The sequence below is a fragment of the Staurois parvus genome, unplaced genomic scaffold (assembly GCF_062004578.1).
Source record: "Staurois parvus isolate SC_StPar_1 unplaced genomic scaffold, SC_StPar_1.0 ptg001643l, whole genome shotgun sequence".
NCBI lineage: Eukaryota > Metazoa > Chordata > Amphibia > Anura > Ranidae > Staurois > Staurois parvus.
Window position 1 is genome coordinate 73,025 of NW_028319439.1, and position 144,179 is coordinate 217,203.

The 144,179-nt window shown below is 42.1% G+C and overlaps 2 protein-coding genes and 1 long non-coding RNA gene across 3 annotated transcripts; all 3 read right to left on the bottom strand.

The window, feature by feature from the left end:
* Nucleotides 1-11,073: 11,073 nt before the first annotated feature.
* LOC149434883 (uncharacterized) lies at nt 11,074-77,972 on the bottom strand. The gene is made up of 2 exons (XM_089663264.1): nt 77,841-77,972; nt 11,074-12,046 (listed from the first exon to the last, which is right to left on the bottom strand). The coding sequence occupies exons 1-2, from the start codon at nt 77,970-77,972 to the stop codon at nt 11,507-11,509; spliced, it is 672 nt and encodes a 223-aa protein (XP_089519390.1). The 3' UTR covers nt 11,074-11,506.
* A 38,104-nt stretch (nt 77,973-116,076) lies between these two features.
* LOC149434884 (uncharacterized) lies at nt 116,077-127,547 on the bottom strand. Its single transcript, XM_089663263.1, has 5 exons — nt 126,829-127,547; nt 122,151-123,786; nt 121,541-121,634; nt 121,365-121,424; nt 116,077-117,908 (listed from the first exon to the last, which is right to left on the bottom strand). The coding sequence occupies exons 1-4, from the start codon at nt 127,403-127,405 to the stop codon at nt 121,392-121,394; spliced, it is 2,340 nt and encodes a 779-aa protein (XP_089519389.1). The 5' UTR covers nt 127,406-127,547; the 3' UTR covers nt 116,077-117,908; nt 121,365-121,391.
* Nucleotides 127,548-132,959: 5,412 nt separating this feature from the next.
* Nucleotides 132,960-137,961, bottom strand: LOC149434885 (uncharacterized). Its single transcript, XR_016308601.1, has 3 exons — nt 137,828-137,961; nt 136,130-136,210; nt 132,960-133,332 (listed from the first exon to the last, which is right to left on the bottom strand). It is a non-coding gene; the product is annotated as an uncharacterized LOC149434885 (long non-coding RNA).
* Nucleotides 137,962-144,179: the final 6,218 nt, after the last annotated feature.

Sequence of the window (144,179 nt, forward strand, 5' to 3'; positions counted from 1 at the left end):
TCACAGTATTTCTCAATAGCTGCAAGAATGCAGCCAGAGAGAAGGAGACATGATTGCTTTTACAGCCTTTATGGGTGTAATAGCAATCAGTGTAAAAAAAAAAAAAATCTTCATCACCCCCCACAAATAGTACACTGTCACTATGGTGACACTGTACTGCTAGGGTGATAGTATGTTAAAACAACATAAATAATAATATAAAAAATAAAATAAAAATGTAAAAAAAAAAGTTGAAAAATTATCATTTTTGGTTATAAACTAATTTGGGTTATTTTATTTGTTTTATTAAAAAGATAGCGGAATACATTTTGACCAAGATTTATGAAGAAATGTTTGGACTTTTTCATTTATATAGCAAAAAAATAAAAATCCCAGTGGTGAAAAATACCACCACAATAAAGTTTTATCTGTCTAAAAAAAATAAATATGGGTACAGTGTTGCATGACCGCGCAATTTTCATTCAAATTGTCATAGCACTGAAAGCTGAAAATTGGCCTGGACAGGAAGGGGGTGAAAGTGTTCAGACTTGAAGTGGTTAAAGGGAACACAAAAACATTGCACTTTGCACGTTTATCAGACACTTTCTAGAATTGCTGAACCGGTTGTTCCACTGTTTATGGGCATATGGAAAAAGAGCTGAAAACACATTTGAGAGAGCAGCAGAGAAAGAAAATATTTAGGATTGCACATGGGGTTGTCGATATGAATACAGTGGAGATGAATTACAAATTTATAGCAAGATGGTATGTTACACCAGTAGAACTCATAATGCAGGCCATACATGGGTCAAATTCCGAACGATTTTCTGTGCAAAAATCAAAAACATTGTTCGCTCAGTAATGCAATGATGCCATCAATAATTTCGAAAATCGGCCGACCAAGACATAAAGTTCATCCCATATAACAGGAGAAATGTCTGTTCCTTCCAGGTCACAACTCATGTGCATATTCTTTTCGGAAAAACGATCGTATGATTTGACCATCATTGAGTAGAAAATCAGTAGTTTTTCACAAATTTTACAACATGACCGATCACTGAAAAGGGGAGGAACCATGAAAATTGGCTGGTGACATTGACCCACTAATAGAGCAAAAATTGGCTGATAATTATTCTTAGGTCCAATTTTCGGGTGAAAAATCGGTCGAATTTCAACCCATGTATGGCCGGCATAAGTTACATTCAGAGAATTCAATGTTTTTCTGGAGGGGATGTGGGAAGAAGAGCACAATTGTACATATATTGTGGGATTGTCCCAAAATACAAGAATTTTGGCAGGAAGTAGTTCAACAAATAGGAAAAATTGTAGGAAAGGATATATCCAAACATTTATGGGTGTGTTGATTCCATAATACTGACCTAACAGTAAAACAGTATAAGAATACAATGATACCTCATTTAATAATCCCTAAGGTTTGAAAGGCCTGGGACACCCGTAAGTAAAAAGACTTGATAAAGAGGGTAGAATTTATATATAGAAAGGAAGAATTATATTATAGTGGAGAAGATAAAATGGGTGAATTCATAAAAATCTGGCAAAGATGGTGTGAATTTAAATTTACACAGAGGTTCGCTGAGTTGATGGTGTAGAAGAATAAACAGAAAAGAGGAATGAGTAGAGAGAGAGAGATAGCGATAAGAGGTCAGAGGAGAAATTAAGGTGTGAAGATGGAACACTAGAGGAATAATAAGAACTGGATAAAGTTATAGAGGGGGGGAGGGGGGTTTGGGTCATGGCCAGATCTAGGGTGGCACTGGGGTGGTCTGTGCCCCCCAGAATTCAGTTGTGCCCCCCCAGGCTGGCCTTCTCACAGACGTTTTGCCCGGCTGATGAGCCCCTCTCCCCATCTCCGCACTCAGGGCCCAGAGAAGCAGAGGGCAACGTGGTACAGTGTAGGGAAGGTTACAGGACAAATGACAGTGGCAGAGAGAGGGGAGGAGGTGCGGGCTGTGCTATGCTCTCGCTTCCTGTCCTAAGACAGCAGATGAGAAGGGATCGCTCTTACATCAAGCTGTACACTGACTGTACCCGCCACCTACATGTGTTCTGCTGCTGGGAGATAGTTTGCAGGTAGGGAAGGAGTATGTGAATGATGCAATGTACAAGTGATCCCTTCTCATTTGCTGTATAGAGGAGTGCTCTAATGATAGGATGGGAGAGTACAGCACGGCCCACACCTCCTCATAGCTCCTGGAGGGTTGGGGAGTGGACCTCATGGCAGGGGAATTGTATATAATTGGGGGGGAGATTTATGTTAAAAGGGGAGATTGGGGGGGGATTTGGCCTAAGAGGGGTATGTGGGGGGTTGGTTTCTGTTAGGAGAGGGGATTTGTGCAAAGAGGAGGGATTTTAGGGATTTATGCTAGGAGCGGGGATTTGTGCTAAGAGGAGGGATTGGAGGGATTTATGCTAGGAGCGGGGATTTGTGTTAGGAGGGGGGATTTGTGCTAGGAGGAGGGATTTGTGTTAGGAGGAGGGATTTATGCTAGGAGGAGGGATTTGAGGGGTTTATGCTAGGAGTGGGGATTTGTGCTAGGAGGTGGGAATTGGAGGGATTTATGCTAGGAGTGGGGATTTGTGCTAGGAGGACGGATTGGAGGGATGTATGCTAGGAGCGGGGATTTGTTCTAGAAGGAGGGATTTGAGGGATTTATGCTAGGAGCGGGGATTTGTACTAGAAGGAGGGATTTATGCTAGGAGCAGGGATTTGTGCTAAGAGGAGGAACTGGAGGGATTTATGCTAGGAGGGGGGATTTGTACTAGGAGGAGGGATTGGAGGGATTTATTCTAGGAGTGGGGATTTTAGGAGAGAATTTGTTTTGGGAGGGAAGGGATTTTAGAGAGGACTTGTGCTGTGAGGGTGATTGATTTGGGGCTGAGGATTTTTTACTGGGAGGGGGGATGAGGGAAAATTGGTCTAAAAGGGGGAATGGGGGAGTTGAGATAGGAAGGGGTGGGGGGATTGGGGCTAAGCGGGGGGATTTGTGCTAAGAGGAGGGATTGGGGGATTTATGCTAGGAGGAAGGATATGTGGGAGAGAATTTGTGCTGGGAGGGGAGATTTTGAGAGAGGACTTGTGCTGGGAGGGCAATTGATTTGGGGGTGAGGATTCCTGCTGGAAGGGGGGATGAGGGGGAATTGGTCTAAGAGGGGTATTGGGGGGGTTGAGATAGGAAGGGGTGGGGGATTTGGGCTAAGAGGGGGGATATTTATGCTAGGAGGGGAAATTTGGGGGGTAATTTGTGCTGGGAGGAGAGATTTGTGGGTAAGGATTTGTGCTAGCATGAGAAATTTGAGGAGAAAGAGGATATGTGTGGGGGGGATGATTTTTTTTGGGTGGGGAAGATTAGTGCTGGGGGGAAATTGGAGGGATTTGAGCTAACAGGTGGGATGTGGAGGGGCAAAGATTTGTGTTGGGGGAGGGGGATGTAGAGGGGGAGGAGGAGGAATTTTTGCATTTTTGTTTGGGGAGAATTATAGCTTGAAGAGGTAATTTTTGCTTAAGGGGTGAGGGTGCTGATAAGTGCTGGTTTCTTTTATGCTGAGACATGATGCTCACACATGGGGGGCGCAGTTTGTCATCTTCAACGTAAGCGCTAGATAACCTTTACAGACACAGCCTCCATCTACACAGTGTATAGCTGGTGGCTATATTACAGTTCTAACCTGTAAAATTCCCTGATTAGAATGGCAGTGTAGTTGTAGTAGCAAGCTACACACGGAGCAGATCAGTCTGTAAGTGAATCTGATCTCAGCTATATGCTGTGTGGCGTTTACGGAGGAGATCTGCTGAGTGCCCAGGCTATGAGCAGTGTAGGGAAGGAGGAGCTCTGCTGAGTGCTCTACCAGACATGATCCTGTCCTTCCTTTCTGTCTTTCCCTGTTCTCTTACCTGCTAACCCCCTGTATCTTGCCCTGCTGACCCTTGTCCTCTGTCTTACTGACCCCTGTCTTCTACCTTGCTGACCCCTATCCTCTGCCCTACTGACCACCTGTCCCACTGCCCTACATCTCATCCTCTACCCTTCTGATCCACTGCACACTGCCCTGCTGCCTCCTATACACTGCATTGATAACCACCTGTACACTGCCCTACAAACTGCTGACCCTATCCTCTTCCCTTCTGACCTCGCATCCTCTGCCCTCTTGACATTTTTCCTGCACCCCCACAGCAGACAGGCTAGATCCGGCCCTGGTTTGGGTTATGGTCATGGGTTTGGAAAATTTGTAATAAACTGTAAATAATTATGTATTGAAATGTTGTTGGATTTTGTAAGATGTAATGTTACATATTTCAAGCAGCTGCGTGAAAAAGGAGCGCACTTTCGCCTTCCACAGCCAGCGCATGCTCCAAAACACGTCAGTTGCACCTTGGGTATCTGACGTCATCATGGCCATGCCGCCGCTGCGTTCCAGTGTGCGTTCCACCTGGCCTCACCGCTGTTCCCCTCCAGCCACCACGCTGCTCCAGCGGAACGCTAACCTCTCCATACCCCACACAGATGACAGCTCTTCACCATGGATACCCACCTTACTGTTGGTCACCAATAAACCACGGTTTTTATGCTTCTAATGATCTAATCTACATGAGTGTTCCTACCTATATGCCTAAATAAAGAGCCATATTGCACTTAGAGGCGCTTCTCTCCTTCTCTAACCTACAGAGTCTGCTACAGTCTATTTGGAAGCCTTGCCCTCAGTGCTACACGGACCCCCACGCTCATCTTCCTTATACAGCCATAGCTACCACCATTACCCCATACCAGGATTACCAGGGAAGGGGGGGACACTCGCCGTTGTGACTGGGCATCATATGACGTCCTGTCAAAAGCAACCGTTCACGCAGCCACAGGGCCGTGCAGCAGCGCGATCTGTCACCGGTTGTGTCCACAGGACACAGCCGGTGACTTATCACTACACCGGGCCGTTGCCAGTCTCATGTGACTGCTGTGACCAATCACAGCAGATCACATGTAAATTGTATACAATGGATGGCTTCCTATCATGCCATTCATTGTATAAAATTGTTTTGTTAGCTGTGATTGATCAAAGCAGTCACATAGTATAGACAGGGCCAATCACAGCCCATCTGTATCATGTGATGAGGTTTGCCCACAACAAAAGACTGAATGAATCAGTTTCATTCAGTAACAATGATTGCAAATATCAATGAAATACATTGGTATTCATAATGTGTAATCATATTGTCAAAAAAAAAAATCCTGATCACTTGCCCAGAGTCGTTAATTGTTACTATGGTAACATTGTATTGCTTTGGTCACAGCGATTAGTAAAAAAAAAGAAAAAGTAAGGTAATAAAAAAAAAAAAAAAAAGTAAAGATTAAATTTTTTTTTTTCATACTGTCACCAGTCAGTGTCCCTGATCACCGCCACACCAGTTATATAATAACGCTGTACTGGACTGGTGACAATATGTAAAAAAAATAGTTTTTTGTTTTAATTTGTACATTTTCCAAAAAATTTAAACAAAAAATTACAATCTGCAAAAAACTCACCATGCCTCTTACTAAATACCTTGGACTGTCTATTTTCCAAAAATGGGTAATTTTGGGGGTATTTGTACTATGCTGGCGTTTCCGGGTATATATATACACCAGACATAGATATATATACCATGGTTTGTGGACTCTATAACCTTCCTACAGACTAAATAATATACACTAATTTGGGGTATTTTCACCAAAGAAATGTAGTAGAATACATTTTGACCTACATTTATGAAGAAATGTTATTTATTTGCAAATCTTTTTAGGAAAAACAAAGAAAAAAGGACATTTTTAAAAAAGTTTCAGGTTTTTTGTTTATTTAGAAAAAAAAAAATCTCAGTAGTGATTAAATACCACCAAAAGAAAGCTCTATTTGTTTGAAAAAAATGATAAAAAGTTTTCATGGGTACAGTGTTGCATGACTGTGCAATTGTCATTCAAAATGTGACAGCAATAAAAGCTAAAAATTGGCCTGGGCAAGAAGGGGGTAAAAGTGTCCGGTATTGAAGTGGTTAATATACAATATATTTCAATTCCTTTATCATTTTAGACATATTGCTCATTCACATCACTCCCTGTCCTTAAGGTGCTTATAAACTATGGTCCCAATCTCGTATGTATACGCATACTAGTGTCAAACTAATTAACGTACCAACGAGTCTTTGGAGCACAGAGAGAACATACTGTAGATAACTCCCTGCAGCTAGTCTCCTAACAGAGGACCCCCAGTGCTGCAAGCCACTGTGCTGCCTACTTCTGGAAATCCTGATAATCACCTGCAGTTTGCAAGTGGTAACTATATTGGATAAGCATAAAAATAAAAAAAAAATCTGCACTGTATTTTTGGAAACATCCCCATGTTTTTTCTAGATTTTTTTCTACTGTGCTTGAGAAAAGAAATCCAAATTTTGGGACTAAAACTTCAGTGTATTTTGTCAAACCAGACTTCTAGTGTTCCTTGGTAAAGTACATTGAGTGAACCACAGTTAACAGTAAATTTTTAATCCCTGGAATAATTCCTGAATACATCGATTTTTATAGTCAAACCAAACCTTTGCTTTTTTAGTGCCCCCCTAGGTAAACTGCTATGATGATAGATAAATGTAATTCTTTTGGCTCCTCTAATCATTGGATAAACTGATTCCGTTGGGCTGTTCTAGATTTCACAGGCTGCAGGTTTGATTGCTTCATTCTGGAATCTTTCAGAACATAGAGGGCTGACAGATGCAAAAGGGCAACTTGAATATTTACTGTGCATCAGCCAGGATCTGGAAAGGTGGACCCAGTAGGTGGCTGGGGAGAACATAAATAATATGGGGTCTTGCATAGTCGCTGTTCTGGTCCTGCTGGAGAAGCTTTCAGGCTCCGGGGATTCTGCCCCTTTGAGGCAGTTCTGCTGGAGTCTACTAATGCTCATCAAGGTCTCAGCTATAGCACAGCTGAGAGGTGCTATTCCTAACTAAGCAGTTTCACCTGGACAGGAGAACTCACTGAAGAGTGCCTGGTGAAATCTGAAAGGTATATGGTTGTCCCGGGACAACCACAGTGTAAACTTTGGTAGACTGATTTTGGAAGTTGTTGATTACACTTATGATTCAACCAATTCAGCACTAGCCTGTTTCACCCTCTCTCAGCCCAGGCCATTTTTCAGATTTCAGTGCTGTCACACTTTGAATGATAATTACTCAGTCATGCAACACTGTACCCAAACACATTTTATATCATTCTTTTGAGACCTGTAGGACTTTTGGTGATATTTAATCATCACTGGATTTCTTAATTTTTTTTCCTATATAAAGAAAAAAATCCAAACATTTAAAAAAAAAAATCTTGGTTTCTGTTATAAAACTTTGCAAAAGTAGCCAGGTGCTGAGCCACAGCAATATGGAGAAGATATTGGGGTTGATTTACTAAAACTGGAGAGTGCAAAATATGGTGCAGCTACGCACAGCAGCCAGTAAGCTTCTAACTTCAGCTTGTTCAATTAAGCTTTGACAAAAAAAAAAAACTGGAAGCTGATTGGTTTCTATGCAGAGCTGCACCAAATTTTGCTCTCTCCAATTTTAGTAAGTCAACCTCATTGCCTTTATTTTCTTCTCTTCTCCTACTGAGATACTGATGTTATACTGCACCATTCTCCTCCAGTGAACAGAGAGAGAGAGCTGACACAAAGCAAGCCCATAGACTTCTATGCATAGAGCTGAGAATCATGGGAGTTGTAGTTTGAAAAGGCAGCCATACAGAATAATGGAACTAATAGACTCCTTCCACTACAGATCCCATTAGTCACTGTGCAGTAGGAGGAGTGGAGAGATGATTGGCACTGAGGGAATTAGAGGGAGAGTACCTCTGTCTGGATATCTGCCTGCCAGTGGGAAATAAAAATGGCAGTTGACTAGTGCAGAGCCGCCTGGAAAGTGGTTAATTAAATCCTACGTGGAGTAATGTATTGCTACAAAAATTAAATGCGATATTGTGTTTATTTGATCACTTAGATCATTAAAAAGGTTGACATTGACAGAGTGAACATGTTGCAATCATATTAAAATAAAAGAATTAAAATAAAGAACCGTTTGGCATCTTCAAACACGGCTATATAGGCAAAGGTGCTTGATATGAGGCAATGGAAACGGGGCGGACTGACCATTTGGAAACTCTGGCACTGCCCGAGGGCCCAGGGTCAGTAGGGGGCCCCATGATATGCCCCTGGTACCTTTTTTATAGGCTTTTTTGAGTTTGGGCAAGGACACAGGGGCCCCATGATCCCCTATTGCCCGGGGGCCCCATGAGTTGTCAGTCCGCCCCTGAATGAAAACCATACCAGAAGAGATCAGCGCCTAAGACTAGGAGGGAGGAAAACTGGGGGCAGCACAGCACCGCCCACATCACAAAACCTGCACTGCTACTGCATGAATGAATTCCAATGAAGTGTCCATTCAACCTCTGCTTCCCACTTTGATCACCGGAGGCTTTTAGGGAGAGGCCAAGGGTGTCCCACTTCTACAGTGAGAGGCCATTGCTGATAGGGCTAGCAGGGACTGAGCCACTGAGAGCAGGCACTAAGTGTACCCAATCTATACCATGCCCATAATGCACTTTTTCCAAACCTAGACTGCATCTATACCAACCCTATACTGCATTATACCAAACCTTTACCACATCTGAACCACATCTACCTTGCACATGTGCTGAGACCATACTATACCAATACTGTACCTATACTGTATGCAGTTTAACTGGGACTGTTGTTAAGTCACCAATGCTCTTAAAGGGCCCAAATGATAGCCAGTAGAAGAACATCTCAGAGGACTACCCGTCCTGTAATAATTATTCTTATACTTACTGTTCCGCTGACCCCCTACACTACCATCCTCCTTTTCTTTTGGAAAGTGCATAAGCAGTATAGTTCCAGCACTCGATAGATAAATGTTACTACAGTATTGTTCACTTCTGCACTTGAGGTGGCCTTGTTACTGCTTATGCTGATCTGGACACCAAATGCCATCTTATGCCTAGTCCTTACTGTTATTGTCATTTCATTTGTTAATTGTCATTTCATATGTTAAATTGTGTTGTTACCATTGTTAATCCATTTTATGCTTACCTAGTTACCAACCATACTGGGTGACAATATTTTAAGTTTGCCTTTACTACCTGGTTTGGTGCCTATTTTAATTTGATATAGCACTATGGCCCCCATTACTGCTTCTGTGTTCTCTGAGGGGAGAAACAGAGACCAGAGCTGCTGCAGATAGGTGAAGCGCTGGATTGAGATAGAACTCAGGTAAGTATATTGGGGTAAGGGGGCGACACAACTACTGGGACATTTCTTACCATAATGCAGGGAATGCATTATGGTACAAATTGTTCTGCCTTTTCTACTACTTTATGGTAACAACAAATGCACACATTCCTCAAAAATGATTTAAGTCTCCAATCACGGATCACTCATTTTTTAGAAACAATCACGTGAAGAAAACTGCATAGATTCTCTGAAAATTCTGAACAAACTGGTTAGCTGACCCAAAAATATTTGTGCATCATATACTATCATATTTATCTGATAGATAGTGACTTTTTTGCATAGTGAACATAGTTACTGTATTTTTCACTCCATAAGACGCACCTAGGTTTTAGAGGAGAAAAACATGAAAAAAAATATTCTGAGTCAATCGACTGCAGACATAGTACAGGAAATGACCAGAGACTGCGGACACAGTACAGGAGATGACCAGAGACTGCGGACACAGTACAGGAGATGACCAGAGACTGCAGACACAGTACAGGAGATGACCAGAGACTGCGGACACAGTACAGGAGATGACCAGAGACTGCAGACACAGTACAGGAGATGACCAGAGACTGCGGACACAGTACAGGAGATGAACAGAGACTACAGACATAGTACAGGAGATGACCAGAGACTGCGGACATAGTACAGGAGATGACCAGAGACTGCGGACACAGTACAAGAGATGACCAGAGACTGCGGACATAGTACAGGAGATGACCAGAGACTACGGACATAGTACAGGAGATGACCAGAGACTGCGGACACAGTACAGGAGATGACCAGACACTGCGGACACAGTACAGGAGATGACCAGAGACTGCGGACACAGTACAGGAGATGACCAGAGACTGCGGACACAGTACAGGAGATGACCAGAGACTGCGGACACAGTACAGGAGATGACCAGAGACTGCGGACACAGTACAGGAGATGACCAGAGACTGCGGACACAGTACAGGAGATGACCAGAGACTGCGGACACAGTACAGGAGATGACCAGAGACTGCGGACACAGTACAGGAGATGACCAGAGACTGCGGACACAGTACAGGAGATGACCAGAGACTGCGGACACAGTACAGGAGATGACCAGAGACTGCGGACACAGTACAGGAGATGACCAGAGACTGCGGACACAGTACAGGAGATGACCAGAGACTGCGGACACAGTACAGGAGATGACCAGAGACTGCGGACACAGTACAGGAGATGACCAGAGACTGCGGACACAGTACAGGAGATGACCAGAGACTGCGGACACAGTACAGGAGATGACCAGAGACTGCGGACACAGTACAGGAGATGACCAGAGACTGCGGACACAGTACAGGAGATGACCAGAGACTGCGGACACAGTACAGAAGATGACCAGAGACTGCGGACATAGTACACTAGATACAGGGCATCATTGTTGTACAAGTCATACACAGAGGGAGGAGAAGGGGAAGGGGTTAATGTAGACATCACATTCATTCCAAAATGGGAAAGTAAAGAAGGAAGAAGTAGATTTGGGAAGCATGAAAAGAAAATTTAGGTTTATTTTGGGGTGTTTGTACCGTCCTGGAATATTTCTTTGATATGTTTTATGACATAAAGTAGGAGAAACAGAATTTTAACAAATTTTAGATTAAATTAACAGATTTTAACAAATCTAAAGTCGGTTTTATCTCAATTTGGTTGCAAAAGTGGAAATACACTTAAGCCCCCTTTTTTACAGTTTAACAGTTGAGGTCAGAAAACACATTTAGCTCTTTCAAAGAACAAGTGCACCTGTTATGCAAGAGTGACCCTTTATTTGTTCCCAGTAGGAGAATTAACACAGAATAAAAACACAAAGGAAAATAAACATTTCATCTTGAAAACAATAGGTGTCAATGGCAGACATTTCATTACACATTCAAATATGAATCCAAAATGCTTTCTGCTGTATGTTTTTTATACTTTTTCATATATTCAGCAATAAACTCACCATGTTAACTGCATGAGTTTAATCCAATGTAGTCATGCAATAAGTACCAAGACATCTATGGAAATAACATGTTTAGTACAGTGATTAGTGTTAATAGTGCAATTAATGAATGCATGTAAATATTGTATTTAGGAATTTCAGTTAGCATTCCTGCTAGTAGAGAATAAAATAATAACCTGCTATAGCCTTATCTGCTTGTGTTATAAGTAGCAATAAGATTCATTTTGGCACACAGAGTTAGTAGTAAGTGCAGCTCTGGGAAGATCCATCTGGACCCAGCACAAGGACCTCTTCAGTTGTGGTAATGGTGGTGGAGGAGGAAGCAGAGGTGACTTTGGAGCAGGTGTCTCCAGCAATTTCCGAGGTCTCGGTGGTGGTGTTGGTTTGGGCTGCCTTATTGCAGTAGGGGTTACTTCCTGGGTTCGGAGCTGTAGTTTCAGTAGTAGTGACGACAGGGCTTGTCTCATTTAATTTTTCAGATACCCCACTTCCAATGAGAACCCGTATTGTAGCAGGTGAGATGGAATTTGTCGTTTTTATGTAGATTTTACTTGGGGTGATGGTCTTCGTCTCAATATTGACAACAGAGGTTTTATTTATAACCAGACTTTTCAGCTCTACGTTGTTTATCACCTCTGTAATGACTCGGATACCTAATAGGCACCTGCTTCGAACTGTTGAGACAGTTATGTTCTCTTCTGGATAGCTGTGTACTGATGGCGTTACAAGTATTAGGGAAGATATATTAGTGCATTGTGTCTGTGCTGTGTTTACCCTCTGGATTCGGAGTTGTAGTTATTGTCAGTGCCAAGCCTGTTAGAGAAAATTATAGAATATATATGACACATGAAGTATATACATTACCAACAAAAAAAACTACTTTAAATTCTTGAAGAAACAAATGCAAGAAACAATATTGTTATCTACAAATCTTCAGTAGGATCCCACCTGTTTGCTTTGGCAACCAATCATAAAAAAAAAAAGCAGTCATGTGCCGTAGATGCCAAAAGAAAAAAATATATATTTTATTCATATTTTCTTTAACATTTTTTAATTTTTTTTTACTATTTGTTTTCTTTTTTACAATTTTTTTTTTTTAAATGCTGTCATCAGAGTAGCTCAATCGTTTTAACTTTCTTGAAGGGTTTCATTCATGACAGCTTGCTTACTATTGTGATGCTGTGATTACCTACAGCTATTTACATGGTACAGGGTGCTGTGATTGGCTCACGTACCATGTGATAGCTGTGGGCTATTCACAGTATCACAATATAAAGCAAGATGTCATGAATGGAAGCCATTCATGACAGTTTTGCTTACATGTTATCATGTGATCACCATAATCACAGGATCGCGCTGCTGTGCACTTCAGGTGGAGTGCCAGTATGCATGTGCACCACAATGTACGAGCAGGTCAAGGTGCCTGGGGAAGTCACACACCAGCAGTAAATGGTAGTCTCTTTTTTGGTAACGTCTACTGCACTTCAGTTTGCCTTAAAATGAAACTGATGGTCATTTTTCTTTTTTTTATGTGGTTTGCAACTATTTTTTTTTTACTTTTACTATGTTTATAATTTTGGTTTTCGAAATACATATAATGCCTCAGGTTAATGTCACACTTGGGAACATGCCACTGGTGAGAAGACATTGGTGTCTGGATCACTCTGGATGACATAATAGGGTGGTTAAACACTTACCGACTTGTATGTGTCACTGTCTTGCTACTTAAACACTACACTGAAGTGTTTTTGAAAGTGAGCAATGAAGCTTTGCTCCTGAGTCTATTAAGGGAGTGACAAATGCAAAGAAGGTGAATGTTCTTTCTGCATATTTTAGTGATCCTGTCACAGGGTCTTTTGGCCAGCAACAGGATTACAAGTGTGAAAATATCCTTACAAAGGGTTCTCTGTGTCTCTACAGAAACGGCAGAGTAGTAGAAGCAGTTGTCCATGACCAAATGAAACTTTGGACTAAAGCCTAGTACACACAGGCCGCATATCGGGTGGCATCTGTCAGTTCAATAGTGTAGGGCAGCCGGTTTGACAAAAGTCAGCCATTCTGCCATCTTCTGTCGAAGGGGCATGATCAAAAAAAGGTCTGCCAATCAGCTTCCGATCAGCATTCTCAGCCAATGGCTGAGAGCGCTGACCGGAGTGTTCTGGCGGGAGGAGGGTGTCCCCCTGTCAGAACACAAAAGCACAGCAGGGGAGATCGCTGTACTACTCCTGAGCTGTCAGTTTTTTTCGTTCAGCCCACTGTACTGAATGAAAACAAACTATTAGTGTGTACTAGGCTATAGAGGTCTCATAAAGGAATGACTCCTCAAAGTGATTCATATCTTATATGTGTAAATTTCAGCTTGAGTTACTGAGGTTTGCACAAACTACACCTGTTACAAACATTCTGCTCTAATCTCTAGTAGGCATGTGGGTAGGTGCAGCGGGGTGCGGCAGCAGTAAAGACACAGAGCCCAATTGCAGATAAACTCAGAACTTGTAATACAGAGAATGCCAACTACAAACACCCCCTGCTTAGGGTAACACTCAGTTCAAGGCAGAGAGGCAGCAGGTAAAGATACACCGACAGTGTCTGTCCTCAGATGGCGGAATGTGGCCTAGCCAGTCCAGACCCAAAGGAGAGGCTACAGTACAGGACTGTGAGTCCCTAGCCTGTCCCTACTCATCTGGAACCTTTCCCTACCGCTATCACTTTCCCTGACAGGTGGGTGCTCTTTCCCTACTCTAGCCATTTGACAAAATGTGCAACAAAACTTGGGGACAGGGACTTATAAAAAATTTGCTGACCCAAACATGGCCGCCAGAGGTGACCTGGATGCAGCAAAGCCAGCCAGAACACTGCCTCCAGCAACCTGGAAACTACATAGAAACCAAGTTTCTCCTGACTTCCTCTCCAGGCTCTGATACTGCTCTGGTCAAGAGTCACCTATACTAGAGGAAGCAGACTGCATCTGCCTACAGGTGTAAAAAGTGAAAAGCAGGCTAAAGCAAGCTACAGGAGGTGCCATTTAAACTACAGACAGAGGAAACTACAAGACTCAGCCTGGAGGCAGGAGGGGCCAGATAAATAGAAAAGCCTGGGAAAGTGCAGTGCAGTTGGGAGATAGCCGCGGGTGTGTGAACAGAGGTGGTTCCTGTTGCAGAGAGAGATAGAGCTGAGGAGACAGTTACTGTAGAGATTTTGCACTGCATTTAAACCATGGCCTGTCAATTCAAGAGAGTGGGAAGATCAGCAGGACTAAGCTAGAGTCACAGATTGTTGTGGTCAAGTTCCGTCTAGAGGCCTACTGCTGGAGTCTCCAGGGACCAAGAACAGAAACACGCTAGCTGATCGCTGCCGCAAAAAGCTGATCCGCTGTCGCAGAAGCCATCATTCATTGGATCATTGCCACAAGCTGCCCAGGAGCCAACATGAGCTTAAAGGGGGCCCCCCTCCTAGGAATGAAGTCCTGCTTCTACAGATACAATGCAGGGTGACCAGAAAGTATTAGCAGAACTCACTAATATAAACCCTTTTTAAATGTATACCCAAGGTGTCAGTGGTGCTGAGATCTTCACCAGGGTCAAGGTAAGAACAGAAGCTCCGACATAACCAGCAGCTCCTGCGGGGGGTAGCGCTACATATGTAAATAAAGGCATATCGCTAAAAGATATTCATTCCTTTTTTTATAAAGCTTCTGTATGAAGTTGGATAAAAGAGCATGCAGTGACTACGATTACATATAGGAGTTACAAATAAAGGCACAGCAGAATACAACCAACTAAATATTGCTTAACAGAGTCAAAAAGACAATGTAATTCCTTTAACCTTAGAATTGTATATATAGTAGAGTATGTATTAAATATGTATTTGTTCTTCACAAAGATCAGGTGTTTTTAGGAAGTTGGACATGTATGTTTAGGTTGTTTAATATATACTTAATTCACAATTTTTGTTGTGTGCTTGTTTGCATGTTCTCCTGTGCTTGTGTGAGTTTCCTCCATGTACTGCAGCACTAGAGCCCCTAGTTGGGATCCTGGCGAGGTCACTATCTGCATGGAGTCTGCATGCTCCCCCTGTGTTTGTGCAAGTTTCCTCTCACAGACAAGCTGGTAGGTTAATTTGTTCCAGTTTAAACTGGCCCTAGTATGTGAGTTTTGCATATATGATAGGTACCGTAAATTTTAAGCTCCTAAGGGCAAAAACTGTTGAAAATGTACAGTATGTAAAGCACTGTGGAAATTGTCTGCAGTATAGAAATACCTAAAATAAATAAATAAATAATAAATCTTCTCACAATACACAAAACATCAAATGGTAGTTTATATGTAAAGAATTCCCGTGCACTTCACAATGCTTAATGGTAACTGTAGATATTGGTAAAACTGGTTCAGCACAGACCCAATGGCATATCAAACACAGCTAAATGAGGTAAATAGCAGTGTTGCTCTCACCAAAACAGGCTTGTTGAACTACTTGTCTACCAGGCACTTCTACCCCTTCCTGCCCAGGCCAATTTTCAGCTTTCAGCGCTGTCACACTTTGAATGGCAATTACGCAGTCATGCAACACTGTACTCATATGAAATGTTTTCAATTTTTTGACAGATAGAGCTTTATTTTGGTGGTATTTAAGCACCACTGTTTAATTTCTTATTTTTTGCTAAACAAACCAGCAAAGAACTGAAAATTTTGGAAAAAAAAGTTTTTCCTTAGTTTGTTATAAAATTTTGTAAATGAGTAATTTTTCTCCTTCATTGATGTGCGCTGATGAGGCTGCAGTGATGGGCACTGATAGGCGGCACTGATGAGGAAGCACTGGTAGGTGGCACTGATGTGCATTGACAGGCATCACTGGTGGGCATTGACAGACATCACTGATGGCCACTGAAAGGCAGTACTCACATATATGGCACTGCTAGGGAGCATTGATGGGCAGCACTGACTGGCACTAATAGGCGGCACTGATTGGCAGGACTCATAGGCGGCACTGATAGGTGGCACTGAAAGGCAACTAAGATGGGCACTGATATGTGGCATTGATGTGCACTGGTAGGCACTGAAATGTGGCATTGATGTGCACTGATGGCCACTGACAGGTGGCATTGATGGGTACTGACAGGTGGCACTGATGGGGCTACACTGATCATCTGTGCCCTGATGATCAGTGTAGATGTCCCCTCTGAGGAATGTCATTTACTGGCTCTCCTCACGAGCTGTCAGCGTGGCAGTTCATAAGGAGGGGAATGCCGATAACCAGCATTTCCTTATTTACATGCGATCAGCTGTGATTGAACATAACTGATCACGTGACAGAGCCAACATCAAATCTTTTCAGGGACACAGCGCACCACCAATCACCGCGCTGCATGCCCCACACAAGCAGTTAGAGTGGGAGGACTTCATATGACGTCCTCCCAGAACGAGAGAACCGCCGCCTGTCCATCATTTCCTTATATGACGGGCAGGAGGCGGTTAAATAACATCCTTATCCAACCAACCTAGAGCAAGGGTCAGTTTACTGTCCGCTAGATTTTCTGGGCCAGGAATGTGGCCAATGGGAGTAGAAAAGGCCCCAATGGTGAGTAAGCAATGCTCCAAGCTTGGTGGTCAATGGAAGGAATTCTCCATCTTTGCTGTCAGTGGAAGGAATGGTGCTTCATTGTTGGTGTCAGTAGGGAAAAATAGTGCTGCATATCAATGGGAGGATTAATGCTTCATATCACTAGGAGGAATAATGCCTCAAGGGACAGATAAAGACAACCAAAGAGCCACATTCAGCCTGTAGACAGCAGTTTGGAGACCGCTGTGCTAGAGGTTTTGCAGTTGATATGAAGAGTAGAGAAGCAGGGGTTCCTTTTGCTATGGTGTCCCATTACACTTAGTTACTCCACTGTGGCATCCCATCCCTTCCTGTGCCTGTCCTCTCCTTTCCATGGCAAAGCATGATTACTAATTACAAAATCATAAAGGACATTGGTACCTTATTAATTAGAAAAAACAAAAGATAAAAAGTTGTGGGCTCAACACCACTAACCTGGTAAGGAAAAGAGGGAAGGTGTAATTAAATTGAAACTGCCAAATATTAAATCCCACAATATTCTCTAAACTCTTCCTACTGACTGTACATATATATGCAGCCTCTTGGCAGGTGGGCTTTAACTCCTAGCGGCCAAATATATGCGGCCCTATAGAAACACTTTACTGTGCTGGGAGCGCGCAGGCAGTAACAAATATGTACCAGAATCCTCTCGTTGCATACTTACGACCAGGAGCTTTCTGGCCATGTGACCGCTGCGACTGCCAATCACAGCAGTCACATGATTCGAATGCACGCCTCCTAGTATTTAGATCCTCTTAAGGGGCCGGGAGGTGGCTTCAGGAAGGGGTTAATGTTTCAAATAATAAATGTAAATAAAATTTAAAATTACCTTGGCCAAGTATTAAATAAAACACGTGTAAACTGGCCTCCTCCTGTATGAAGGTAAATTGCCTATAATGTACTATATATACAGTATATATATATATAACACAGATAACAAGAATATAACAAGGATAACAAGGATAAAATGTGTACAAAAGGCATTGCTTAAATCCCACTGCTGATGTGAATGGCCTCAGTGGTCTGTCATGTGAAGATGTCTGCTGATGATTAATTTATAGTCTGCATTGTACATTGAATAAGTCTTGCCGCCAATGTCATCTGTTTTATATTATTACAATACAAGTTACCTACCAGCATTTGAGACACCTACTAATCGGTCATGTTTGGATCTGCAGGGGTCCACACCTTCAATACTGAAATATAAGGAGTTATTTTACTCTTGTGTTATTGTTATTTGGATCATTTCCGTATTTACCGGCGTATAAGACGACTGGGCGTATAAGACGACCCCCTAATTTTCCTGTTAAAATATAGGGTTTGGGCTATACTCGCCATATAAGACTACCCCTCTTCCAACGCACACCAAATAAAAATGAAAAAACATCAGATTTGATTTCAATATGGTATGGTATTCCAATGATGGGGCACACTTCCTCACTCTGACACCAATGATGGGGCACTATTCCTCCCACTGACACTAATGATGGGACACTATTCCTCACACACTGACACTAATGATGGGGCACCATCATTGGTGTCAATGGGAGGAATAGTGCCCCATCACTGGTGTCAGTGGGAGGAATAGTGCCCCATCACTGGTGTCAGAGCAACGAATCGTGCCCCATCATTGGTGTCAGTGGCAGGAATAGCACCCCATCATTGGTGTCCGTGGGAGGAATAGCGCCCCATCATTGCTGTCAGTGGGAGGAATCGTGCCCCATCATTGGTGTCAGAGCAACGAATCGTGCCCCATTATTGGTGTCAGTGGGAGGAATAGCACCCCATCATTGGTATCAGTGTAAAGAATTGTGCCCCATCATTGGTGTCAGTGGGAGGAATAGCACCCCATCATTGGTGTCAGTGGAAGGAATAGCGCCCCATCATTGGTGTCAGTGGGAGGAATAGCGCCCCATCATTGGTGTCAGTGGGAGGAATAGCGCCCCATCATTGGTGTCAGTGGGAGTAATAGTGCCCCATCGTTGGTGTCAGTGGGGGGAGGAATAGTGCCCCATCGTTGGTGTCAGTGGGGGGAGGAATAGTGCCCCATCGTTGGTGTCAGTGGAAGGAATAGTGCCCCATCATTGGTGTCAGTGGGAGGAATAATGCCCCATCATTAGTATCACTGACACCAATGATGGGGCACTATTCCTCCCACTGACACCAATGACACTTGCTGACTCCTGTTCTAGTATGGTGCTGCTGCAGCCAGCATATGTGGTTGCAGCAGCACCTCTGCGCTGCACACACACCCTCACTCGATTTTCGCGGGTCCGCTTGGCTCCACCTCCTCGCCCGTGATTGGCCGCCTGTGTGCCTTTCCTGAGCTACAGTTCTGGCGGCCAATCACCGGTGAGGAGGCGGAGGCGAGCGGCAGGAGTGAGGGAGTGGCCGGAGTGACTGAAGGAGCAGCGCTTCCTGGATGGATCGTCGTGGGAGCCAGGTAAGAGACTGCAGCCCTCTGCCCACCTCTGTACTTGGTGTCCCTTCCGTCGGAAGGGGGGGACGGCGGCAGCACCACGCCGCCCCCTAAAAAGTGCCCCCTGATGTGTACCGGCGTATAAGACGACCCCCGACTTTTGAGAAGATTTTCAAGGGTCAAAATGTCGTCTTATACGCCGGAAAATACGGTAAGTAAAAGAATATTGTAGGTTCTAATATTTTGCTGATTAAATTTAACCACCTCCCACCTGGCCTATAGATAAAAAGATGGTGGAGTGGGAGCACTGCCAGTCACATGCGCTACAGATCGCGCTGCAGCCCAGTCTGTCATCAGCTGTGCTTACCAAACACATCAGATGACAGATCATTGTAGCAGGCTGTTGGATACCATGTTCCTGTATTTTGTGCAACAACTACATCAGTATTCAGTAGCGATATCTTCTTCAACCAATAGACAGCAGTGATTTAAAAATGTACAGCTGCATCTATGGTAAACACTATATGTTCTCTGTATAAAGTTTCCTGTTTCCTTGTTGCAGTGAAGCAGAAAAGCACATGTGGACTGTTCACTGTCTGTTCTGTAAGGCTATGTACAGAATTTCTAACAGGTTATTGGCCCAGAAGCATAGGAATCCCAGTCACATCCTGCTACAGCATGTAAATACGAGATACAGCAACAGAAAGAGGACTGCAGCAGAATAAAAGAAAATGGCCAGTAACACAGCTGAAGCAAACCTTTCATTTGCAAATCTGACAAACCAGAACTACCAGTCTTGGAAATTCAGGATGAAATTATGCTAATAAGAGAAGGTATGTGGAAATGTATAAATTAATTCAGGCCAGAGAATCCTTCAGATGAATAGAAACTCCAGAAAACTCTTAGCATAGAAGACGATCAAAAGGCCAGGATATGCAGGATTACATAAGGCACACCTTGGAAATGGTCGAACGCCTGAGAAGTATAAGAAGAAATTTAACATTTTCATATTACAGCACTATTACTTAGTGGTTTACCAAAAAGTTATGAAATGCTTGTCACAGCTCTTGATGCACATCCAGGTGATTAAATGACATTGGAATATGTTATGGATGAATATAAGCTTAAAACAGAAAGCATTAATAGTGACAGTGCTTCTATCGCAGAGTCTGCTTTAAAGATGAAAAATAGGAATAAAAACTGTAACATGCAACAAGGAACATGTGAATTCTTTGTGTGCAAGAAACACGGCTATTTAAAAGCAGATTGCAGAATCTGGAAAGCTAGAATGCAAAAACAAATTAAACTGCAAAAGGCCAAAAGTGTGAAGGAAGAAACTGATTTTACGTCAGATAATGAATATGTTTTTCAATCTAAAAATCACATGACAAATGACAGAAATGTCAATATTCACCTTGACCAGAGTAAAACAGAAAAAAAAAAATCACCACAGCCAATGAACAAATTATGGAATCAGAAGGAATAGGATTTGGTTTTCTTTACTGTCCGATTCTCTACTGTTGCCAAAAAGATACCTGTAAAAAATGTCCTGTATGTCCCTGCTCTTGAAACTAATTTGGCGGTGAAGAAGCTCACAAAACAAGGCAATGTAATGAACTTACAAGGTGACAGTTGTGTCATCACAAAAGAGGATAACTTACTTGCAAAGGCTAAAATTGCAGATGAACTGTATCAGCTGAACTGCAGTGTGTTGGTTAATACTGCCAAAGGGAGAAAACATTCAAACTGCATTCACAGATGGCACAGATGACTTGGGCACAGAAGTCCTGACATAATTAAGAAATTAACTGAATGACTATGCAAATATAAATGCACCAGCAGTATAAAAGAACAAATGACAAGAAAACCCAAAGCAAAGTAACAGCAAATCTAAAAAAAACCCTTCTGCACTTAATTTATTCAGATTTTTGTGGTCCAATGGAAAAAATTGGCTCCCAGAAAGAAGAGGTATTTTCTCATTTTTGTAGATGATTACTCCAGGTATACTACACTATATCTATTACACAACAAAAGTAAAATACTAGAGAAACTTGAACAGTATTTGGCTTAGGTAAGCAACAAATTTGGCAAAATGCCGAGTGTATTGCCCACAGACAATTTAACTGAATATGCAGTTGATACACAGGTGATTCTCAGAAAGCATGGCATAATATTTCAAGCTACTGTACCATGCAATCCAAAACAAAATAGGGATGCAGAAGGAATGAATGTGAGAGTGGAAGAAAGAATATGAGAGTGGAAGAACTATGCTGTTTGATGCAGATTGCCATCCACATACTGGGGGGAAGCAATTATGACTGCATGCTGTCTCCAAAATCAACTACCAGGAGCATTCCATATGAACTGTGGAATGGAAAGGCTGCAAATTTGAATCCTATAGAAATTTGTGGAAGCAACGCCTATGTGCACATCCCAAAAGAAAAATGTACAGAATGGGATGCCTGCGCAAAGGAAGGTGTACTTGTGGGGTATGGTGAATAGCAACAGGAACATATAATTCTACACCAAGACACAAACAAGATAACCATCAGTAGAAGCGTAACTGTCTATGAAACTTCAGTGTGTTCAAAATTTCATGAACTAACTCAAACGCTTCAAACTGATGGAAATGCTAAATCAGTGTCACATGAAGATAAGCAACAAAGTGACACAAAAATAGAAATGAATGCAAACAATCCAAATACTGTAAAAGAACAAATTATGCCATAAGAGGCTTCAATCAGGAAATTCATCAGCAGCAATAAAGGCATCCCAGCCAACCGTCTGTCCTATGTTGCTCGTGTAGCATTAAAATCTGAGCCAAATTCAGGAGATGAGATGCAAAGACTTCCAACTCATGAAAAACAAAAGTGGATCAGAGCTGCTGATGCAAACCCTTAGTGAACTGTAGATAAGTACACTTTCAGAGCTACCTCATGGTAACTATGCAATCAGCTGCAAATCGGTTACTAAGGCCAAATGCAACTCTGAAGGCAAAGTCTGTAGGTACAAAACACAGATAGTGTCAAAAAGGTACACACGAAAATTTGGTGAGAATTATGATGCTACTTTTGCTCCAGTTGCAAAACAAAATACTTTCAGAACATTGTTAACAGTGGTGTCTTCTCGGAAAATGGTTGTGAAGTACCATAATATCACAACAGGCTTTCTTAATGGTGATATCAAAAAGGAAAAGTTTATGACACTACCAGAAGGGTACGTATAAAAAGGAGAAGAGTATCTTGTGTGCAAGTTGCAGAAATCACTTTACAAACTCAAGCAATCAGCTCAAGCATGGAATTTAAAAATAAACAAAGTCTTGCTAGACAAAGGAGTCATATGCAGCAAAGCTGACCCATGTTTATACTCAAAATGTGTAGATTATGAATATATGTGTATTTTACTATGTAGACGGCTTGATTGTTGCTCACAAAAAGGACGAGGAAGTTATAAAGTTGACTTCAGTAACCAGCATTTTCAGACTAAAGATCTTGGGGATGTAACATATTACCCAGGAATTATTGTATAGTGTAAAGAAGAAGGCAGCTTCCTGTTATATCAGAAATCTTAAATTGAAGCGGCATTTCAACAGTTTGGCATTACTGAAGCCAAAGAAAGAAGTTCTCCCATGGACACAGCATACCTACCCATATGAAAGAAAAATATATTTGAAATATATGTTAAAAATATTCTTCCCAAATATATTGACGTATATTTGAAATACTACAATTTTGGCCATATTCAATATATTTCAATAAATATATAAAGGCACACCTATTTTGATAACGTGCTTGGCACAAAACGTGTCAAGGAGGAGCCATAACGTCGTGACGTCACGCCACTGGAGCTGCACGTAGGTCCGGCAGCCATTTTGGAGAGTGGCTGATCAGCCATATGTGCTTTACTGCAATATTTGTTTATTTTGGCATTTTCTGCATGTTGATGCAATTTTTATGGATAACTATGCTGGATGATCATCTTTTACCAATAAATTAAAGATTTTAAGTACTACACTATGAGGCAATTTTTATCATTAGCTCTGATCTGAGCTAAGATCACAGAGACCCCCAGAGGAAGATTGGCTGCAGAGGAGGCTTGTGTCCAGAGGAGGGATCCTTGTTCCAGGCTGGCTGACAGATTTACCTAAAGGGGCTCCCTACAGAGTCATATCTGCTTAATGCGCATAATTTATACATTTTTACACGGATTGAATCACATGGATTCCTAACGGAAGTCACATATGAATGTATATGAGTGAAGCACTAATTTGCTGACCTGACCGTGTCAAGCCTGCACTATTTCTGAACACTTTTCTTCATTATAAAACTATTTTATTATCATGTTTTATTTGGCGCCTGATGATGCGCTATATTCACCTGGATTCATATCTTCATTACTGTATTACATATTATTTCTATACAAGAAATACAAATTTTTTCATTTTAAGCGCTGTACTATTAATTGATTGGTTTTCACTAGGTTTAGGGTTCCTAAGTTGGTGCATTCGCAGCTGGTTATAATTATTAATTTTTATCATCAATTTATCGTTATATTTTATTTTGTGTGCTCGCTACAACCCTGATTATTTCAGTATTTCAAAAACTGATCTACTGGGATTTTCACATACAACCATTTCTAGGGTTTACAGAGATTGGTCCAAAAAAGAGAAAATATCCAGTAAGTGACAGTTGTGTGAATGAAAATGCCTTGTTGATGTCAGAGGAGAATGAGCAGACTGGTTCGAAATGATAGAAAGGCAACAGAACTCATGTCAATATGGACCAAAATCTGAGGAATGTTTCCAACACCTTGTTGAACCTGTGCCACAAAGAATTAAAGGCAGTTCTGAAGGCAAAAGGGGGTCCAACCCGGTACTAGAAAGGTGTACCTAATAAAGTGGCCGGTGAGTATACACACACACACACAGTTCCAAATTATTATGCAAATCCTATTTAAGTGTCACAAAGATGAAATATTTTGTTTTTCAGTTTAACTCATGGATGGCATTGTGTGTCAGGGCTCTTTTGATCACTGAAAACAATCACGGACACCTGTGATAATTAGATTGGCCAGTGAGCCCAATTTAAGGAAAAACTACTAAAGGAGGGTGTTCCACATTATTAAGCAGAGCACCATTTTCAAGCAATATGGGGAAGAAAAAGGATCTCTCTGCTGCCGAAAAGAGTGAAATAGTTCAATGCCTTGGACGAGGTATGAAAACATTAGATATTTCACGAATAGCTTAAGCATGATCATCGCACTATTAAGAGATTTGTGGCTGATTCAGAGCACAGACGGGTTCGTGCAGATAAAGGCACATTGAAGAAGATTTCTGCCACATCCATGCATCGGATCAAGAGAGCAGCTGCTAAAATACAATTACATAGCAGCAAACAGATATTTGAAGCTGCTGGTGCCTCTGGAGTCCCACGGACATCAAGGTGTAGAGTCCTCCAGAGTCTTGCAACTGTGCATAAACCTTCTAGTCGCCCACCAATAACCAATGCTCACAAGCAAAAACGGCTGCATTGGGCAGAAAAATACATGAAGACTAATTTTCAAACAGTCCTGTTCACTGATGAGTGCCGTGCAACCCTGGATGGTCCAGATGGATAGAGTAGTGGATGGTTGATGGACGGCCACCCTGTTCCAACAAGGCTGCAACGTCAGCAAGGCGGTGGTGGAGTCATGTTTTGGGCCAGAATCATGGGAACAGAGCTGGTCGGTCCCTTTAGAGCCCCCGAAGGTGTAAAGATGACCTCTGCAAAGTATGTGGAATTTATGACTGTTCACATTCTTCCCTGGTACAGAAGGAAGAACTATGCTTTCCATAATAAAATAATCTTCATGCATGACAATGCACCATCTCATGCTGCAAAGAATACCTCTGAATCAATGGCTGTTATGGGGATAAAAGGAGAGAAAGTCATGGTGTGGCCTCCATCCTCCCCTGACCTCAATCCTATTGAGAACCTTTGGAGCATCCTCAAGCAAAAGATCTATGAGGGTGGGGGGCAGTTTACATCCAAACAGCAGCTCTGGGAGGCTATTCTGACATCTTGCAAACAGATTCAAGCAGAAACTGTCCAAAAACTCACAAGTTCAATGGATGCAAGACTTGTGAACTTGTCAAATAAGGGGTCCTATGTTAAAATGTAACGTGGCCTGTTAAAATGTTTAAAAAGTAAAAATGTTGTTAAATTTTCAGTTCTTTACAACTTATAAAGTTTTTTGAAACTTACTGTGCGTAATAATTTGGAACAGTGCATTGTAAGTTTTTTATGTTTAAAAAAATACTGTTATCATTAGGAGGTTTGTTCAATAAAATTTGAATTGTACTTTTAATAGTTGATAACATGAGAATTATGCTGACTGTTATTTACATCAATTATTTAGGTAAATGAGAAAAATGTAATTTGCATAATAATTTGGAACACGGATATATTATATATATATATATAAAATAAATATATATATTATATAATTAATTTTTTTTCTCAGAGAATAGGTGCAGGAACTTCATTCTTCTAGGTCACACCTTGTCTCCACCCATTGACCACCTCTGAATTGGTTCCACCCTCCCCGTTTTTGAGAAAACCAAGTATCTTTTTTAAGCTGCTAAGTAATTTGTAAGTAGTTTGCTAATAATAATAAGATAAGCTGCAGAATAGATCCTGTGCACCCAGGAACAATAGATGCCCACCCCCAGCAACAATAGATCTAACCCAGCAACAATAGACCCCCAGTAGCAACAACAGATCTCCCTGGAGCCAGAATCCCCACCAGCAACAATAGTCTTCCCCAGCAACAAAAGAACCCCCATGCAAAAATAGATCCCGTCTAGCGACTATAGATCCCCTAGCAGCTAGAATCATTGCCATTACATGCATTCAGTGCTGAAGGTGTGGGAACTACTATATATATATATATATATATATATATATATATATATATATATATATATATATATATAAAAATTTAATGGTTTTTTTACATAGGGCACAACTGAGTTATGTGTTTTCACAAAAGTTAATTCATATTTTTTATACATATTTCTTTCCATTTTTAGATCACAGTGACAGGAAATATTTGGCTGGCAGTCATGGGTGTGAGAGACCTAGTGTTATCACACATTCAGACTCATACCTCATCAATGGTGGTGTGACCTGTTGCCAGAGAGGAGAGATTGTCCTGGATTTACAGGTTTTTTAAGTTTCTCATACGTATTTAACCAGAAAACCTTGGGCATTCCTTGCATAGCCAGCATTTCCCTTCATGCCAACTGTCATGCGTGTAACCTTCATGACCCGGCAGGCAGGTGCACAGCTGGCTTCTGCTCTGTGTTACAGGAGCCCCAGTGGAAATGAAGAGTATCCTCATTTTCATTTTTTATATTTGATGTATTACAGGTATTTATATAGCACTGACAATTTACAGAGCGCATTATGTATATTGTACATTCACACCACTCCCTTTCCCCAAGGAGCTTACAATCTTAGGTACCTGCCTCACATGCAGCCTATACAGACTAGAGCCAATTTACCTCCCAGCATGCTTTTTAGATTGTGGGAGGAAACTGGAACACCAGGAGAAAATCCAGGCAACAGCAGGGAGGAACTCTGATTCGATGGGGGAAGCCTCTTATAGGGGGCCTCTGATGTGAAGCAAAACTCTGATTTGATGGGGTGGAAGGAGCTTTAGATATTTATGTTCTTTACAACCTATAAAGTTTTTTGAAACTTACTGTGCGTAATAATTTGGAACAGTGCATTGTAAGTTTTTTATGTTTAAAAAAATACTGTTATCATTAGGAGGTTTGTTCAATAAAATTTGAATTGTACTTTTAATAGTTGATAACATGAGAATTATGCTGACTGTTATTTACATCAATTATTTAGGTAAATGAGAAAAATATAATTTGCATAATAATTTGGAACACGGATATATTATATATATATATATATAAAATAAATATATATATTATATAATAAATTTTTTTTCTCAGAGAATAGGTGCAGGAACTTCCTTCTTCTAGGTCACACCTTGTCTCCACCCATTGACCACCTCTGAATTGGTTCCACCCTCCCCGTTTTTGAGAAAACCAAGTATCTTTTTTAAGCTGCTAAGTAATTTGTAAGTAGTTTGCTAATAATAATAAGATAAGCTGCAGAATAGATCCTGTGCACCCAGGAACAATAGATGCCCACCCCCAGCAACAATAGATCTAACCCAGCAACAATAGACCCCAGTAGCAACAACAGATCTCCCTGGAGCCAGAATCCCCACCAGCAACAATAGTCTTCCCCAGCAACAAAAGAACCCCCATGCAAAAATAGATCCCGTCTAGCGACTATAGATCCCCTAGCAGCTAGAATCATTGCCATTACATGCATTCAGTGCTGAAGGTGTGGGAACTACTATATATATATATATATATATATATATATATATATATATATATATCATTTTTTTTTAATGGTTTTTTTACATAGGGCACAACTGAGTTATGTGTTTTCACAGAAGTTAATTCATATTTTTTATACATATTTCTTTCCATTTTTAGATCACAGTGACAGGAAATATTTGGCTGGCAGTCATGGGTGTGAGAGACCTAGTGTTATCACACATTCAGACTCATACCTCATCAATGCTGGTGTGACCTGTTGCCAGAGGGGAGAGATTGTCCTGGATTTACAGGTTTTTTAAGTTTCTCATACGTATTTAACCAGAAAACCTTGGGCATTCCTTGCATAGCCAGCATTTCCCTTCATGCCAACTGTCATGCGTGTAACCTTCATGACCCGGCAGGCAGGTGCACAGCTGGCTTCTGCTCTGTGTTACAGGAGCCCCAGTGGAAATGAAGAGTATCCTCATTTTCATTTTTTATATTTGATGTATTACAGGTATTTATATAGCACTGACAATTTACAGAGCGCATTATGTATATTGTACATTCACACCACTCCCTTTCCCCAAGGAGCTTACAATCTTAGGTACCTGCCTCACATGCAGCCTATACAGACTAGAGCCAATTTACCTCCCAGCATGCTTTTTAGATTGTGGGAGGAAACTGGAACACCAGGAGAAAATCCAGGCAACAGCAGGGAGGAACTCTGATTCGATGGGGGAAGCCTCTTAAATTATAGGGGGCCTCTGATGTGAAGCAAAACTCTGATTTGATGGGGTGGAAGGAGCTTTAGATATTTATGTATTTATTTATTACGGGTACTTACATAGCGTTTTGAATGTACGCAGTGCTTTACATTAATACAATATATTATACATTCACATCAATCCCTGCCTTCAAGGAGCTTACAATCTAGGGTCCATAACTCATATTTATACATATATATACTAAGGCCAATGTAGACCGGATCCAATTAGCCTACCAGCATGTCTTTGTAGCATGGCCGCATCTAGAGGGGTGTTTGGGTGGGCTATGCCACCCCAGATATCAGTTGTGCCCACCCAGGCAACCTGTGGCCGATGTCCATTGGTTGAAGCTGTGTGCAGCGGCTGGCTGCATCTATTAAGTCTAGTGTCTGTGACAGCCCAACCAGCACACGCCCCTCCACTTCCCTGCACGGACAGGATCGATGTGCACCTCCTTCTCCTCCCGCCCCTCTCCTCGTGTCTGCCCCGCCCCTCTGTGTATGCCCCACCCCTCTCCTCGTGTCTGCCCCACCCCTCTCCTCGTGTCTGCCCCGCCCCTCTCCTCGTGTTTGCCCCGCCCCTCTCTCCGTGTCTGCTCTGCCCCTCTCCGTGTCTGCCCCACCCTCCCCCTGTCTGCTCTGCCCCTCTCCTCGTGCCTGCCCCTACCCTCATGTCTGCCCCGCCCACACTGCAATTCCCAACCAGGGCTGTACTTGAGAAGATGTGTGGGCGGGAAACTTGAAGCTCTACAGCTGGCAACTACATGGTGGCTGCAAGATTGAAGCCTCTGCCTGAGCTACCAGACCAGCGTGGGGTGAGCGAGCTGAGCTCTGCCCAATGCTGAACTCTCCCCATCTCCTTCCCTTCTCTCCCCCCCCATCTCCTTCCCTTCTCCCCTCCCCATCTCCTTCCCTTCTTCCCCCTTCCCTTCTCCCCTCCATCTCCTTCCCTTTTCTCCCCCCCCCATCTCCTTCCTTTCTCCCACCCTTCCCTTCCCCCCCCATCTCCTTCCCTTCTCCCCCCCCCAGGCTGCCTACACGGATCTGTGGATGAAGACCACCCCTTTGTACAGACGCACATGTGAATGTGCCCCCAGGCAGCAGCCTGATTACACAACCTGTCTTCATGGCTGACAATCCAGTATCACAGACACGCACTAAAGTCTTCAGCAGCTCAACACTGCTGCAGAGGGAAGACCTGACCAAACAGAGTGACTGCCTTTTTTTGGGCCAACACCCACCTACCAATCAATTCTATGCCTGGTCAGGTACTCTTTACATGCAAAACCATGCTGAACCCCTACCAGGGCTAATTTGTAATTTTTGCACACATGTTAAAGGAACACAAGGGAGCGCCAACTAAGTGCAGTATTAAAACACAAGGAGAATGGAAGGCATGTCAGTTTTATCTGTGGTCTGATGGTGGGCACAATTCTGCTCTTCTGACTGGACTGATGTTTCTGCTCCTCACTGCACTCAAATACCATGGAGGATCTTGACTGGAAGTAGCAGGGCCAGTGTGGAATGCAACCGAAAGTGTTGTTGACAAGGATACACAGGAAGGCTTTTGAGTGGGGTGAGGAGCTGAAACATCAGTCCAGTTGGAGAACCTGACTCGTGCCCACCATCAGACCTCAGATAAATCAGACATGCATGCTTTTCTCCTTTTTCTAAGCCTCAGTTAAATGGTTGTAAAGAATTACATATACCCAGTGAAGTGACTGGCCTCCTGTAATACACAAAGAAGAAACAAATCATTCTATGCAAGTTGTACATGTTTATCTGCAATATTCTCTTCTCTATTGCCATTCAAAGTCCAGAATTTACACAGGATCTCTCAGCTCTAAAAGTTGGGGGGCAAGGAGCTTAAGTTACACATAGTGATGAGAGCCCTGAGAGCTGATTGGAGGGAAGAAACACATCCCCCTTTATACAGCACACAGGAACAGAGTTGAGGCTGTCAATCAGCTGGAGATCCCTCCCCTGTCACCTTTGTTCTCTTGGTCAGGAAAACTTATCAGACATGACTCATGCAGATAGCAGAGGATGGAGGCAGCAGACAGAAATGACACATAGACCCTGATTTACTATGGTGCCTAGACATATTTCTGTGGGCTAACGTCTACTTTTTAATAGCGACCGTCTACTTTTAGACTGCAAACACATTTACTGAAGAGAAGCGTCAACAAGTAGACTCCAAATCGAATTTACTAACGAGACAACGAGCCCAGGAATCAGACTCAAAAAGCAGACTTGCTAAGAAGCACATCTAACATCATAAAAAATCACTGCAGAGACATGTTCACATTGAAATTTGCTTTGCCAAATATCAGGACTTCACTTTAAACAATATCTGACATTTCAAAAAATGTTTAAAATCTGTAAATAATTGTTTTTTTAAAGTTGTCACAGTGAAGAACTAGACGCTTTTCCAGTATCTATGGCCGGATATAACTGAGCATGTGCGGAACACATTTTAGACGTCTTCTGTGGGCACTTTCTTTTTAGACCCTGTTCAATAGTAAATCTCAGTGTGGATTCCTCTGACAGCCGGCACTCGGTCGCGTCTACTGTGTTTAACAAACAGCACTAGGCATATCTTTATGTATTCTAATTTGATTTCCTTCATTCTATTGATTCTATTTTTGTTTCGTATCCTTTATAATTATGTCTGTAATGATTTTACTTATTTTGAAGGTCTAGATAATATTTATTTTGACAGCTGAATGTAAAAATAAAGGTCTGCAATAAAAGAAAAAAAAAAAACTGCATGGGGTCCCTCCTCCCATCCATACCAAACCCTTTGGGTCTGGTATGTATATTAAGGGGTAACTCCACGCCGAAATAAAAAAAAAAACAGTGTGGGGTTCCCCCAAAAATCCATACCAGATCCTTATCCGAGCATGCAGCCCGGCAGGTCAGAAAACGGGGGGGGGGGGGGGGGACGAGCGAGCGCCCCCCCCCCCTCCTGAACCATACCAGGCCACATGCCCTCAACATGGGGGGGTGCTTTGGGGCAGGGGGGCTCCCCCCCAAAGCACCTTGTCCCCATGTTGGGAATGGGGGCTTATCAGAATCTGGAAACCCCCTTTAACAAGGGGTCCCAGATCCCTGTCCCCCCCTACGTGAATGAGTATGCGGTACATGGTCCCGCTAATAATTCACAAAAAAACAAAGTGTAGTGTAAAAAACCACAGGACACAGTCTTTGACAAGTCCTTTAATAAAACAATGTCCCCCGAAGTAGATCCAACGACAATCACGCCAGCGAGCCAAAAAAAGAAAAACAAAAAAGTTCCGCTCCCGACGGAGGCTCACCAGCCTTATGCAGTGAGCCAGGGTGACGTGGGGGGGGTGGGATCTGGGGGCCCCCTTGTTAAAGGGGGCTTCCAGATTCTGATAAGCAGCCCGCCCGCAGACCCCCACAACCGCCGGTTGTGAGAAAGAGGACCTTGTCCCCATCAACATGGGGACAAGGTGCTTGGGGGGGGGGAGCCCCCCTGCCCCAAAGCACCCCCCCATGTTGAGGGCATGTGGCCTGGTATGGATCGGGGGGGTGCTCGCTCGTCCCCTCCTTTCCTGATCTGCTGGGCTGCATGCTCAGATAAGGGTCTGGTATGAAATTTGGGGGAACCCCACGCTGTTTTAATTTCGGTGTGGAGTTACCCTTGGCTTGACCCGAATGGCTTGGTATGGATGGGAGAGAGGACCCCACGCTGTTTTTTTTTATTATGGCGCTGGTTTTTAAATGTAATTCTGGCTTTTTTGGTCTTCACTATAGCTCAGAAATTCAGCTGTCACTTCTCCCGGCTCAAAGAGAAAGTTTTGTTTGAGTTTCTTTCCTTAAAGGAAACAAGGTTGACTTTTAGTTAATTAAAATAAAGAAATTGTTCTGTAACTTCGGTGAAAGTGACAGCTAAGCTTGTGAACTATAGTGAAGGACAAAAAAAGGCACGCCATTAGCATTGAAAAATCAGCACCGACATACACTTCGTATTGTGAACCAAATTATTCGAACATTTGTAAACCGACCAATTAATTTTAATGGTTTGGCATTTGTACACCAAATATGACATTCCCTGAGGCATTGGTAAACCAAGGTACACCTGTATTAGTATTGTAATCCTTTGTATTGGGATACATAGAACCAACATACATCGGAATTGGCAACATAGCACAACATTTGTGTCACATTGGAGATATCTGGCTAGTTACACTGACCTTGCCCAGGGACTGAGGGTTGATTCACAGCACAGAAATACAGGGCAGATTAGTATTACAGCTCTGAGGATTAGTGGTTAGCGCTGCTGCCTCACAGCTCTAGGGTTGTTGGCTTGAATCCCAACCACGGCAAGAAAGTAACATGATCTCCCTGTGTGGCTGTCTTCAAATAGATGTTCTGACAACATCTTTGTTTTCTGTCTAAATGATCCCTAGAATGAGGCCTTGTCTGTTGAAACACATTCAAAGCTGCACCTAATGTGAATGTCATACAATGGGATGAGATAAGGGCCTGGACTACCAATAGATTTGATAATGCTGGTTTACACTCCACCCCCTTTTGTGAAGGATTTGTCAAGCAAAGAGCTGAGAGAAGAGTAAGCAAGCGATACATACTGAAGAGTGATAAAGAGAGACATACAGAAGAGTGAGAGAGAGAAGAGCGAGAGATACATACTGAAGAGTGATAAAGAGAGACATACAGAAGAGTGAGAGAGAGAGAAAAGGCTTGGGTGGGGAATCCACACATCAAAATTGTTACAAATACTGGCGTGGATTTTACCCCCAAATGCATAGCAGACCCTTATCCGAGCAGGCAGGTACCACATGCCTTCAAAGATTTATTTCCTTTGTTGATTTACCTGCTTCGTTCACACTATATGCAATTGAAAATTGCGCTTTAAGTTGCCAATTTCACCGTGTTTTCTAGAGGTTTTCAAACTAGTTGTGATTTCAATTGTGTTTAGCATTGTAATTTCTATTGGAGTCTAGATGTGAAATTGTTACTAAATGGCCCAAAAGTTCGACAAGAACTACCTTTGAAATCGTAAGTTCAACAAACAAATCGCGTATGTTAATACACTCACATTCATATTCATTATATCCGATATCAAATACGATGTCAATTCACAAATCGCACCTGAAATTGCACACCCTGGATGCGACTTGTCATGCGATTGGCATGGCCAGCAACTTGCCATTTGCATGGCAAATTGCACACAATGTTTCTGGGGGCTAACACCACTGTCACATCTAATCCGATGTGGCAATTGCCCAACTTACAGTGAAGTTGCACGATTTCACAATCCGATTGGATGTGAACAGAGCCTACAGTGGACAATAGGGTGCAACTTGGTCAACGATTTGCAAGTTGCCTGTCATGTCAATTGCATGCCAAATCGCAAACAATGTTACTGGGGGTACCCCGGTCACATTAAAGCAGATTTCTAAGTGGTGTTATTTACACTACAGTTACATCATGTGACTTACAGTGAAGTCACATGATTTCAAAGTCGGGGGACATGCTGATTTAAAGTGCGATTTGCAAGACATCTTACACAGATCTCTCTGCAAATCGCATGAAAAGTAATGTATTCATTACTTTAGAAATTGTTGCGGCTCCAACCAAGTTTGAACCACACCAATACGAACGCTCTAATAGTGGTCACATTGAGTGTGACTTGGCATGTGATTTGCATGACATGCGACTTGCAAATCGTATGCCAAGTCGCACCCTATTGTCTGCTATTAGAGCAGTCACATGAGTGCGTTTCCCACACTGATTTCTAAAGTAGTACATGTACTACTTTTGTGGCGATTTGCATAGATATCTGTGTCAGATGTCTTGCAAATCACAAGGAAATCTGCATCTTCACTGTACGTCGCACAATTTCTAAATCGGCTTTGATGTGACCGGGGTGTAAGAACTTTTTATGTTTGATTTCCTGAGTGTTTTCCGATTTATGGGAAATGCCGCATACTAGCAAAAGTGAATTGACATTTTCAGTATTGCATGCAAGATGTGGTCATGTGACTGCCTTAACTCATGCGATAATCTGGAGTGAATTGTGCCCATAGGGCCAAGAACATTTCACATCCCTGTTCAATGTTCTGTTGTATACTGCACAGGTACACTTCACTGTGGCTTTCTTTCTGACTCTGATTTGTGGGGCCTGTATACCAAGGGTTAACACAGGTGGGAAGAGGATTCATCAGGTGCAAACAGTTTCTCTGACCAAATGAATGACAGTGGTGGGTGTGGCTTACCTTATATAAAGAGATGCAGTAGTGGCAGATTTTTGCCTGGTACAGGCACATTATATCTGCATGTCGTTGTCTGTGGTGGTTTGGGGAGGAAGATATATTGTGGTGAATTGCCTCAGGCCACACTCACGCTGTGTATTGATGTGGGCTGTAAATGTTTTGCATGTTCTTCCTTCTAAGGTGTATTTGTGTGTTATTGTACAATGATATTGTTTATTATCTTTGCATTGTAATCCTAACACATGTCCATTGCTCTGCTCTTCCAAGTTTGCTTTATTTAGAATGAAATGCAGTTTTCAGACAAACATGGTGAGAAATGTATGTGTGGGGGATTTGGGGAGGTGGGAGGTGTTTTTATTTTGGCACATATGTATTTTTATATTGATATTTTGATCTGCAGCTTGTTTTGTGGATAGATAAGCCTAATATGTGATTCATATTAACTGTTTGTTTCCTGCTGTAACCTGTGAAAGCACAGTTCATTAGAAGTATAATCTTTTAGATTGTAAGCTCTTATGAGCAGGACCATTCTATTTTTGCAACATCAATCCTGCTTTTTTTTTTTTTACCAAGAAATTGATTGTACCTACTTGTTGCTGTCCAAATAAATGTGGAATGTGTATTTGATCAATAAACATTTGGACTATTAATTTTTTTGGGGGGGGATTATTTCATGTTCTAGTTGAATGTAGCACAGTGGCTAAATGATTAGTATTTCCGCCTGGCAGTACTAGGAATGTTGGTTCAAATCCCAGCCACGGCACCTCCTGCCTGGAGTTTGCATGTTCTCCGGTTTCCTCCCACACTCTAAAGACATGCTGGTAGGTTAATTGGATCCTGTCAAAATTGGCCCTAGTATATATATGAATGTAAGTTAGGGACCTTTAGATTGTACGCCCCTTGAGTGTTAGGGACTGATGTGAATTTACAACATATATATGTAAAGCGCTGCGTAAATTGACAGCGCTATATAAGTACCATAAATAAATGTACTAGCACCCCTAACACTTATTTTTGCTAGCTATATAATATGCTCAAATCTTCCTTGTTCGAGCGCACGTATACAAGTATGTCCAAAATAACAAACCAAAAGACCCCATTGCACCACAAGACCCTGTTATGTACCTGAATAGGTCGTGTTCAATGTCCATCTAGCTATTTTTCTACAATCCTCTTAACAGTAATAAATTGGGCCCCCAATTTATGTTGACTTTAGGCCTTTACCAGCAAATATATATTTGCCAATGTCATATACACAGTATAGCTGCAAGCATACAGTCACCAATGCCAAATCTACAATAGAACTGCAAACATATATTTGCGAATGTCATATACACAATGGAGCCGCATGTAAAATTGCTATGGTGCACAAATGAACGCCAAGATGGCTGTTGGAGGAGGCGCTAGAGCAGCTGTCATACCGGATATAGGTCATGACATTTGGGGAAGGACATTTGCACACACCCCGGAAGTGGTAGTGGGGAGTGTTAGTGGATGGGAGTGTAATTAGGAGGGTTAATGGTCTATTTTTTAGTTTTGTGAATTGTTCTTTTGTGGAATTTCAGACCACATCTGGACATGGCGAGATCGCTGTTCTCCACCAAGGAGCTGATCCTCATTTGCCGGGGAAACATTACTAATAATTGTATTTTCAGTTGAAAACATGTCCAATTCTTAGATCCATTGCGGTATATAGCAGATGTTCAAGGTTCTTCCAAACTATATAGGTGGCACAGACACAAGCATACACCCAGGGCCACTGTTAGATATCATGGGGCCCCGTACAGCATACCTGACAGCCCCCCACCGCCAGAGAAAATATCCAAATTATATTTATGGTAAAAATACACTAAAAACATTATTAATGGACATAATCCCAACCATATTCCTGTGAAATCTAAATGATAAAACCTTACTGAGTTCATAAATAAAGCTGTGTGTGTAATTGAGGTGTAATTGAGGTCTTGGGGCTCATGGGTGCTGTAGCCTGTAGAGTGGGAAACAGTGGTTTGTTTTTGTGGCTATCGCCGTTTGCAGGCAACCTATGTTACACTATGGAAATGCTGCAGGTCATAATTTGACAAGCATATGGGTGCAGGTGTACAGCCCTGAACACAGACAGTGAGCATTCAGGGCCACTTCCCCACGCCTTCATACCTGTCAGATTAAAACCTGTGTTCATATAGCTGCTGTGTCCCCATAGTGTAACAGGTGTCTCCAGCCACATGAACAACCCCCTCATTCATGCTGTACAGGCCAGAGGACTTGTGTGAATGGGGAATTTTTTACTTTTTTTTTCCTCAGCTCATTAATTTTAATGGGCTGCCTGACGTGTGAGAACATGCAAAATACTGCAGGCATATTATTTTAAAAGTGTGTTGCACCTAACTGCACAGTAGTGTGGTGCCATGCGTTTTGGTGGCTGTGAATGCCTCTGTGTTTACTAGACATGTGGAGGTGCAATTAAGTTTTCATCATGGTACCTGCGCACATCTGCAAAGGGCATTGCATTTCTTTGCTGTGCTGGAAAAAACATGCTCTTTCATGCGTTTCTGCACCACAAATGGTGTGAACAAGTCCTAAGGGTCAGTTCACAATATAGAAACACAGTCTAGATGTGTTCCAGATGTTTTTGCATGCACTTTTTTGATGCATGTTTTGCGTGTTCCAGTGCATTTTGGATGCGTTTTTGACGTGTTCCAGTGCATTTTTTTATGCATTCCAGTTAATTTTTTTCCCCTCTCTTTTTCTTAAATTTAATTAGGGACATGTGCGTTTTAGTGAGTTCCAGGGCGTTTTACCACATTCCAGTACAGTTCTATGCATAAACAATGCAGCCTGTTCGCCTTTTTTGACAGCACCTGCAACGCACTGGAACTGCAAGCGCTGATGTGAACTATGACATTGACAACCATATAACCTTCTTTCTGTGCATTTTGGATGCAAAAAAAGCAACTGAAACACATGTAGTGTGAACTGGCCCTAAAGGGTATTATAGGTCAGGGAACTGGACTGACCAGGAATTGTGAATGCAATCAGACTAGTGGTGAGATACAATCAGGAATCATATAATAATGTGAGATCTGAGCTGGAGGTGATAGGAAATGAGACACATTACCTTGATCAGTAAATAAATAGTTAAATAAAAAGAGTGGGGCATAGACTGGCAGATGGAACAGGTGATGGTGGGGGAGGGGAACAGGTGATGACAGGGGGGTGGGGGTCAAGTTGTATAAGGAGACAGGTTTAAGCGCTCGTTCACATTTGACTTTATTTCTAACTCTTGCCAAATGGCCCTATAGTGTTTGACAGACGTTTGGGAAGCATTTTTAATGCTCCTCAAATGCTCCTGAAACGCCCTATGTGCGGTTTTGAGGCATGTTATAAGCATTTACCAAGCGTTAAAACTGCACCACAAATGCCTGTAATGAAGTTAAATGGTATTAACGCTCCGAAAATGCCTCGCAACCACACCGCAAACGTCTGCAAGGCATTTGCGGAGTGGCACCATAGACTTGAATGGGAGGCTGGTTTTTGACCTCTCTATGGCCTGCATAAGACCAGAAACTCAGAAATATACTAGGCCCAATTAACCTAACAGCATGTCTTTGGAGTGTTGGCAGAAACACACCTGTTCAGAGAAAGCATGCAAACTGAGATGCAGACAGGTGCAGCCATGACAGGGATTAGAACCCATGACCCATGTGCTGTAAGTTCTGAGTTCTAACCACTAAGCCACTGTAGGAGACAGAGTTTGAGCTGCAATGTAGAATAGTTACATTGTTTAAAAATAATGATAAAGCATGCGCTGGTAAAATTATATAGACTACTAAAATGGTATTACACAAGATAAATATAAATCTAGGTATAGATAGGAAGGTAGCAGCTAGCACTGGCAGCTAGTATTGGCAACAGTCCCAGAATAGAAATATGTTACAGTAATAGTGTAGCGCTATAAATGCATGTTATCAATCATAAACGCATGTAAAATAAAAAAAGTGCAAATAAGTGCAATAATTATGTAAACTGGTAAATAGTGCTAAAAAAGTTCATATAATCATTTCTGAATAATGGAATGTCCTTGGTGTGAGAGTACCAACTCAGAGAGTGCCTATGAATGGCACGTGTGGTACTTATTTGCACGTTTTTGATTTTACATGTGTTTATGATTGATAACATGCATTTATAGCGCTGCACCATTACTTTAACATAGAATAGTTACATGATTAAAGAGAAGGACGATATATCATTATATTGGGAAATTAGAACTAGACATTCCCAATTATTTGAGATATAACTGTGAAAATGTTTGACATTTGAAAATAGAATGTATGACATTCATTAAGAAATGCATTAGTTGTCTGATCATTTTGGAGAAACAGCAACCAAAAAAAAAATATATATATATAGGTGTACTTTTACTTTAAATTATAAGTATTCTCATATGCAAACAGAAAAACGCCAACAAAGCCTGTGGTTGTGCACCACCTAACGAACATATTTGCACCTAAGAATGTGCCAGACACAATTCCACATTTACTAACAGGAAAGAGTCTACAAGTAGACGCTTTTCAATGAGTTTGTTAGACGCCTTTCAGAAGACTGACAGGTCTAGATTGTTTGAATTGAGTCTGCCTGAATGTTCAGCATCTGCTGGTAGACTCAATTCTTAGTAAATCACGGCCACTGTGTTACAGACTATCAGTGATACACAGTCTTGACACTATGCTCCAGCCTCGCCTTTTTTTTACTGCATCCTCAGATCAGACAGGCTAGATCCAGACCTGATTATAAGACACATTACATGTCAGTGGTCGAAAAATGCCCCAGTGTCAGTCAGGAAAAAAAATGCTCATGGTCAGTGGTGGAGGGAAGGGGATGCACTAAAGTCAGGAGTCCCTGAGAAAAAAAAAATGCCTGAAGTTGGTGTCTGTTGCCCAGCAGGTGGTGGGGGGACAATAGTGCCGAGAGGGGTGGTGAGATCAATGGTGGCAAGATAGGGTGAGGGAGAACAATACTGGGCAACAGTGGGTGATCATGAGGGTGGAGGGGTATAACAGTAACTAGTGGGGGAAGCTGAGGGAACAACAGTACCCAGCATGGGGTAGGGAAGAATAAAGAAACTATGACTGGAAAGAAACAGCAGTAACTAGAAGGGTTGGAATGAACAATAGTGCCCAGCTAGGGTGGGGAACAAAAGTAACCTCTGGGGGTCATAGTAGCAGGGGATGAGAGTAAACACTGGTATGAGCAGGCAACACTGAAAACAAAAGAAAATACTTGTAGTGCTACCCCCCGCAGGAACTGATGAGTTTGATTGGGTCCCCCTAAGCTCTGCACAGCCAGACAACACGCATTTTCCACAGCTTCACACACAGTCAGCAAAAAGTCCTTGAGCTGGTTTTGTTGTTTTTATTGAGTTGTTAACTTGTATGATGTCTAAAAGGTATATAGGATGCCCATGGAACTGCAAACTTCTTCACAACACTGTACAAAAATGTGGATAAACAAAAATAACACACTGAGTGATCTGCCACTTAAGTAGTCTAGGATGAGAACTAGTTGGGTTTTGCACCTAACCTGCCCTCTCACTTTTTCTGGCACAGGGGTTGTAGATGTACTCACATTGTCCTGTCATGTTAGCTTGGTGGGTTGTATCTGCTTTGAGGCCTTACGCTGGGCTGGCTCCTTCCCTGCTCACAGGATTGTCCTCCCTAGGAGACTTGGCAGAGTGGAGATCCTTCTGTCCAGCATCCAGCCTATATGTAGGCTCCCCTCCCTGGGGCCCCCTCCCAGGCTGCACACTCCAGCACCTTCTCTTAGTCCATCTTCAACTCGACTCCCCTACTGCTCAGGCTCTGCCACATTTAGGGTTGTCCTTGGTCACCAAGCCCGGCCTCCTGCCTGGGGATTGGCCAAGTTTCCTTAAACATGCAAATCTGGGCCTCCTCCCATCCTCTGCCCTTCTTCCAGAAAGTTCTCTGAGTTTCTGGAAGAGTGGGAGGTCTCCATAAGCCCTGACCTGTAAAGCCTTCCAGCCTCTCCTGAGGTGAACTCACTACCTCACTCCCACGCTGAATCATTCCAGGATGCTACCCAGCCTCTGTCTAAGAAAAAAAACAACAAAGCCTATCTATCTAATTCCAGAGGGCACTATATACTAAAAAAAAAAAAAAAAAGTACATTCTTCAAAATTATGCTAATCAGAAAAAAAATGTCAGCTAAGAAAAAACAATTAGCTTCTGTTTAAAATTTTCCAGAAACTGTACATTTACTGCACATTTTTACATGTACATTTTCATGCATTTTATGCACATTGACATGCAGTTGATGCACATTTGATGCACATTTTTTTCATTGACGTTTGTCCTTTGCGATCACTTTCCATCTTTGTGCATGTCTGCGGTGAAGAAAAATGTAGTTTGCTGTACTTTTTTTTTCACTGCACTGCACTGTAGTAGTGTGAACTATGCTAATAGAATAACCTGGATTTTGGATTGTCTATGCATTGGGAATGAAAGTCAATAATGCATCCATCTGCATCTGGTGTGGATGAAAGAATGAAAAAAAACAAAAAAACAAGTGTTCCTTCATAATGTAGATACAGTGACTAAGCCTAACCACATATGCACAGAAAGTGTTTGTAGGATTACCAGATGAAAATGAAACAAAAAAGGTACAAAAAAACTAAACAAATTATGGTGCATTATATTTTTATTTTTGAGCATACAGTATACGTTTTATTTAAAACACATATATATATATATACACATATATATATATATATATATATATACACACACACATATATATATATATATATATATATATATACATACATACATACACACAGTATTAATGTTCTGTATATAATACAAATACATTTCTGCCATGCAAAAGCTGGCATTAATGAAACATACTTTTATTATAGAATGTGTGTTTTTATTATGCATATTAATATTGCTGTTTAATAGAAGTAGCATGTGGGTGGGCCTAATCAGTGTACCTGACAACTGAGTAAACATTTGTGGATACTAAAATGTTTATTGTATTGAATGAACACAGAAATAAGGCAGTTTACAGTAATAGCACTACATATGTTGCAGGCAATACACTTCTTTATGCATTAAAGGGCACTTTTTATCCACAAGACACGTTCCAATACTAACATATCAGGCACTTACAGACCATAGAATGCCAGAGGAGCACTTCTCTTGGAGTGGGCTAGAAAATTACTGGGTCACACTATGATTATCAATGTCCTTTCAGATTCTTGGCTGGCAGTGGGAAACCTCTTGTAATGGGAAACCTACTTTTTAACTCCTTGACAGATACCTCTCTCCTACTCCCCCTAACCAGTGGGGGCTCTGTCCCTGTCTTACTCCAACACTGCAGGCATGCCAAATGAGTCAAGATGGTTGCCAAAATTCCACAGGATTTATGTAATGGATAGAATTGCTACCCTTCCCAATATGGCTGCCTGGAGCCCATTGCTGAAGATATTTAATTTTTAGGTTTCCTGACATCCTACAGAAATGGCACAATGCCACCTTCGGGTTGGAGGATATACTGCAGCCTCCACTTGTCTACAAGTACACTACTGTTACATTCTAAACTTGAGTTTTTTTAGAGCTATAAATCGTATTTGATTCTTTATAATTACCATACAAGTGATACTGCTTTTTTGGAATTTTATGCATACTTATATATGTTTTTGATTCCATCCCACTTTTTTAGTGCTTGTTTGTGCCAGAAATGGAAGAGATTTTTATAACACCGACTATTTTAAAAAGACCCAGACCATTTATATCAAAAACAAACTTTCCATAAGATTATTATTATTACATATAATATATTCTATGTATGTTACTTAAATGCAAAAGCCTTCTTTATGTAGACACTCAAAACCTCTGAGACTGCTGCAAGGATTCACCATCTTGGATCTGATGTCATGTGCCAAAGCAGATTCTGAGCTGACATTCATGTACCAATCTCTAGCATGGGCCAGCAGCCTGCTAATTATAATTGTAGTTATATGATGAGTAGATTGCAACTCCGCCATGCTGCCATCTCTTGACCCCTGACCCTGGTTGCTGAACTCTAAGATGATGTCACTACCATATGGTGCTACTCAGCGCAAAAGATAAAGTACCCTTCTTATATCGGGCTCAGCTCTGGGTCATTCAATGACAGACAGGTTTTGCACTGTAAAAAGGTTTTGCTGGAGTCAATACAGTAGCTACACATATGGGTCCTTCTGCCACATAGAGATGACACTTCGTGCTTTGCAAGGGGCCACTGCATGCACATCTGAGGACTGGCACAGGTCTGTGTTCAATGGCTGACTTACAGCAAAGCAAGTATGGGGACGTTGGTGTGCGGCCGTTTTAATATTGGTTTAAATATTCTTTATAATAACAATTTTCTTTTACATATTAGCTTACTAATTGTAAAACATTTGTACTTAAATTGATCTTACTAAAAAAAACAAACTTCAGCTTAGTCACTACGTCTCAGCTCTACTTATGAACACAACACTTATCAACCATTCTCATTAACCATACAACTTTTTTCAATTTACATACTTACGTATGTTATCATTAACCACTAGCCTACAGGGCACTTCTTTTTTTTTGTTTTAAAGCATTAGATCAATGTATTTTTTTTTTGATCCAGTGCTTTACATTTACAATGCTTTACATTGACCCCATATCTCTCAATAATGAGGACCTGTCACTAATTTCTATCACAAGGGATGCATGCATTTCTTGTGATAAGAATAAAAGGGATTCAATTTTTTTGTAAAGGGACAGTGCAAAAAAAAAAATTTAAATAAATAATAATAAAAAAAAAAGTTTAAAGTGCGCTTGGCCCTCTGTTCTCGCATGGAGTGGTGAACGCATACATAGGCCATGCCCACATATGGAAACGGTGTTCAAACCACCCACATGAGGTATCGATACAAACGTCAGAGCAAGAGCAATAATTCTAGCACTAGACCTCCTCTGTAACTTTACTCTGCTAACCTGTAGACATTTTTCAAGCATCACTCATGGAGATATTTAAGTACTGCAGTTTCACACCATTCCACGAGCGTGCGCGATTTTAAAGCGTGACATGTTGGGTATCTATTTACTCACCGTAACATTCTCTTTCATATTTTACAAAAAAATTGGGGTATATATTGGGGGGGGTTTAATCAGTGTATTTTTTCCAAAAAAATATATATTCATTTTTAAAAACAACATGTTTCGGTTTTCGGACAAGCGTATTTTGAATTTTTGGTTTCAGCACCAGAATTTTCATTTCTTTGTACCACTAATTATAAGCTTACCTGTAGGTAAAATGTAAAAAAAAACAAAAAAAACATTTCCTACCATTTTAAGGTTGACTGTGATGATATGTCTGAAAGCTTTAAGTATGGAGGGAAACTGGATGCTTTCCCAACTTCAGGGCAGCCTGTTATGGATACTACACTAAAGGAGATGTTTGTATCTCTTAGAGGAACTTTGCAGCAAGACATGAAGGATTTCATGAGACATACTAAGAAATAGAGCAATTATGAGACAGAGTTGATTACATTGAGCACAAGATGGGTCACTTTACTAAAGTACATAATGATCTTGTAGATTATCATATTTATATGGAAGAGGAGCTTAAGCAACTTAAAATCAAAGTCACAGATATGGAGGACAGATCACGTAGAAACAACATGAAACTTAGAGGTATACCGGAAAGAGTTAAGCCATCTGAGCTTAAGCAAGTTATTGCCTGCATGATTACTGAATTGCTCCCCTCAGTTACTCCTCAAGAAATTATTATTGACAGAGAGCACAGGTTACCAAAACCTGTGCACATACCAGAAAAACTACCCAGAGATACCCTGGCAAGAATACACTTTCTCCATGTGGAGGACCAATTAATAGAGTATTTTCGCAAACACTCTCCACTCCCTGATCTATACGCTGGAATCATTTTATTCTCTGACCTCTTCCAAGCAACAACGCTGGCCTGCAAAGATCTAAATACAATTACGAAAACTCTTTGTAATCTCAAAATCGTCTATAAATGAGGCTTTCACACTAAAAGTCTCCTCCCTAGAAGAAGGTTTGAAACTGCTAAAAACATGGGGCATTCTGCCTAACAATGACAGAGACTTTCTGGTAAAGCATGCTCCTGGAAGAAACTCTCTTCAATAACAAACAAGTAATGGGTGACAAGAGCGCCATCTACTGGTGAAAAATGTGTTTGCACTTTTCGGATGTAATAACAGGAAGATGGTTTCATTTTGGATCTCAAACTCAGGATTTTTTTAAGCACTCAAGAATCTCCTATTTACCTGGTTCCAGGGGTGGACTGACAACTCATGGGGCCCGCAGGCAATAGGGGATCATGGGGCCCCTGTGTCCTTGCCCAAACTCAAAAAAGCCTATGAAAAAAGTACCAGGGCATCTCATGGGGCCCCCTACTGACCCCCGGCCCTCGGGCAGTGCCCGAGTTTCCAAATGGTCAGTCCGCCCCTGCCTGGTTCCTTTGCCCTACCCCTAGAAATTTAGTACAGAATCTACTGTACATGAGGGTTAATTCAAGGCTCTTTTTTTTTTTTTTTTTTACTTCTAGTTAAGTTCTGTTTAATTTTTTTCATGTCTACTACATATGACCTATACTGGTCTGTTTTCCAAGCAGTCCTAATTCTATTGGTATAATATATATGCAATACATTGCACCGAAACCCATGGCAAGTTTTGCTTATACTGCCTTATATCAATTAAAATATTTTCTCTGAAGGTTAAAGGGCTCAATAGGCCTTACAAAAAAAAAGTTGTTTGGAATGAGGCCATTAACCCCCCTGGCGGTATTCCCGTGTGTAGCTCTGGGTTAACTTTCAGTACCAAAAGCGGTAACCCCAAGCTACACTCGGGAATACCCTGCAGCGTTGCTCCAGGATCCCTCGATCACTTACCTTGTCCTGCGCTCCCATGATGTCCCCCCTGCAGTGTCCCCGGCAACAGTCTTCTGGGTTCCATTCCCTGCAAGCGTTGGGACATACGAGGGACGGAACCAGCGGGAAATTCAAAAATTTTAAAACTGACATTCACTAAATACACTAAAATCACATAGTAAAACGTTACTGTATCAAACCATTTCACATACATTTTGTCCCTAGTGCTTTGTCCTGTGTCCTGCCTGCAGTTTTACTGTTCTGTCTGCTTGGAAACTGAGAAACGTCCATGGCGTTCAAAAAGCGTCCCTTTACGTCAAAAGCGATTTTAGACCAGCTAGAGAACAGGGATAGTAAATTAGAACCACTTGCAGAATTGAATGATGATTCGTGGGGAAATTCATCAGACACTGAAAACGATTTTGCGACTTTGCTCAGTGATGTGCGACCTTGGCGCTATATTTAAAATTTCAGTGTTTTGGTTTGATTATATTATTGAATTAAATGTATTATATTATTATTTTTTATGATTATTTATTATAATATAATTTATGATTTCGTGTTTCAAATTTTATCATACCAGGGATGTTTACTAGACTCTTGTTCAGACAGAGTTGTTCCTAAGAATTACAGGCCTACAATAAAAAAACAACATATTTCCATGCAAAAAAATGTACCGCTTTGAGCACAGAAATACTAACATAATCAGACCGTTAGGGAGGTTAAATCTGGAAGGTATATTATGGGTGTCCAAAAACATTTCTCATTGGATAAAACTCCAAGGTGTTCACACCCAAAATTTCCTATCCAGGATCAAAAAGAAGAAAAGGAGTTATGAGAGCAGTCAAAGATTCTATTAACTTTCAGCTATTAGAATCTCATGAGGACCCTTTTCGCAGATATACAGTCAGGTCCATAAATATTGGGACATCGACACAATTCTAACATTTTTGGCTCTATACACCACCACAATGGATTTGAAATGAAACAAACAAGATGTGCTTTAACTGCAAACTGTCAGCTTTAATTTGAGGGTATTTACATCCAAATTAGGTGAACGGTGTAGGAATTACAACAGTTTGCATATGTGCCTCCCACTTGTTAAGGGACCAAAAGTATTGGGCCAATTGGCTTCTCAGCTGTTCCATGGCCAGGTTTGTGTTATTCCCTCATTATCCCAATTACAATGAGCAGATAAAAGGTCCAGAGTTCATTTCAAGTGTACTATTTGCATTTGAAATCTGTTGCTGTCAACTCTCAAGATGAGATCCAAAGAGCTGTCACTATCAGTGAAGCAAGCCATCATTAGGCTGAAAAAACAAAACAAACCCATTAGAGAGATAGCAAAAACATTAGGCGTGGCCAAAACAACTGTTTGGAACATTCTTAAAATGAAGGAACGCACCGGTGAGCTCAGCAACACCAAAAGACCCGGAAGACCACGGAAAACAACTGTGGTGGATGACCGAAGAATTCTTTCCCTGGTGAAGAAAACACCCTTCACAACAGTTGGCCAGATCAAGAACACTCTCCAGGAGGTAGGTGTATGTGTGTCAAAGTCAACAATCAAGAGAAGACTTCACCAGAGTGAATACAGAGGGTTCAGCACAAGATGTAAACCATTGGTGAGCCTCAAAAACAGGAAGGCCAGATTAGAGTTTGCCAAACGACATCTAAAAAAGCCTTCATAGTTTTGGAACAACATCCTATGGACAGATGAGACCAAGATCAACTTGTACCAGAGTGATGGGAAGAGAAGAGTATGGAGAAGGAAAGGAACTGCTCATGATCCTAAGCATACCACCTCATCAGTGAAGCATGGTGGTGGTAGTGTCATGGCGTGGGCATGTATGGCTGCCAGTGGAACTGGTTCTCTTGTATTTATTGATGATGTGACTGCTGACAAAAGCAGCAGGATGAATTCTGAAGTGTTTCGGACAATATTATCTGCTCATATTCAGCCAAATGCTTCAGAACTCATTGGACGCCGCTTCACAGTGCAGATGGACAATGACCCAAAGCATACTGCAAAAGCAAAGAGTTTAAGGGAAAGAAGTGGAATGTTATGCAATGGCCAAGTCAATCACCTGACCTGAATCCGATTGAGCATGCATTTCACTTGCTGAAGACAAAACTGAAGGGAAAATGCCCCAAGAACAATCAGGAACTGAAGACAGTTGCAGTAGAGGCCTGGCAGAGCATCATCAGGGATGAAACCCAGCGTCTGGTGATGTCTATGTGCTCCAGACTTCAGGCTGTAATTGACTGCAAAGGATTTGCAACCAAGTATTAAAAAGTGAAAGTTTGATTTATGATTATTATTCTGTCCCATTACTTTTGGTCCCGTAACAAGTGGGAGACACATATGCAGACTCTTGTAATTCCTACACCGTTCACCTGATTTGGATGTAAATACCCTCAAATTAAAGCTTACAGTCTGCAGTTAAAGCATATCTTGTTAGTTTCATTTCAAATCCATTGTGGTGGTGTATAGAGCCAAAAATGTTAGAATTGTGTCGATGTCCCAATATTTATGGACCTGACTGTATTATACTAGTAATTTTTATCAACAATATTCCTTATACACTAGTAAACATATATGCCCCTAACAAACATCAATTGAGATTTCTTTAAAAAAAAAAAAAAAATTATGAATGGCCAGGAAGTTACAAAAAGTTACTATTTACCATTCTATGGACACTTCAAGAATATCACAGACTGGAATACCAGGGATCAACACCATACTTATTTAGAATGAACTCTTTGACGCATAGAGATGCATCCATACTACGGAGAGAGACTATACTTTTTTCTCCAACATACATAAAACATATTCAAGAATTGACTATTTCTTGATGGAAAAATTTTTACTACAAAAGGTTACAGACGCCAGTGTACATAACATTACATGGTCCGACAATACCCCTATCACCTTAGATATTAAGCTTGAAGGGACATGTACTAGAACCAACCTCTGGTGTAATAACATTTATCTTTTCTCATGATAAATATAGGGTCGAAATAAAAAAAGAAGCCTAAGTGAATATTTTTAATTGAATGCTGATGACTCATAGGACAGTTTTAATGATAGGTGTGTTCAAAATGCCTTTATATGAGGAATATTGCTTCAATAAGACTCTAGGGAGAAAAAAATAGGTCACAAAAAAATGTCTCTATTACTAAGTAATATTACAAATTAGAGGGAGAACACAAGAAAAATCCCCAGGAGACCTTGCTCAAACAACTCAATGTTCACAGACAGGAATTAATAGAAAAACTAATAACTGAACAGGAAAAAACTTTAAATGATTCAAACTAAATTTGTATTCTTAGGGAGAAAGAGCAATTATACTATTGGCTTAATTTGTCAACATAGAACTAAGTACCATATTTTTCGCTCCATAAGATGCATCTGATTATAAGACGCACCTAGATTTTGGAGGAGGAAAACAAGAAAAAAAAATATTCTGAGCCAATGGACTGCAGGCATAGTACAGGAGATGACCAGAGACTGAAGACACAGTGCAGGAGATGACCAGAGATGGCTGCGGACACAGTGAAGGAGATGACCAGAGACGGCTGCGGACACAGAGCAGGAGATGACCAGAGACGGCTGCGGACACAGTGCAGGAGATGACCAGAGGCGGCTGCGGACACAGTGCAGGAGATTGTAGCAATATGTTATATGCTGTGTATGGCCTCTAGGGGTCTCACTACTTAGATACTGGTACAACTGTGTTATTGCCTCTCTTTGGTTGTAGTTCTAATGCAGACACATGTATAATGGCAGCTATGAGCACCTAATAAATGTCTGCTAATAACTACAGTGTGTGAGCCTCTGAGCAGGATCGACTAACAGAACATGGTGGCAGCTGGGCACTGGACCTCTGAATAGCAAGTCTTCTGTCTACAAATACAGATTGTGTGACACTAGAACTGTACAGAGAATCAGCAACTGTAAGTACAGAGTCTCTATCAGACTGCACTATGGAGAGTGGCCTGAAACCCCCTCAGAGACTGGATGTCACTTCTTCCAATCTCTCACAGACATGGAGACACTGGAAGGAAGAGTTTACTCTGTATGTGGACCTGACAGTGGCACCCAGATATGAGCAGAGGGAAGTAAAGCTGTTTTACTACTTGATTGGGGAACAAGGCAGAGAACTAGCCGAGACCCTGCTCACAGGCAGCATGGCACTGACAGACATACTGCAAGCATTTGATAAGCACTGTGACCCCAAAAAGAATGAGACAGTGGAGAGATACAAGTTCTTCTCAAGGAATCAGGAGATTGGGACAGTGTGGACAGATATGTGACAGAGCTGAGGAGACTGGCTGCAACCTGTGGATTTGGGGACATTAGGGACTCCCTTATCCGAGACAGGATAGTGTGTGGCATCAGAGACTCTCACCTCAGAGAAAGATTACTGAGGGAGGAAGAGCTGGCTTTGGAGAAATGTATACAAATCTGCAGGGCTGCTGAGCTGACTAAAGACAGGCTGAAGATGATGGAGGGCACCAGTGATGCCTCAGTACATGCAGTATCTGTGAAAGGCAGAGCAAGGTCCAGGCTCCCTGTGAGCTCAGTCCAGTGTAAATACTGTGGCAAAAGACATGAAAGAGACAAAGAGAAATGTCCAGCATATGGGGAGTCCTGCAGGACTTGTGGCAAGATGAACCACTTTTCAGCTGTGTGCAGATTCAAAACCAGCAAACAGTACAGACAAGTCCACACAGTGACCCAGGACACAGACGAGGACAGCACAGAGGGCATCACATGGCTGCAGCTGCAGTCTGCAACAGAGAACGTCAATGTAGTCAAACAGCCAGTAGCCAATGATGCAAAGCAGCTCTTTGCCATATTTATGGTGGATGAACAGCCCATAAGATTTCAGCTGGATTGTGGAGCAAGCTGCAATGTCATTACATTTACTCTGCTTAACAAACAGGTTCCCATTGAACCCACTGATAAGGTACTGGTCATGTACAACAAAAGTGTTCTGAAACCCATGGGAACATGCAAGCTAAAATTAAGAAATCCACGTAACAGAAAGAGCTACAGAGTGGAGTTTACTGTGTTGCAGGAGGACGATCACATTCCTTTGATGGGAGTTAAAGCAGTTCAGGCTATGGACTTAATAAAGGTGCAGTCCCATAACATCATGGCTCTGGAAGTTTCTGAGAATACTCAAAATCCTAAACAAAAGGCAGAATACATTTTGGATTTTCACCACATAAAAACAGAGTATGCTGATTTATTTGAAGGTGATGGGTGCCTGGAAGGTAAATACAAACTAGAAATAGATCATACAATACAGCCTACCAGACTGCCTACAAGAGAGTACCTGTAGCCTTAATGCAACCGCTTAAAGAGGAACTGCAGGATTTGCACAGCAGAGGTATGATAGCACCAGTACAGGAAAGCACAGACTGGATAAGCAGTTGGGTGGTAGTGAAAAAACCATCAGGCAAGTTAAGAATATGCATGAATCCTAAGCCACTGAATAAGGCCCTTAAAAGAAATCACTATCCAATGCCAACAATAGAAGATATTCTACCAGATCTATCAAAGGCTAAAATATTTTCGGTATGTGATGTGAAAAATGGGTTCTGGCACGTGGAACTGAATAAAGAATCAAGTTTATTAACAGCATTTTCTTCCCCATTTGGACGCTATAAGTGGCTGAGAATGCCAATGGGAGTAAGCCCGGCTCCAGAAGTGTTCCAACAAAAATTGATGCAAGCTTTGGAAGGACTGTCTGGAGTAAAAATAATAGCAGACGATATACTAATAGTTGGGGAAGGTGATTATCTAGAATCCGCAACAAAGGATCACGATAAAAAGATGATACAATTCTTAGACAGATGTAAAAAAAAACAAATCAAACTGAACCTGGAAAAATTCAAACTAAAAATGACAGAAGTACCATATATTGGACATCTTCTTACCTCAAATGGTGTTAAAGTCAATCCAGAGAAGGTGAGGGCAATACAGGACATGCCGACACCTACAGATATACGTGGAGTACAACGATTCCTGGGCATGGTGAATTATCTTTCCAAATTTTGCAAGCATTTATCAGACATGTGTGAGCCACTGAGACAGCTAACTCACAAAGACGTACTCTGGGAATGGACAGAAAGCCATGAAACTGCTTTTCAGTCAGTGAAAAATGCTATTGCAGACGCAGCAACGCTAAAATATTTTGATCCAGATCAAGCAGTGGTAGTACAATGTGATGCCTCAGAAACCGGCCTTGGAGCCACACTAATGCAGGATAAACAGCCAATCACATATGCAAGCAGAGCGTTAACTCTAACAGAGCAAGGATATGCTCAAATCGAGAAGGAACTACTAGCGGTAGTATTTGGGTTAGAGAAATTTCACCAGTACACCTACGGTCGACAAGTGGTGGTGCATTCAGATCACAGGCCTTTGGAAAGTATTACAAAGAAGCCACTACTGAATGCCCCAAAAAGACTGCAGCGTATGCTGTTAAGGCTTCAGAAATATGATTTTAACATTTGTTACTGTCCAGGAAAGGATTTACTGATTGCAGATGCCCTAAGCAGAGCTTACTTACCCATCACAAATGAAGAAGAAAAAGACATTGAAAGCATCAATATGTGTGAATATCTGTCTGTCTCAAAAGACAGACTGAAACAAATACAGACCTGCACAGCGGAAGATAAAACTCTACAGATCCTAAAGACTGTCATCTTGAAGGGATGGCCAATACACAAGCAGCATGCTCCAATGGAGGTTTCTCCATTTTTTCACATAAGAGATGAACTCTCTGTGCAGCATGGAATCATCTTTAAAGGAGAAAGAGCTGTCATACCACAATCACTTAGAAGAGACATTATAGAAAGATTGCACTCAACTCACTTAGGTGTAGAAGGATGTCTACGTCGTGCACGAGAATATGTTTATTGGCCTGGAATGAATGACCACATAAAAAACTTTATAGCACAGTGTGAAATATGTGCATCGTGCAATGATAAGCAACCGAAAGAGACATTGCAACCACATACAATTCCAAACAGACCATGGTCAAAAGTAGGAACAGATCTGTTCACGTGGAACGACAAGGAATATCTGGTAACTGTGGACTATTTTTCCAACTTCTGGGAGATAGACTACTTACAGGACACAAGGGCCAAAACAGTAATTAAAAAACTCAAGGCCCATTTTGCCAGATATGGCATTCCGGATATTGTGTTCTCTGACAACGCTGCTCAATTTACATCGAAAGAATTCAAAAAATTCAGGGAGAGGTGGGAATTTGAGCACCAGACATCATCTCCTGGATATCCACAGAGTAATGGTAAAGTGGAGTCAGCAGTAAAAATAGCCAAAAGGCAAAACAGGCAGGTACAGAGATATACCTGTCTATATTGGACCACAGAAACACACCCACACAAGGCCTAGACACCAGTCCAGCACAGCGGCTTATGAGTAGACGTACAAGGACTCTCCTACCAACTGCAGGTCAACTACTAAAGCCAAAGCTTGTGGGCAATGTTAAAGCCAAACTAACGAAGAATCAAGATAGGCAAGCTTTCTATTATAATAAATCTGCAAAAGATCTGCCTGTTCTCCAGAGCAATGAAAATGTATGGATTCAGCCAATAGGCAAATATGACAAACACTGGAAAAAAGCAAAGGTTGTACAGAAATTGGGACCACGGTCCTATGAAATTATAACAGAGGAAGGAAGAAGATGGAGGAGAAATCGGAGACATCTGAGAAAAACACAAGAAGGAGATGATACAGGGCCCTGGGAACATTATATGGACACTCAAAGCGATGAGACTATAAATACCAGCAACAAAGAAACAGGGACTGCTGAGGAGCATAGGGATGTCTCTAGGCAGAGAGAGACAGTCCCAGAAAATAGACTGCCAGAATCAGAAGAACACCAAGATTTCTGTGAAGAAACCTCATATGTTACGCAAGCTGGCAGAACAATCAGAAAGCCGGCTCACCTCAAGGATTATATCTAACTTATAGCTATGTTCTACTTCACCATTTTGTGTTTGTTATATTTCATTGTTCTTTTATTTAAAAGAGAAAGGATGTAGCAATATGTTATATGCTGTGTATGGCCTCTAGGGGTCTCACTACTTAGATACTGGTACAACTGTGTTATTGCGTCTCTTTGGTTGTAGTTCTAAAAGCAGACACATGTTTAATGGCAGCTATGAGCACCGAATAAAATGTCTGCTACTAACTACAGTGTGTGAGCATCTGAGCAGGATCGACTAACAGAACAGGAAAGGTAGATGTGCTTAACCCAAAGGTGATACCCAACCACTATTTTGTCTTATGGATGCCTGTTGCATAGGTGCATTGTGGTGCAGTGGGGAAGCTCACCCAACCGTGAACTTACAATCGTAAGTAATAGTAGGCCAGAGCAGAAGACCGTACTTGCCAAGGAAAGTGGAATGTGTCCTGGCCTGTCCAACCCAAGAGGAAGCTTAAGAAATTGTAGCCATGATCCCTGAGCTTTCCCTACTCCTTTGGAACCTCTCCCTACCACTATTGCTATTCCTGACAGGTAGGTATAATCTCCCTACACTAGCCCTTTTGCAAATGCACTCCAAAACCTGGGGGCAGGGACTTTAAAGTGACACTAAAACTTTGTCTGCTCTGTGCAATGGTTTTGCATAGAGCAGCCCAAATCATCTTCTTTTCAGGTCCCAGCTGGCATTCCTGGCTCCGCCCCCTCGAGCATTTGCCCCAGGGAAAGCCTTTCACCCTGAGGGGCACTGCTGCATTCTCATTCCTGAGCTGCTGTTCTATGCCCTGGAGTTCTGGCTCGCTCCCCCTTGCTCTCACCTCTTTGGCCAATAGGCTCCCAATGCTGTCTCAGCTAATGAGTAGAAAGAGTCTCCAAACAGCCGAGGCTATTATGAACATTGCTGGATTGAAGGGGGCTCAGGTAAGGATTGGGGGAGTGGGGCTCTGCACACAGAAGGTTTTTTTACCTTCATGCATAGAACAAAAGTAAAAAACCTTGAGCCTTTAGAACCACTTTAAAAGACTGCTTGAACCAAGATGGCCACCAGGGTCATCTGGATGCAGCATAGCCAACCAGAATGATGCTCCAAGGATCTAGGGAAACCATCTCTTGACTTCTGCAGCTGCAGTACCACTCTGGTAGAGTGCCACCTACAGGGCAGAAAACAGACTGCACCTGCCTACATGGCTCATGCCCTAATAGCTGCACATGATGAACCTCTGTTTCTCCCTTTAGGCCTTCCAGACATGAGTAAATTGTGAAGGATTGTCTAACTTCATTAGCAGATATAGTATAGTAATTGAGAATGTGGTGCTTTGGTGCACTTCATAGCCCTAAAACACTTTACCCTAAACCTCTTTTTTAATTGTTTTTACTAGCAGAAACTTAAATGAAATTATAAAAGAAAAAATAAAACAACCCTCCCCTAAAAATCCATGGGAGGGGCAGGAACAGCAGCTAAACAGCAGCATAAGTTGTTGCTAACACACAAAAGGTATTCTTTAAAAGGACCACTTGGTCTATTCACTGTAAAATAGTGGTACACAATAATATTTACTTTACACCAATGCAATTCACTGTTATGTAGCACTATACAGCACTGTATATAGCACCCTATGGGGAACTATTAAGCACTGTATAGAAGTAACTATCTCTCCCTGAAAATGTTCTGTTAGCTGTCCCTATCTACTATAGCTCCAACACACTGACAAAAGACTGCTAGCAAAGTTAGCTTTTATTTGAAAACCACCATTAGTGTCCCTTCTATGCCTCCTGACTGCAGTTCAAAGGCTAGAAAATGCATGATTTAGTGGAGGACAAACCCATTAGTTCATAGTTTTTTCATACTGTGAACAGCTGGAGTTCAGGTTGAATTCATGGTTAGCTCAAACTTAAAGTGGTTAGAGGCTTAGTGGTTAGCATGTCTGCCATGCAGTAAATGGGTCATGGGTTTGATTCCCGGCCATAGCACCTCCTGCATGGAGTTTGCATGTTCTCTCTGTGCTTGCATGGGTTTCCTCTGGGTGCTCTGGTTTCCTCCCATACTCCAAAGACATGCTGGTAGGTTAATTGGACCCTGTCTAAATTGTCCCTAGTATGTGTATGAATGTGAGTTAGGGACCTTAGATTGTACACCCCTTGAGGGTTAGGGACTGATGTGAATGTTCAATATATATATGTGTAAAGTGCTGTGTAAATTAACAGTGCTATATAAGTACCTGAAATAAATAATTTCAGGGAATAGTAGTGACAATGAAATAGAGCCCCTGATTATGGCATCCTTGGGATGAGCTTTAAAGCTCCATAGCAGATATAAATTACTGAAGCTCTGTAATCATTACTTCAACATTAAATGTATTTTAGCAATGTAAGTACCTAAATGTGACCAGGTGTCAGCTTCTTACATTTCATGAACAGCAGAGTTGGAGTGCCAGAGGAAGCAGTACATAGAATTATCTCATGTGCTCACAAGAAGCATGCAGATAGGAAGAGAAAGCAGAGTTTATGACTGTGCTGCTTCTCCTTTCACTGTACAGTCACAGGATGGAACAGGTCCAGGATGACCTGGGCTTGGAGATCATGGATTAAATGATGCTAGCTATGCTAGAGTACATCTAATAGTAGAGAATAGGACTGTGAAATAAACCTCTGCATTGAAAGTAAATATTGTTTGTTATTTTTTTCTTTTATTTGGCAACATATTTTTTTTTCAAAAATCACAATCAAGCTGTCCTTGTCAATAACCCATCCATACATGGGCCTGACTTTTGAAGATAAGGTATACTCACACTCTCTTATATGTTCAGGTAAAATATTAGCATTTGAAAGATGCACTTGTGAGGATATACAGATTTTCAGCAACTGCTAATATTCTTCCCTAAATGTAAGGAAAAGTCAGAACACACCCAACCTCTTATCAGTTTGGTTGCCTTTCTCTGCACTTTCTCCAGTTCTCCAATGTTCTTTTTGTGAATTGGTGCCCAAAACTGAACTGCATATTCCAGATGAGGAATTACTAATGATTTGTACAGGGGTAAAATGATATCTCTCTCTCTCTGGAGTCTATACCTCTTTTAATACAAGAGAGGATTTTGCTCACTTTAGAAACCGCAGCTTGGCATTGCATTCCATTATTAAGCTTGTGATCTACCAGAACCCCCAGATCCTTCTCCACCATTGATTCCCCCAGTTGTACTGCCCCTAGTATGTATGATGCATGCATATTATTAGCCCCCAAGTGCATAACCTTACATTTATCAACATTAAACCTCATTTGCCACATAGTTGCCCAATTAAACGGTGCATTGAGGTCGGCTTGTAAGTTGGAGACATCCTGTAAGGACGTTATTCCACTGCGCAGCTTGGTGTCATCTGCAAAGACTGAAATGGCATTTTTAATCCCAGACCCTATATTGTTTATAAATATATTAAAAAGTAAGGGTCCCAAGACTGAACCTTGGGGTACACCATTGACAACCCTAGGCCATTCAGAGTTTGAATCATTAACCACTACTCTCTGTAGTATACAATCTTTTAGCCAGTTTTCTATCCATTTACATACGGATTTTTCAAAGCCTGTAGACTTTACCTTACACATTAGCCGTGTGTGGGGAACTGTGTCAAACGCTTTTGCAAAATCCAAGTATACCACGTCCACCGCCACCCCTCTGTCCAAGGTTTTGCTCACCTCCTCATAAGTAGAAATCAGATTTGTTTGACAACTTTTGTCTTTCATGAATCCATGCTGTCTGTTGCTTAAAATATTTTTTTTCCAGCAAGAACTCATCTATGTGGTCTTTTATTAAACTCTCCAGTATCTTCCCAACTATAGAAGTTAAACTAACAGGTCTATAATTACTTGGCAAATATTTTGATCCCTTTTTAAATATAGGCACCACGTTGGCCTTACGCCAATCCAGTGGTACTATGCCAGTCATTAAAGAGTCCCTAAAAATTAGAAACAATGGCTTTGAAATGACAGAGCTGAATTCTTTAAGGACCCATGGGTGTATGCCATCCGGTCCAGGTGCTTTATTCATCTTTATTCTGTCGAAATATTTCTGGATCAGAGTTCAGGAGTATGCTCCGTAGAGAGTGCAGAGTTCAGGACTATGATACATACAGAATGCAGAGTTCAGGAGTATGCTACATAGAGAGTGCAGAGTTGAGGATTACGATACATACAGAATGCAGAGTTCAGGAGTATGCTACATAGAGAGTGAAGAGTTCAGGACTACGATACATGCAGAATGCAGAGTTCAGGAGTATGCTACGTAGAGAGTGCAGAGTTCAGGACTATAATACATACAGAATGCAGACTTCAGGAGTAGGCTACGTAGAGAGTGCAGAGTTCAGGACTACGATACATACAGAATGCAGAGTTCAGGAGTATGCTACATAGAGAGTGCAGAGTTCAGGACTATCATACATACAGAAGGCAGAGTTCAGGAGTATGCTCCATAGAGAGTGCAGAATTCAGGACTACGATACATACAGAATGCAGAGTTTAGGAGTATGCTACGTAGAGAGTGCGGAGTTCAGGACTATAATACATACAGAATGCAGAGTTCAGGAGTATGTAACATAGAGAGTGCAGAGTTCATAACCACGATACATACAGAATGCAGAGTTCAGGAGTCTGCTACATAGAGAGTGCAGAGTTCAGGACTACAATACATACAGATTGCAAAGTTCAGGAGTATGCTACATAGAGAGTGCAGAGTTCAGAAGTATGCTATGCAGAGAGTGCAGAGTTCAGAAGTATGCTATGCAGAGAGTGCAGAGTTCAGGAGTATGCTACATAGAGAGTGCAGAGTTCAGGAGTATGCTACATAGAGAGTGCAGAGTTCAGGAGTATGCTGCGTAGAGAGTGCAGAGTTCAGGAGTATGCTACGCAGAGAGTGCAGAGTTCAGGAGTACGCTACGCAGAGAGTGCAGAGTTCAGGAGTATGCTACATAGAGAGTGCAGAGTTCAGGACTACCATACATACAGAATGCAGAGTTCAGGAGTATGTGGCATGCAGAGTTTATGAGCTCGCTATGTACAGGGTGCAGCGTTCAGAGGTGTACAGTGCAGGACTGAGGAATGCGCTGCTTAAACAATGCAGAGGTTTTTAGGGGTGTACTATGTACCAGTGGCAGGATAAGGTCATCCAGTGCTCGCAGCAAAGATGGCAAAGTGCACCCCCCCTTAGTGGAGGAGGGGATGGGGCTAATGCCCCCCCCATTAGTGGAGTAGGGGAGGGGGCTAATAGAGGCATGAGGATTGAAATGTATGTAATGTTTGTAGCATGTGTTGAAATAATGACAATAGTTGTCATGCACCACAACACACTGAAGAGTTTAAAAATGGTACACAAATAGGGGACTCACAATAGTAAAAAATCCCCAGTACTGCTGGTGTCACTGAAAGGATAAATGCAGCTGTGTCAGTGGTGTCACTAGAAGAAAAATATGTTCCTTCTTCGGTGGTGTAACTGGAAGGAAAAATGTCCCTCTGTCAGTGGTGTCACTAGAAGGAAAATATGTTCTTGCTTTAGTGGTGTCACTGGAAGGAAAAAAATCCCCACTTCAGTGGTGTTGCTAAGAAGAAAAATGGAGCTGATTCAATGTCAGTGGGGAATAAATGCTATTGCATTATTGGTGTCAGTCTGAGGAGGACTGTCAGTGGAATGAAGAAGGAAAGGGCAGCTGGGCTCTGAGGTGTGCAGAGAAGCAAAGAGGTCTAGGGGGGCTCTGGGGAAGGAAAGTGTGCTGAGAGGGCTTGTTCAGATGTGCAGCTATCATTGCTGCTCTTCTGAAAAACAACTTGTGGCAGATCATGTGGTTGATAGGCAGTGAGGAGGCAATATGTCACCTCTTCGCTGCTTGTTTTAACCCACTGATCCATTGTGCTGCAGCTCTGTGCATTATATGCAGTTGTATCATTGCCCTACTCTATTTCATTTTTGCTGTGGACACAAAGCAAAGCACCGCAGCCAAGGCATATGTACAGCTCAGAGCAGGGGCAGACTGACAACTCATTGGGCCCCTGGGCAATAGGGGATCATGGGGCCCCTGTGTCCTTGCCCAAACTCAAAAAAGCCTATGAAAAAAGGTACCAGGGGCATCTTATGGCACCCCCTACTGACCCCGGTCCCTCGGGCAGTGCCCGAGTTTCCAAATGGTCAGTCTGCCCCTGGCTTGGAGCATTTGCATCTTCTTGTCCAGATGGGTTGCTGAGGGTGTAAAAAATGCAGCCTAACTGCTTGCTTTTGCTGACCTCCATTTGCCCATGTGAGCAAACCTGAAGGCCTTGTTTACACTCGTGGTTGGGGTGGTAGAGGTAAAAACAGGAGATTGAACTGTGTTTTTGCAGCCTCCCAACCACCCCTGAGCTGCAAAGGCAGCCATATGGGGGTATACACATGCGCAAAAGTTATCCCCATCACGTTTCACGTGAAGTACCACATGGTGAATGTGACCCGAGCATGTTATTTGGTCTGAGGTGCAACTGCATGCAATGCACGTTAAGGGGGTTTAAACCACTTCAATACAAGGCACTTTTACCCCCTTCCTGCCCAGACCAATTTTCAGCTTTCAGTGCTCTCACACTTTGAAAGACAATTACTCAGTCATGCTACACTGTACCCCAACAAAATTTGTATCATTTTTTCACACAGATAGAGCTTTCTTTTGGTGGTATTTAATCACCACTGGGGTTTTTATTTCTTGTGAGATAACCGGAAAAAAGAGTGAAAAATGTAAACAAAAAAAAAACACATTTTGTTTACAGTGCCTTGAAAAAGTATTTATAGCCCTTGACATTTTCCACATTTTTTCATGTTACAGCCAAAAATGTAAATGTATTTAATTGGGATTTCATGTGATAGTCCAACACAAAGTGGCACATAATTGTGAAGTGGAAGGAAAATGATAAATGGTTTTCAACATTTTTTCAAATAAATATCTGAAAAGTGTGGCGTGCATTTGTATTCAGCCCCATGAGTCAATACTTTGTAGAACCATCTTTCGCTGCAATTACAGTGCAAGTCTTTTTGAAGGTGTCTCTGCCAGCTTTGCACATCTAGAGAGGGACATTTTTGCCTATTCTTCTTTGCAAAATAGCTCAAACTCTGTCAGATTGGATGGAGAAAGTCTGTGAACAGCAATTTTTCAGTCTTGCCACAGATTCTCAATTGGATTTAGGTCTGACCATTGACTGGGCCATTCTAACACATGAATATGCTTTGATCTAAACCATTCCATTGTAGCTCTGGCTGTATGTTTAGGGTTGTTGTCCTGCTGTAAGGTAAACCTTCTCCCCAGTCTCAAGTCTTTTGCAGCCTCTAACAGGTTTTCTTTTAAAATTGCCATGTATTTTGCTCCATCCATCTTCCCATCAACCCTGACCAACTTCCCTGTCCCTGCTGAAGAAAAGCAAAATCCCCACAATATGATTCTGCCACCGTCATGTTTCACAGTGGGGATGATGTGTTCAGGGTAATGTGCAGTAATGCTTTTTCCCACACATAGTGTTTTGCTTTTATGCCAAAAAGTTAAATTTTTTTCTCATCTGACCGGAGCACCTTCTTTCTCCTGTTTGTTGTGTCCTCCACAGGACTTCTCGCAAACTTCAAACAGGACTTCTTATGGCTTTATTTCTTCTTGCCATTCTTCCATAAAAGCCAGATTTGTGGAGTGCATGACTAATAGTGACTAATGATTAAACAGAACCTATGTCCATATCGGAGTCCCTTCTTACATCAGGAGTCCTCAGGGTTCCCCCTTACATCACGGTTCCTCCCTTACCTCAGGTGTCCTTATCAGAGTGCCCTTATATAAAAGGTCCTCATCAGAGTGTACCTTTACATCAATTGTCCCCATCAAGTCTCATGGATCAGTTGTATCCACTCTCAGAGAACTGGGGGGGGGGGCACAAGTAAAATCTGGGTGTGCAAAGCCCCAGCACCCCCCCCCCCCCTAGATCCAGGCTTGACAGCAACTATCTTGCCCCTGATACTAATGTAAATTATTAAATTTTTTAGGTACCTGAGATCCCTTGAAGACTGCCTATGCTGCCTATCCTATTCCTGAATCCTGATTTTGCTAGCTTCTAACAATTTTTTTGGTTTAGGGCACCACCTACACCCACTTCCCAATTTTTTGGCACCTGTTTAACAGGTGCATGTAATTTCAATTTTTTTTCCATTTTTCTGTAACTGTTAACAATTTTTAACTGCAGGGCCCATGTCTGCACACAGCAAGAGTAACTGTGAGGGGTTACAGTGTTCAGGCAGCACCAACACCCAAGGCCCAATTTTTCTGCACCTGTTTGACAGGTGCATCTAATTTCACTCTTTCAACATTTTTCTCTAATTGTTAACAATCTTTAACTGCAGGGCCCATTCTGCACACAGCAAAAGTAACTGTCAGGAGTTACAGTGTTCAGGCACCACCAACACCCAAGGCCCACTTTTTCTGCACCTGTATGACAGGTGCATATAATTCGAATTTTTAGAGCAGGGTCCAATCCTGCACTCAAGAATAACTCTGAAGGGTTACGGTGTGAGTCCTGCTGCAGCAGGTTCTATACATTATACAGATGTGCAACTTTGCAGGCAGTTTAAGGGGACCCCCCAGGAATTTAAAGGAATTTTTCTTTTTTTTTTTACTTTAAGCAATGAAAAATGACTGCCTCTTTAAAAATGGTATTTTTTTAAAAGAATGTTTTCACTGATTCATGTCAATTAGGGCAGTATCCAATTCCCCATACCACGTTTATGCCCAATATCTTGCATATAAGCCTTCAAAATGGGCACCTTTGAATTTGCAAGTTCAAGTCCCATAGACATGCATTAGGTTTTGACATGCATTGCGTCAAACTTTTGGTTCTTTTGAATGTTCTACCGTGAACTGAACCGGGGGTGTTTGTCCCATCACTATTAACAAGCTATTTCTCACACACGGCATATGCATACTTGCAATTACACCCCAAAGCATATTTTTGCTACTCGTCCTGAATATGGCGATATCACGTGTGATTTTTTTTACACACTGAGAACCAACATCCAAGTAGCACCTTCAGGCATTCCAGTTGCATAAATTACATTAAATTTCTTGACTACCTATCACATTTTTGAAGGCCCTGGAGCACCAGGATAGCGGAAACACCCACAAAATTACCCCATTTAGGAAAACAAACACCCCAACGTATATTCTATAAGGTATAATGAGTCTTTTGAAAGTGTCATTTTTTTCACAAAATTTTGAGAAATGTGGAAAGAAAATTATTATTTTTTTTACCCAAAGATACCCAAAGATATTTCTAACACATAGAATGTACATACCAAGAATTACACCCCAAAATACATTCTGCTACTTGTCCTGAGTATGGCTATACCATATGTGTGAGACTTTTTTACAGCCTGGCCACATACAGAGGCCCAGCATCCAAGTAATACCTTCAGGCGTTCTAGGGGCATAAATTACACATTTAATTTCCTGACTACCTAGCACATTTTTTAACCCCTTGGAACACCAGGATAGTGGAAACACCCACACAATGACCTCATTTTGGAAAGCAAACGCCCCAACATATATTCGATGAGGTATAAAGAGTCTTTTGAACATGTAATTTTGTTCACAAGTTTTTGAAATATGTGGAAAGAAAATGAAAATGTATTTGTTTAGATAAAGTTGTCAATTAATAAGATATTTCTAAAACACAGCATGGACATAGCAAGAATTACACCACAAATTACATTCTGCTACTCCTCTTGAGTATGGCGATACCACAGGTGTTAGACTTTTTCACAGCCTAGCTAAACAAAGGGTAAACAAAAGATTACCTTTGGTATAGTAGAGCAGTTGTCCACAGAGGAGAGCACTGGTCCAGGAAGCAGGCAGAGATGTGGTCAGTGACAGCCAAAGGAATCGTCCAAGCAGCAGGCAGGAACATAGTCCATAAAAAGTCCTGGGTCATTACAGGCAGCAGGCAGAGATATGATCAGCACAGCCAAAGTGTTGGTCCAGGCAGCAAGCAGGAACATGGTCCATAAAAAGTCCTGGGTCATTACAGGCAGCAGGCAGAGATATGGTCAGCACAGTCAAAGTATTGGTCCAGGTAACAGGAAGGAACATCAAGCTTAGGGCCTTGGTCAGGTAAGACCTGTCCACAGGGGTAGAGGCTTCTTCCCACCCAATCTCTTCGAAGCCTCCGGACTAAAAGACCGTGATCCAGGAATTGCAAAACCCGGTGTAAACAAAAACATTTTTTCTCTATTCTGAAGCCCCTCACACATGTGAGACCTCTGTGTTATCTTGCATCCTGCTACTACAGTAGCAGTGGAAAAGATAAGTCCTAGTGGCAGGCAAAAAACATGATCAATTAACAGGCCGAGACAGTGCAGCTGGAAGGCAGAAACGTGGTTTACAATCCAGACGGCAGGCAACAACATCGTTAGTAAACAGGCTGGGTCAGTTTAGGTGGAAGGCAGAAAAGTGGTTTAGAAACAATACAGATGGCAGGCAGAGGCATCATTGGTAAACAGGCAAGGGTCAGTTAACGTGGAAGGCAGAGGCATAGTCAATTAAGGCAGCAATCTAATGAAGAGAACATATTTTAGAAATTGGTAAATGGCAGGCTGTTAAAATTAAGGGGAACTAATATTTTAGTGATGTGTGATAACGTTGGAAGCAGTCTCCAATACACAAGCCTGGTTGGGAGGGACATTGGGGTCAGTGAACACTGGTGTCTCTCCTAACTCTTCCTCTGCTGCACACCCAACATTTTTTTTGGCGTCTACTTCATAAATTTGTGGGTGGAATGTATTCTGGAAAATGTTGCTCGTGAAGGCTGGTCACACAATCAGAGCAAATGTTTTCTGAGGGGGATTCTTGCTGGTAAGTCAGGGCAGTGATCAATTCTTCTATTTATTAGAGGAAGGTGGTGGGTCTTTCCGCTGACTTTTCATAGGTGACAAACGCATTGTAAATGGTCAAATGGAAAAAGTAAATTGCAACTTTTTTATACTAGTAGAGTGACTTTCTTGTTGATAAATAGGGCTGTAGCATTTGATTGTTTAAATCCACCTCCCATGAACCGATATAATCTTGCATGCATTCAGGCTTTTGAATAGGACCGTGTCTTCCGAGAAATTTCCACCAAGGTGTCATTGTGGATGGTGGACAGGATGTGCACATCTCTCTTATCCCTCCACTTCATGGCCAACACTTCCTCGTTCCTCAGACTTGCTGATCCCCCCTTTTTAGGTGGCACCACAGGCCAAGGTTTTCTCATGATACAGGTGCCAGAAAAGGGGAAGACTTGTGTAGTAGTTATCAAGGTAGATATGATAACCTTTCTGGAACAGTGGGAATGCCATTTCCCAGAAAATTTTACCACTTGTGCAGATGTAGGTTGGGCACTCAGGGGGCTTAAGCTGGGAGTTTTTGCCTTCATACATGCGGAAGGCATGCACATATCCTGTAGCTTTTTCACAGAGTTTGTTGAGCTTTACTCCATACCTGGCCCTTTTACTGGGTATGTATTGCTTGAATCCCAGCTGGCCAGTGAAGGAGACAATGTGTTCATCCACACAAATGTTTTGGTCAGAGACATAAAGTTCAGCAAATCTCTTAGAAAATAAATTTATTAATGGATAGATTTTGTATATTTTGTCAAAGTTGGGATGATCTCAGGGAGGGTCTGTGAGTTATTATTGAATGATAGGAATCACATGATCATATCATAGCATGACCTGGACATTACAGCAGAATAAACTGGCATATGATGGATGGGGTTGGTGGACCAGTAGACACATAATTTGTTTTTTTTTTGTAAGCCCCATGTTAAACGTAAGGCCCAAAAACAATTTTCCTCCACTGTGAGATATCTTCATTGAAAAGGACAGGCATAGGATGAATTGGGATTGTTATCAATATATTTCTGTGCAAAAAGGTTTGTGTGGTCCAGAATGTGTTGAAGTAGATTGGCAGAGAGAAACAAATAAAAAAAATCAATTTCGGAAAAATGTTCAGTATTGGTCTGCACACCTGGCTGTGCGGTGAAAAGAGGGATTGAAGGTGATCCTGAGCTGGAAGGCAGCTACAATGGGTTTGCCAGGGCATCAGGAAGATATGTTTGGATCCTAATTCTTGGGGTCTGGTGTGATATTCCATTGCTGGTACTGGACCTTTAATCCTGGGGTCTAGCACCATTGGTGTTTGCCGATTGACCAATGGAGTATATAGCACTGCTGGTTGTTGTCTAGTCTTCAGAGAGCTGTATCCTTTTAGGAGGGACTGTTCCCTCTTTTGATTCGGTCACTGACTCACTTCTTTCTACTGGCTCATATTCCGAATCAGAATGGGATGGTGAGAGCTCCCCACTGCTCTCACCATTTCATATTGAGAATTTTATATGCCTTCTCACTAGTAAAATATTTTTTGGACATTGCAGCTCTGGTGATTGTGGCTGTATGACAGCTAAACTGTTGATGGATGGCAGTGATGTCAACTGTTACGGGTAGGCTGCACCAAGGGCGGACGGACCATTTGGAAACTCAGGCACTGCCCAAGGGCCCGGGGTCAGTAGAGGGCCCCATGAGATGCCCCTGGTACCTTTTTCATAGGCTTTTTTAAGTTTGGGCAAGGACACAGGGGCCCCATGATCCCCTATTGCCCAGGGGCCCCATGAGTTGTCAGTCCACCCCTGGGCTGCACTGATGGCTGTGGTGATAGGTACAGTGATGGCTGCACAGACAGGTACACTGATGGCTGCACTGACAGGTACACTGATGGCTGCACTGATGGGCTTTGCTAACAAGTCCACTGATGGGCTGCACTGAAGGGTCCACTAACGGGCTGCACTGACAGGTCCACTGATAGTTTGCACTGGCAGGTCCACTCATGACTGCACTGATGGGCCTCACTGAGAGATCCCCTGGGGGGCTGCACTGACAGATCCACTGGTGGGCTGCACTGACAGATCCATTAATGGCTGCACTGACAGATCCACTGATGGGCTGCACTGACATATCCACTGATGGGCTGCAATGACAGATCCACTGATGGGCTACACTGACAGATCCACTGATGGGCTGATCTGACAGATCCAGTGATGGGCTGATCTGACAGATCCACTGATGGCACTGACAGGTACTCTTTATTAGGGCAGTGTGGTGCACAGTAGTGAAGGGGTTAACTGGTAACTCATTGTTGCCGGGTTCTCCTCACACAGGATTGGTGTGCAAGGAGGATAAGCCAGGAACAGTGAGTTACCACTGTTTGTTTATATTTATGATGAGCTGGGATTGAACAGAGCCGATCATGTGATTCCCGCCGATTCCTTGAGCGGGGAAGCACCATGTCCTAAGGACACAGCTCATCAGTGCCCGGCACGCTGCGCGCCCCCAGGGTGCACATGAGTGGTGCAATGAGAAGGACGTCAGAGGCCCACCCGGCCTATAGCAGATTGACGGCTGTGTTAAACATGTTAAACAAGAGGTGAGGAGGTGACTTATTGCCTGCTCACTGCCTGGCAAGCACCCTCTGAAAAGCAATCTGATTCAAATCGCTCTTCAGAGGGCTACTGCAAATGTAAACTAGTTCTAAGACTCTATTCATACCTATCCAGGTGTTGCGGAGAATGCATGTTTTACACAGCATGCTTAGAGCAGCCCATTCCTTTCAATGGGCTGCCCTGTGATAGAAAAACACAAAAAAGAAGAACATGGCCCTTTTTAAAAACATTGTTACCATGTGTTTTGGTGCAGGCAAATGAGCATGAAAGTACATGCATTGGCAAGGTGCGTGGGGGTGCCATTAAGAAATAATGACAGCAAAGCACACATGTAAAAGAGATGTGTGCATTTCTGCATGTATGCATACATAGTTTTGCGCACTTTCATGCAATGCACAAATGTAAAAACTTAGATTAAGGTAGGGAGGAGGCTGTCTGAGGAAGAGAGGAGAGGGGAGGTCTGAGGATTAGTGAAGAGGTCTGCTGCTTTTGGGTTTCCCCACCTTGTACTCACAGTAACAGTGCCCACGGAAGAAGGCAACTTCTCCTTTTCTACAGCCATTTAACATGTTACATGACAAGAAGAGAGAGGAAGAAGGACAGTCTCCCTCACTATTCAACAGTGTTGTCTCTCTTCTGCCCCCTGTAGGCTGCAGAGAGGAGAAAGCCAAATCCTCCCTCCAGCAGTTGTTGGCTCTGCTCCTTCTGACAGGAGTAACACTACAATCACTCCTGTCAGTGAGGACTGGGATGAGTGGCCACATCACCAGCATGCCCTCACTCAACAGAGAGCTCAGGACATGTGCTCACTTGGTCCTCCCCTTGTACGGACCCTGCTATGCACAGAGTGCATGGTTCATCTCTCTTTCACAGGCTGTCCACATCTCACTTCCACCCTCCTCCTCCTCTCTGACCTCTGCACAACTTTCCCCCTCCCGTGCATACATCTCCCTCTAATCCCTCATGTCTCCCCCTCCCAAAAGCTTCCTTGGATCTCACCTACCCGGCCCAGCTCTAGTACCTACTGGAAGTGTAGGTGGGTCCACCTCTCTCTCTCTTGCAGGGAGATCATTGATCGGCATCTGTCCCTGCCTTGCCCTGCCATGAGTGTGCGCGGGACAGGTAGGGATCTGTGAGAGCCGCAAGCCACCGAGTGGAAATTTGTCCATGTACGCAGAAGGCTTTGTGTTTACTAATGACAGTGGTGAACAGGGAGCAGAGGTGAGAACCGGAGGAGGCGGAACAGAGTGAAAAATGCCTTGGGTGGAAGGGCCACATAAAATAGGCCTAGCAGGATGGATTTGGTCCATGGACCTTGTGTTTGACACGTGATCTAAAATTTCCAGCTGCAGAAACCTCCATTTGTTCATGGAATCAGCCATGAAATATATAGGTTCTCCATAAGGTTCACCATAAGAACTGTTGCATTTCCTCGGTGTTTCATGTTACCAAGCCATGTAAAAAAAGAAGTGGAACTGGTGTCCAGCCATTGTTAATTATATGTTTGTGGGCAGTGGGCACTCTTCCACGGTACCACAAAGTGTTGCTACCCAATCAGATAGGAATATCCACTTTAAGAGAATTTTGTAGGAAACTGTAGAAGTTGATTTAATAAAACTGGAGAGTGCAAAATCTGGTGCAGGTGTTCATGGTAGCCAATCAGCTTCTAACTTCAGCTTGTTCAATTCAAGTTTTGACAGAAAAAAAATGGAAGGTGATTAAAGGATAAGTTCACCTGACCTTTGAGAACAAGTTACATGTTCCACCAGTTTTTAGGGTGGAACATGTAATATGTCCCCATAGCTGCAGCTGCCCCCCAGCCCCCTCCCTCCCTTTGACAGATAATACGGGGGAGAAGTTTCCCTGTACTATGTGTCAAATTTGAAAACAATATGGCCGTGCAGGGCTCCGCCCACACGGCCCCATCACTCATTCACAGAGTTCTGTGAATGAATGCCTACAAGTCCCGGCAGCCTTCGCGGATGTGGGCTTGTAGTTTTCAATGAACTACCACGGTGCTGTGGAACGCTGTGGTAGTTCATTGAAGCTTCCTGAAAGAATATCTTCTTGTGCGTACATCCCGTACGGCCAGCAGATATTCTAACAGGTCTGCAGAAGACTGCAGGGCATCAGCAATCTTCTGATCGCTGGTGCAATGCTTTCCAGGCTGCTGTAGACAGAAATAATAAATGCATTTTTTACTACCTGCAAAATAATGTGCATTTATTATTTTTATCTTAAAAGTGAACTTATCCTTTAACCCCTTGGCGCCGGCGCCTCCTGGCCCTTTAAGGGTTTTAGCCAGGAGTCGGGGTGGGGTTTTAGGGTCATGTGACCCCCGTGATTTGCCGACACGGCGGTCACATGATCGGGAAAGGTCCCAATCGAAAGAGGAGATACATCACCTTTTCGTGAGTACCAGACATGTGTGCTCGCAGCACGCAGGGTGCGCGCTCTCAGCACATGTTTTTTTTAATTGCACACAAATGTGCGGCCGCTCGGCGTCTAGGCCCAGATGCCGGGAGGCCACCTATTTGTGTGCTGCCAGCGTGAAGAAGTTAATCTCAATACAGAACAAGCTACACCAGATTTTGCACTCTACAGAAAACCAATGGGGTTGACTTACTAAAGGCAAATAGGCTGTGCACTGCAAGTGCAGTTGTTTTATATTCGAGGAGAAGCTCTGAAATGGGGCGAAGCTCTGCTGGTTTCTTTCATCCAGTCATTTGCAAGCAAAAGTACTGTGTTTTTCTTCCCTTGTATGTTCCCATTAGATCTAGAGCAACTGCACTTGCAGTGCACGACCTATTTGCATTTAGTAAATCAACCCCAAAGTATTGTCTGCATTATTTTACAACCAAGTCAGGTAAGAGGTGCCACAGGGGTGTTTTGGTGCAGTTAGCACAGTGGTAGGAATAGAGGATCCACCCCCATACCTGCAATAAGAACCCCAAATGCAAGAGCAAAAAAAACACATTTTTAAAAATCGTAACTTTTATTAAACCATTGTGGCTATTGTTCATAAATAGTAGTTGCCTGTTTTAACTTCCCTGGCGGTATTCCCGAGTGTAGCTCGGGGTAAAATTTCAGTACCAAGTGCGGTAACCCCGGGCTACACTCGAGCTTACCATTCGGTGTTGCTCAGGGAGTCCCTGCAGAGCTTACCTTGTCCTTCGCTCCCGCGATATGTCCCCTGCAGCGTCCCCGACCATCTCCTCCGGCCGATGCCGGCATCCGGCTTCCGTGTTCCGGTCCCTGTGACGTCGGGACGTACGGGCCCCAGAAGCGGCGGCAAATTTGAAATTTTTAAAAAATTTAATTTTTTTAAAAATTATTATTCTATTGTAAAACATTGCTGTTTCAATGCATTTCACATATATTTTGTCCCTACTGCTTTGTCCTGTGCCCTGCCTACATTTTGACTGTTCTTTCTGACTGGAAACTTAGAAAAGTCCATGGCGTCCAAAAAGCGTCCCTTTAGGTCAAAAGCGGTTTTAGACCAGATAGAGAACAGCGATAGTAAATTAGAACCACTTGCAGAATTGAGTGATAATGATTCGTGGGGAAATTCGGCATCAGATACTGAAAACGAATTTGCGACTTTGCTCAGTGATGTGCGAATTTGCCTCTGTATTTCAAATTTCAGTGTTTTTGGTTTGATTATATTATTGAATTAAATTTATTATTATATTATTATTTTTTATGATTATTAATTAAATTATAATTTATGATTTCGTGTTTCAAGTTTTATCATATCCGGAATGTTTACTAGACTCTTGTTCAGACAGATTTCAGTGAGTTATTCCTAAAAATTACAGCCTACAATAAAAAACTACATATTTCCATGCAAAAAAATGGTACCGCTTTCAGCACCAAAAATCTGAAATAATCATACCACCAAGGAGGTTAATATGCATATAGTTTACAAAGGATACATCTATGTGATGGTGACTACTCAATAGAACATGTTTTATTGTAGAGAACAAAAGTTATAGTTACGTTAAATCTTGTGTAAACATTACATTACGTCAAAATTGTTCAAAGGAAATAATTTTTTTATGCTGACTGGGGCATACTGTATGGTGTGGCAGTTTATCAGACCTATTTGTGTGACAATTTAAAGTGGTTGTAAAGGTTGAAGGTTATTTACCTTCGTGCATTCTATGTGCCCCCACCTGAACCTGAGCCCCTATGCGATCCAGCTATGTGCACGACAGCCTCAGCTGCCTTGGGTCTCTGTCTCCTCATTGGCTGAGACAGCAAACGGGAGCTATTGGCTCCCATTGCTGTCAATGACAGCCAGTCAGCCAATGAGGAGGGAGAGGGGTGGGGCCAAGCCACGGCTCCATGTCTGAATGGACACATGGAGCAGTGGCTTCGGAACACGTCTGCTTGGGTGCCCCATAGCGAGCTGTTTGCTATGGGGGCACCCAACCAAAAGGAGGAGAGCTGGCAAGGGACCCGAGAAGAGAAGAATCTAGGCTGCTCTGTGCAAAACCACTGCACACAGTAGGTAAGTATAAAATGTTTGTGGTTTTCAAAAAAAAAAAAATGAACTTTTAGTATCGCTTTAATTATATAGTTCAGCATTTTATAGAAATGTGTGATTTGTCATTCAACTAATGTCACAATATTTGGTCAAAGTGAAGGTATTGACTGAAAGTCAACAAGTCACACTAAATTTATATATACTCTTGCTGAGCGTCTTAAGTACTTGATTAGTATGTGAACCATTATTTTTGAAGCATGCACCAAATACATAGCACACAAGTCATGATTGAGATATTCTAACTTTATATTCTAAACGGATACTTTAGTTTTTGGTAGGTTATTATTATTATTATGCAGGATTTATATAACACCAACAGTTTGCGCAGTACTTTACAAAATGAAGGTAGACATTACAGTTACAATACATGAATGCTGAAGAGCTAGCTCTCTACTAAGGTCTAATATCTCTTGGGCACACTATTGGTGAGATATCTGTTATGGGTTCCTGAGTCTGCAAACCTGCTATGGCCTTTATGCAAGGGCACCAGTCTCCACACTGGAGTTCGTATTTCTTCTAATTTCTGAGTTTTAAAAAAGGTGGAGCTGGCTGCCTGCTGTCTGTGTTTCTCTCAACAAGAAGGTAAGACAGGCTTCAAAGAGTTGAGCCAGAAGCTTGTGGTGGTGGTCAGGATGGGAGCAGGAGAGTAGAGGTGTGTGTTGGCAGCAAGGGAACTGCGGCATGCAGAGGTACCCACATGGAAGAAAAATACTCCCTCCGCTCAAGAAAGCACATGTCCAGGCCCGTCTGAAGTTTGCCACTGAACTTCTGAATGATGCAGAGGAGGACTGGTTGAAAGTGTTGTGGTCAGATGAGCCCAAAATCGATCTCTTTGGCATCAACTCAACTTGCCATGTTTGGAGGAGGAGGAATGCTGCCTATGACCCCAAGAACACCATCCCAACTGTCAAACATGGTGGTGGAAACATTCTGCTTTGAGGGTGTTTTTCTGCTAAGGGGACAGGACAACTGCACCGCATCAAAGGGACGATGGACGGGACAATGTACTGTAAAATCTTGGGTGAGAACCTTCTTCCCTCAGCCAGGGCATTGAAAATGGGTTGTGGATGGGTGTTCCAGCATGACAATGACCCAAAACACACGGCCAAGGCAACAAAGGAATGGCTCAAGAAGAAGCACATTAAGGTCCTGGAGTGGCCTAGCCAGTCTACAGACCTTCATCTGATTGAAAATCTGTGGAGGGAGAAGAAAGTTCGAGTTGCTAAACGACAGCCACCAAACCTTAATGACTTGAAGACGATCTGCCAAGAGGAGTGGGCCAAAATCTCTTCTGAGATGTGTGCAAACCTGGTGGCAAACTACAGGAAATGTCTGACCTCTGTGATTGCCAACAAGGGATTTGCCACCAAGTACTAAGTCATGTTTTGTGAAGGGGATCAAATACTTATTTCCCTCATGAACATGCAAATCAGTGCATAATGTGTTAGACATGCATTTCTTTTTTTTTTTTATAATTTAAATATTTATTGATTTTCCATATAAAAAAACATATTTCATCAATAGTCTCATATAAAATACAAAAACCTTGATTATATCTCCTTCTATCGTTATGTCCATTCCCCCCTCCCCCTTTCCCCTCAATCCCCCCCCCCCCCACCCACTCTACATTTCTCCATTGCATCTTTCCCTAAGTAAAGGGTACCTTCACATGTCACTCCCTATTGCTTCATATACTTCGTTTGGTGCACAAAATCTTCCCATTTTCCCTACCTCCTATAGTATAACCCCATCTTGTCTTCTTGCATATAATACAATTTTTCCATCCTACATATCTGATTCACTCTCTCTACCCAATCCTTTTCTCTCAGCACCTCTGAGCTATGCCAAAACTTAGGTATCAGACCCTTTGCCGCATTCACATAGTACCATATACCAAAATCCTTGTATTTATTCACTGGTAACTTTGTACTGTGTAATAGACACACTTCTGGATCCAATCCTATCTTTATCCCAGAAATTTTCCCTATTGAATTAACTATTATCTCCCAAAAGCCTTGAATCTTTGGGCACTCCCACCATATGTGATACCACGTACCCATCTTTCCACATCCCCGCCAACACTCTGGTGCTCTTTCCCCACACATTTTATATTCAACATTTGGTGTAATGTGCCATCTTGTCAAACACTTATAATTTACCTCCACCTCTCTCATGCTTACATTTTCGTGTGTGAGTCTATATATTTTCCTCTGTTTATCCTCATCTATCTCTATTCCCAAATCCCTTTCCCACTTTACTATATACATTGGTTTTATGTGTGTGTCTAACTCAGTGAGAATCTTATAAATTTTTGCCGTGCCCCGTCTCCCATCTCCCCGTGATTCCAACAACCTCTCCAACGAATTCCAATCCTTTCTCACTCTCAGGGGTTTTGGAAGGCACTCAACAAAGTGTTTTAATTGGTGATATCTACATTCATCTATCTTAATAAAAAGTTCCCTTTTATCCTTCTTTAAATCCTTAGGTGTTCTCAATTCCTGCCCATCCATAGTATTCCTTAGTTGAATATCCTCCTTTTTAAACCATTTTCCTACACTCTCCTCCTTACCTGGTGGAAAATACTCCATATTCCTCAGTGACATTAATTGTGAATTAAAATCCCATTTCATAAACTTGTGCAAATTATCCCAAACCTTTAAAACATTTAATGTATAAACACTCGTGGTATCTTTTAAACCTCTGTATTGTGCGGGTACCCATATGATTTTACTCAAGTCAACTCCACTTAATTCATTTTCAATCTTGACCCACCTTTTCCCCTCTGGGTTGTGTGTCCAGTCATAAATTCTTGCTAAGACTACTGCTCTATAGTACCTCTTGAAATCTGGCACTCCCAATCCTCCCCTCTCTTTACTTCTACTCATCATTACTTTGAAAAAAACCTCCGGAAGTCTAATTGGGATCATCTGAAATTTATACAGGATTTTAGGTACAATTACCATTTTTATCAGATTTTTACGCCCTAACCAAGACGGGTTACCCCCTCCCAATTTCTTCAATTCCTCCTTAATCTCATTTAAAAGTGCAATATAATTTGATTTATACGAATTCGTATATGAAGCAGTAAGTTTAACCCCTAAATATTTTATCTCTCCATCTTTCCATATAAAAGGGAATTCTTTTTTATCTTTTCTTTCTCACTGTTTGGAAGATTTACATTTAAGATCTCAGTTTTTGTTGGGTTTATTTTCAGATTTGTTAACTCCCCATACTCCTTTAAGCTCTTCATTAAATTTGGGAGTGTTATCCTAGGATTTCCCACGTAGAACAACAGGTCGTCCGCAAAAGCTGCCACTTTATGTTCAATTTCTCCTATCTGTATTCTTTTTATATCCATATTTTTACTAATTGTTGCCAGCAAAGGTTCCAATGACAACACATACAACAATGGGGACAGTGGGCATCCCTGTCTTGTTCCATTTGACAACCCAATAGGCTCCGACCTTTCTCCATTAACCAAAATAACCGCAGAGGGCTCTCTATACAATTTTCCTATCCACTCCCTCACTCTAACTCCCACTCCTATAATCTCCAGAGTGTCCATCATAACGCTCCAGTCTACTCTATCAAATGCTTTCTCAGCATTCATCGAGAGCACCACTGCTGGGGTTTTCCCCTTCCTAGCTTTCTGGATAAGCAACAAAGTTCTGATCCCATTGTCTCTACCCTTCCTCCCTGGTACAAATCCCACCTGGTCCCCCTGAATCCATTCTGGCATTAAATCTTTCATCCTATTTGCTAAAACCTTTGCATATAACTTCGTATCTATGTTCAAAAGTGAGATTGGTCTATAGCTAGAGCACTGAGGAGCATCCTTCCCTTCCTTATGAATAAGCACCACATGGGCCTGTAGGGATTCCTGCCTTATCTCCATCTCCCCACCCAGGGCGTTCATATAATCCTTCAACTTAGGTATTACCAATTCACTATATTTTATATAGTACCTCACAGTATAACCGTCTGGGCCTGGGCTTTTCCCCGTCATGGTACTTTTCAATGCTATTTTTATTTCCTCCTGTGTGATTTCTGAATCCAGGGACTTCAATTGACCTTCATTTACCTTCGGTAGTCCTGCGTTTTTTAAATATACCCTTCTTTTTTCTCCACTCGCGTTACCACTTTTATTTACTAAATCCTGAGAGTTAATATTATACAGCTTGCTATAATATTCCTTAAACACCTTAACGATCTCTTTAGTAGAATAAGCCATTTCTCCCTTGGGGTTTCTTATTTTTTCTATAAAATTCCTATTTTTCTTTTTCCTCAAGGCTCTCATTAAATATTTTTCTGGCCTATCTCCCCATCTATACCTCTCCCTTGCCACTTTATTAAATACTCTTCTCCTCTCCTCTTCCATCAATACCTCCAGTTCTTCCTTCTTTTTTGTTACCTTCTGTCTTATCCCCCTTGTTATTCTATTTTTATGGATTTGCTGCAGGTCAGATATTTCTTTTAAGAGGCTCGTAAGTTTCTCTCTTCTTTCCCTTTTTTTTTTTGCCTCGGACGCAATCAATATACCTCTTATATAGGCCTTATGGGACCCCCAAACTGTAGCCACCGACACATCCCCTGTCTTATTTTCCTGAAAAAATCTTTCCATCTCCTCCCTAATCTTCTGATCAATCTCCTGGTCCAGTAGAAGAGCCTCATTTAGCTTCCATCCTACACCACCTGTCAATTTCCTCCCCCACCCTACTTTCAGTGTAACAGGGGCATGGTCTGAGAGTCATTGCCTCTATTTCTACTTTAACCACCCTCTCAATAAGTTGATGATCTACCATTATGTAGTCCAATCTCGAATACATCTCATGTGCATTAGAGAAGAAGGTATAGTCTCTCTCTTTTCCATGCATTATTCTCCAAATATCCACCAGCTGACACTCATGCATCACCTTCTTTAAAGTTCTCAGAGACCCACCTCCCTCTCGCTGCACAAAAGAGGTCGTATCCATTTGTGGTTCCATACAGAAATTCAAATCCCCCGCCACTATCAACCATCCCTTTTTAAAGGCCATCAGTTTTCTCAATACCCCTTTCAGGTATATCTCCGGTCTCTTATTTGGCTAATAAATATTCGCTATTGTACATTCCATCTCTTGCAATCTACCTCTCAAAAGCAAAAATCTCCCCTCAGGATCTATTTCTCTCTCCTCCAACTCCAACCTTATATTTTTTGCAAACCCTGTTGCCACTCCCTTAGCTCTCTTAATTGTGGAATCTGCGTAAAACCATGTTGGATAGTTTCTAGTGTTCAACTTAATATTTGACTTAATCTCAAGATGTGTCTCCTGCAAGAAGACCACCAAAGCTTCTCTATGGTGTAATTCTTTAAATAGCTTAAATCTCTTCCCAAGACAATTCAACCCATTTACGTTATATGTTATAAACCGTATTTCCGCCATACTTCTTGTACACTTCTCCTCCTTATGCAGAGTGTTTTTAATACCCCCACCCCATTCCCTCCTACTCCCCCTCCCCTAATGCACCCCTCCCCTCTCTCCTCCCTCCCTCCCTCAACTCAAACCCTTACCCCCCACCTCCCTCCCCCTAGCCTTCCCCCCCCCCATTCCCCCCACAACACCCCTCCCTCCTCCCATTCCACCCTCCTCCCTACTAGGCCTACTATTGCCTTCAAATCAGTTGTGGCCCTAGTGCCACATTTGATTCTGACCTCGGGGTTGAGCTCTGCCCATGTACGGCTCGCCTTCCCCCCATTCCCCCCTGTACCCCCGATGTCCCCCTTTCTGTCAATTCTATATTTCTCCTTCTAACTAGCTGCCATTCCTCTTTTCCCACAGCACATGTCTCTCCTTTTTCTTCCTCCTCCCATCCTGGGATCTCTATTCCCTGGATATTAAATGTCTCACAAAAGTCTCTTAATTCATCAGGGAATCTCAGAGATGCAGAAACTCCATTCTTCCATCCAATTAGGCACACCGAGCTACCCCATCTATATTGTATATTCTGTTTTTTCATCTGTTCTAATAGTGGTTTCAACTATCTCTTTCTCCACAATGTCTCAGCAGTCAAGTCCGCAAAAACTTGTATATTTTTTCCTCCATGTGTAATACTTGTTCTTCCTTTTATCTTCTTCCATACCTCTTCCCTTTCTCCACATTTATGGAATTGTACAACTACATCTCTTGGTCTCTCTTCCACCCAATCCCGTTGAAACCTTCCTATCCTATAAACATTATCCAGGTCGAATGTTTCAGTACCAGGCTTATTCATGATGGAGTTTAAAATTTCACACATTGTCCCTCTTAGATCTTCTCCTTGTGTGAGCTCCGGAACTTCTTTTTATCCTAAGATTATTTCTCCTATGCCAATTTCCTTGTATCTCCAACATATATACCGTATTTTCCGGCGTATAAGACGACTTTTCAACCCATGAAAATCTTCTGAAAAGTCGGGGGTCGTCTTATACGCCGGTGCGAGCCGGTGTCAGGGCGGCACTTTTTCGAGGGGCGGCGCTGCCCCCCTCCTCCTCCAACGGACACTAAGTACAGGGGTGGGCAGAGGGGTTGCTGTACCTTACCTGGCTCCGGTCCCGGTCCCACGGCGATCCGGTCCAGGAAGCGTGGCTGCTCCTTCTTTCAGTTCGGCCGCTCGATGGTCGCGCGGCCGCTCGGCTCCGCCTCCTCACCGGTGATTGGGCGCCAGCACTGGAAAGGCACACAGGCGACCAATCACCGGCGAGGAGGCGGAGCTGAGCTGCCCCGCGAAAATCAAGCTGCCGCTCCTCTCCCCCACTGACACTAACAATGGGGCACTATTCCTCCTCCACACTGACACCAACGATGAGGCACTGTTCCTCCCCCACTGACACCAACGATGAGGCACAGTTCCTTCCCCACTGACACCAACGATGAGGCACAGTTCCTTCCCCACTGACACCAACGATGGGGCACTATTCTCCCCACTGACACCAATGATGGGGCACTATTCTCCCCACTGACACCAATGATGGGGCACTATTCCTCCCACTGACACCAATGATGGGGCACGATTCTTCCCACTGACACCAATGATGGGGCACGATTCTTCCCACTGACACCAATGATGGGGCACTATTCCTCCCACTGACTAATGATGGGACACTATTCCTCCCACTGACTAATGATGGGGCACTATTCCTCCCACTGACACTAATGATGGGACACTATTCCTCACACACTGACACTAATGATGGGGCACCATCATTGGTGTCAGTGGGAGGAATAGTGTCCCATCATTGGTATCAGTGGGAGGAATAGTGCCCCATCATTGGTGTCAGTGGATGAAATAGTGCCCCATCATTGGTGTCAGTGGGAGGAGTAGTGCGTCATCATTGGTGTCAGTGGGAGGAATAGCACCCCATCATTGGAATACCATACTGAAATAGCATACCATATTGAAATCAAATCTGATGTTTTTTCATTTTTATTTGGTGTGTGTTGGAAGAGGGGTAGTCTTATACGGCGAGTATAGCTTAAACCCTATATTTTAACAGGAAAAGTAGGGGGTCGTCTTATACGCTCATCTTCGTTATCTGGTTTTTTAAGTCTGGAATAGCCTGGGCATGCTTTTTAATTTTTTCTTCCATTTCTTCTACTCTGGATAGTAATTGTCCCAAATCATTCCGAATTATCCCCATCTCTTGCTTAATGGATTTTTCCATTTTTTAAACATTTCTGCCATCTCCTTTTTGTTTGGGATTTGCAGTTCTCCTTCATTTTCTCTCAGCTCCATTCCCTCTGGTATTTGTTGGCTACTATTAGCCCTTTCCCCCAAAGTCCTGACACTATTATCCAAGCTGGTTTCCATAATACTCCTTTCACATACCCCCTGAGATCTTTCTGGGGTCACGTTTCCCTGGGACGTATACTTCCTAATCGTTCCAGAATGGGGATGCTTGGGTCCACTTACTTTACTTATTTTACTTTTCATTTTCCCTATAAGACCATCTCCTCTTCTTTAATCTCTGGTGTATGTGCTATGCCTAGTCCCTTGGGAATGTTCAAATTTCTTCCGTCCCTTTACGAAGCCTCCTTTTTCCTCTGTATATTCCTCCCCCAGCTCAACATTAGGGGTCCTTATACAGTCATTGTATACAGGGACAGTATACAGTCCAGCCGCTCTCACTCACCCTCCTCCTTGTAACTCTTTCAGTGAGGCGGCTTCACCTTCGCTATCGCCTGTTCCCGGTTCTCTCTTGTCCTTGTTCTCACTCTTTTAGGGGGATTCCTCCGGGTCCCTCTTTCTTCCTTTATCCACTCTCAGTTGCAGATAGCAGACAGGTTGCTTTCCTTTCAAGCCGGCGTCTCTCCGGCTCCCTTGGACGCCGGCCGGCTTTTTTCCATCCCAGCACTCCTCCACGGCTTTCACATGGCCACGCCACTTCCCTGGCAATGCAAAACTTCTTCCGGGTTTACCTCTCGGCAACACCCCGCTCCTCCTACATCCCCTCACGGACTCTTCTCAACCGCCAAAGACCCCCTCTTACACGGGTAAGTCCACGACGCAGCCAATGGGATACCTCCTGGGGTAAAGCGGGGGGGGGGGGGGTTAACAGAGAGAGTCTACTCTGCTCTCTCCGTCTCCGCCATGCTCAGCCTCCTCCCCTCTCAATTACTGATTGAATTGAAGAGACATGCATTTCTTTTGAATTTTTTTGTTGCTATTCTGTCTCTCAGTGTTACAATATACCTACCATTCGATTTTTAGACTGATCATTTCTTTGTGAGTGGGCAAACATTCAAAATCAGCAGGGGATCAAATACTTATTTCGTTCACTGTATATATATATATATATTTACTGAAATATATATATGAATATAGCCAAAATTGTAGCATTTCAAATATATGACAATATATTTGGGAAGCATATTTTTAAAATATATTTCAAATAGATTTTTCTTCCATATGGGTATTATGAGATCTTGCACAGGGATTCCTTAGGTGAGCTAGCCAGATTTACTAAGTTCCCAGAACGGATGTGTTTGAGGGGGTTGAGGAGGAAGTAGGAAGAACAGAGTGAAATTGAACAATGGGATGGTGCCTTAGGGATTTCAGTTGCTTTCAGGGGCCTGATCTGGCCATGAGGGTGTCAGAGCTAGGGAAAGATGGTGCCTTTGAAGGATGTGATCTGGCTTGGAAGAACTTTGAGACTTGCTGTGTCAAGGAAAGGATGAGGAGCTGTAATAAGAAGGCATGGCAGCAGAGATGAGGCAGCCAGAGAGGCCAAGATTGGGCAAAAGAGGGGAAAAGGTGGGACGGAAAACAGGAGGAAAAAAAAGGAGGAAAATAAATCACTACTGAAGGCAGACTCTTCAAGTGATAAAAGTGATTTTCAGTCTGTCTTGCCATACAGCAATTATGTTTCACATATGAACGATTTACTTTAATCGCTGTAATAGAGCTAAATAGACCTATGTGCTGAATTAGGCTCCATGCATACTGGACTTTTTGTCACGAGATCTGAGAGCGCAGGGAGAGAGCACACGGAGACAGATACATGGTACCCCTACTCATTCACAAAAAACAAAACGTGTAGTGTGAAAAAAGACAGGACACGGTCTTTGACTAGTCCTTTATTAAAAGAAAAAGCTAAAAGAATGTCCCCCGCAGTAGATCCAACGTCAATCATGATTCCTGCCATCGCCGCAGCCAACCCAGAAAAAGTATTTTTAAAAAAGGCTCCGCTCGCTATGATGGCTTCCAGCCATCTGCCTGCTCCGGTGGTTTGACAGTTCTCGCTCATTCCCCCCATCTTTTCATGACCTGCCGGGCTGCATTTTCGGATAAGGGTCTGGTATGGATTTTGGGGGGTACCCCACGCCATTTTTTTGAATAATTTTTTAAATTGCCGGCAATTCTTTTACATTCAGCTGTCAGTGGGGAACTCCGCTGACAGCAGAAACATTAACAAATGGTTGTCACTACTAAAATACCGCATGACTTGATAAAATAACTCATGCGGTATTTTAGTAGTGTCTACTTTTTTTCTGACCTTCGAAACAGATTAATTGGTTTTCAATGCATTCCTATAGGAAACAACATTTCAGTTTACAAATTTTTCGCTATACGAAAAGTCCTGCAGAACGAATTAAATTCGTAAACCGAGATATTACTGTAAAACAATCCACACCCATAACTACACCACATAAAATAATGGTAAAATCTTAGTGTCCATATATTTTCATAAGAATCCTCTATGTCCAAAAATCCAACCGTGTAATCAATCAAATATGTACTACATGTGCTCTTCATTTCTAAAATCATTGTTTATATGATCACCACCTGTAGATACCCATCCACAGACAGTAATATAATCTCAGCTTTGTGACAGACCTCACAACAAGCAAGTATACAATCCAAATGCACACGTTCCTACGATAAAAATGGCTGTGTATATAGGTGGGTGCTGCAGCGTCTGTCAGCTGGAACCGAACAGAATCAGCAAAGGAGAATGTCCCCAGCGCACTGAGGGTCACCAATATGGGTCCAAAAGTTTTAATGAACGATCAGATAGTTACAGCAAGGCAACGTTGCCTGTGCGTTTTGACATGGTTTTGGCACATTCTGTGTTCCGAGGCATTTTTCATGCATTCTAGTTCATTTTCTCCCCTCTCCTTTTCTTCAATTTAGATGGGGACATGTGTGTTACGTTGCATTTTTGGCACGTTTTGGTACGCTGCAGTGCGTTTTGATGCATTTTGCCGCGTTCCAGTGCAGTTCTGTACGGAGGAGATGCGGTGTGTTCTGCTATTTATCTGCGGCTGGAACGCACTGGAACTACAAGCACTGATGTGAACTATGACATTGACAACCATGTAGCCCGACTTTCTCTTTAGATGCAGATGGAAAGTAACTGAAACTATGTGATGTGAACTGGCCCTCAATCTGCTTTCTTTCTGTTCTTCTTTTTTCTTCACAGCTCATCTCTGCAACCCTGCCCAACCAATGGCTTGTGTGGCGCCGGCGCCATGTGTTTCCATGACGCCGGCGACCTGCCTCCGCCTTGTCAAGCCCGGCGCCGACGTCATGGGTTTCCATGATAACGGCAGCCGGTTCAGGAATGACTTTGAGCGCATGCGTGAGTAGAAAACTCACATGGTGCATGCAGGTGACATGCATCGCCATGACACTGTCGGCCACTGCACCAATAGGACCACTCTAGGTATGTCCTCATTGCAGCTCACTTGACAATAGGTGATACCCCCCCCACATCTCTAGGCAACAGCTTTTATCTTCTTTCAGGAACATATATGCTGCTGATCGTTGTTTCCATAATACAGCGCTGCTTTCAGCTGACACTTTATTACAATCCGGGGTGTACTATGATACACATGTGACCACAATGTTCCTATCCCCGGGAATGCAGTTTATGCACATCTGATTATTGTTTTATGGTTTATATATTTTCGCAGTTTGTAATGTTTCTGTTTACATTGATTTGAATGCATTTTTGGAGGGAACATGACATCATGGGGTGGGGCCAGGCTCATTTCACTTCACTGTGATTGTTGGATGGTTTTCTTAAATAATTCTCCACTTTATTAGGTACGCCTTTCTAGTACCAGGTTGGACCCCCTTTTGCTTTCAGAAATACCTTAATTCTTCATGGCATAGATTCAACAAGGTGTTGGAAACATTCCTCAGAGATTTTGGTCCATATTGACATGAGTTACTGTTATATTTCTATCATCTCGAAAACCAGTCTGCCCATTCTCCTCTGACATCAACAAGACATTTTCGTTCACAGAACTGTCACTCACTGGATATTTTCTCTTTTTTGGACCATTCTTTGTAAACGATAGAGATGGTTGTGCGTGAAAATCCCAGCAGATCAGCAGTTTTTGAAATACTCAGACCAGCCCGTCTGGCACCAACAACCATGTTCAAAGTCACTAATATCCCCTTTCTTCCCCATTCTGATGCTTGGTTTGAACTTCAGCAAGTTGTTTTCACCATGTCTAGATGCCCAAATGTATTGAGTTGCTGCCATGTTATTGGCTAATTAGAAATTTGTGTTACCAAGTATTTGAACAGGTGTACCTAATAAAATAGCTGGAGAATGTATTAAATGTATGCAAGAGGCAATGCATTGCACAGAAGTAGTTAGCAGCTATAAATATTTAGACTCATCCATATTACATATAGAATGTTGCTCTATTTGTCCCAGATTAATGTCCCAGGTAATTTAAGATTATTAGCGGCAATCCAGTGTTGAATTGTCGGGGGTGAAGCCCTAAGTCAAACCTTTGCAATACTTATACATTTTTTACCTTAATTCAGGGAATGTACTGAGGTAAAAGAAATGTTTAGGCTTTTGGAACCACTCAAGTCTTAGCTTGAACAGCTTTTGTATTAGATAATTATGTGGAATCTAAAGCGGAGGATTTGGATACATTGATGTGGGAGCTGGGTTGTTATGATTGTGATAATCTCATAAAGGATAAAGAGTCGGTTCAGGGTAGTTCCGATCGGTTTGGCCTTTTTTTACCACCTTTTCTAGTCAACATTATGTGGTTAAAAACATCATCCAGAAACACTGGTCTATTGTAAAGAATGATCGAATTTTGGGCCCTATCTTGCCCAATCATCCTACTGTTATCTTCAGGGGTGCGGGTAATCTTAGGAATAAACTAGCACCTAATGTGCAAGATCCACCCCCTAGGCCAATATTTTTTGCCAATATGGAGAGTTACCACTTCTGTAGGAAGTGCAAAGCTTGCCAAATCAATTGCTTTAGAGGAAGGAAGATGACTAATTTTGTTGCCACACAAACTGGTATAACGTATGAAATACGATCATTTATATCATGCGCAACCATGTGGTTTATATCAGCAAACAATAAAACAGCGCAAAACATGAAATGAATCAAAAACAATTCTGCACAAATCATAATAAATTCTGTGGTTATAAAATAAATGTCCAAAACCACCAAAATGAAAAAAATATAAAAATTGTGTCCAAATACAAAAAGTGATAAAACCAAAAACAAAGAAAGTCCCCTTTAAACATGCAAACAGTGCTCCAAAAATTTTTTTAGGATAAGTGTAATACAGAGAAAACACTCCCTGGTTCAACACCTTCCTGTGAATACTGATGTATTCCGCACTCACCAGAGATAAGAATAAATTGCACTTTATGGATACAATATTATCCTCCAATTCCCAGGGAAAATTCCTTCTCCATAACCTCCTCCTTCCTTACATTCAACTTCAAAAGGGATTTCCCCTCATAATGATGTGTTATATAGCAAGATAAAGGAGAACCAATAGTGCAATATTGCAAAGACTTTTAATTGAATAAAATAGTGCTCAATCTATTAACATTATAACTTAAAATAAGTCGCCAATTGACAAAATCCTCCAAAACAGACTTCCTAGTGTAAAATGGATTCCAGAAAGTAAACCAAAGTGGCAGCACTGAATATGACGTCACACGCTCAACATAGGAAACCGGAAATACATCTGCTGACGAGTTTCACCCCTCCTCCAGGGCGTTATCAAAGACCTAAACCTCCGATTCCTCATCACTTGTATACTACACTGACATGCCTCCCACCTAAGAATTAACCAATCAGGATTACTTATGGTAAATTTGGGATAAATAGGGAGATATCCAACCTTCCCACAATGCCAAATAGTAATTAATAAGCTGCCAGTATGTTTATCTATCAGGTCCCCTTTCATAATAAACAATAAAATGAAATTAATCTAAAATCAACAATGTATAATAAACAAAATAAAACCACCACAAATCTCTATGACATAGAACCTATGCAAACATATTGTTCACACATGTCGAGTGCCAACAAAAATGATGAATGTATCCTTAATAATAATTAATAAAAATTCAATAATAATATTTATCAGTATAAAAACACAATACACACAAATACAAAAACATAATGCAGGTAAATATAAAAATAAAAACATATCACATTTAAATATAAAAACAACTCAATAAACAAAATTAAATATACCCCATAGTGTTATTTATTCTCCTAAAAGGATACTGGACCCATCCATCCATCCCTATAAATGGGGGACAATGCAAAAGAAGCTGAAACAAGTTGGATATACCGACTCAAGACTTATGCACCTTTGGGTTTAAATATTGAATGGGATATCAATTGTTTCATTAATAATAGTTGAATCTTGCCCTGTTATTTTGTAGATTTTTTTATTTTTGTATTTCATTGTGATTTTTTGAGTATATGCGACCTTTAGTCACAGAGGATTGCTATTATTAAATTTTCGTTTATTGATGTTTTAGATATTGGGCAGTATTATGGTATATTTAGGCAATAGTGGGAATATGTTAATATCACTATCCATATACTCTTAATTTCATAATTTTATATACGCATATTTTAATTTAATTTTAATATTTTTATGTGGACTCCTTTTTCCTTTCATAATGGTAGATGGCGCCACAATCTACTGGTTATATTCAATCTGGCTGGGTTACCGGTCAGGTTGGGTGTTATCACCTCTTTCACATCACCACCATTAGTGGCTGCTGTGTTCTATTCGTACATTTGTAGTGACATACTATTATTTTAATTATTAAGTTACTTTCCATCTATTTTTTCAACACTAGATGGAGTAATAATATGTTTCAACTTCAAACTGATCAATGGCTGGATTAGTTAGCAGGTGTGTTGTCATCTTCCCCTGCAATTTGTAACCAACGGCGGTGATCCTCTGGGGCTTTGGGTCCTATATAAGGAGCATGGTGGGGTGTGTACGTACCCCTGATGATGTTACTTGTGACAAAACACATAGGGCGGAGCCACGTTGCCACGCATGCGTGATCTGCTGGTGGCCATTTTGGATGCTGGAAAGAACTGATCTTTTTGTTTGTACACGCTTGTTCATGTCTACTACTACGTGAGTGCAATTTTATATAAATAAAGGATCTTTTATTAAGGATTTTACACTACGTGGAGCAATGTATTCCTTTTGCATGCCACGAGTCTTTGCCCTATACCTATCTGAAGTGGATAAAGTTACCCCAATAGGGGATTGTTGTAGGAGGACCTTCTACCTACCACTCTTGGGAGATTGAGAGGAGGATTGCGCCCCCTAGTCTTCCCAGTTGTTATAACACAAGCGAGTTTGACCACTCATTACAGGGGGTCATGTCTTTCTGGTAAGCCTTGTATGCGAGTGGTTGGTGAAACATCAGCTATCTTTGGAAATTTCCCTGTTTCATCACAGCTTTTGGGGACTATCTTCTTTTGATCCATTCTTCATTTTGGACATTTTGTATTACCACTATTTATGTATTTCAGATTTATTAACTACTTCAATACAGGGCACTTTCACCCCTTCTCGCCCAGGCCAATTTTCAGGTTTCAGCGCTCTCACACTTTGAATGACAATTGCGCGGTCATGCAACACTGTACCCAAACTAAAAATTTAATCATTTTGTTCACACAACTAGAGCTTTTTTTGGTGGTATTTAATCACCCCTGGGGTTTTTATTTTTTGCTGAATTAACAAAAAAAACGAAAATTTTGAAAAAAATCCACCTGTCCGAGGTACACGGCCCATGACAGATCTCGCCACAGCGCGGCTCTGCAGGCACGCCCAAAGCGTGATCTGGGTAGTACATTATTAGACACCCTCTCGGAGGTACAAGGTGTTTGCCCGGCCCTCATTTCACAATAGGCCGGGCGGCAAGTGGCTAAGCGCTGCACTTTATGCACAGTAATTATGTGGAACTGCATCAAATACTTTGCTGAAATCAAGATAGGCTATGTTCACAGCACCACCCTGGTCCAAAACATTGATAATATAGTAAAAAAAATACAATCAGATTAGTCTGACATGATGCAAAGCCATACTGCTTTGGGTCCAGCAAGTTGTATATTTTTAAGTAATCTATGATCCTTTTTTTCAGGAGTGATTCCATCAACTTGTATATAATTGATGTTAAACTCACTGGCTTGTAATTGCCAGCTTCTACCTTGCTATTCTTTCTCGTGTATAGGTACAATATTAGCTGTCTGCCAATCACAGGGAACTTAGAAGAGATTGATTAAAAAGATCTGTTAATGGCCCAACAAGTATACTTGGAAGTTTGTTTAGAACTCAAGGATGAATACTATTAGGGCCCATTGATTAATTAAGGTTTATTTTGCAGTTCTTCTGTTACCCCTGTCTATAGAAATCCTAAAAATGAACAGTCATTGAAGGCCACACAATTAGGTTGACTTCACTACAACTTACAAACAACAGAAAATGTCTCAGTACACTTACCAGCTAGCGTGAAACAAAACCAAAATAGCCCTGTCTAATGGTTTACGTTAAAGAGGTTTAGTTGAGCACATTTTCAAATATATGAGAAAGCCACAATGCCTAGCAAAGGCTCCTCTGTATACTGTGATCCTAACTTTATAGTTCTGAGAGTCTCCAATTTGGAGCACATACAGCAGTGGATAAATTAAGGGCAGGTTGGCCTGGAGGTAGCCCACTCCTCCTTAAAAGCACAGGGACGCACTGGACACCCAGCAAGAGCACAATGGCAGCTGAAGATATCCATTGTGTCCCCGCATCAAACTCAGCAGACAAGCTGTACAGATAAATAGCTTCACTTCACTGCAGCCCTTTCCAGATTCACATATTATAATTATATTATTATTATATGCCAATCCCTCCACTGGCTTCCGATTGCCCAACGCATAAAATTCAAAATACTAACATTGGCGTACAAAGCTGTTCATAACACTGCCTTAACTATATCACCGACCTGATATCCATCTGATATCCATCTACCAAGATAGATGTGTAATAATAATAATAATAATTATACAGTATTTATATAGCGCCAACGGTTTGCTCAGCGCTGTACATTATAATGGGAGACAATACATGAGACAGCACAGTAACAATACAATACAATACACGAGGGGTTCGAGGGCCCTGCTCCTTGGAACTTACAATCAAGAAGGGAGGGGAGAGTGGTACAGGAGGAAATAGCTATGGGGGATGGAGTGGTGGGAAGAGTGGAGGAGATCGGCAATTAGGTGAGGGCATTGTAGGCTTCTCTGAAGAGATGGGTTTTCAGGGTGTGCCTAAAGGTGAGGAGGGTAGGTGACAGTCTGATGGATTGGGGTAGTGAGTTCCAGAGGATGGAGGAAGCCCTGGAGAGGTCCTGGAGATGGGCATGGGAGGAGGAGACCAGGGAACTAGAGAGTAGGAGGTCTTGTAAGGAGCGGAGAGTGCGTTTTGGGTGGTAGATAGATATCAGGTCGGTGATGTAGTTTGGGGCAGTGTTATGAACAGCTTTGTACGTCAGTGTTAGTAATTTGAATTTTATGCGTTGGGAAATCGGAAGCCAGTGGAGGAATTGGCAGAGGGGGGTGGCAGATACAGAGCAATTAGTAAGGTGGATGAGTCTGGCTGCAGAATTCAGGATAGACTGAAGCGGGGATAGCCTGTGTTGAGGTAGGCCGGTGAGGAGGGAGTTACAGTAGTCAAGTTGTGATATAATAAGGGAGTGAATGAGTTGGTTTATAGTTTCTGGAGCTAGGAACGGATGTATTTTGGAGATATTGCGGAGGTGGAGTCTGCATGAATTTGTCAGCGATTGGACCTGAGGCTGGAAAGACAGATTGGAGTCTAGGATGACACCTAGTATTTTGGCTTGCGTGGTGGGGCTGATGGTGGCGTTGTTGGTCCTGATGGAGAGGTCGGGGGGGGGGGTGCGGGCTGGGGGGAAAACTAGGAACTCGGTTTTGGCAAGGTTTACTTTGAGGAAGTGGAGTGACATCCAGTCTGATATATCGATCAGAAGGCTAGTGATTTGGGCAGAGACTGAAGGGGTGAGGCGAAGGGTAGAGAGATAGATTTGAGTGTCATCGGCATAGAGATGGTAGTTGAAGCCGTGGGAGTGTATCAGTTGACCAAGGGAGGAGGTGTAGATGGAGAAGAGAAGGGGCCCGAGGACAGAACCTTGGGGGACCCCAACAGAGAGGGGGAGTGAGGGTTAGGTGGCAGCATTATAGGTAACACTTTCCTTCCCTTTCCCTCTGATCCATTTGGCTTTCTGGAACCTAGACTTGGGCACAGTTAAGTACACCTGTTGCTTTTCCATGGGATAAAATTATAAGTAAATAAAGTGAAATAAAAAAAATTATACATATTTATTTATTTAAAGGCAGCAGTTTCAAACTACATCAACCTAGGAAAGAACTATGTAGTCTGAAACTGTTGTCTTAATTGTTCTCTGTAATAATAGATTTTGCAATTGTTTCATGCAATAAATAGATTCAGTCTTTGTGTGGAGACAATTAATTCTATTATATTCTTTTATATTTTTCAAGAGCCACTTCATAGTTTAGGTCATACTAAAATGATATATGTCAGATATAATGAATAACATGTCAAACATAACAGATGTTTAGCATACTTTTTGAATGTAACTTTAGTAATATTGCTGTAAGCCATTTAGGACTGCTTCTTTTGAAACAATTAAAATGGTGAGTTACATGTGACTAGTGACAAGGTATTCAATCATTGTCCTACAGAAGTGACAACAAATATCCACCCTTGTTCTACAGAAACAGAAGTGACAACAAGTATTTCATAAATTGCACATTTGCACATCTAAAAAGCACCTAATTGGTTTTCTGTTTACCTTGTCTCCCGCATAGCAACTCCAGTCCAATCAGCTGAAACAACTTTTTTATTATTTTAGTGGGTTGATCTTTAACATGTGTTACAATATAAAAATATAAAATATAAAAGCAAGCAAACAAACAATTAGACATAGAAAGGTAGCAAATTCATTAATGCATGAAGTCAATTTATTCCTCAGCCATGATTTAGGGTTGGGAAAATGATACTTCCTCTGGCCTGACTAGATTGAAAAACATAAGAACATAATTCAGCAAAACAAATATATGTCTAACTTGGTGGCCCCTTCTTACTGTAAAATTGCTGTGTTTCTCTTGTAGATAAACCTAAAAATTCCATTACAATGGCCTTCTGACTTCTCAGTCTAAAATCGTTAATACAGTAATACTTTATTGCTTCTAACCACCACCTCTAAATAGTTAGCTCAGTTTCCTTTGGCAACAGTAGCGGTAGACCCCATCATCATTAAAACAGAAATGTTTGTTATTGACCTTGTCAGGTGACCAGATAGCAATCTCAAATTTGAGAACAGTGTGATTTACTTGCGATCTTATAAGATTCCCATGGTAATTCCCCTATGGATGAGTCCGGATTTAGAGACACATACATAGTATAGTACTAGACAAGCCACTTCAACAATAAAGTCCTCGATATATTTAATTGTGGAAGACTACAGTCTAATGGCCCCTGAGTAACCGCACACAGTAATGTGATTGGTTGGGAGGAGAGATAAATAGAGCTCCAGTCCATGAGGGCGTTTATCCTGAGGAAGTCACGTGCTCCAATCGTGCCGTAACGCGTAGATACGCCAGTAGGAGGGGCTTAAGTGGCAACGCAGTGACGTCAGATCCGGCGTGGGCGCCATCTTGGTGCACCCGGAAATACCCACACATGCAGCACCCATAGTGTGGTGAAAAAAACGCTGAGATACATCTTTCTAAATGTGAGTAGGTTTTTAAGCATTTTGTCTCAAATACATTTTGCGGTTTTACACTATATTGGATTTCTTGCCTTACTGGGGATGCGTATGGAGTGGCACTGGTCTTAGTAGCAGGAGGCTGCATTGGAAACTTACCCAACAGAAGAGGAGAGAGTCCCAACATCACTGCTAAGGAGGACCCCACCCTTTGGAGGAGTATTAAGCTGCAGCATAAGGCTCATTGTTCCTGAGGGGCCTGGGCAGGAAGGTGATGGGGCACCCCAGGCATTGAGGATTGTCACGCAATTTTGAGCACCTGCATGGAGAGTGTTTTTTCTATTCATAAGGACACTTTTCTGTTCATGTTATAATTTGCATGTTCTATATTCCCCCATAAGGGATACACGCACAAGTTCAGCACTTATTGATCCCTCAATTGAGGATCGTTTTCAACCTATGGGATTTGAGCCTCTTGTGACATACCTGTTATTTTAGCCATTGATGTGTTATTGTACTATTTAGCGCTGCACTACGTTTATATTTATGATTTACCTTGTGTAATGCCTGGTACACACTATGAGGTTTTTTTTTTTTCGTTCAATCCAGCGGGCTGAATGAAAAAAAAACTGAGGAGTTTGCGAGGAGGTCTCTGTACTAACTATGCGATGTTAGTAAGCACTGATCAGATGCCAATCGGTAGATGTTTTTCCAGTATGCCCTTTTGACAGAAGCTGGATGTTCGGCTGGCTTCTGTTGGACAGGCTGCTGTACACATGCCGGCTGGTATCGGCTAGTTCAACAGAAACTGGCCAATACAGTCAATATTCGGCCAGTGTGTACCAGGCATAAGATTATTTTGAACATAATGTGGTATATAACATTTAGAAACAATGGTCTAGTTGAGCCTAGTTGAGTTTTCTTACTTCAATCACCTCAACTCAGAACAGTAGGTCTGACATAAACTTGTTTTAAACTGGCCAAATTCCATTTTGCCTAAGGTAGAAACAATGACCATGAAACCCAAGTGATTTACTTTGGCCAAATGCATTTATCAAATAAACTGCCCCAGAAGCCTGCTAGGACATTAAAGTGCCAGAAAATTTTAAAAATATATTTAATTTCTCAGCCTTTAGAAAGGTGGACCCTTATCATATTGAGTATTTAAACTATGAGGTATTAGGAGAGGACACTGCCCAGGAACAACATGTAAACCTGTTTTCAGCGAGTAAGATTTAGCCTCAAACAATATTTTATATTCATTTTTATTTTTATGAATTATGTAATTCACTAGAGAAAAAAGAACACAACCAGCTAACGTTTTGAATGTTTTTCTTCTTCTTATAGCTAAAACAAGGATAAAGTCAAAGGGTGGTACAAGGAATATGAAGGACAATTAGAACACTTGTAGGTGGCACGATAGTTCAGAGGCAGAAACAGTACAACTTTGGTATCCACCAGCAGATATCTCCCAGTGGCACCTAAGGCTGGCTGCAGGAAGACTCTTTAATCTCACCATGTTGAGTGTTCTTTGCCTCAGTATTTTATTGTGTGCCTGTATTTTGTAGACCTGTGACTTCCTGTACTTACTACACATTCTCATTCCATTTCTGATCTGTTTGCTCCCTGTTATTTTCTGTTCCTGCATGATCCTGCTCTACCCAGACACCTCAATACATCTTCCCTCCTGCTTGCCTTTTGTAGATAGATAGTTTAGTTCATATTTTACTTTGCACATGTATGTGGTTCACTGGGTTAGGTATTGCTTTTTTTAAAATGATGTTTCATGTCATTTGTGTTCATGTGTATATAATAAACTGTTCTGGAATAGCTTTCATTGACCATACAACCATGACATACAAGGGAAAGCAGGCTAAAAAATAAGTCTCTCCACATCACCTTAATATGTCTACTCATAGGGCCATCCACCAATAGGGCAGAACAGTAATTTTTGTAGGTCCTTGAAATATGTAAAACTAAAATTCATGGGTCCTTTTTTTGTACCATAGAAGCGTCTTGTGCCTTAAAGTGGTTGTAAAGCCAAAAGGTTTTTTACCTTCATGCATTCTATGCATGAAGGTGAAAATCCTTCAGTATGCAGCCCGCCCCGCAGCCTCCCTTATTACTCTCTATCTCGATCCAGCAATGTGCACAAGAGCAGCTGCTGTCCCTGCTTTCTGCCTCCTCATTGGCTCAAAGAAAGCAGCGGGAGCCATTGGTAATCAATCACAGCCAGTGGGGAGGGAGTGGGGGTGGGGCCAAGTCTCGTTCTGTGTGTTGGATGGGCACACGGAGTGGGGCTTGGGAGCAATCATGCACGAATGCCCCCATAGCAAGAAGCACTTGGCACTCAGCAGAGGAGAGGAGCCCAGAGCCCCAGCCAGTGACCAAGGAGGATTGGGGCTGTTCTGTGCAAAACATGTTTGTTAAAAAAAAACCTAAGCCTTTAGTATCACTTTAAAGTTGTATCAAAGTGGACCGTTCCCCTTTTTCTAAATTTCACATTGTAATAAATCACTGCATACTGATATGAAGTCATCTGACGCTGACTAAAAAGAAAAGTTGACTTACCTTTTTTTCAGTCTGCCTAGTTCTCCTGAAGGTACTAGTGACATAGTCACAGCCACAGAGATACCCCTTGGGAAGGCAGCATCGATAATGCCTGCAGGGAGATCTTCACCCTAAGCTGCAAGATCTCACAAGATCTTGCAGAATTCAACCACTGCTCATATCCAAGATGCAATACATGATACAGAATTTAACTAATTTGGTGTAAAAATAAAATGTTTTTTGTAAACCCAGATAAGTGTATTACCCTAAGGTGCATGACATCTTACGCTCTATCTTGCACATGTTTGGAACAATAGAGTTTTCAAAAAGGTGGTGGGGAAGAATAGACACTGGCTGCACAGAAGCAGCCTGAAAGGGAACCAACAAGGAGAGGCAGAGTAGACATAGGTAAGTATACTTAAAAGCCCTTATGAGCAGGGCACTCCTAACCCTCTTACAATACTCTATAATAATGATAATAATACTTGTTAATGTGTGATGTACTATATATTGTACTTTTCTTGCTGGGAAGGGGGTCCTTTTTAAACCTAAAAGCAAAAATTTATTACATTTCAGCTTACCAATTCTTATATATGGTAGCAGAATATGTTTTCTTTTTTAGGATTTTTTTCCTTTATTTTCACCTGGTGATCCAGCCAGTAAATCTGCTATTTTTCCATTTCTGTTAACTGACCAAGCTTTTCTGCAGATGTAGCAGTTAGAGCATTGAGACAACCCATTTAACACTTACAGTGGTGCTTATAATGGTCAGCTTTTATTCATATAGGTAAAACCTAAATTAAATAACTAAATCCTCTAGTACATCTATCATTACCCTCTCCCCAGATTGATAATACTGCTGTCCAAAATTGTCTTCAGTGCTACCCCATCTAGAGTGGAAATACCCTAAGACAGAAAGTGTGTTACTGGTCAGATTACCAAATGAAAATAAAGATAAAAAGCCTAAAAAAGAAAACTAATGCCACCACCACATTTAAGAATTGGTAAACTGCAGTGTATTATTTTTTTGGGGGGGGTTAATAACACTTTTTTATATGTTAAAAGAACTTTATTAACAAAAAGGTAAAAGGTACAGCTGCACAACAGATTGCACAGTTAGTGATATATGCTCTACAACAGGGATAAATCCAGTAAACATTTGAGAGAGAAAAAAAAAGACAATGGGCACAGCATTGTTGAAGCAAGATTACAATAGAATCAGATACTCCATACCAGGATGTAGGCTGGTGAAAACATTTTGTTAGGAGGGAAACTGGTCACAAGCACCTCTGCTCAATTAAGTCACACAAGTAGTAGGTGTACAGTAGGTGTATCAAGCCATTTATCCCATATTTTGTTATATTTCATGGGGAAACCCCTATGTACAGTGGGGAAAAAAGTATTTAGTCAGTTAGTTCTCCCACTTAAAAAGATGAGAGAGGCCTGTAATTGGCATCATAAGAAGACCTCAACTATGAGAGACAAAATGAGAAAAAAAATCCAGACAATCACATTGGCTGATTTGGAAAGAATGTATTTGCAAATTATGGTGGAAAATAAATATTTGGTCACCTACAAACAAGCAAGATTTCTGGCTCTCACAGACCTGTACCTTCTTCTTTAAGAGGCTCCTCTGTCCTGCACTCATTACCTGTATCAATGGCACCTGTTTGAACTTGTTATCAGTATAAAAGACACCTGTCCACAACCTCAAACAGTCACACTCCAAACTCCACTATGGTGAAGACCAAAGAGCTGTCGAAGGACACCAGAAACAAAACTGTAGACCTGCACCAGGCTGGGAAGACTGAATCTGCAATAGGCAAGCAGCTTGGTGTGAACAAATCAACTGTGGGAGCAATAATTAGAAAATGGAAGACATACAAGACCACTGATAATCTCCCTCGATCTGGGGCTCCACGCAAGATCTCACCCCGTGGGGTCAAAATGATCACAAGAACGGTGAGCAAAAATCCCAGGACCACACAGGGGGACCTAGTGAATGACCTGCAGAGAGTTGGGACCAACGTAACAAAGGCTACCATCAGTAACACATTATGCTGCCAGGGACTCAGATCCTGCAGTGTCCCCCTGCTTAAGCCAGTACATGTCCGGGCCCGTCTGAAGTTTGCTAGAGAGCATTTGGATGATCCAGAAGAGGGTTGGGAGAATGTCATATGGTCAGATGAAACCAAAATAGAACTGATTGGTAGAAACACAACTTGTCGTGTTTGGAGGAGAGAAAATGCTGAGTTGCATCCAAAGAACACCATACCTACTGTGAAGCATGGGGGTGGCAACATCATGCTTTGGGGATGTTTCTCCGCAAAGGGACCAGGACCACTGATCCATGTACAGGACAGAATGAATGGGGCCATGTATCGTGAGATTTTGAATGCAAACCTCCTTCCATCAGCAAGGGCATTGAAGATGAAACATGCCTGGGTCTTCCAACATGACAATGATCCCAAACATACCGCCCAGGTAACGAAAGAGTGGCTTCGTAAGCAGCATTTCAAGGTCCTGGAGTGGCCTAGCCAGTCTCCAGATCTCAACCCCATAGAAAACCTTTGGAGGGAGTTGATAGTCCGTGTTGCCCAGTGACAGCCCCAAAACATCACTGCTCTAGAGGAGATCTGCATGGAGGAATGGGCCAACATACCAGCAACAGTGTGTGCCAACCTTGTGAAGACTTACAGGAAATGTTTGACCTCTGTCATTGCCAACAAAGGATATATAACAAAGTATTGAGATGAACTTTTGATATTGACCAAATACTTATTTTCCACCATAATTTGCAAATAAATTCTTTCCAAATCAGCCAATGTGATTGTCTGGATTTGTTTTCTCATTTTGTCTCTCATAGTTGAGGTCTACCTATGATGCCAGTTACAGGCCTCTCTCATCTTTTTAAGTGGGAGAACTTGCACAATTGGTGGCTGACTAAATACTTTTTTGCCCCACTGTATATAAATCAATTTCTTATATGGAAATGTCAAGTTAACTTCAATCAACCATGCTTGAAGGGTAGGAGGATTGCCTGCATCCAGTGGCGCACAACAACTTTCCAGGCACTAAAGAGGGTCTCATGCAAAAGGATAAAAAGGAACTTGTCCTCAGGCAGGTCCAGGAGGCCAAGCAGACTGATTTGGGACCTAATTGTAGAGGTGAGCCCATGTGATCATGCAAGAATTTGATAATTTGTTCCCAGTACACCTGAATTACTGGACTGTACCATAATAGATGAAAAAAGGTACCTGTTTTCCTTAGACATCGGGAGCACAAGGGGCTCTGCCTAGGGTGAAATCTGGAGACTCTAAGTGGGGTGATGTAAGCTCGGTGCACTATATAAAGCTGGGTAAGTCTATCAGGTAGTCTCGGTGAGACTAGCTTGGTGCTTTACAATAACTCTTCACAGTCTTCTGTTTCCAATGGTCCAATATCCGACTCCCAACAGGATTTGGCCCTATCCACTATGTGGGCCACCATGGGGGTGCACAATGCAGTGTATAGAGCTGAAATCAGTTTGATAGGTTCAGTACCTAAAACGACATCTAACAGAGAGAGGGACTGAAGAGGGGGGGGACCACACAGGAAACTGAACCTGCAGGGCATGTAGTAACTGTAGGTTTCTGAATAGCATATGATTGGGAAGATCAAATTCCTCTTTTAGGGTTTGGAATGGCTTGAGCCCAGAGGGTGTAAGTACCTGATATAGGTATATGACCCCCCTAGAGGTCCATATCTCTGAGTTAGGAATAGAGATGAGTTCAGGCAGCTGGGGGTTGTGCAAGAGGGGAACATGAGAGTGAAAAGAAGGGGCATAAACTCGTCTACGAGCTAGCTCCCAAATGCGTTTATGATGGTGCAATAACAGTTTGCAAGTTGCAGGTTGCCTACAAACTAGGACCTGATACCAAGTAGCCTAAGATTTATCTAAGTAGTAAAAATGAGACAGCTGTGCAGCCAAATAATAGGAATGAAACTCCGAGAGGGCCCCCCCATTGTAGTGGGATTTTTAAGTGTGAGCCCCAGTGGATCTTATGCCTACCCGAACCCCACATAAACGAATTGAGGATTCCTTCAAGTGTTTTAAAGGTTTTCAGAGGTAGTAATATAGGGAATTCCAAAACACATACAGGATTTTGGGCAGAAGGACCATTTTAACTAGGTTAATTCTCCCCATGACCCCCAGTGGATGTCTTGCCCAGGATTGAGTGCGTGCCTTCAGGATGGTAAATAACAGCTAAATGTTAAGATTAGGATAGTGGGTTTAATAACACTTTAAGCAAATCAAAACATGAACAACCTGCAAAAGAAAAAATGCTAATTGCTTGCTATCCCCACTATTTCTTCAACTACCCACAATAAAAAGGAACACCCAAAATGATGTCTATTCAGTTAAAGCATATGTCAAGCCAAAAACTTTTTTTAAGGTTTAGAAAGAGTGGGGAAAGATTCATACCTCTGTTAGGTTTTACTGCAGTCTGAGACTTTTAGAGATTTCTTTTCTCACTTTCTGTCTCAGTGACATTGGTGTCACCAGAGAGAATGTGAGGAAAACAAGTAGCAAGAGGACAAATACTAATCTGGCAGTGGTTCTAGCTTTCCCTATCATGCTAAAATAAGGTTTTTTTTCTGTTTGTTTGAGATTTTCCTCTCTTTTTCTTTCTGGTAAAAAATTGTCATAAACACGGGAAGTGAGGAAAATCTAGGCAGTAGTAAAACTCTCCAGGGATTCTAAACCTTTCTGACTTTATCTAAAACTAAGAAGAAAAAATTGGCACACACTTAGAAGACCCTAATTAATATGAGCTAATGAACAGAGGGTACATCTTGGATTTTTAATCTGTCTTGGATTTTTGCCAATCTGTTGCACTATTGCTTTAGACATGTCCAACCTTACAGCCACCATGGCAATCCCAATATGGAATAAATGGGACTCAGGATCAAGAGTTGCTAGGCACACATATGCATGCCATATATGTGTTCCTCTGTTTGTGCTGGAAATGTGCTCAATTACACACTCCCAGCCCTAAGGCCTATCTGTCACTGGCCTATATTTCACTCTATAGCCCATCCCTATGTAGTTTACCCTTTTCCTACATTGTATATTTTCCTCCTCGCTAGAGGTTGAATGGGGAGGGAGGAGCTCCCAGAGTTCAGAAAGATTCAACTTAAGATTGCTTGTTCAGAGTATAAGGCTGCCTCTGCAAAATTACAAGACAGCACTCCAAAGCCATTGCAAGAAATTTAGGTAAGTGTGTACCAACAGCCAGGAAGAAAGGGAAAGAAATTCCTCCGAAACAAGCTTGCTCAATCTGCACATTTTTATACTCCCAATAAACTATTGTACTCTCTTATCAAGAGTTGCATCATTCTGGACACCACGCACTTCTCCCTCCCTGTCATGCTAGTAAGGTAGCAGCCCAAACCCCCAAAGGGGTGCAATCACCAGCACTCATCCACAGAACCACCTTTTACCTACTCGTGACCTTTTTATGGGAACCAAGAGCAAGTACCGCACACATATGGTATCGCCATAATTATCAGAAATAGGAGAATTTATTTTGCAGGTGTTTTTCTGGTGGTGGGTCATGGTAATGGAATAAAAATTTGCACCTAAATATAATTTGACTATTTTGGGCCAGTTTTCCTTTCATAATAAAAATGTCAGGAGCTATCCATTACCACTTCCCACCAAATGAAAGCCCAATCTGTCCTTAAAATAACAAGGTATAATCCACCTGGATGCACAAAGTAATAGTGATGATATGTACAGAAATTCTGGTGAGGTCACTTCCTGTGACGTCATTTCTGGCCGGATTGCCATTATTTCTGGCTCCTCGGCCTTGCTTTGTGGTGTAATGATATGGGGAGGTGATTTCCTTTGGCTGCTTTGCTCCCGATTGGGTTGGCAGCTTTCCCCCTTTGTTGGATTGGTTGAATTGAGGGAATGGGAGGATCTCTGTGAGGGCTGATGGGATATTTATATGGGAGGTACTTCCTGGTTTAGTGTTTGGACCTTCTTGAGCACAGAGTATGCTGTGGATGCCATTTTTTCTATAGCAACAAGTGGCAACCTGGAATACTTTGATTTGTACTTTCTTCTGTGGTTCTGTCCTTTAATTAGTTGAAAGGGACATAGGTGCCCTTGAATGGAAGTGATTGATTAATGGATTGTTTATTGCTCTGTCAGATTAATAAAGGACCTTTGGTGTGACTTAGGACCATCTGTATATAATATGTGCAGTTGGCGGAACCTAAATTCTGTGGAACTACTTAGTGTTTGGACCATGTTGAGCACATAACATGCTGTGGATGCAATTCTCTCTATAGGAACATGTACTGTAAGTGGCTACTTGGAATACATTGATTTAATGTACATCACTGACACTTCTGTTATGCTGCAGGGTGGTGTGTGTATGCTGACTCAACATGGCCAGGTTTGTGAAAGCTGGCTGGCAAACCTGTTAGATGGCAACTGGAAGGTACAGCATGACATACATCAGCATGCCTGTGCCCAGCCTCCATGCAAAAATCTTACACAAAAAATTAAGCAGGAGAGGGTGGGGGTGTAAAGAGAAACTGGTAGAGCTTACAAAATGGCAGTTTGGGTATAAAGAAGCATATTAAGGGCATAGAAACACCCCAATCTACAATGGTACTATCTGACATATGCCATGTGTGACCAAATAATTTATTGATCAGGTAGGCCAAACAAAATTCCTTTAGATGCATTCCACTTGACAAACAAAGGATACATCTTATTGCTAAAATATATACTTTGCTTTAAAAGAAGAGATCAGCAAAAAATGTGCTGGTATGCAAGGAGTTCAAGGTGTATGCTACCTCCTGGACCTCTCTCTTTTGCTTGCAATGTACTGGTTCACTGAGTGCTGATAGCAGAGCTTTTGATTTACTCCAGCACCCTAAGAGGTGAAATATGACTTTCCAACACTAAAATATAATAGTGGTGTAGCGCTGATAACTAAATGTGCAAACTCCACAATAATAAGATAAAAAACATAAATCACATAAATGAATGAATACAAATATATAAGTGATAGATCTTTCAAGATCTAGAAAAACAGTGTCTTAAACTGTGATATTATCAGTACACAAAGTGCATATGATGAAGCTGGTCCTATGCCCGGACCCTCATACAGTGACAATACCCAGTCCCACTTGGGACCAAACCCCAAAAGACTAGGTGCTATATACTGTGGATCCCAAAATAAGGGATATGATCACAAACAAAGTGAATGATACATAAAGTGTAACCCAAAATTGTGATATAAACCATATAAAGTGACTAGTGAATAATGTTAAACACAATATATAAACATAAACTTCATAAACGCATAAAACGATAAAAAGTGTCCAACAAATTGCCAAGAATAGCAAAGATGGCAATTACTGCCAAAATGTGCCTATATCTTCAAACCACGTGCTATAGTGCTGGTGCAGATGGTGAGCATATATCCTTAAATGGCAGGCATGCCCCCTCACCTCCTTGCTGCGACCCAAAAGGGTCAACATGCCTTTTGGATCACTCTGGATCCTACAGGTACCGACTCTCCAGGTTGCTCTGATTCCACTGAACCTCACTGGTAACTTCCTTCCAATATAAATCACTCTTCCATTCAGGGATAAACGCAGTGCAGGCCAATAAATGAGTATCACATTACAGCCATGAAAGGACAAAAAAACAAGTGTCCCATAGTGCAAAACGATTTAATATGTTAAAAGCATGTTAAATCGCCAAATATTGCACTCACATTAACGCAGATCAAATAAGGCTTGTCACACTACTCAGTATGGGTGTACTGTGTAAACCTGGTGTAGCAAGATAGCGCTCCGCCGGAAGTGCGTCACCACGTCGTATCTACGAGTTGTGTCACGTACACATGACTTCCTCAGGATTCCTCTATGATTGGAAAAAGGAAGGGGTGGTCAGAACAGCTGCAAAAGTTGCTACAGAGACTTTGTAGTACACCCATAGTAGAGGGTCAGAATGTCGGAAGAATAGCATTAGCTATATTATTGTATTGCAAACCCAATATGGGTCTGGCTGTTTGATCCCAGGTTCCATTCCCTGAAAGGCACACAGTGGCCAGGAACACAGAAATGCCTAATCATTTAAGTCAGTAAACAGGCTGTGCATGTCCTTTTGTGTTTTTTTTGTGTATAAACATGGATAGGGCAAGGGTGAGCCTAGGGATACTCCAATGAGCTTCAACCTGGTAGTAGAGGACACTAACACTGAACTAATACTCCAGGGTGAAGGCACCCCCATTGTGAACTGTAGACAAATGGTACTAAACAGGAACTCCTCAACAGGAATACAATCCTGAGTGTACTTGTAATAAATTTAATCTCCCAAATGAGGCCAAAGCAAGTCTCTAAGTCCAGAAGGCTGGCACTTACAGTGTCCTGAATACTGTTTAGCCACCTGCAGTATCAGTCAGTTTCTGTGCTCCAGCTGCCTGTGTCCTGGATCCTTATGAAGCTTTCTGTAAATGCTTCAGGAGAATAAAACAGAGATCCCCTAGCCAAACAGTAGCTGGGACCCCCTTAAAAGATTCTTGCAGCTGTAGGTGGATTTCCCAGGGATGTAACAACCCACAGGCTGGGTCTTACTCCCCCAGAAACAAGAGCTTAGTGCTGGGTTCCAAGCTATTTATGCCCTTTTCAGCCCCCTGCTGGGAAGTCACCATATTGACCAGGGATTGGTGGGAGAGGCATTAATATGCAGGCTGGAGTCTGCTCTTCCACCTACTATGCCCCTGACCCTACTTAACAACTGTTGCTCTTCCTAACTACAGGGTGGCCATAAAATTTAATTTTAACCATCTAGTAGCATAATGGGGGACTGCACTATCATTGTTCAGTGAGACAGTAAATTGTAAAAAAAAGGGAGCTCCAGGAGGTAATATACACTTTACTGAGTTGAACGTTTTGCATGCCTACAGATTTTAAAAACATATTTATTCCTACAGTTATACTTTAAGTTTAAAAAAAAGCACCTTGGATCACTGAAAACATTTGAATTTTGTTTTTAAAAGAAACCTGGAGGACTGTCCATTACTTCCATTTTCTCTAGGATTGGCAGCTACAGATATTAATTAGAATATGTGACAATTACACACTCTCAGCCTAATCACCAGCAAGCTGGGGGTGACCGTAGCTGGGGCTGATTAACCCAACAGTTTACGCTTTACACAAACAGTATCCATCACCATGTGCTTTAAAAGAAACAAGCACTGTTCATACCATCGGCAGTTGCAATTCTGGACTTTGAACCACAATGCACACACTGGGGGTTATTTACTAAACCTAGAGAGTGCAAAATCTGGTGTAGCTCTGCATAGAAACCAGTTAGCTTCCAGGTTTTATTACCAAAGCTTAATTGAACAAGCTGAAGTTAGAAGCTGATTGGCTACCATGCAGAGCTACATCAGATTCTGAGTGCTCCAGTTTTAGTAAACCTACCCCAACCTCGTCTTTCACACTTTCAGACAGTTTGTTTCATCAATTCAGTCACATTTAAAAATAATGGATCAGTTCACATCAGCCAATACATGCCTTTGACACTTATGAAATGCTTGTAATTTTACATTGAAAACCGGCAATGACTGCACAAGTGAGGGAGATTGTCTGTATACACTGCTTCCTCACTGTATACACTGTTTCTCTCCTCTTCTGCCTTTCTCTGCCCCACTCACCTTCTGAGAGGAGAGAAACAGTGTGGCCTACCGGTCAGTTGAGCTGATGCTAAATTGGGTTGGAATTCCTACTCTGTATTTATCTGACCAATTTTTTTGGTGTGGTTCTTTTTCATGTGCTGTTGTGTGATTACTTCTGTTGCACTTCACACAATGTGGATTTTTTTAGACAAGTGAAAATGTCCAGATTGTTTTAGGGTTTGGACTTACCTTGGAACCTAGATTCTCTCAGGCTCAGTTGCACAATTTATCTTTTGCGTGGGCAGGGTTTTAGGTTTGTGGTCACCAAAAACACCTTCTGCAGTCCAAGGACATTAAGCAACTGCTATACAGAAATGGAGAAATGGCCATTCCACACAACATCCCCCCCATTACTCCACACAACACAAATTCAATGTCTGGTTGCCTACAAAACAGCAGGTCAGCCCAGAGCAACCCCTCTGGTCCAGATTTTTCATATTTGACAAATGCCATGTCTGTAGGAGACCAGAGAAAACACTGCTTCCAAGTGCATGCATCCTTACCACGTTGCCGAGAATAGAAGCCAGATGCCATGAGCACGTTCCTGCTCCATACTCAGAATACTTCAAGAACCAGTGGCATATCATCCATGGGTGCAAAGTGTGCATTGCACATGGGCCCCAAGAGGGGATGGGGCCCACTGTGCTCTGACCCACTCTGCATCCATGGATGAGACACATCTGAGGTGCCGCAGCTACGCCTGTCACTTACATCTCTCTGGCTCCTGTCACAGGATATCCTCGATTCTCACACACACACAGATCCTGTTACTGGTGCTCAGAGCAGCTACCTGGGGGTGGGTAGTGTCTCTCTGGAAGGGGCCAGGGGCAGGTTGCTTATAACAATCACTGGAGCCCAGGAGAAAGAATTCTACAATGCACATGAGAGATGTGCCTGAGCCTGGTGAGGGTGGGGGGACTGTGTAGAATGCAGATGTTGGGAAGCTTGAGGATGGGGGTGCTGGAAGACTAAGGATGGTGGGGGGCTGAGAAGCTTGAGGATGGGGGGTGCTGGGAAGACTGAGGTTGGGGGAGGGCTGGGAAGACTAGGTATGGGGGCTGGGAAGCCCGTGGATGGTGGGGAGCTGGGAAGCCCGAGGATATTGGGGGACTGGGATGACTCGAGGAGGGTTGGGGGTTGGGAAGACTGTGGATGGGGTGTTGGGAAGCCTGAGGTTGGTGGGGGCTGGGAAAACTAAGAATGGGGGCTGGTTAGCCTGAGAATGGTGGGGGGCTGGGAAGCCCAAGGATGCTGGGGAGATGGAAAGACTGAGGATGGTGGGGGGACTGGGAAGCCCGAGGATGGTGGGGGGACTGGGAAGCCCGAGGATGGTGGGGGGACTGAGAAGACTAAGGAAGGTGGGGGAGCTGAAAAGACTTAGTATGGGGGGTGCTGGGAAGCCTAAGGATATTGGGGGGTTGAAAAGACTGGGGATGGGGGGCTGGGAGTCCTGAGGATAGTGGGGAATAGGAAGACCGAGGATGTTGGAGAGGCTGGGAAGACTGAGGATGGGGGGCTCTGGGAAGCCTAAGGATGGTGGGGGGCTGAAAAAACTGAGGATGGGGGCTGGTACACCTGAATATGGTGGCGGGGGGCTGCGAAAACCGAGGATGGCGGGACTGGGAAGCCAGAGGACGGTAGGGGGCTGAGAAGACTGAGGATGGGGTGCTGTGAAACCTGAGGATGGTGGGGGGCTGGGAAGCCTGAGGATGAGGGTACCATGAAGCCTGAGGATTGGGGGACTGTGAAAACTGAGGCTAGGTCAGGGGACTGTGAAGACTGAAGATGGGGGAGTCTGAAGACTGAGAATGGGGGGGGGGAATGTGAAGACTATATACACTATATTATACATTACATACTTCTCACCAAAGTGTTCATTGTCTTAAAATTTGCTGGTTGGTAAACAGCCCATGACTATTTGACAGTAGTCACTGTATGGCTATCAAAAAATTAGCAATGTACAATTTCCGTGCATTTCAACAATATGTACTGTCAATTTTCAGTTACAACATTAAACATGTGGATTGTTGGAACTAGGATGGATTTGTTCTTGTCTTTGTATGGAATACAAATAACTATCTTTTACAGAAACAACATGGAAACAATTAAATATCACCTTCTGACTTAAATAACTTTACTTTTTTGGCGTAAGCCATCTGTGGCACTTTTGTTACTGTTTCCTCCACACACTCTGGTAATACTCTGGAAATGTAAATTATTATTATTATTATACAGGATTTATATAGCACCAACAGTTTGCTCAGCACTTTACAATATAATGGGAGACAATACAGCAACAATACAGTTCAATACAAGAGGGAAAGGAGGGCCCTGCTCCTTGGAGCTTACAATCTAGGATAAATGTCCCCATAAGTGTTCCCCCTTATATTAGATGCCCCTACCAGAGTAGTTCATTACATTGGAAGCCCCCATCATTTCTCCTCATAAATCAGTCTCCACCATCAGAGTACCCTGTTAGATCAGGTGTCCCCATCAGAGTGCCCCCTTAAGTAATGCGTTTCCTCAAGAATGCCACCTTACATCTGGTGTCTACCATCAGTGTGTCCCCTTACATCCATTGTCCCTATCAGAGTGTCCCATTGTATAAGGTTCCCCCATCAGTGACCCCTTACATAGGGTGTCCCCATCAAAGTGACCCCTTACATTAGGTGTAGAGTGCTCCTTTGCATCAGTTGTTCCAATCAGAGTGCCCTTTTACATCAGGTGTCCATGTCAGAGTGCCCCTTTCCATCAGGTGTCCCCATCACAGTGCCACCTTACATCAGGTATTCCCATCAGAGTGCCCCCTTACATCAGGTGTCCCCATAAGAGCACCCACTTATATCAGGTTTATGCAACAGAGGCCCCCTTACAACTGGCGTCTCCCATCAGTGTGCCCCCTTACATCAGTTGTCCCCATCAGAGTGCCCCATTATATAAGTTTCCTCCATCACAGTGACTCCTTACAAAGGGTGTCCCCATTAGAGTGCCCCCTTACATTAGGTGTCACCATCAAAGTGCCCCCTTACATAAGCTGTCCCCGTCACATCAGATGTGCTCATCAGAATGCTCCTTTACAGCAGATGTGCCCATCAGAGTGCCCCCTTACATCCGGTGTCCCCATAAGAGCGCCCACTTATATCAGGTTTATGCAACAGAGGACCCCTTACATCTGGCGTCTCCCATCAGTGTGCCCCCTTACATCAGTTGTCCCCATCAGAGTGCCCCATTATATAAGTTTCCTCCATCACAGTGACCCCTTACAAAGGGTGTCCCCATCAGAGTGCCCCCTTACATTAGGTGTCACCATCAAAGTGCCCCCTTACATAAGCTGTCCTCGTCACATCAAATGTGCCCATCAGAGTGCTCCTTTACAGCAGATGTGCCCATCAGAGTGCCCCTTTACATCAGTTATCCCCATCAGAGTGCCCCTTTACATTAGGTGTCCACACTAGAGTACCCCTTTACATCAGGTGTCCCCATCACAGTGCTGCCTTACATCAGGTATTCCCATCAGAGCGCCCCCTTACATCAGGTTTCTGCATCAGAAAGCCCCCTTACATCTGGGGTCTCCCATTAGTGTATCTCCTTACATTAGTTGTCCCCATCAGAGTGCCCCATTATATAAGGTTCCCCCATCACAGTGACCCCTTACAAAGGGTTTCCCCATCAGAGTGCCCCTTTACATCAGGTGTTTCCATCACATCAGGTGTGCCCACCAGAGTGAACCTTTACATCAGGTACCCCCATCACAGTGCCACCTTACTTCAGATATTCCCATCAAAAGGCCCCCTTACATCTGGTGCTCACATCCGTGTACCCCCTTTACATCAGTTGTCCCCATCAGAGTGCCCAATTACATAAGATTCCCCCATCACAGTGACCCCTTACATAGGGTGTCCCCATCAGAGTGCCCCCTTACATCAGGGGTTCCCATCACATCAGGTGTGCCCACCAGAGTGCTCCTTTACATCAGTTGTCCCCATCAGAGTGCCCTTTTGCATCATGTGTCCCCATCAGAGTGCCCCTTTCCATAATATGTGCCCATCAGAGTTCCCCTTAACATAAGATGTGCTCTTTGATGTACAGTACACACACACCAATGCCTGCTGAAAGGCGAGGATCTGGGCACTTTAGACTGGTGGGCTAACGGTCCGGACAGGGGAGTCACTAGGTCCATGTTTGGACCGTGGTCCGCCATTTAATGACACCCCACAATGCACTGAGCTCTCACAGTGCATTGTGAGAGCCATGATTGGCCAAAGCAATGCACCTGACCATAGGTCAGGTACAATGCTTTGGCAAAACACAGCACAGTGCACTGTGAGAGCCATGATTGGCCAAAGTCTCGGTGACTTTGGCCAATCATGGCACACGGCTAAGTCCACACCCTACACTATATAAGGCTGCTTACACTGCAACCTTATGCAGTGTGTTGCTGGACACTGCTGAAGACAGGAAGAATACTCTTCCAGAAAACATAAATAAACATTTTTTAAAAATAATATAAAAATAAAACATACTGTACCACAGACTCTTGAGCTGATTACTGGCCTGGCAGGGCAGGAAAGGGGGGACATTGAGCAGCCCCCCCTGCAGCTTACCAGGCCATGTGGCCTCGGCATGTGGATGGCAAGGGCCTCTTCCCCACAACCCTGGCCCAGTGGTTGTGGGGGTCTGCGGGCAGAGGGGCTCATTAGCATCAGGGTACCCCTTTAAATAAGGGGGCACCCTGGTGTTGCCCCCCCTTGTGGATGTACTTGTACCCCTACCCATTTACTAAAGGGTTAACTTTAGAAAAAATAAAGATGCCAGACTTTTGAAAAATTGGGCGGAGCTAGTGGTGATGTGAGCAGTGATGTCACCACTTGCCACGCTTACTGGTTTACATCTGACTGGCAAATGTCAAACCTGTCATATTTCGGCGAGTCAGTGGTGTCATAACAATGCTGGATGCCATGATTGTCGATTGATTACAGCGATGGAACCATTTTTTGGCTTTTTTTTTATAAAAATGTCATAAAAAAATGATAGTCCTGCTGCAACAGGTTCTATACTTTGTACAGATGTGCAACTTTGCGGATAGTTTAAGGGGACCCCTCCAGGCACGATATTTAAAGGAATTTGACTTTTTTTGGTTTGTTTGTGGTGCGTTTTGAAATTTTTTTTCACTGATTCATTTCCCTCAGGGCAGTACCCGAGTTCCTACACCCCCTTTATGGCCAATAACTTGCATATAAGCCTTCAAAATGGGCACTTTTGAATTTACAAGTTCGAGTCCCATAGACTTGCACTGAGTTTGAAGTTCACGGTTGAACGTTCATTAGGTTCAAACGTTTCAAACGTTTGATCGCGAACCCAACACGGGTGTTCGGCCAATCACTAGTATATATATAATGGAGGGTTTTTTATTTTAATACTACTAATGGCGGTGATCAGCAATTTATAGGGGCACTATGGGACTGCTTTGAAGGGAGAAAAAACAAAGAGATTATTCCCTCTGTATAGAGTCCTGTGTTGATTGTCAACAACGGGCTCTGGACTGTGAATGAACACAGCTGATCAGCAGGTCCCGGCCATGACTCATTGACCAGAACCTGCTGACACAGTCCCGCTATGATTGTACACATTGGCGGGCAGAGGTAAATGTGTGCCCTGTACGAGGAAGAGGCCAGCGACATATAGGTACATTGCTGTGCCTGTATGGGCTGCCTCTCCGCAATCCATTGTAGGCAGGCAATCCTTAAGTGGATATACATGTCTTTGAGACTCTTACTTGTCACACAGCAATGCAAGCATGTTTTGTGGCTACAAGAAGGCTTTTGTTTTAGTTACCCACACCCCTGTAAGCCCCTCCCACTGACAATGCAATTTCATAGTTGCCAACTGTGACGGAAACGTAGGCAGGACAGAACACACACTAAGGATGATAAACACACACAGCTTTATTGAACTATGGAAGGCACTCAATCAGGGTAGAAAGGTAGCGTCCGGGAACCCAAAAAAGGGGAAGAGAGGGGAGGAGCCCAAAATAATTGTAATCCGGCCCACAATAGGGCAATTTGGGGTAGCGATGGCCCAAGCAAGTATTAATCCAAGCAGGCAACTCCGGCAAAGGTAGTAGGGAGGGGGTCCCAAGGGCAATCCAGGCATAAACGGTATTAGGGGTATTCAATGGGGCCAGTCCATTCAGGGAAAATAGAGGGATTCACGGACAGTCCAGGCAGGGAAAATAGGGAAAGTCATGGACAGTCAAGGCAGGGCAAATAGGGAGAGTCACGGGGGGTAGTTCAGACAAGAGGGTATAGGCACTCATGGTTTAGGCAGGAGTCACCTCGGGCACACACAGCGGATAGCAGGCACAGGTACTCCTTGGCACACACAGCGGATAGCAGGTAAAGGTACTCCTTGGCACACAGAGGGTAGCAGGCAAAGGTACTCCTTGGCACACAGCGGGTAGCAGATAAAGTACTTCTTGGCACACACAGCGGATAGCAGGCAAAGGTAATCCTTGGCACACAGCAGGAAGCAGCTAGAGTACTTCTTGGCACACACAGCAGATAGCAGGCACAGGTACTCCTGGGCACATGCAGCGGATAGCAGGTAAAGGTACTCCTTGGCACACAGCGGGTAGCAGCTAGAGTACTTCTTGGCACACACAGCAGAGAGCAGCACAGGTACGCCTTGGCACACACAGCGGATAGCAGGTAAAGGTACTCCTTGGCACACAGCAGATAGCAGCTATAGTACTTCTTGGCACACACAGCAGATAGCAGGCACAGGTACTCCTTGGCACACACAGCGGATAGCAGGTAACCCTAGCCCCAGGGATCAGCAGAGTGCTCAGCGGGGTCTGGCTGTGGGGGTCTGGCCTCAGCTCAGACCTCCCAACAGCTATCCACGGCGACCAGGGACCAACCACGGGCTGGGTCTTGCTCCGGGCTTCTTAAGCCGGAGCAGGACTCTTACCTGTTGCCCCAGCAATGGCCGTCCCAGCATCGGCCATTGCTGGGGCATGCCCCCCTTCACTCTTCACGAGGCATGCCCCCCTTCACTCTGGCCGCGCTCAAGGGAGCGCGGCCTTTGTCTCCGGCGGGCGCAGAGCGCGGGAAGCCTCGTGTCCACGCTGCACCCACCGGGGGGGAGACACCCCAGTGGCCTGTGCCGAGCATACCCAGCGGGGTGCCCGACTCCTACGTGGCTTCGCCAAGGAGAGGTGCTACCTGCACCACAAGGGGCGTTTCCTCCCATCCTGCACAGCCTTTGATGTAGGCTTGTGCAGGATACGAGGAATCTGCAAGGGGAAGGGAGGGGGGTGATCAAAGGAGAGTTAGGGGGCAAGCTGTTGCAAGGCCACCTGAACGGAGGGGAGGGGGAAGGAAGGGACAGCAGGCGGGGGAGACCGTGACACCAACTTTTCCCAAAAATTTTTAGGGACACTTTTTTTCTGTATGTCCAGAAAGGCAGTATGTAACATTTTAATGATGGGTGGGATATTGAATTGTGGGTGTAGCTCAACATTAATAGAAAAAATGTGGCGCGCATTTGGGCGTGCAAGTGGGTATGTTTTCAATTATGCTAAATGTTGGGCGTGGCATAAAGGGGTGTGGTTAAATAGAGTCTGAGGTGACTTACCTAGTGGAGAATGTGGTAATGTTAAATAGGGAATATACTGTAGGTAGGTCAGTAATGGGTCAGTAGTATATAGGGTAGTGTACAGAAGTCAGTAGTATGTAGGGCAGTATACCAGTGGTGTATTTTGGTTTTGTGCTGCCCTAGGCAAGGCTAAAATTGGATGCCCCTCCTTCCATTTAAATTTGCACCACCCCTTCTTGTTTAAAATCCACCCCTTCATGTTCCACCTCTACACCCCCTTCTGAGCACCTGGTCCACCTCTGCACCCCCTTCTGTGCACCTGTTACACCACTACACCCCCTTCTGAGCACCTGGTCCACTTCTGCACCTGTTTCTGAGCACCTGGTCTTCCTTTGCACCCCCTTCTGAGCACCTGTTAAACCACTGCACCCGCTTCTGAGCACCTGGTCCACCTCTGCACCCCCTTCTGAGCACCTGGTCCACCTCTGCACCCCTGAGTCTGAGCACCTGTGACACCACTGCACCCGCTTCTGAGCACTTAGTCCACCTCTGCATCCCCTTCTGAGCACCTAGTTCACCTCTGCACCCCCTTCTGAGCACCTGTTACACCACTGCACCCCCTTCTGAGCACCTGGTCTACCTCTGCACCCCTGAGTCTGAGCACCTGTGACACCACTGCACCCACTTCTGAGCACTTAGTCCACCTCTGCATCCCCTTCTGAGCACCTGGTCCACCTCTGCACCCCCTTCTGAGCAAATGGTCCACCTCTGCACCCCCTTCTGAGCAAATGGTCTACCTCTGCACCCCCTTCTGAGTACCTGTTACACTACTGCACCCCCTTCTGTGCACATGGTCTACCTCTGCACCCCTTTCTGAGCACCTGGTCCACCTCTGTATCCCCTTCTCAGCACCTATTACACCACTGCACCCCCTTCTGAGCACCTGGTCTACCTCTGCAACCCCTTCTGAGCACCTGCTACACCACTACACCCGCTTCTGAGCACTTAGTCCACCTCTGCATCCCCTTCTGAGCACCTGGTCCACCATTGCACCCCTGAGTCTCAGCACCTGTGACACCAATGCACCAACTTCTGAGCACTTAGTCCACCTCTGCATCCCCTTCTGAGCACCTGGTCCACCTCTGCACCCCCTTCTGAGCAAATGGTCCACCTCTGCACCCCCTTCTGAGAAAATGGTCCACCTCTGTATCCCCTTCTGAGCACCTATTACACCACTGCACCTCCTTCCATTTAAATTTGCACCACCCCTTCTTGTTTAAAATCCACCCCTTCATGTTCCACCTTTACACCCCCTTCTGAGCGCCTGGTCCACCTCTGCACCCCCTTCTGAGCACCTGCTACACCACTGCACCCGCTTCTGAGCACCTAGTCCACCTCTGTATCCCCTTCTGAGCACCTGGTCCATATCTGCACCCCTTTCGGAGCACCTGATCCACCTCTGCACCCCTCTCTGAGCACCTGTTACACCACTGCACCCCCTTCTGTGCACCTGGTCCACCTCTGAACCCCCTCCCATACTACATACACACATACTAGATTCACACGTACTACATTCATGTACACACATACTAGATTCACACGTACTACATTCATATACACTCATACTACATACACACATGCTACATATACATACACTACATAATCCCACTACCACAGCACTTTCCTTTATTGCTCACACTGCCCTAGATAAAAGAAGGAGGGACCAGGCATGAATATTTGTGAGGCTGGCCGCACCCCCTTCCACCCACTCATGCTGCAAAGCCTCACAGGGAGTCCTCAATCAGAGCGCCTGGGCAGAGCTGCTGGAGAAGAGGGAGGAAGGAGGAGAGAGGAGGAGTGATCTGTCCTCACGTCTCTCTGTTTGAAAGCACAACAATGTGTTCCCCTGTGTTCTGGCACCCACCTGTGGCAATGTAAAAAGTACAGAATTATGGCGCCGGCCACCCAACACAGGGGACACACTATCCGGGAATATTTCCAATTTTTGGGACAGAGCCCAGGACGAAGACCGGCCATGACAAGGCTTTAAAATCCAGGACCGTCCTGGGCAATCTGTGACAGTTGCAACTATGCAATTTGGCCACACTCACCTCTCGCCTCGGCTCGCTGTGCACACTGCATTACTACTCCTCAGCATGCCTCAATGTTTTTTGCTATATCAGGCAATGGGGTCCAGCTTATGATTTTGCACACAGGCCCACTGCACCGATTTCATAAAACACTCCTGCCAAGAACTGACAGGCCACACTCTTGAAATGTCACTATGTGGCTAAGCAGATGGTGGCTGACACCCTAGGAAGTTTTAATGCATTGAATTTGTTGAGTTTTTTATTCTGATTTGCAGGAGCTTGATTTAGCCTGTTTGGCATGCCCATGGATAAAATAGTATTAAAACCAAAAACAAGAATGTATTAAATTGCAGCTCACCAATTTCATTAGTGGTTGCTGCATTAGTTTTCGTATTTTTTAGGCTTTTTTCCAAAATTTTCACCTGGTGATTCAGCCAGTAAGTCTGTTATTTTTTAACTTACTTTAACAGGTCAAGCTGGTCAGACACTAAGTAGCAGTTAGAGGGTTGAGAAAAGCCATTAAGCACAGACAGGAGGGCTTACAATAGTCAGCTTTAATTAACTTATGTAAAACCTTTACATAAAAAACTATTTGCTGTGACTACTTATAAGGTGTTATCTGGAGTTCAGCTTCAATTGGTTAATCAAGTCTATCTAAATCTGATAGTATAATGCTACCCTCTCCACTGACTGACAACTCTTGCACAACCTTTAAAAAATAACAAAATATATATTCTACAAAGAGTAAAACAAAAAATATATACATGCTAAAATGCAATGTATTTTTTGAGCTGCTGCTGAAATCTAACCAGTATACCACATAACACAACTAAATATACAATATAAATAAAATAAATTGATTTAGCGCTACACAGCCACAAGAAAAATAGTTGTAGCACTACCCCCTAAGAAGAGTCCACTAAAGCTCTGCACAGCCAGGAAACACATATTTTCTTCCACACTGTGCACTCAGAGTCAATAAACAGTCCTTGAGCTTGGTTTTGTGATTTTATTGAGGTCTTTAAAACTTGGATGGGGTTGAGGTTTGTGTGGGATACCCAAGAGAACTGCAAACTTGATGAAAAAATCCTTAGCAACTATGTACAGATGTGGACAAAATTAGTCTTTCCTTTAAGATCATTCTAACTCTCTAGTGTACCTCCTCATACCCCAAATTAATTTTCCTTTTCACCCAGCTGCACTGAGGGTATTCACTGGGTAAGGGGGCCCAGAAACTGCCAATTTAGCACAGCAGCCCCAGATGAGCAGCTAGTTGGGTTTTCCACTTAACTGCCCTCTCCCCTTATCCTGCTCAAGGGGTGTAAGAGTACTCACACTGTCCTCTCCTGATAGCTTAATGGGCTGGTGGCTGCCTTCAGGTTTTTTGCTGGGCTGGCTCCTTCCCTGCTGCTCAGGATATTCTCCTTGGAGACAGTGGTACAGTGGAGATCCTCTTCTCCAGCACCTGCCTGTAGGCAGGCCTCTTCCCTGGGAAAATGTGTCATTATACCCAAAAAAATTGTGTTCTAAACAAAAACTACAATAGTATAAAATAAGCCAACATCCCCTGTTGCAAATAACCGGTCCTCAGTATCTTGTATATTTTCTAATCACTGCAATAAATGTTTAGCATCTTTCAGGTAGATCCCTGGTGGCCTAGTGGCTTGGATTCGACCTTCTCACTACTGCGGTCCAGGTTCAAAGCATCTTTCCCCACCTGAAGCCAGCGGGTCTTTTCAAGAGACTATCGTCTGGGCTTCTTCTTAGTAGAGCCAAAAAATAGTTCACTATCCATCTGAATGGCTTCCACAGTTCCAATGAGTGTTGTGTATCTTTCACATAGTCTTTTGGACGAAAAGTTTAAGAAAATTATTGACATATTGACCCAATCGTTTATTCACTGACCCTGGTGGTGGTGAGTGTTCTCACGTTCTGAGGTGTATTTAATGGAAGACACTTTATGGAAGATCTATGAACTGCACAGTATTGTGATATTATAGAATCATTGGGGTTCATTGTGGATCACGTGGACATTTTTGTATTTATGTATGATTTAGTTTAACTATTTTTCTTGTAGTGGTGCAGAGCCGAATTAATTTATTTTATTTCTGTCCAAAGGTGTCTGCTTTTCTACTTTATCCAGAACGCAGATGCCCTACGACAGGAAGTGTGTTATTGTCTGAATAATCAGATGTAATAAAGGGAAAAAAAGTCTAAATAAAGAATAAAACAAAGGCAACACCACATCTAAGGATTAGTAAGGTGCAACTTCATACATTTTTGCTTTTGGGTTTCGTATCAATTTAAATTTTGTATGTTGATTAGATCCACCTTAATTTAATTAATGATGCAAGACTAAGGAGTGTATAAAGTTCTTCCTTTGGATATTGCTTTTTTCTATACAACTAAACCCACTTTGGGGTGAAACAAATCTGTATCCACACCAGATGATTTGGCAGTTAGCAAGATTCTTAAAGAAAAGTTTTACTGTGGTAACATTTTAGGACTGCCGTTCAGTTCCTAAAGACCATTCCTGACCAAAGCTGTTACTGATCAGACAGAGCAAGTCCAGTTCCTGATGCTACATTCTACTTAGTGAATCCAAGATTTATCTAACTGCTAAAACGTATTCCAATTCTAGAAAGGTCTCTTAAAAAAGGTTTCACTTTAAGATTAAAGACGAAAATAGAGACATTCTCATGCTCTGCCTAAGATTTTGGTCTGTAGATAATATTCAGTGTAAAGTATGGTGGCAATATTGATGAATTGTTTTAAAATATAAACGAGAGTCAAATCTAATTATAAAGAGCTTTATTTTTTTTACAAAACCTCACAGTTATATGCAGATACCAACGTTTTCATTAATCTGATTTTGATATATAAGGGCTTGTGAAACAGTGTACAGTATCCATAAAATCATGTTCGCATATATAAGCAAGCAAATGATTAAAAATAAGAACCCCAAATATATATGATGGACAGTGCTGGATTTCAATTCTGCAACCTCTATTACCTTTATTGTATTGTCATTTTAAGCAGTCAGAGGTCATACAGGTATGTTTTGGTAAAAAAAATAGAAGCCTTGGGCAAATGCAGTGTGTTCCCCAGAATTTTTATACATTTTGCCCTCCAGAGGATCCCTTCCTGACCAGGCCATTTTTTGCATCAAAGTGCTGCATTACTTTAACTGACAATTGCGCGGTCACGCAATGCTGCACCCAAATGAAATATACGTCATTTTTTCCCCATGAATAGAGCTTTCTTTTGGTGGTATTTTATTGCCTGTGCATTTTTTGTTATGCTATTAAAAAAAAATAGACCGACAATTTTGAGAAAAAAAACAATATTTTTGACTTTTGCTATTAAACATGTCCAGTAAAAAAATTTTAAAAGTTAAATTTTGTCATAAATTTAGACCAAAATGTATTCTACTGCATGTCTTTGCTAAAACAAAACCAAATACATGTAAATTAATTGGTTTACTTAAAAGTTATAGTGTTTACAAATGGCGGTATATATACTGGGATTTTTTTAAAATTTTTACTAGTAATGGTAGCGATCAGCAACTTATAGCAGGACTGTGGGACTGCGGAAGGCATTCTGACACTGGGGGGAACTGACTTGGTGTCACTGACATCCCCAGTGACACCAATACAGTGATCAGTGCTAATAAAAAGCACTGACACTGTACTAATGGCACTGGGCAGGAAAGGGTTAACATGATGGGCGATCAAAGGGTTAACTGTGTGCTGTGTGTGTTTTACTGTGGAGCTGTGTGTGCACACTGCTTTGCACAGCCATGCAAAGCAGTGTGCAGGAGCTAACAGGAGAAAGAACTATTTTTGCTCGGCAATCACTGTGTGCCGGCGAGTAATCACCGGCCGGGACCCGGTGAATGACAGTCGAAGCTGCAAATGGCGGCGCAGGTAGGACGTTCCCTACGTTCCCTACTCGGATATGCAAAATCACATGATTTTGCACACCTGTGCCGCCCTGTAGCAGTACTTCTACTATAGGTCAGACAGGAAGCCGTTAAGCACATTTCTATGCACATAGCTCATTACATGGCCACATTTTTTTTTCTCAGCCAGCGGGATGATAAAAAAACCCCCAAAAACAATGGATTCCCCATCCACACAAGCAAAGTAGAAGGAGGAATCCTCACCCGCTGTGCTATTGTATTCTGATAGTGAATGAAAATTTTCCAACATTCCCGTTTGACAGAAGTCAGTCATTAGATCGACTTATGACAAAAGGGAACCTCCATAGATGGATAGAAAAATCGGCTGGTCCCTGCTTGACTGACTGCATTTTGATCCATCTATAGCCCGTAGAATTACAAGGTAAATAAACTGAACAATCACAAGTAATATTAATGTCATTAAATAGAAATCAAGGAAATACAGATTCAACTGGGTATAAATAATAAAATAAATGATATACAAGTTACATCAATGTATAACATGAATTAAATCATATCAGTACTTTATCTTAATGCAAAAAGTCCCAAAGCAGGTGTTACAGCAAGATTTTATTTATCATACTAATTTTACTTTGCTGGAAGCTCGTCCATTGAATCTGTAAGAGTTTATATTCCTAATGGGTCATAGAAAGATCATCTTGAGGATCTGGAGGAATAAAGAGGCAATGTTTGATCACAATACTAATACTAAATGGTTAAGTTTACTTCTTTTTTTTTTAAGATAGAGTGGGAAGGGTTAAAACTCCCCAAACGTTATCTTTTACTGCGTCCAGAAGGAGAAATGTCTATTTACTTCCTGTCCAAGAGATTTTGAGCGGTAGTAAAGTAACGATATTTGAAATTTGCTGACAAGAAGGGTTTTTAACAACAGAAGAGCCCTAGTGGTCTCTTCGTTCATAAATGTCCCCTCTCCCTGTCAACAATAATGTGATCTGAGCCATGGATGTTCACATGCAAATCTCTAAAATAATTAAAATTCCCATCTGTCCCTCTTGGGGGAATTTCTCTTGCCTATTGCTATGATGAAAACGTAACATTTTTGTATTCCTCTTCTCTTTTTATCATGGTGACAATTATCAATGGAACAAACTGACAGATGAATCTCCTTACTGGGGGGCATGGACTGCAATGAAAAGATGGAAAAGGGTCTAATACTCTACGGTATTTAAAACAAAAAAAAGTGTTAAAAGTACTAACTGCTGTTAATTGTGATAGTGTGATAGTTGTCCTTGAACCAAATCCTAAAAATGAATCCTTAACACTTAACCTAACCCTAACTTTTAAACTATGCTTTAGATTTTGGAGTTAGGTTAAATGGTAAAGGCTGAGTTTTGTGGTTAGTTTAAACCAGCAATTTCAGACTCCTCTCTTCCAGTAGTTTTTGATAGGTAGTCCTTATTGGACATGCAGCTTTCTTGCATTCTGTGCTGTGTAGTCTGCCCTGTACCAACCCTACATACAGTATAATGAAGCCTGAACTTAAAGCGGTTGTAAAGGCTTAAGCTTTTTTGCCTTCATGCATTCTATGCATGAAGGTAAAAAACCTTCTGTGTGCAGCAGTGCCCCCAGCCCCCTCAATACTTACCTGAGCCCGATAAAGATCCAGTGATGTGCACGACAGCCATGGCTGTACTGGGTCCCTGCCTTCTCATTGGCTGAGACAGCAAGCAGGCTGTCAATCACAACCAGTCAGCCAATGAGAGAGAGGGGGTGGGGCAAAGCCGTAGCTCTGTGTGTGAATGGACACACAGAGCAGTGGGTGACCCCATAGCAAGCTGCTTGCTGTGGGGGCACCCGACAGGAAGGAGCAGCCAGGCAAGCTTGCGGGGGACCGAGAAGAGGAGAATCCAGGCTGCTCTGTGCAAAAACAATGCACACAATAGGTAATTATAGACATGTTTGTTATCTAGTATTTCTTTAATTCGTTGTTATTGAAAGCCTATAATTTTGCCAGCCCTGTACCTCATTTCCTCACATCTCAAAAAAGTTGATCTGGGATTCAAGTACCTGTACAGCCAGGCACATACTTCATTACAGGTAATGTGACTAAAGTTGTAGGTATTTTTTTAGCGTTATAGTATAACTAAGTAATTTTTTTTTGTTTTGGATGGAATGGAGAGGCATAAAAAGATCTATTAGGTTTTCACTGCTGTCTGTGCCCCCCGTTGGGGAGATTCACCTTCTCTATTGGTCCTATTTACCATTATTGAAGTAAAAAAAGTCCCATTATTTGGGTTGTCCAGAAAACTAATAGCGAGAAAATCTTAGAATAGAGACTATTCTAAGATTTTCTGGTGACCTGGAGGACACCAAGGGATTCACCTAATTTGCAGGGATTTCCTCTCACTTGTATTGGCTATAAGAAAGGACATGAAGGGAAATCTGCCCAATGAGACACAGTTGACGAAAAAAATCTGACAGGGGTTATAACCCTAAACCCTCTCTTACTCTATCCTAAATGAAAAAATGTTTTGGCTATAGTTCTACTTTAAGCCTAAACTTTATTCATTGATATTGAAAGCCTATGAATAGAATTATAAGCTGCCTGAGCTTTCCATGGAAGTGAATGGAGCTCAGGTCTTACATGCAGAGGGGCCAGGTATGGAACTGGGAACTTTATGAGGGATGCTCAATGGATGCAGTATTTCATGTAAAAAATGCTGGGGGAAAGGCAATGAGAATGATAAGTACACAAAAATCTCTTCGCCTTTAAAGCAGATCTCTAGCCAAAAGCTAAAAATGAATAACCTATTAAAAATTAAAATAACAAAACAGTTTTTTTCTGGCATATTCAGCTCACACAAAGGCATTAATTTGTGTCTTTTATATCTGCAGTGACTTTTGGCAATCTTCAACCCTTCACATTTTTATGTTTTAAATTAAAAAATTACCATTTAACAACAGTATATAATATGGTCTAAAATGTTATTTTCACCGCTGCTCCCTTCTCCAACGTTTAATAAGGCACATAGGGGTTTATTTTCTAAAGCTGGTTCACTTAGAATCTAGTTCACCTGTGCATGGTAGCCAATCAGCCTCTAAGCTCAGCTTGTTCAGCTTAAAGCGGAGCTCCACCCAAAACAGGAAGTTCCGCTTTAAGGACTGCTCCCCCACTCCCCATTAAGGATTGGCACCTTTGGGGAGCGGGGGGGAGCGGGTACCCGAATTTGACAGGTGCCCGCTCCCACTTCCGGTCCGATTGCCTAGGCGATTGGAAACAGAAGGTGTCCTCTCTCCCTCCCTCCCTGTAGTCTTTTGGGACACATGAAAGGTTCCAGAAGACTACAGGACCATTCACTAAGCGCAGCGCTACTCGCACATGCGCAGTGGGTACCCGGCTGTGAAGCCTCAAGCTATCACAGCCGGGTGCCAATAGTGAAGATGCCAGCCTCCTGGAATCCAGGACAGCCGGTGAAACGAGTTGCAGGGGACACACCATGGGACCGAGGGACAGGTAAGTGGCTGTTTTTTAAAAGTCAGCAGCTACAGTTTTTGTAGCTACTGACTTTTATTTTTTGATAGGTGGAGTGGAACACCGCTTTAAGCTTTAGCAATAAAACCTGAAAGCTGATTGGTTTCTATGCAGAAGTGCACAGGATTCTGAGTGAACCAGTTTTAGTAAATAAAGCCCATACTGTTGACTTTAAGAAGCTGATTTACTAAAGGCAAATAAACTGTGCACTCTGCAAGTGCAATTGCTCCAGAGTGACTGCTCCCTAGTAAATAAAGGCAAGCTCTGCTGACTTCCATTATCCAATCAGGTGCAAATACAAAATGCTGTTGCTTTTATATACCTTGCATGTGATTGGGTATTCTTTGTAAAGTAAAGCTTCATCTCATTTACTAAGCTCTGAAGCAACTGCTTTTGCAGAGTGCACAGTCTATTTATCAAATCAGCCCCAAAATGTTACCGTCCAGATTTTCGGATCTTTCTTTCTTACTCTCTTTCTTTCTCTCTCTCTCTCTCTCTCTCTCTCTCTTTCTTTCTTTCTTTCTTTCTTTCTTTCTTTCTTTCTTTCTTTCTTTCTTTCTTTCTTTCTTTCTATCTCACTGTTAGATTGTGAGTTTTTGCAGGAGCTCTAATGAAGATGATGGAACTTACTTGTAAAGCCATGTGTGCAATAGTTGCTTAACGAACGATCTGTTGATTGCAGTCTTCACACTGAAAAACATATAAAAAGGGCACACATAGGAATCTTCTTAAGGTGAATAAAATAGAATATTATTGTCATTAAAATGACAGTGCAGTTCTGTCTCATACAGCCCTGATTTACTTGCCTTGGTCTGACAAGCTCTATCATTATTTGACTTTGTAAATGCCCTGACAGGCGGAGAAACTTCTTGGTAACACTCTTCATTCTTCAGCAGATGGCTGTCAATAGGAACAGAATAAAGGTAAACTGTAATATCCTTGTACAGATGAAACCAACATTTTATTTAAAGGTCAAGAAAAATTAATATGACTATGGACTAATGGCAGCCAGGGAAGCAAAGCAGCTCAATCTTATAAAATACTCCAAAGTAGCGTTTTCTTTGTGAACATACTTTATTTGTAATGTGCATAATTTGAATAGCAGTAATCTCTGATTATTGCCCTCATTGTATTCATAGCACATCTCCTCTCACTGATATCTTGAAGAGAGGCAACTATGCACTACTGAAAAATGTTATTGTAAGTAGTTTAACCGTTTTACTAGTGTTAAGCAAATTTGTAAAAATTCTTCAAAATCTAACAAAATCACTAAAATTTTCAGTCTTAATTCGATGGCATCAAGTTGGTTCCATCCCAATTCTATCTTTAATACTATGCTAATGATTTACTTCTTTTGTGATCCATATATGACTCATGCCTCTACCTCAGTATATAATGTTGCAGTATGCGACCTACCTTTTGGGTTTATAGTTGTTGAAGAAAGTTTGGTCTTCCGATTTGTCATTTCTAAACACAAACCAGGTATTAACCAATATAACATGCTTTCTCGATTGATCGTCTTCTGCTTCCAGAACCACATGAAGAGGTGTATTGCTAGAGGAATTATAAAGCGGAATGTATAGAAGGTTGGTAAGCTCGGAGTTGCTAAAGATAGATATTGTTAGTTTGATATTTTGAGGGACAGTAGGGGGGGGCACTGTGTGTGTGTCAGTAGAATGGGTTGTATCAGGTTTTATAGGTGTATCAGGTGATGTAGGGGCGGTATTTATGTCACTATTAGGAGTACTTCTTTGGGGTGAGATGGTTGTTTCTTCAGGAGGATTAGTATCAATGTCAGTGACAGAAGTTATGCCAGGTTCTAAAATTGTACTTATTTTGGGTAAGATGGGTGTTTCTCCAGGACTAATATAAGTGCCAGGGACAGGAGCTGTGCCAGGTTTCAAATTTGTAGTTTTCATGGCACTATTAGGAGTACTGTTTTGGGGTGAGATGGGTGTTTCTCCAGTACTAATATCAGTGCCAGGGACAGGAGCTGTGCCAGGTTCCAAATTTGTAGTTTTCATGGCACTATTAGGAGTACTTATTTTGGGTAAGATGGGTGTTTCTCCAGGACTAATATTAGTGCCAGGGACAGGAGCGGTGCCAGGTTCCAAATTTGTAGTTTTCATGGCACTATTAGGAGTACTTCTTTGGGGTGAGATGGGTGTTTCTCCAGGACTAATCTCAGTGCCAGGGACAGGAGCTGTGCCAGGTTCCAAATTTGTAGTTTTCATGGCACTATTAGGAGTACTGTTTTGGGGTGAGATGGGTGTTTCTCCAGTACTAATATCAGTGCCAGGGACAGGAGCTGTGCCAGGTTCCAAATTTGTAGTTTTCATGGCACTATTAGGAGTACTTATTTTGGGTAAGATGGGTGTTTCTCCAGGACTAATATTAGTGCCAGGGACAGGAGCTGTGCCAGGTTCCAAATTTGTAGTTTTCATGGCACTATTAGGAGTACTTCTTTGGGGTGAGATGGGTGTTTCTCCAGGACTAATCTCAGTCCCAGGGACAGGAGCTGTGCCAGGTTCCAAATTTGTAGTTTTCATGGCACTATTAGGAGTACTGTTTTGGGGTGAGATGGGTGTTTCTCCAGTACTAATATCAGTGCCAGGGACAGGAGCTGTGCCAGGTTCCAAATTTGTAGTTTTCATGGCACTATTAGGAGTATCAGCTTCCGGATATTCAGTTGTTATGTCAATATTTGGAGTATTTGTGGTTGGAGTGGGTGTTTCTATATCATAGTAAGAAATGGCAGTTGTGCTTGAAGTTAAAATTGTGGGGAGTGGCATGAGAGTGGGGGGTGCAGTAGGTAAAATTGGTGTTGCTGTTGTTGTTTCAATAACAGTAGCACTGATTTCATCAGAACTGCCTGCTTGTGTTACATGAGATGTAGGGGATGATGTGGGAGTGGTGATTGGAATGTAAGATGTGGGAGTGGTAGCTCTGGTAGGTAAAATTGTTGCTATTGTTGAGGATGATGTGTCAGTAGTTGGAGTTGGCAAAGTTGTTGTTGTGGTTGTTGTTGTGGTTGTTATAACAGGCACTGGTTCTGAAACAGAAAAAAGAATGTTTACTTGTTTAACATAAGCAATGCAGTAAATACTTGCAATTTGGCTTCACTCAATAAGCAGATTCTACTAATTAGCTCTAAGTATAGTATCTCCTTTAAGAATGTTAGTTATCTGGCTGTCATTCTGGTGTTTTAGTTTCACAGGGTCTCTGATATGAAGCAGGTATAAAAATCAGGAATTCTAACATTAATTGACAACATACTTGTTTTGTGGTCAGTAAATCAAAGAAGTCAAGGAAAACTAGCATCTTAAAAAGAGGGCCAGCAATGGCAGTCCCAATAATTTTTTCATAAAATTTCCCTTTGAGCCTGAGTTCACACATGTGCAAATTCAGATGTATTTTAGAACATGTTGATTCACATGACATGTAAAATAACATTGTTTTCTATTGTGACCATTCACATATATGCAGTGCACTCGCAGTGCGAATTGAAAAAGAGTCCTGTCCGATTTTTGAGCAGTGTGATGCAGGTCCAGTGCAAATTACAGGCTCATTGACTTGTGTAGGAACGCTTCTAAATCACACATGTCATCAGTAGTGAACACGATTTTAGACAATCCAGCTGTTTTTTTTCAGTTTCCCTCCTCTTGCTTCTCCCGTCCTCTCCTGTGTTATAGCTGGTTGTTAAGGAGTGGGCGGGCAAGCCGGTCACCATGTCCTTAACAACCAATGACTCATTAGCTGTCACAGCATGGTTCCCCGCTGATAGCTGAATGTAAACAAAAACTGTGTGGGCACCCAATCCATACCAGGCCCTTATCTGAGAATGCAGCCTGGCAGGCTAAGAAAGGGGGGGTAAGCACCCCCCCTTCTGAAACATACCAGGCCACATGCCCTCAGCATAGGTTGCTACTCTAGGACTCCCCCCCTCCAAAGCACCTTGTGTCCATGTTGATGAGGACAAGGGCCTCTTCCACACAACCCTTGGCAGTAGTTGTGGGGGTCTGCAGGTGAGGGCTTATCAGAATCAGGAAGCCCTCTTTAACAAGCAGGCCCCCAGATCCCAGCCCCCTTCCCTATGTGAAAGAGTATGGGATACATTGTACTTCTACTCATGCAACAAAAATAGTGTCAAAAATAAAAAAAATTTTGAGATAGTTTTTAACAAGTCCTTTATTAAAAAAAACAATGTCCCCCAAAGTAAAAACCTGCAGCAATCATGATGAACGCTGCCACCGCCGACCAAAAAAAGAAAAGAGCTCTGTACCTGATGCTGGCTCCTACCATCTGGCAGCTCCACCACCTCCTGCTGCTAATTAAACTAAGGGGTGGGCCTACCTGATGATGTCACAAGGGGGTGGGGGGTCACCTGGTGACATCATTAGGTGACCCCACCACTTTGTTTATTTAGCAGCAGGAGGCGGAGGAGCTGTCACATGGCAGCAGCCAGTGTCGGGTCCAGAGCTCTTTTTTTTTCGGTTGGCAGTGGTGGTGGTCATCGTAATAGACACTGGATTTACTTCAGAGACTTGTCAAAAACTGTCTCTGTGTAATATTCATTTTTGACTCTTTTTTGTCGTATGAGTACGTGTACAAAGTACCCCATATTCATTTACATGGGGTGGGCGTGGGCATGCTCACATATGGGTCTGGCGTGGATTATGGGGGATCCCCATGCATTTGTTTTACATTTGGGTCTGGTATGGATTTTGAGGGGAACTCCAAAATGGTATGGATTTTGGGGGGGCATGTCATTTTTAAAAACAATTTGGAGCAGGGTTCCCCTTAAAATGCATTCCAGACCTGAAGGGCCTGGTAAGGATTGGAGGGACCCCTACACAGTTTTCTTTGTCAAGTTTTATTGCCGGCAATTATTTTGTTTACATTCAGCACTCAGCGGGGAGTCTTCAGTTGTTAAGGACATGGCGAATGGCTTGCTGGCCCACTCCTTAACAACCAGCTATTATGTTGGACGCCAGCAGCCACCCGCTCCTGAAATTTGTGTTAGAACCTGACCTGCCAATTCGCATTAGAACTGTATCTACATCGCAGCTGAACCACTGAACAACTCATTTGGAAATTCGTACTGAAAACTAACCTGAAAATTGCACTGCACATGTGTCAACCCGGGCTGAGGGAACTTGTAGTAAGAAGGCTGTAGTTGTTTACTATCCAGAAAATCCTAATTGCTTGGCTAATCTAATGACAATTGTAGCCTACATATTGCTTTAGCTTATGTACTTTAGAGACTGAGAACATGCAACAACTTATATCCAAAGTTTATGTTACGGTCGGTGGAACTCTTTACTTTCTAACTTATTAAAGTAAGTCATTGCTTTGCCTATGTAGGTCATGGCAACAGATTTGCTTGCAAATAACTTCCTTTCTCCCTGGTTGCATCCATTTAGCAACCCCTCTTCCTCCTCTACTCCAGCTACTCCACTTGGCCACTTGAAATAAGGAAGGACTCATAATGTAAGCTCCAAGGTATGACTTGGACCTTTCACAGGTCTGAGACTCTTGTCCTGCAAATGCTGAATGCCTGAGTGGTCAAGCACATGCGCTGTCTTGTGAGAGGAAGAAGACTGAGTCATATGCTTCCCATATTTGGAAGTAACAGATATTTCCATTCGCTCTCAGCAAACAAAGGAAATATAGGCATGTGCAGCTTGGCGTCGTGACAAACAAGTGAATCTGCTGCTATGCCCTGCATAAGTAAAGGATCATTGTAAAGAAATGTCCTCATTCTGGCTTCCAAATCTGTCTTTCATCTTCTCATATTAAACACATATTGATTAGCCTTAACCAAAGAAACAGGGTATCTTGTTCCCAGACTCTCCATAAAATACAGTATTGCTAGAAACCTTTGAGGAGGACAAATGAATGTGTTAGGGGAAATAGCTGATGTATTCTGAGATGCTCTAGGGTTTTAAGAAATGTAAATGACATCAGTTTCTATCAAATGCTGGGTGAACTAACACTTTAATTACTACTTAATTATGTCTTTTTGTGCAAGTATTAGATGCTGAAGCACTAACCCACACTATTTTGGAAACATTTTTTAGAACAAACCACTCACCTGTACAAAAGACCGAAGTCTGCAAGCTCCCCGTAAACTTGTAAACATAGTATCCATTGCATTCTTTTGCTTGAATGTTTGGGCCCTGGGTTGGGGTTTTTGAGTTAACCAGAAGAGGAACCGTTGTTATGTTCTGTGAAATACTTGTATGCAGCACTCCAAGAGAAAAAGGTTCAAGAGATCCACATTTCCAGTATCCAGCACTTAATTCCCTCATTCTGAAACCATCTGTATATTTAAACCACCCATAGTTATAGCGGTCAGTCTGGACTATCCCAATGGTATTAATTGTGTACAGTCTGTTGGTTGCATTTAAGGTTGTGTAAGAACTACATGGATCAACACATTGTGAAATACCATTATTACTTACACAGTCTAGTCCAGCAGCACAAGGAAGGGTAGGGCAAGCAACATTTGCATTGTAAGTACACAGGTAGATGCCTTTCCTATTAAAGCAATTACGTGATGTGGCACATATGTAGGTATTGGCTTGGCATTCATCAATATCCACACATGTTTTGCTCTGTTTACGCCAGGTGTATCCTGGTTGGCAGCAGGTTTCATTACAATACACCATGGGAGTACAGTTAAAGCCATTTCCAACATATGTTGCTTTGCATGTGCATTTCACATAATCATCCACTTGTGCGCAATGTGCATTACTATTGCAATATCTGCAGTCTGTGGCAGCTGTAAAGAAAAAAAAGGATATACCATATTAAAAAACATTTACTGTATTGCAGATTTTTATATACTTTAGATCCTTATTTGTAAAGCCAGTGAAATAGATTTTTATATCGCAGTAGATGAATAAAACATATGATGAAAAATAATGCATCACAGCAAAAAATGTAGTGTATATAAACCAAAATCCGTTTTCAGTTTGTTTGGCATCACATCTCCTGCAGACCTAATAGGCAGTTCAATGGCCAACAGAAGGGGCTCCCACATCAGCCTGACAATGCTGTTACCAGCATAATTTCTAGGTAAAAAAGAAAAACTTTTGTACCCACATTAAGCCCACATCATTGCACATTGAAGTATTCCTCATGTAGCCTCACCAGCTTCCTTGAACTTTAGTTCTGCTTAACAGTACCAGAAGAGAGGAAGAAGTGTCTGTAGCACAGGAGGGGTGGTGGCAATTTTTGTGGAGACTGGGGGAGGACTGGGCCTGGCTGCCTCTCTGGGGCTGGATTTTAGCCCTTACCAATAGATTGTCTATGAGGAGAGTTCACATTTGAGAAGGGACAAAAAGCATGAAAGCTGCGTGTGCTGGGGAAAGGAGGGTTCTATTTGCCAGGACCAAGAGCCGGCCTCCTACAGCTCACAAGGGCTATCTATGTTCCCACTAGGCTCCAAAGAGATCAACGGGGTCAGAGGTGTATTTCAGCTGCCTGCTGTGTGGTGTAAGCAGAGGAACTGTGCTGTGAAACTACAGCCAAGAGAGACAGCCATGCTCTATAGAGAGAGAGAGTCCTGCCTGCTGAAGTGCTGAATACAGAGGCCCCGCCATCTGAACTGAGAGAGATTCACAACGGCCTACCAGGGACATGGACTGCAAACTTCATTGAGGGAGATGGGGCAGGTTTAAGAGAGGAGCCCCAGAGTGTTGTGAACTCTCACTTAACCCTCCCAGAAGTGGACTGCTCAATGGAGGACCTGTACCCAGCACCAGTGGTGAGAGGCCTCTGGTCAATTTTGTATGTTTCCAGTAACCAGTAACCTTCAGACCAGGGTTGTCAGAACTCCCAAAGTTGATGAAAAATTTGTAAAAAATGCTGCTCAATCACTGTTTTCTGGAATGTCCACAACATAAAAAAAGCAAATAATAAATACATGTGGAAAAGTTTAGATTTTTCTTGCATTTAAATGTCAGCTAATCACTGTCTGTAATAAAGACAGTTTCTGTTGTCCATTCAAGCAAGGATAATATTTTGAGGCTGTGTAAAAAGATGTAATGTAATGGGCTGCCATGTGGCAATATTGTCTCATTTCTATTGTTATTTTACAGTCACTCTGATAAACAATTCCCAGTCTTCTAATCAAAAGCTAATTTTGTCTAGTCTTCTGTTAATATTCTGTGTTAACTCTCAAATCAAGATCCTCTCTATGTGGTTGATTTACTAAAAATGTAGGGTGTATGCCCTTTGCAACTTGAATGGTTACTTAGCTTATTGAAAAATGTGACGTTATCTTCACTTTGAATACAACATTATGGGGTTGTTTTTAAAAAGCCCATTTTGTGAAGGTCTCACAGTTCAAGCAGAAAAAAATAAAATATACCTGTAATGTCTTTTATGTGTGTAATGCCAGTTCCAATTTGTTGCTTTTCAGCAGAAGAATGTAACATTCTTCAATTATTCGAACATAACAGAAAAGAGCTATAAGAATACTAAATAGAGAAAATAACCTAACAGTATAGGTTAAGAACATTTGACAAGAAGGGGAAATAATATGAAGGAGACCTGCACTGGGCAGGGGCGGACTGACCATTTGGAAACTCAGGCACTGCCCGAGGGCCCGGGGTCAGTAGGGGGCCCCATGGGATGACCCTGGTACCTTTTTCATAGGCTTTTTTGAGTTTGGGCAAGGACACAGGGGCCCCATGATCCCTTATTGCCCAGGGGCCCCATGAGTTGTCAGTCCGCCCCTGGCACTGGGTACACAGTCTATGGAGATTCTTGTGCAAATAGCCGAACAAATGGGTGTCAGGTTGAGCAAACCTCCAGCTGCAGTGTGAAGTTAAACATTTAGTAGCACTGTTACTCCAACTGCGAAATGTCACAGATTCCTGCTCAAAGCACCTGATTGTTAGGGAGTCAGCACTCGCCAGCTTCCTAACAACCAGTGACTCATTTCCACAGCACATTAGGCAGGCAGCTAGGGGGACAAGCATTGGTCCATCCCCTCCTGAACTATACCAGGCCACATGTCCTCAACATAGGGAGGTTCCTTCCTAGGGGGGACTTCCCTGTCAAGCATCTTTTCCCCTTGTTGATGAGGATAAGAGCCACTTCCCAGCAACTGTAGCCCAGTGGTTGTGGGGGTCTATGGGTAGGGGTCTTTAGGATTTAGAATTAGCAAGTCTCTTCTTGAATAAGGGGTTTACCTGATACCAACTCCCCCATGTGAATGAGTAAGGGGTAACTAGTACTAATCACACACATACACAGTTTTTGACAAGTCCTTTATTTTAAAAAAAGTCCCACAATGTAATTGCACTGTCAACCATGTAATCCAACAATGCAGATCCATGTCAATCACAATGACCAATGGCCACTGACCTGCCAAAAGAAAAAAACTGCCATTTGCCACACATCCAAACCTGTCACTTGTGTATCGCCATCTATTTTTTTCTTTTTAGAGAGTAGTTGCACTATTGACACTTTACTCATTCGCTTGAAGGAGTGGTATGTGGGCCCCCCCCCTTTTTTAGAGGAGACTTCCATATTTCAATAAGCACCCTGCACTCAGAACCAAACAACCAGGGCTAGGTTGTCCTCATCTACATGATAGCCTCCATGTTGAGGGCATGTGACCTGGTATGGTTTGGGGGGGAGGGGGGTGCACCTTTCCTGGCCAGTCAGTTTGCATGCTTGTATAATCCCAAATGGATTTTTGAAGGGGCACACTTTTTTATTGTTAGGAATCCCCAGCTGACAACTGAATGTGCTAGGCAAGGAAGAGTCACTGGTTATTAGGATGCCAGTGGGTGCTGACTCCATAACAGCTAGGATCCCAGAGTGTGAAGTGAAATATTTAGAAGAGGTACAGCTGGAGGTTCACTCGGCCAAATACCCATTAGTTCAGCTGTTCACACTAGAATCTCCATAGACTGTACACAGTGCAGAGGTCTCCCTCTTATTATTTTCCCTTCTGGTCAAATGTTTTTATGTTATTAGGCTATAGTGCAAGCCTATTTTTTCTGTTGGTGAATTTTCTTTCACTCTTATAATCAAATTTTCTTATGGCTATTTTCTCTTAGATTTGAATAATTAGAGAATGTTAAATTTACCCAGGGAAAGGCAACAAAAGGAAACTGACATTACTGTACACAGATATTAAAAACGTTATGGATATTATTAATTACCCTTGCGCAAATAATGAGACACTTGCAAAGCAATCTTTTTATACATAGACCCTTTTTTGTTAAATTAAAAAAATACTGGATTTTTGCTTGGACATATTGTATGAGGATGATTTTAACTTTCCAAAGTGAAAATTCTCTACTCCTTTAGTAAATCAATCCCTAAATAACAGAACAATCTGCAGTGACATTAAGCTGCCTTAGCATCGTATTTTTGTCCTGTCACTGCATTAAAAAATCAAGCATGCAGCACCCTTTGAAAAATGTTGCTCAATATTCACCATTGTAGGTGCTGCTGGTATCTGACACTTCTGCAGTGCTGGATAGCTTTTTCCTCACTGTAATGGAATAGATGGTGGGAGCGACCACAGTGCCCAGTGAGGAAAACTATTAGACATACCATGCCTGACATGTCAGATAGTAGGGTTGCTGGAAATCTCCTAGAAAGTGAAGATTTAACAGACCACCTACCAAAAAGGTAATTATAAACCCTCTTGCTGCCAATATCATGTGTGCAGATTTGGAAAGCTGAGTGTCCGCTTTCTGATGTAAGTGATTCTGGGGCAGGGGCGGACTGACCATTTGGAAACTCAGGCACTGCCCGAGGGCCCGGGGTCAGTAGGGGGCCCCATGAGATGCCCCTGGTACCTTTTTCATAGGCTTTTTTGAGTTTGGGCAAGGACACAGGGGCCCAGGATCCCCTATTGCCTGGGGGCCCCATGAGTTGTCCGTCTGCCCCTGTTCTGGGGGCTGTACATCTCCAGGAAAGTGTTGTATTTCCTTTGTGCAATTTCCATGGCCATGTAGCCCCAGCAAACAGGGGTCATTGAAGAGGATCTGTCTTGTCCTTTATGCTATTATATAGATGGCTTGTCAGCCCCTATGTAATAGCAACAAATCTGAGTAAAAAAATTAACACACAAGGAGTGATTTACTAAAACTGGAGAGTGCAAACTCTGGTGCAGCTCTATACAGAAACCATTCATCTTCCAGTTTTTATTTGTCAAAGCTTAAATGCACAAGCTGAAATTAGAAGCTTCCATGCACAGCTGCACCAGATTTTGCACTCTCCAGTTTTTAGAAAATCAGACCCACAGTGACAAAAAAATTGTAAAGGCTTCTAAAGCATTGCCTATGGACAATTTTGGGTACTAAAATTTGTTGCCATTTCACAAGTGCACGCCATTCAACCTCATCATTTCTATTTTACCAAAAATGATATACTGCATTGGCGGCACTAAAATTAGCTTCAGTGTATTTTTTAATAAAAATATGTGTTTGATATACTGTTACACTAATATCAAGTGCATAAATTTGTACCTGCTATCAGGGTTTCTGTTTTCAGAAAATAAATATTTTGGGGTTTAAACAATCTTCAGGCCTACAGTATGTATATTTTAGCATATGAAAAAAATGCACAAACAGCTCTTCCAGCAAAAGGCTTAAAGGATAACTAAACCCAAGAACAAAATTGTAATATATTGTGGCGTACAAGTCCTTGTATGCAGTAGCTGCATTTGTGTCTTTTTCAGGCCATAAATATTTTCAGCAAGTACAAAAAATATAGTCACATCCTATGAGCTGAACTGGAAGCATAAACAAAACCTATTTTCCCTCTGTAAACTACTAATCACCCTAGCCCCCATGTAATGGAGATGGAAAAAGGCAAAAATGTTTGAAACCCAGTCTGGGTGCCAACCTTGACTCCCTTTACAAATGCAATGGAAGGGAGCATAGCTATTGAGACAAGTATGCTATTCACAGGATTGCAGGTGAAAATAAAAGAGAAAAGGTCTGAAAAAAGAAAACTAACAATCACCTCATATAAGCACTTTTGAGCTGCAATATTTTACCTTTTTTTTGTTTAGATATGCTCAGGGGTGGCCTGACAACTCATGGGGCCCCTGGGCAATAGGGGATCATGGGGCCCCTGTGTCCTTGCCCAAACTCAAAAAAGCCTATGAAAAAGGTACCAGGGGCATCTCATGGGGCCCCCTACTGACCCCGGGCCCTTGGGCAGTGCCTGAGTTTCCAAATGGTCAGTCTGGATATGCTTTAAGCTGGTTATTTCACGGGGTGCTGCATATTTATTTTTTTACCACACTAATAGGGTCTCTTTAACTTGTCATGTTAGTACTAAATTGTTACTAACACAGTCAATATTGTAATATAACAAATTTTTCAGACAGTCTCATACTGGTACCACAATGAAAAATAAAATATTTCTGTAGTAGACAAGTAACACATAATTTTCCTGCAATGTGGATTCCCCATCTCCTACTGTATATGTTACTATACTAAATTTCTAATTTAAAATCCAATCCATTTATCCAATGTCAATAGCTGTAACATCTTGACCAGAAACAACAGATTGCCTTTTAATAGACTGAACATGCTGAACTTACCTGAAGAGAAGGCTGAAAAAAAAAGAAAAGAGAAAAACAAATGAGTAAATTTGAAAAATAAAACAATGCACATGGTATTTCTTTAAATAATATTTTAAGGGAACATGACAAAAATGGTGAATCCTATTTAATCGAAAAATGTTTATATTGCCTGCAAATTATTTCTCTTCAATGTGGGTTATTTAAAAAGTAAAAAGAAATAGCATACACAATGTGAATTTTGTTTGAGGTGGAAGGGGTTAATAGCACACTCAGTGCAATCTTTTCTTTTAATTGGCACTCAGTGTAAATTTTTTGAAGCAATACAATGTGTCTTTTTGTGAAAAAAGTAGCACTAGCAATTATAACTTTTTAAAAATGAAATAGTACCTCACCTATGCACCATGGGCAGAAACTGGGGGTGTAAGGTGAGTACATTTTTAAACATTTTCACTATATGTTTTTTACGTTTTTAATGTGGTCAAGGTCTTATGATTAATCAGGCCTTGCATTATGATGCATTGTATACTTTAAAGGATAAGTTCATTTTTAGTAACATGTTACAAGTTACACCCGTATTCACCAAATAAATGACATGTGTGGAGCATTAAGTGAAGGTTTTCATTCACCAAGGTCATGGTTTATTCTGTAGTAAGTAATCTCATTCAGCTGGCCTTCCTTTTTACAGTAAGTTATCCTTGTGTTTAATACATGTTTTTAAGGTTTTTTTTTTTTACTCTACTTTTTAATTTCATTTTTGTGATTGTAAATTCATAACTTGAAATTTTAGGAAAACCCTTACAAAATAATACAAATGACAGTAAAGAACCATGTCAACACTGGAAAAATACAAGGCTTTTTTGTCCACCTTAATCAAGCACATCTATAACTTTAGGTTGAATGTCCCCAAATTATAAAGTTATATTTCTTTTATTCTTGAAGTGGGACTGGCAGTTCCTTGGATAGAATGGAATTCTATTTACATTAATCAGATTACTTTCACTATAAAATTAACCAAAAAATCATCCTGACAGAATTTGATCAAATATACTGTATATAATAACAAATATAATGTACATAATAAATGGAAACCTCCAAGATGCTTCAGCACACCTTTAAAAGTTATTTGACATTTATTATTATTTAGCACATGATGTTAACAAATTCATCGTGTCATATAATTCCTAAATACCACAATAAAGATATGCAGGACATTTATTATTTGGCTATAATTTCAAAGTGATCTGAGTCACACAGATTTATGTACCAGTTGCTGGAGGGGTTTTGTAAAAATTCTGTTAACTCTAGCTAAAAATTATAATAGGGAAGAGGAATAACTGCATGAAATGTGGTGGATTGGGAGCCAACTTTGCTAACACATCAAATGCACGGTGTACTCAAAGTTATCTCCTAAACCAATTTTGCAAGGAAAAATGACCCACAACCCAATGGATTATATTTCGCAACTTCAGATTCATATATGTATTTAGGAGTTGGTTGATTAAAAGACGCTATTACAATAAGCTATAAAGAGGTACCTGTGTAGCCCTGGAAAATGAATGCTGCACCCTTTTACTTGTGCCCTGTGTATCAGTCTTCAAGGTAAAGAAAAGTGAATAGCTCTCCACAGCCCTAAAATTTTGTTGGTTCTTTCTGTGTACAACTTATTCTGTCGCTCCATTATTGGGGCTCTTGGTTGCCTATGGATCTTTTGTAACTTTTGTTAAAAACTACATAAACATCTCTTAAAAAAAAGAAAAGTGAATAGGTCTGCCACATGCTATCTCATAGAAAAAATGGTAAGATGTGAGGCAGACTCACATATTGGCTGTGATTCTAATTAGTGCAGTTGGCGATTTCAGATTAATCCATGTATGTATCTGACCCAGGATTAGCGTTTATCTAGAGCCAAAGCTTTTTTTTTTTCCTTGGATAGAGTGGTGAGGGGTTTGGTTGTTATTGCTGACTGTGCCCCTGCTTGGGAGATTTACTCAATTTTTTGTACTGGGGGACCATTGTCACTAGGACTGAAAGTGAGGAAAATTCAAATTTTGAGTTGTCAACATTACAGGATTGGGGAAATCTACCAGTGAGACTCTTCTTCTGATGACAGCTATCAATTAGGGAATTTACCTCACTTTGGATAGATTTCCTCTTTTTTACCTAATGTCTGAATGGAAATACCATGAATATGACAAAGTGTCAAAAAAAAATTACAAGGGTTTTAACAAATTTCTACTCTATCCAAAATGAATTTAAAAATGTAACTGTAGATGTAATTTAAGCAATTTAAATGATCATGGTGTATCAGTTTGCCCATATTACTGCAATACATATTAAAAATGGCATATCTCTATCCAAAAAGCTCTGTCTTTTTTAGTATATTGAAGTCTTGTATTGTCAACAATTGCTCAGTGTTAAAAAATATTCTAGGAAATGTTTTTTTCAGCCTTACTTCAAATGTTGTTAAAGGCTTGTTTGAATGGATAATGGATGGTATGCAGATACAATTAATTCCTCAGAAATTCTATGTGCAGTGCTGTATGTTTACAGGCAAAATAGTAAAATGTATATAGCTGTGCAATATGAATAATTTTAAGAAGAGATACATGTTTTGTAAAAACTACACAAAGCCTTATTTTCCCCCGTGACCCCTTACAAAGAATCTAAGAAAATATATGGAAAACAGTCCTTGAACAAACAGTCAAAAGATAAAGACAAGGCAATTATTGTAGTTTAGTACAACCTAAATAGAACTGGGGTAAGGGCAATACATGTGGCAAGTGCTATTATAAAAAAGTAACAGAACAAAGAACGTAAATGTACATACGTGTTTCAGAAAAACTCTGCTTGATGCAGAAGGCAAGGATCACTAGTCCGAGACTAAACTTCATATTGTCCCTATTAGATTCTGTTCAATGTGTAGAAGAGAATGAAATTTGAATAACATTATCTGTATGTCATTTTTAAGTTGAGCTTTCAAAGTTACACTTTATAGCAAATTTTTAGTGAAGAAGATGCTACCCCTGTTGTGCTGAACATGTTTTCAGAAAGTATGATGGGTAATCCAAAAGTCCATAGTGCATAGAACTTGGAAAGAGTGTGATTTGATAAGGGTGGTGTAAATAAGTAATATTGTATTGTGTTGTTTTTAATATGTACCTGAAAAGTTTCAAGTGTCTTCTGTTTGTAGCTTATTTGCAGGAAACAATCAATTCTCTTTCATTAGGACAATACTTTGTATGCCTTTGGTTGTTCCTAGTGCTACTGCCTCTTCCAAAGATTGAAAGATTTACTTGCAAGGAAGGAGTTTTTAAAGTGATGATAAAGTAATAAAGGTTGTTGTGGAGTGGTTTGAGGGTCAAGAGGAAAATGTTTCCTAAATGGTATCAAAAAGCTTCAGCATAATTAGAAAATTGCATAAGTGCATTGAAGTTAAGGGAGTTTCCAACGATATATAACATTTTTTCATGATCCCGTGGTTTTATTTTTTGTGCGCAACTATGGACTATTGGATCACCCCCATATATAATATATAATATTTACAATACCTTTCTTCTAGTCACTAGGACCAATAAGGTTGCAGGTTTATATTTAAACTGAAATGTCTTAATGATTGTGTTGCTTGTAACAGTTAAATTAATATTTTAAACTTTATATCTTTTGTAGTTATACCTGAGGTGATTGTAGCCGTATTAGTTCACTTGCGACAGAAACAATTCAGTACTGTCGGTGATACTTTTTTATTTGCACTAACTTACAATTTTGAGGACAAGCTTTCAGGGAGTGTCCCCTTCTTCAAGGTCCAAGTGAGTACTGCTTGGACCTTGAAGAAGGGGACACTCCCCGAAAGCTTGTCCTCAAAATTGTATGTTATACCTAGTAGTTATACCTAGAATACCACACTTGCTAAATAAATAACAGTATTTCCCCAAGGTATTTAAATACTGCAAGGGAAGCTATGTGCATGCAGTTTGCATGTTCTTGCCATGCTTGCATAAGCTTTCACCTAATGCTCCAGTTCCCTCCTAAAAATACACCATTAAGTTTACTGGTGTCCAACCCAACAGACCCCAGAGTTTGCATGTGCCTGGAAAAGTGTGCAAATGACACTACACTGTAAGCTCCTTCTTAGCCAGAGGCTAATCTATGTATTTCAAAATATTCTGTGAAGCACTGCTTTATATGTGTGGGTATGTATTAAAGTTTTGTTACTGAGGACCAATATTATTATACTTATTACCATTGTCTAGTATCTATACAATGCCAACATATTATGTTCTTACACCTTATACAGTAAATATTAACAAAGAACAGGAATTTACGCAAGAGGAACATTTCAGAATGCATTTTATCAACTTGAATATTATATTTTACATACTAATTAATTTTCCTAGAAAGGAACATCCTTACTAAACGTTACGTGAACAGTCTTGCAAATATGTACATAAGGAATATTCTATTAAAAAAATCATGATCAAGCACATGCTTCATATAAAAAGGACCAGCATCCATTCACAGATCTTACCTTGTCCTGTTATATTAGTATAGTGAAGTTTAGTCTAACTCACAGGATTGTTCTCAGGGCTTTTAAAGGTAACCTGAACTCATCAAGGAAGGTGTGGTATGTATCTTGCCTCACGTGGGTGTTTGATGAAGCCTCTGGTGTTATGTCTTCTAAATAAGGCACATGAAATTATTACTTACTGGTGACTTAGCATTCTTCTAAGAGTATCTTAACATTCTTTTAAACTACTGCTCAGTGTTCTATTTTGGAGATAGCTGATGGCTGTTTTAGTAATTTGCATATTCAATAGAATAGAGCTGGAATTTTTGCTAGATGTGAGAAAGTACTGCATGGTTTGGAATGTAGGGGTGAAAAAATGAACACATTGTTAATGGATAACAAATATTTTCGAGTTAAAGATGTAATAAACTCTAATAAAAAAAAAAGTTTTCCCTTCCAAGATAAAAGCATAATGTGCTAGTATGCATCTTATACTAGCACATTATGTGAAACTTACCTTAAAGCGAAGCCCTCCAAGGGCATTCTGTCACCGCTGACAGGGCTTCCATCTTCACTTGGTCTTTCTTTTAGGTTTGCGAGCTCGGGTGGCTTGAATGGCAGAGCCACGATGACGTCACTTCAGCGCATGCATGTAGGAGTCACTTTCTATGTCACACAGTTCTGAAGGAACAGCATGGGCATATTCTGGGTTTCCTGAAGGCCATCGACAGAGTGCATGTTATCAAGCTCTTTTGTCCCAGCTTCCTTGTGCCTGTGATCCACCATTGCTAAAGTTAGTAGATCCCTGGTAGGGCACTCACTGTGTAGAAGTGGCGAGTATAGGGTTTTGCATATCCAGAATGCAGGAGCTGCTGTGACCTTGTCCAGATTAAGGGCATTATGGGCCAAATGAGGACTTTGGTGGGTCTTTTTATGGAAATCGATAAAATAAAAATACATGCAATTTTATTATTAAAAAAATGTAATTAAATTAGAGAGGGGGTGAGAGAAATGGGGGGGGGGGGCTGAGAGAGGGAGGGAGGTGAGAGAGAGAGGGGGTGAGAGAGAGAGAGAGAAGGGTGTGAGAGAGATGGAGGTGAGAGAGAGAAGAGGTGTGAGAGAGGGGGGTAAGGGGGATGGTGAAAAGAGAGGGGGGTGAAAGAGAGGTGATGAGAGAGAGAGGGGTGGATGAAATGGGGAGTGAAAGAGGGGGGTGAGAGAGAGGTGGGTGGTCAGTATGTCTTCTATTGTGAGCTTCTGTTGACAAATGGTCGGTTCACCCTGCAGCACCTCACTACTCAGCACATACCCAACCGCACAGCACACCTAGTGGTGGAGAGGGTAGAGCCTGATACTCTGGCCGGTCTCTTCAGCCTTGCCAGGCAGAGATAGCCTATCAGGAGGCTGCAATATAGAATCCTTGCTTATATTCTTCCCTGAGTCTAGCTCTCTTATTCTAAGGGTGGTGGGTGGGGTTTACCAGATACAATGAAAGTGAATGTCTGGTGCCAAATTAACTCCTAACTTCCTCACCTTTAGTTCCTAGATTATTGCCTCCCTGTGCCTCATTAGCGCCTAATGTGGACTCCACTAGCGCCTACTTTCTCTTTAGAGCGTCCCATGCTGCTTCCCTCACTGTAGCCAACAAACCCCACCCATCACCTTTAGAACTAGAGCACCACCCCAAAGGAATTTTAGTGAATCAGGAAGAGACAATTCAATGGTTTGATTATTTTAGGCTTATTCCTCTCTGTTTTCACCTGGTTATCTGGCCAGTAATAAACCTGAATTAGAGTGCATCCACTCTGGATAAAGGAACACATGGACAAGTTTGAACAGCAGCATTGTCAGTCTAGGGAAAGAGAGGAGTGTTAGGCAAGGTTCACACTAGCTTTGCTAGCAGGCGTTAAACAGGCATTTGGGAAGCATTTTTAACGCTCCTCAAATGCCTATGAAAATTATACACATGGCAGCACACAATGCTGTTCACACTGAAGCGTTAGCATCGCAGCAAAATTGACGCCTCATGTCAAGTCAGGAGGAGTTAAAGCCTCCCATTCAAGTCTATGGTGACACTCCTCAAACACCTGGCAGGCATTTACGGGTCGTTTGCGAGGCGGTTGTGAGGTGTTTGTGGAGCGTTAATACCATTAAACTTCATTATAGGCGCTTGTGGTGTGGTTTTAACTCTTGGCAAATGCCTATCGAATTCCACTAAAACACGCATAGGGAGTTTGGGGAGCATTTGAGGAGCCTTAAAAATGCTTCCCAAACACCTGTCTAACACCTGCCAAATGCTATAGGGGCATTTGGCAAGAGTTAGAAAAAAGTCAAGTGTGGACGAGCCCTAAGATGTACTAGTGGATTTAGATGCACTATCAAATTGAAGTCACACTCAGTTCACAACGCAGTTACACTAACAGTAGCAAAAACAGTTTTGTTCCTTTTGGGATAAAGGATTTATGTTGATAATTAAAAGTGTATCGTTGTAAGTACCCCTGTTAGTGATAAATGGTTTGCCTCAATGCTCTAACTCTTACATTTGCAGGAGAGCTTGCTCTTTTGAAAAAAAAAATACACAGATAAAAATAAAGCAAAGAAAACCTAAAAAAAGAAAAGAATATAGCCATCACATCTCAGAATCGTTATGTTGCAATATAATAAATGTTTGCTTTCAGGTTTCATAGCACTTTACTGAAAAATTGAAAATTAACTACTATTGAAGAAAAACAAAAATACACCACACACACCAGTAGTAATAGTACACTACACTATACAACTCTCTCTCCTTAAAAGTATTGTCAGCTGTCCATCACTTAGCTCCAAGCACACTGACAAAGGGTGTGTGTCAGGGGCGGACTGACAACTCATGGGGCCCCCGGGCAATAGGGGATTATGGGGCCCCTGTGTCCTTGCCCAAACTCAAAAAAGCCTATGAAAAAGGAACCAGGGGCATCTCATGGGGTCTCCTACTGACCCCGGGCCCTCGGGCAGTGCCCGAGTTTCCAAATGGTCAGTCCTTCCCTGGTGTGTGTATAGTTAGATCTCCCAATGCTGATTCACTGGGCTGAACCCTGCAGCTGGGGGCTTCATCTATAAACAGGGCTATCCAGAGCACTCTCTGTAATTTGTGTCTGCCCAAGACCACACAGATTCATTCCATCAAATGCATGGATGCAAGCATGAGACCACTTCACTCCACCCCCCCTAATCAAAGTTCATAAAACACCATATAATCATAACACCTCTCAAGCAGAGCCCTGTGAATTTCTGTGGTTCATACTAGGGCTCATGGAGCACAACCAGAATTCACATGGTTCCTCCTTAGTCTTCAGGTCTTACGTTTCCCACCCTCAGGGGGGAAATGCTTCCTCCTATTACTTCATTGTGCTGTTCCTTCTGCTGACCAACTACTGATTAGCTCCACCTCTCACTATATAAAAGGTTGGGCTAAAGAGGAGAACACACCTCAAGATGGGAGTGGTTGAACATTAAAGGGGAAGGCCTGCCTACATTTTGGCTGCAACATTGTTGGTTTAAAATTTTAGATGTTAGGTGCAAGACTTTGGGCAATGATGGTTTCAGCAATGCATCATGGGAGATTCACTAGAGCAATTCCTGTTGAATGTCCTAAAAGCCAAAGTTTGGTCAGATTCAACTCATTACTAGTCCGGTTTTACTAACACATGTCAACGTTGCATAACTGGGTTTAGATGTTAGGATGTGTTAACAGTTTAAGGATTAATACTTTATTAATGATTACCTGCCTGGAGTTCAACATTCTGAAATGATACAGAGGGACACATTTTAGCACACAATATGTAGGCAAAGGACACGCCCTGATTACAGGAACTGCAAAGACAAAAAATGCAGAAAATGATTGGCTACACCACACAAGTGCTTTTTTACCTCTATTTCTCATTTATATTGACTTTTCTAAATAAAACAAGTAGTAATATAGAGACTGCTTAAAACGTTTAATGCAGCATAATACTTTGGTAGTAAAATTGTATATTTCGTGTAGAGGTGTACACATGATACCAAAAAGAGGGACAACTAAGGAAGACTGAGGAACAGATGTATTTGGTTTCAAAAGAGGAACAGTCCCTCCAAATGAGGACAGTTGGGAGCTATGCAAGGAGTGGTGAGCACCTATAGTCACAGAGATTTTGAGGCATTCTTGAAATATGCCTGCGCTCTGCAGCTAAATTTGGATTGCTTCCCTTTCATTTAAAAGAGAATGATTTTTCAATGCTCATACAGAATATAATACTCCAGAAAAGTAATGGTAAATTTAAATCAGAGGCATTTGTTAGGAAGACAAGCAAGTCCCTCTTTCTTGCTGAAATGTACACGAGAACTGAAATCTGAAAAGAACAAAAATAAGTCCATACATTTTAAAAAATATGAGGGAGTAATCTTCATTTTGTTTCTTAGCTCCAATTTAGATCATGTATGTGTAAAATTGCTAGAGAGATTAAGAAGTTAAAATGTATATACTGTATGTCATGTGTTTGCATAATGTTCTACAATTGTGAAAGAATAAAAATACTGTTTATTTATCCTAGGGAAGATGTTCTTATTTCAGTGTGTATGAATAATGTGAGATACAGTACTTTCGCAGAAAGAAAAAACCTAGATACCGCACAGAAACCTAATTTGAAACATATGTACATATTTGTAAACATTTCACATCACACTCCTTGGTGAATGTTTATTCATCCGCCTCACACTCAATCAGTATTTCAGTCAATGGTTACATTTGGGACATTTAAATTATGGTGAATGTGCACTTGCTAAATGCGACATGTGACACATGTGGGAGTGGAAATCTAAAAATCTTGTTTTTTTACAGTGCCATTTATTTTTGAAAATCATATTCTAATTTTAAAAAATACATAGACTATGAAAGCATGAGTTCTGGTGGAAGACAGCACCAAGTCCCATTCCTGCAGTAGTGATTTTAGACCAAATATTTTTTACCACCACAGAGCCTTTTTGAGTGCCCTTCCAAAATGTCCTCCTTATTATGAAAGACATTTGCCTTTTTAGCAAGCTTTATGTGCCCAGGATGGGTGTTGGTGAGGAACTCCCTCCCTGGTGAATTGTTTTGAAGCATCCTTTGATCCCACACTCATATATCTACTTTATCATACTTTTCTTCTTGCTACCAAATGCTATGAGTTGCCACTAGGGATGGGCTGTATGTTTGAGTCAAACATAAGCTCGACTCAAACATTGGCTGTTCGTGTGTTCGCTGAACATATGGGGCGTTCAGCGAGATGTTCATGCTCCACAATTCAATGCGCTCTGGTGGCGCATTGTGATTAGCCAAAGCATTGCACCTGACTTTTGACCAATCACAGCTTGAGTTCACAGGAAGAGCCATGATTGGCCAAAGTGAATTTAGCCAATCATGGCTCAGGGACTAAGTCCATGCCCCACACTACAGTATATAAGGCTGCTTATAAAGCAGCCTTGGGTAGTGTGTTATAGGAGCAGACTTGTGCAGTGTTTTAGGAGCAGCCTTGTGCACTGTTATAGGAGCAGTTTTGTGCACTGTTATAGGAGCGGCTTTGTGCACTGTTATAGCAGCAGCCTTGTGCAGTGTTATATAGGAGCAGCCTTGTGCACTGTTATAGGAGCAGTTTTGTGCACTGTTATAGGATTATAGGAGCGGCTTTGTGCACTGTTATAGCAGCAGCCTTGTGCAGTGTTATATAGGAGCAACCTTGTGCACTGTTATAGGAGCAGTTTTGTGCACTGTTATAGGAGCGGCTTTGTGCACTGTTATAGCAGCAGCCTTATGCAGTGTTATATAGGAGCAGCCTTTTGCATTGTTATAGGAGCAGCTTTGTGCACTGTTATAGGAGCAGCCTTGTGCAGTGTTATAGGAGCAGCCTTGTGCACTGTTATAGGAGCAGGTTTGTGCACTGTTATTGGAGCAACTTTGTGCACTGTTATAGCAGCAGCCTTGTGTACTGTTATAGGAGCAGTCTTGTGCACTGTTATTGGAGCAGCTTTGTGCAGTGTTATAGGAGCATCCTTGTGCACTGTTATAGGAGCAGCTTTGTGCACTTTTATAGGAGCAGCTTTGTGCATTGTTATAGGAGCAGCTTTGTGCACTGTTATAGCAGCAGCCTTGTGCAGTGTTATAGGAGCAGACTTGTGCAGTATTATAGGAGCATCCTTGTGCACTGTTATAGGAGCAGCCTTGTGCAGTGTTATAGGAGCAGACTTGTGCATTGTTATAGGAGCAGCTTTGTGCACTGTTATAGGAGCAGCTTTGTGCACTGTTATAGGAGCAGCTTTGTGCAGTTTCATAGGAGCATCCTTGTGCACTGTTATAGGAGCAACCTTGTGCATGATAATA

Bases quoted from the DNA above. Each gene is read 5' to 3' on its own strand.
- LOC149434883 (XM_089663264.1), bottom strand. From the start codon at position 77,972: ATGAATAAGCCTGGTACTGAAACATTCGACCTGGATAATGTTTATAGG. The intron at 12,047-77,840 runs GTATGGAAGAAG...CTCCGAATCCAG, and splicing joins AATGTGGAGAAAGGGAAGAG to AGGGTAAACACAGCACAGAC.
- LOC149434884 (XM_089663263.1), bottom strand. From the start codon at position 127,405: ATGGTGTATTGTAATGAAACCTGCTGCCAACCAGGATACACCTGGCGT. The intron at 121,635-122,150 runs GTAGGTCGCATA...TCCTATTGACAG, and splicing joins AACAACTATAAACCCAAAAG to CCATCTGCTGAAGAATGAAG. The intron at 121,425-121,540 runs GCAAGTAAATCA...TATGTTTTTCAG, and splicing joins ATAGAGCTTGTCAGACCAAG to TGTGAAGACTGCAATCAACA.